We start from the raw sequence: 144,179 nt of genomic DNA, 5'->3' as shown, positions 1-144,179 counted from the left end.
CTTTTATTAGCTCTTTTAGATGACATTTTATCCAACAGGGGAGATGATTTTTATATACTTGTAATTTTGAACACTCTTATTGGTTCCTCAAAAACAAGATATTCTGGAGTTCAAATTATGCTATGAAATAATTTTTACAGTAATTGTGAAAATTCATTCTGAGAAGAAGATAGTGAATAAAAAGTGATTGATTTCAGCTCTCTGTACTCTACAAGTTTTGACTTACTAGGCAACTTAATTGAATTATTTTCACTCTTCTTTATGTCACCCTACTGGAAGTGAAATTTTTCCTTATAGATTGGTAGCAGATTTGCATAATGGATGAGTATATAATGCATTATATATAACATTTTGTTTTTAATAACTCCTCATATCACATACGATGTCATCAACTTGCAGATTTCTCTACCTTGAGTCAATTTTTGTAATGATATGGTATAAAAACTTGGAAAACAGTATTACAGTCTGTAAATGTTTGGATGAATGGAATTGTGATCAAAGGATTTGTGAATTTCCAAAGTAGTAAACTATCCAGTGTATGGTCTCATATTGCTTTGTGTTATTGTGAAATAAATTTACTGTTGTTTAGTACTTATTTGTTAGTATTTTATCCCTGAGCCAGGAACTCATATTGCTTTGAAAACAGGCTTTGTTTTTAGTTTCAAATACATGTTTTTATAAAGAACTTTTGCAAGTTTCTGTAATTCGAAAATGAATCAGTGTCAGCATTCCAGTTTTTGTTCTTCCCATTTACATTAGGTGCCTGCTATGTAGATTGCAGCTATAACACTATATTATACAGTATCATTATGTACTGTAGTAGTATTATGATATATTGTATACATTCATCAAGCAACTAGATCTAGAGTATAATTAATTTGCTGAATTCACTGCCATAACACATTGTAAGCAGCCTTAAAAATATTAAGTTATCCTTTCTTTTTATACCAAAGATATTTAATTTCCTATGTTTTCTTTAGCCCAAATGTTTGTTTTAGTGATGTTTTTCCTTTAAGACATATTTAGTATTCTTATTACACATGGCATTGAGTTAATTTCCTAATAAAGCTGTTTTACATATATGAATTGCATTTTTCTTGCCACTGTAAAGACTCTTATAGAAAGGAGTAGTGTGACAGGGTACTTGGTAATGGCTTCTTGCAGAATAGAATACATTACAAGGGTTGAAATTGAGGTTTTTCATAGGATTTGACATGTTCAAAATGAATGCGTGAAACTCTTTCGTCCTTGAAACGTACAGTATTTTATTTTATAAACAAACTGCATGGCACTACAGCCATGATGGGCCTTGGCCTACGATAGGACCACTGCTCAGCCGGAAGGTCCGCAGATTATGAAGTGATGCACAGTCAGTGCAACAAATTCTCTCGGCTGTTATTCTTGGTTTTTTAGACCTGAGTCGCTATCTCACCATCAATAGCTCCTCAGTTGTAATCACAGAAGTAGAATGGACCTCGAGCCAACCCTCAGGTCCAGGTAAAAATTCCTCACCTGGCTGGGAATCGAACCCAGGGCCTCCAGGTAAGAGGCAGGCATGCTACCCCTAGACTGTGGAGCTGGCATTTTGTTTTATACTGTATTGAATTTCTTTATTTTATTAATATGAATATGTTATGCTCAGTTCAGGGCCCACCATTCAAACAGTCAACACCATTTATGACCGATATCATTCAAGAACAAGTCGATAGATGTATTAACTCACCCACATGGTGTACCGTAGCCATCTGGTATCTAAGTAACTGTTTTAAATGAACTGAAAAAAGTTTCTGATGGTATGTTTTTATGTTGGGCTGGGACAAATAGCTCAGGTGATAGAGCACTGGCTTTTTGAACCCTGCTTTGCAGGTTCGAACCTGGCTCAGTCCAGTGGTATTTGAAGTTACTCAGAAACATCAGCCGTATGTTGGTAGATTTATGGGCACAGAAAAGAACTGCAGGACAAAATTCCAGCACCTCAGCATCTCCAAAACCATAAAAATTTAGTTAGTGGGATGTAAAAGCAATAACATCATTACTCTTTTATGTTTTTAGAAGTACAGTGCAGTAAGTAATTACATAATCATAATGCTGGACTTTCCTTATTATTTTGAAGAACCTAAGCATATGAAATTTGTCATAGTATAAAAATAAAATAAATATTCATAGCCTCTGAGCATATTGGATAGTTGTAGTTGATCTCTTGTCCAGAAAAAGGGAGAAGATTTGCTCCTGGATGAATAGCAAGGGTTAAATGTAGCTAGAATATAACTGACAAGGATTTGTTAACAAAAGAAATACCTAATAGAGATGAGTATACTGTGAATTTTTAGGTCCTAAAAACTGCCTTTTAGATACCTAAAAAAGCTCTCTCAGTACCTCATTTAGGTTTTTAAAGTATAGAACAGGAAAACACTATAGACATTAAAAAAAAAAAAAAAAATACAATGTTTACAATTTGAGGCATTTATTGGCAAAGGCCAATAAACCAATATTAGACCCTTACATAGAGATGCAGACTACAGAAAATACTGTACAAGCAGTGTTTACATAGAGAGTTAAACTTCCTCAAAGGTATTGTCACATAAAATGATATGTATACACCTAAAACTTCACGAAATTGGAGCAAATTGTTTCAAACGTTCACACTGTAGCTGGCTTCACAATAAATTACTAAAACACCTTTTCTAAATTTTGTAAAAAAATGATATTGCACTTGTGTGTTAAAGTCAGTTTATAAGCTGAGAACAAGGGTTTTACTTCAACAGAATGTGACAGGGCCAGGGACCATATTTCACTTTTCAGCATGTTGAACTGAAATGTTGAAGTAAACTACATCATATGGAAGTTGGGAACGCTGACCACTAAACCAGTGCTGCTGGAGGTACTTTCTGCAGCCGTTTCCAACACTTCGAAGAACACTACAATATTTTTTTTAAGCCGTGAGTATCTATGTTATTGCACAAGAAATACTTTTTTAGGCTAGATTAATTAGCCATGAAATGTAAGTAAACAACTAATTTCTTTAGAAATAGATACTCGAGGGGGGGGGGAGGAGGAATAGGTTTTACCTAAATGTTCTCGTTGGGCATAATACTCTCAAGATGAGTGTTTTAGATGCAGTAATCTGTTTCAATGGAGGTGGAACAGCTAGAATGAATGTCTTGAAGAACTTGGGAATAAAATGTGGACTTAACATGAAAAATAGTCTCTTCACTATTGACAAGGTGAGAGTACGGGATGCTGAAAAGTATGCTGAACAGATGACCAAAGAGGAGAGGATGAGAAATAGGAATATAAAGAGGAAGAGGGAAGAATCAGAACTGGAGAAAGATGATTATGCAGCTGGGATGTTCTAAAATACAAGTAACTCTCTGAAAAATATACTTTTAACTTTGCCAGCTGTTTCCTATTAATACTTATTTTTCATGTTTAGGTACCAATAACTAGGAAACCATTTAAGATAGAGAGCTAATTTTTTGTACATTAACTTGCCTAATGGAGTACTTGAACGTTAAACTGTTTTCATTTCCAAAAAATAGTAGGCCTGGATTGGGAAGAGAAAAATGTATACATATTTTTGATTTTAAAACGAAAGAGTTTGGATTTTTTTCTTGCATTTTGTCCCAATAATAACAACAAACAAAGTGGTTACTCATCTGCCATGATCCATTCCCAGTATGTGAACAAAATTTGAGAGTATTTGATTGAAAAACAACTGAGAAATGTGTACCTGAAGTAACTTATACAGCATTATTTTTGAAAATGTACCTGTCCAAATTTGTATTCATTTCACACATCCTATAAAAGCAAAGTAGTACTACATGGTCATAAACAGCTCAGAATATACTGCTTTTTATATGTTACAAGAATCATAGTTGTACCTTTAGCATAAACCTAGAAAATAGTATAGTGATGGCAAAAAAATAGACTTTTTCATCATGTAAGAGTACTTGGTGTCCTTAAACAAATTTAATGAATTAAATCATGGATGCTATGTCTTCTTGCATCAGTGTAATGTTAGCTGCCCGGTGGAGAATGCGACACTGGTCGTAGAAGACCAGCACTCTGTGTCTTCTCGAGTGATACGATGCTGATAGACATCGCTGTATTGTTGCCATCATACCAGTGTGCACCTGCTTTGTCACTTCAGAACACTTTATATGTATCCTTCTGATCTATGTTGCATTCATATTGAATCAAGTAGTGTATCGTGTATCATCTATAGCATTGCACCAGTCTGCATTCCACCTCAAAGAACAGTAGAACCCATGGTTACCTTTCACTTAACTATAGTTTATACCTGATTTGGAAGGAAAGTTAAGAATGGTAAATCTTTAAATAATGAAAATGTTGCAGCACAGCACAAGTGAATACAGTGGACGCCATGTATTGTAATCATGGATAATGTTATCAACCGTATTATATAATCACTTTTATGAAGTCACGTAGGACAAACACTGAAACATTGAAAATCTTCAATTTGTTGTGATCATGAATTCGGTTTATGTTATCACATTTGTTTTCAAGGATTTCGTTCTGAAGTATAAGAATAGAGTGCATACAAAGAAAACGTCCCCAATGTTTAAAAACCCGTTTTTACACTGCGTCTGTCTTGGAGGAAACGAGAAAATCTAATGTACAAACGAACCCATGGTAAACAGAAGGACGCTGATTCTGTCGCTGCTGAGAAGTGGATAGAAGAGTGGCCTAAAACTGCTTCTGAATTCCCTCCTGAGTGTGAGCATAATGCTGATGAGACTGCACTGTATTATCGTGCCTTGCCTGAACACACTTACTTGTTTAGAAATGAAAGTGCTAAAGGCTGTGGAACCTCCAAGGAACGAGTTATGTTGTTCGAGTATGTCTGTTAAAAAGAAAAGACTGTTAGTGATTGGGAAAAGTAAGAACCCACGTTGCTTTAAAGGCATCAGTAAGTTTCCAGTTGACTATCATTCCAACTTTTAAAGATAAAAATTTCATTGTTCCGTATTGAAATTATTGATGTTAATATCATTCCAACTCTAATGCATGGATGACTGCCCTATTGGCTACTGAAGTGAGATAATAGGCTGGACCGTAAAATAGTTTTGCTGGTTGACAACTGTACAGCACACATTGTGAATTGTGAGCTCAAGAACATCAATGTGGTTTTCTTACCGGCGAATACGACACAGTAATTCAACCATGCGATCAAGGAATCATTCACACCATGAAAGCGTATTATCGCCATGAAATGCGCGCAAGAATTTTAGAAAAGAGGGGACTCGCATAAAACTAGTGCCAATGCCCTTGCCAAAACAACCAGCCTTCTCGATGCCCTGCATCTTCTACCCATGTCATGGGATAATGTCTCAGCACATACAATAACGAACTGTTTCCGCCATGGGGGATTTTTAAGAGAGTTACCAGAAGTAAAGGAGAATGTTGAACTTTGTCCAACAGGCTTTAACGGAAGATGAATTTCAGGAAGGAATGGATGAACATAGATGAGGGCATCATTACTGATGCGAAACAGGCAGAAGATGACATGTGGGCCATTTACTTCCGCAGAATTAGATATGAGAGGTGAAGAACACTGAGCAGAAGATAGTGACGATGTTGCTGAAACTTCACGAACACCAACGAATACTGAAATGCGACAGGCGCTAGATATCTTGCGACCAGGTGTTCATCCCAAGTAAGTGGACTTCCAAAAACGTTATGAATATGAAAGGTTAATTAATGGACTTTTGAGAGACAACCAGAAGCAACCAACAATTAGAGACTATTGTACACAGCTGAAAACAGGTACTGTAACTGTATTGCAGTGCTGTGTACTGGAATTTGTTTCATTTTAGTGCATGTAGATTATGAATAAATACAATAGGCTACCTATCAATTTTTATTTTTTGGCTACTGTTATCAATCGGTTAATGTTATCAAATTATCTCCGTCGCAGAGTGATCATAGTAAGCGGCGTCCGCTATAGTAGTTAATTGTCCTACTAAAGAAGAGCCTAAGAATAAAGTAATAGAGGTGAGAACAGATACCTACTGTAAATCTAAAAGAAACTGACAATTTAAGGATGACAACATCAGTACTGATTTGGATGGAGAACATTGGAAAGGAGAAGATGCTTCAGGAAAAATTGAGAGAGAAGTATGAGAAAAATTCAAGAGCATTGCATGAATATAACAAGGTAAATGAAGTGGAAATTATAATTTAAAAAAAAAGAAGAAGTAGAAGGTATACATACAAAAATGGGAATGGTAAGAATAAACTACATTATTATATAGGTTGTATCTAAAGTCTATTATGCACTTTGAGGGCTTGTACATACAGTCGAGTAGATAACATGTTGAACGGGAATCCATATCCGGAAACGTACTGTTTACCTGCTACAACCAAACAATCTTATGTTTAAATGTCCTGTGTCTTCTGCGACAACGAGCAGAGCAGAGTCCATACACTGTTGTTGCAGTGCTTCTGTGAGCACTTAGAACGACAGCTCGATGTGGCGACCACCCACTTCAAACAAACACAGTACCTGCAAAGCATGTTCTGTACACTTGGTAATCAAACATCCGCTGCTCTCCTAACTCAAAACAAGCGGGTCTTGGTCTGGCTCCACAAGGACCTCGTAAATTGACTCTTCTGTAAAGTTCCTGCAAGTGGACACAGAAGCACTGCAACAACAACATATATCAGTAAATAATATATAAATTCTTTCAAGGTCCACCTATTCAATACAATGACGTTTTATTGTGATTTAATCACATGTCAAATAGTCAAATGGTACTAGTTTCGGCATCTATGTGCCATCATCAGCCTTGAGTACAAATTAAAACAAGATATATATTCCTAAAACATCTAGATGTTTAGATGTTTAGATGAGTACAAATTAAAACAAGATATATATTCCTAAAACATCTAGATGTTTAGATGTTTAGATGTTTTAGGAATATATATCTTGTTTTAATTTGTACTCAAAGCTGATGATGGCACATAGATGCCGAAACTAGTACCATTTGACTATTTGACATGTGATTAAATCACAATAAAACGTCATTGTATTGAATAGGTGGACCTTGAAAGAATTTATATATTATTTACTGTAATCCCACTTCAATACGGAACCAATGAAATTCATAACTATAAGTAACAACATATATACTCCACGTCACTCATTCACTCAGCCGATGCGGGACATTTAAATGTGTTGTGGTATTTTGCTTGTAGCAAGGAAACTACATTTCCAGACATGGGTTCCTATTCAAAATGTTATCTACTTGGTGCTGCCTACAAGCCGTCAAAGTATGTTATAGGAATTTAGGTACACCCTGTAGAACTTAAATAAAAATGTTATTGTCAGGCTGAGTAGCTTGGATGGTGGAGCGCTGACCTTCTGAGCTCAAGTAAGCAGGTTTGTTCCTAGCTCAGTCCAGTGGCATTTGAAGGTGTTGGTAGATTTAGTGGCAAGTTAACAAGTTCCTCGCGATTTGGGTCACTACATCTCCTGAAACACGTTACACTTATCCGTCGGTACGAACTTCCCATAATTGCAGAGTAAGTAACTACAGCCTAGTTACAAATTTCTGATAACTAATGGCAACATAGTGTTTAAACTGAAGTAAAGGATTAAGGTATACTGCTAGTTTTGATCGGCCCACCGGTGACCCGAAGGAATTTTTCTGCATCTTCCATTCATATCGCTTCGGGTCACCCTGTGTTCGAATTGTTGTCTAACCTATATTTTTTCACAGGTATCACTTGGCGCAGTTACTGTAAATGAAGCCTACAATATTGCTGCCTTCAGATGGCAGATTGTTGTGTAATATGAGGAATATCACCCTTTTTATATCTCGTGTAACCTATTCCATTCTACATTGCTCTATGGTAAGCGAATATACGTTTTTGATTTTTATATATTAGTAGTTATTGACACGTTTATTATCTTTTGTAGATAATATTTACAAGCAAGTTCATGTCCTCTTTTTAGGCATGGAGCCTTCACATTCTGACACACTGGTGGCATGGGAAAGAAAGAGGTTCACGATGACACTGGATCCCAGACGAATTGCTCATTTGGAACAAAGTGATGACAGTGACGGTGATTTCTCTCCAGTATCTGATGATGACCGTACGTACAGCCTCCAAAATAGTGACTCGTCTCCTAACACAGACAGTGACTCTGAAGCATGTGGGTCAGCTATTTACGGGGACAAAACTCTAAGTGATACTTCTCCAAATCATATTCTTGGTGATGAAGATGTGCCAAGGTGGGGTCCACTAGGGGGGCATGACATTGGTATACCCATTTTTTTGTGATGACACACAAGTGAACATTGTGACTAATTTTGACAGCTCTTATGACATTTATAACAGCAAATTATGCAGACTATAGTAACCGAAACAAACAGACTTGCTGCACAAAAGTTAGCAAAGTGTCCACTGAAGAAAGAGGGATGGTTGTCCAAATGGATAGATATCATGGAGGAAGAAATAGCCAAGTTTTGGGGGATATTACTTGTCACAGGACAAAATTATATCCCTGAACTGCCACTTTATTGGTCAAAGAACCTTTCATATGGGAATAAGGTAATAAAAACCACTATGGCTCATGATCGCTTCCTAGCTTTGCTCTCCTGTTGGCATTTGTATGATAATGAAGCCCCTAGATAGGGAAATACAAGACTTTACAAAGTTAAATCTCTAGTAGACCATCTTCAGGAAAATTTTCAGAATGCCTTAACCCCTGGGAGAAATGTTGCAATAGAGGAGTCTATGGTGCTGTGGAGGGGAAGATTGCTTTTCAGGCAATATACTCCGAACAAGTCTTATAAGTATGGATTTTAAACTCTACAAAGTGTGCGCGGAAGATGGGTGTACATTTGCGGTAAGAGTTTTTCAAGGGAAAGATGATAAGATGCATGGAACAGATCACACTGAAGCAGTCATCATGAAAATGTGTGAACCACTGTTGGGAAAAAGTCGCATCTTGTTCGCTGACAATTTTTATACAAGTGTTCCAATGGCACAGAATCTATTGGACCAGAAAACACTTTTCTGTGGAAGTAGTCATCGCAATAAGAGTGGTCTCCCCAAAATTGTGGTTAATAAGTGTCTTAAAAGGGGGAAAATTTGTGGAACAGAGATTGAAGAGGGGGGTCAAAATAATTAACTGGATGGACAAGAAGAGAGTCCTGATTCTATATATCCACTGTACTTAGGGTTGCCATAAGGTTGAGGATGAAATTCAGGACACCAACATCGACAAGTTTCAAACATAGGCACCGACTCCATGGGAGCACTTACCCCCATGCATGTAGTGGTACGGGGACGCAAACATGTTTTTGCTCCCGTAAAAATATTTGATATATTCATCCTTGCCCCCGTGCTCAAGACCAAAAGTTGGCGTCTATGGTTCCAACATGAGTGTATTTGGGTAATTCTATGTGAACTGTCCCACCCATTACCAAGAGACACACTTGTTATACGATGTTAATGTTAAAAATCAAGTAGAGAAAGAATAAGATATCATACTTTAAGTAAAATACCTACTTTACAGACCACACCGAAATGATATAATATTCAATGTTATTTGCATAGATTTTTAAGTTATAGATGAGACATTCCCTTTCAAAAGCAATTGAGCAAAATTTTAAATAATTTGCCCTGATTTTTTAAATTCAGTACATTTAGGGATTTTTAAAAATTCAGTCAGGATGTCAGGACACATGATCAAATTCACGACAATCCCACTTTTTCAGGACGTATGGCAACCCTAACTGTACCTGATCATGGCAACATTTTGTAAGATACTGGAAAAAAGAACAGGAAAGAAGATCCAATTTTGAAGCTGAAATCTGTGTTGCACTACAACAAGATCAAAAAGGGTGTTGATCTTGGTGACCAAATGTTGTAATATTACACTGCATTGAGAAAGGGTGTCAAATGATGGGAAAAGTTGCTATTGAACTTCTCCTGAGGACTGCAGTTGTAAATGCCTGGATCCTACACTGCAAGCGCAGTTCTAGAAAGAAAGAATCTTTCCATCATTTCAAGGAATCTCTAGCCTTCTCTCTGTGTCGGTACAGTACTGCTAGATCTTGTACACCACCAACAAGGATCAGGGCACATACACTGTGCAAAATGGAACGACCAGCCAAAAAAATGCAGTGACACTGCACAGTGTACTACAAGAAGAAATTTGTACAGTATGGGAAGAAAACAGCCAACAACTAAACGAAGAAGATGGTAACATTCTGTGCAGTGACCAGGGGCACCAAAAATTTGTATAGAGTGCTTCAATGAAACTCACATATAGGAAATATAGGAACATGTGAAGCAATCCTGACTTTACGTCTGATCTTAGTGGATCAAATTAAGGACAAGCCCACGTACGTGGCATTCGTAGATCTAGAAAAGGAATTTGATAATGTTGATTGGACCAAACTATTTAAGATTCTGAAGGTGTTTGGGATCAGATACCGAGAACGAAAAATTATCTACAATCTGTATAAAAATCAGTCTGCATTGATAAGAATCAATGGCTTTGACAAAGAACCAGCAATCCAGAAAGGAGTGAGGCAAGGCTGCAGTTCATCTCCCTCCTCCTCTTCACTGTTTACATAGAACAGGAAGTAAAGGAAATCAAAGAGGAATTTGGAAAGGGAAGCACAATCCAAGGAGAGTAAATCAAAACCTTGAGATTTGCCAATTATATTATTATCTTATCTGAGACTGCAGAAGATCTTGAGAAGTTGTTGAATGGCATGGACAAAGTCCTGGGTAAGGAGTACAAGATGAAAATAAATAAGTCCCAAACAAAAGTAATGGAATGCAGTTGAACAAAGGCAGGTTATGCAGATTAATATTGTTACTTGGGTAGCAAAATAACTAACAGTGGCAGAAGTAAGGAGGGTATAAAATGCATACTAGCACAAGCAAGGAAGAAAAGAAATTTGCATTGTATGGAAGTAAAATATCGACGATAACTAGCTCAGAAAGAAAGAGAATAGAAGCTTTTGAAATGTGATGTTACAGAAGAATGTTGAAAGTCAGATAGATAGATTGAATCACAAATAGAGAGATACTGAATCGAATTGGTGAGAGGAGATCGATTTGGCTAAATTTGATGAGAAGAAGAGATAGAATGACAGGACACATCTTAAGACACCCAGGAGTTATTCAGGTGGTTTTTGAAGAAAGTCTAGGTGGTAAGAACGGCAGGGGTAGACCAATGTATGAATATGACAAACAGATTAGAGCAGCTGTAGGATGCAATCGTTACATAGAAATGAAAAGTTTAGCACAGGATAGGGTGGCATAGAGAGCTTCATCAAATCAGTCTATGGACTGATGACTCAAACAACAATGAATTTTCTGAAAAATATAGGCAAGTGATGTTAAATTTTTGTTCTGTTTGTTCTACTGTAAATAAGTGGGTTTTTTGTTTAGTAAATATTGTTCTTAATTCATGTCCTTTTTTATCTTTGTGATATTATTTTGTAACTAAGCATAATAATATAATATATGCCTATCATATTCCTATAGGGGTACACGGAAGATGCCTCCACGAAGATTGTAAAGACAATCGGGCGTACCCTGGGCAATGTTGAGGAATCCTCAGCGGCTGATTCTTCCATCACCGAAACAATAACTTATATCAATCAATACTGATCTGCATTTAGGGCAGTCGCCCAGGTGGCAGATTCCCTATCTGTTGCTTTCCTAGCCTTTTCCGAAATGATTTCAAAGAAATTGGAAATTTATTGAACATCTCCCTTGGTAAGTTATTCCGATCCCTAACTCCCCTTCCTATAAATGAATATTTGCCCCAGTTTGTCCTCTTGAATTCCAACTTTATCTTCATATTGTGATCTTTCCTTCTTTTATAGACGCCATTCAAACCTATTCGTCCACTAATGTCATTCCACGCCATCTCTCCGCTGACAGCTCGGAACATACCACTTAGTCGAGCAGCTCTTCTTCTTTCTCTCAATTCTTCCCAACCCAAACATTGCAACATTTTTGTAACGCTACTCTTTTGTCGGAAATCACCCAGAACAAATCAGGTTGCTTTTCTTTGGATTTTTTCCAGTTCTTGAATCAGGTAATCCTGGTGAGGGTCTCATACACTGGAACCATACTCTAGTTGGGGTCTTACCAGAGACTTATATGCACTCTCCTTTACATCCTTACTACAACACCTAAACACCCTCATAACCATGTGTAGAGATCGGTACCCTTTATTTACAATCCCATTTATGTGATTACCCCAGTGAAGATCTTTCCTTATATTAACACCTAGATACTTACAATGATCCCCAAAAGGAACTTTCACCCCATCAACGCAGTAATTAAAACTGAGAGGACTTTTCCTATTTGTGAAACTCACAACCTGACTTTTAGCCCCGTTTATCAACATACCATTGCCTGCTGTCCATCTCACAATATTTTCGAGGTCACGTTGCAGTTGCTCACAATCTTGTAACTTATTTATCACTCTATAGAGAATAACATCATCCGCAAAAAGCCTTACCTCCGATTCCACTCCTTTATGAACTACAAACGGCATTTTTCAATGCCAGCTTTAGTAATAATCTCAATTAATATAGAGGGAATTTCACCAGAGAAGAAAGCCTTATTATCTGACATTTGCACAAAACATAATTGTGATATCCTACTGGTTCAGGAGACACATAGAGGGTCAAATGATCGCCGACCAAAGGTGAACGGAATGAAACTTGTCCTGGAAAGACCTAATGAACAATATGGGAGTGCAGTTTTCATTAAACAGGGCACCAACATTTTATCTGCAGACTTGACCTCTGTAGATGACATTGAAATCCTCACCATTGAAATTAAATCCTACACTATCACATCTATCGATAAGCCACCACATAAAGAATATAAATTTACAGAAACTTGCAATTTCCATTCTCAACCAACAAAGCTAGTCATCGGTGATTTCAGTTGTCATAGTACGTCTTGGGGATACAAAGAGACTGACACAAATGGCCAAAATTTAGAAAAATGGGCCGAATGCATGGGTCTTAAACTAATACATGACCCAAAGTTACCCCATTCCTTTAACAGTGGTCGATGGAGGTGAGGTTACAACCCAGACAACATTTTTGTCACAGAACACATTGCTCACCAAACCAAGAAACAAATTGCAGATCCATTTTCAAGAACACAGCATCGAGCTCTTATATGTACCGTACAGGCAGTTGTTAAACCAGAGAAAGTTATGTTTAAAAGACAGTTCAACTTCAAAAAAGCTCAGTGGAATACTTTCTCTCAAAATCTGGATGATGAAGTAGCAAAAATCAAGCCTGATCCAGTAAATTACCTAGATTTTGTGGAATGAGTAAAAACCATTACCTGTAAACATATCCCTAGGGGTTGAAGAACAATGTACATACCTGGACTTGATAAGAACTCAAAATCCCTCCTTAATAAATATGAACAGCTATTTGAAATTGACCCCTTCGCAGAGGCTACAATACAAACAGGAGAGCACCTCCTCGAAGCTATATCAACATCAAGAAAAGAAAAATGGTGTAACCTTCTCGGAAGTTTGGATATGAAACGCTCAAGTCGACAAGCCTGGAAATTACTTAAGAATCTTAACGGTGATCTTACAGTCTCACCCTGTGAGTTGAGTAAAGTTACTCCTGATCAAATAGCCCATCAACTATTGCTGAATGGGAAAACCACGAGAAGATCCAGAGAAATAAAAATCCAACGGTATGAAGAGGAGAATGACCACCTTGGCACACCCTTTACGGAAGAAGAACTGAGAACTGCCATCAAATGTATGAAAAATAACAAAGCTGCCGGCTTGGATGACATAAGATCAGAGCAAATAAAACATTTTGGCCCCATAACTATCAACTGGGTTTTGCAACTGATGAATGCGTGTGTAACTAGAATGCTGATTCCAAAGATCTGGTGCAAAGCAAACGTTGTGGCCTTGCTGAAACCAGGAAAAGAGCCAAATGACCCCAAAAACTTCAGACCCGTATCTCTTCTCTGTCATCTTTTCAAAATTCTGGAAAGGATGATATTGAATCGTATTTCTGATTCTATCGACAAAAAGATTATAAAGGAACAATCAGGCTTCAGACCAGGGAAGTCATGTTCTGGTCAGATACTTAATCTAACCCAGCATATCGAGGATGGATATGTGAGGAAACAAATAACAGGAGTTGCTTTTATTGATCTCACGGCTGCTTATGATACAGTGAATCATAAGAGAATGACAAGGAAGCTGTATTCAACCACCAGAGACTATCGACTGACACAGTTTATTCAATGCCTGCTCCAGAACAGACGTTTTTTTTTTTGTCACTCTGAAGGACAAGAAAAAACGATGGAAATGTCAAAAGAATGGCCTTCCCCAAGGAAGTGTGTTGGCTCCAATATTATATAACATCTATACCAAAGATCAGCCACTTAACACTGGAACAAGGGCTTTCATCTATGCAGATGACACAGCTCTTGCTGCTCAAGGAGTGACATTTGAAGAAGTTGAATTAAAACTGACATCTGCTCTTGAACTAGCTGTCTACTATGATGAGAACCACGTGAAACCCAATCCAGAGAAAACTCAGGTATGTGCATTCCATCTGCGCAACAAGGAAACAAGAAAGGAGTTGAATGTGACCTGGAAAGGACACAAATTAAACCACTGTGATCAACCCAAATATCTAGGGGTAAAGTTGAACAATGCCCTAACTTATAAACAGCACTGTATAGATACCAAACAGAAGGTATGCAGCAGGAATAATCTCATTCGCAAACTCACACACACAACATGGGGAGCACAGCCTAATGTCCTCCGTACATCTGCCCTTGCCCTGTGTTTCTCTGCTGCAGAGTATGCTGCTCCATTCCGGAGGAATTCCGCTCATACAAATCAAGTGGATGTTGCCCTCCGTGAGACAGGTCGCATTGTTACAGGCTGCTTACGACCAACTCCTGTTAATAAGATCTTTCCACTTATGGGAGTAGCACCTCCAGATGTTAGGAGACAAGATGCAGCAGAGATTGAGAAGAAGAAGCAAGAAACAGATCCAAGACATCCAATGTTTGGACTTCATGCTCACCCATCAAGATTGAAATCGAGGAAGAGCTTCCTACAAACAACAACGTCAATCCCATCATCAGCCGAATCTCGGCGAAAGGAGCCTTGGAGAAGGAAGTCGCCTGTAGGATTATGGAATGTGAAAGAGAAGCCAGCTGCAGGACATCATCTTCAGTACGGATATTGGAAGACACTTAACAGATTAAGATCTGGAGTGACACGTTGTAAAACCAACCTGAAAAGGTGGGGATATGGTGATCAAGATTTATGTGAGTGTGGTGAAAAGCAAGATCATGGACACCTTCTCACCTGTAGAAATCTGCCTAAACCATGTAGTATGAAGGATTTGGTGGAAGCCAATGAATGTGCAATCTCGACAGTTGAATACTGGAGAGACAAAATGTAAATAGAGTATTTGTAAATATATTGTGATTTCGGACACGGATAAATAAATAAAATATTCCTATAAAAATAGATCAATGAACGAGAAACTAACATTTACTTCCAGGGTGATTTGTGGGTCAAGCACTTGTTGAATTGGAAAACTGTTGCAGAGATAAATACATCAGAATGTCTCCTAAATAATAACGCACACAACAAGTGCACGAGCATTGTTTTGGATTTCATAGTAGGGACTAACCAAAGTCAAATTCGTCAGTTCACCGGTGAGCCAATAATAACTAAAGGCAGCATCGGGTCACCGGTGGGCCGGTACGACGTAAAATGAAGTCATCAGAATTCACTGTCACGGGGAACATGTTAAAGAACTCCTACGGAAAATTCCTGTTGCACATCATTCCCAAAACCATAAAAGAACGTATTAGTGAGACATAAAACAATATAATAATTATTATTATCATTATGAAGAGTGTATTAATATTTCACTGGACTTTGTAAAAAGACTGAAACAGTAGGAATGAATGCAGTGTATCTAGGAAACAGTGGCACTTCGTGCATGAGCGGCTTTTGGGCACTGCCCTACCGCCTTTCAAAAACATTTAACATTATTTCACTTTTTAACTGATTACATAAAGAGATGGAAAAATGTAGCGAAGTCGAACTTATGTGGCGTGATATTCAGTTATACAATGTATCTTCATTATTTTGGCTGCAAACATTTTGCTTTTCTACTTTCAAGGAAATGGCAAAGGCTTTCAGACTGTGGCTGGTGTGCCGTGCTCGGACTGTGGCAGCAGGGCCCTGAGTTGATCCCCAGACTTTGCAAGTGTGCGGGATGCAGGAGGAAGCTGAAAAATAAGGGCTTGTCAGGGGAAGGAAGAGTGTAGGTGGGTGTGTGGTCTGTCCGGCAGAGCCCTCAGTAGGTTCATAGAGTTTAGCAAGTATGCGGGGTGCGGGAGAAGCCTAAAAGGACGACAAAGGCTTCTCAGGGGAAGGAAGAGTACAGGCGGGTGTAAGCGCTGAACGGCAGAGCCCTCAGCACATCGCGAATCACTTGACAATGTACCTAGGCATTTTCCCCCACGCCTTATACTAATTGTTGTTAGAGATTAATTCCAAAACATTTTACGAAACCATGAATTCCATTATTTAAACAATTCAGTTCTATAAAGAAGCTAAAATAAAGATTCAAAATGTAACCATAACGTGACGTCACTATTTGTAGGGTGGTTAAACTGTTAAATACGTTGTTATAGTTTGAAATCTGAGCAAGGAGAGAGAAATTTGGGAGTGCACGGCTTATTTGTTTTCATGAATGTTGTTATTATCACTTGTGATTGAGATCAGTGAAACAGTATAGCATCATAGTAGTTGGGATTGCATTAGCTGTTAGCCTATTAATATGTGTGCATATATGCCATTGTAGTATAATATATGCCATGTTGTAGTGCAAGCAGATGTCTATTCAGCCAGTGGCATCAGATTATTATTATTATTATTATTATTATTATTATTATTATTATTATTATTATTATTATTATTATTATTATTATTATTATTATTATTATTATTATTATTATTATTATTATTATTATTATTATTATTATTATTATTATTATTATTATTATTATTATTATTATTATTATTATTATTATTATTATTATTATTATTATTATTATTATTATTATTATTATTATTATTATTATTATTATTATTATTATTATTATTATTATTATTATTATTATTATTATTATTATTATTATTATTATTATTATTATTATTATTATTATTATTATTATTATTATTATTATTATTATTATTATTATTATTATTATTATTATTATTATTATTATTATTATTATTATTATTATTCACCTAAAAGTATAATGGTGCTGGTCAGTGAAAACTGGACCAATTGGGGAGAGGAAAGAGATGGCGCCACAGCCCTGCCAGAGTAAAATGTCACGAACTGCCACTAGTAGGAAAAGTATACTTAAATCAGTTTTTGAAGGAATGGGAGGTATTGATGGCTTAGTGCACAAACATTGTATGTCCAAAATTCATGATTCTGAGAAAACTCAAATTGAAAGTATATGAAGTTGCAGTTACTTACGACAAATAATATGGCTGTAGCCAGTGTTACTGGTCTGTAGATTATTTCTTTGTAATTGTATTTCAACAACTGTACACCATTTTTGTGCATCAGTATAGGAATTACTCACTATATTTTAATGGAAAGTTGGGACATACTACATTTGGCACTAACAATGTGAAAGAGAACTTCAAGACACAAACATTGTATTTCTCAAAGGAACTGATTTCAACATCCTTGTTGCATTATGTATTATTAAATGATTTTCTTTCCTTTATAACATCACAAGGTACCGTATGAATAATAAGTAATTAAATAAAGTTGAATAATCACTTTTCAGTTATAAATATGTCTCAAATCTTTCAGAACAGTGATATTCTTCCTCACCATCTATCACAGTTCTCTTCTTCCTCATCACTACTCACCCAGTGTACAAAATCTCTTACCTTCTTAGCAGTAGGGATGTCTTCAATGAAGTGCCTGTATTCAGAAGGGATGACTCCATTGTTGATTAAATAGAGTAAATCCTTCTTCTTTGCTTCCAGCACTCTTAGTCTCTTTGAATATTTTGGGAAGAGATTGATGGTGTCCCACGTAATCAGTTTCTCGTTTCTCCTTTTTTTGCGTGACATCAATTTTCTCAAATACGGGATGGTTAAGATCGTACTTGAATTGAATAGTGAATGGAAGACACTTTTCAAACCTCAGCCACTTGATAAGCCAATTTACCCTTTCACTATCATTGTCTGTTTTCGTATTAAGCATTATCAACAGATGCAAGTTTCTGCAGATCTTTGAAGTCAGAATACGTCAAATGTTGCACATTGTAAGGTTAAAGGTTCATATGGGCCATTTGAATAAGAACACCCCATTCTCTGGTCGTGTATATACTTCTGTGCTTCCTTGCATGTTCTTTTGATGCATGCATTGAATCTGCTTCTAGGTAGGAGTGCCCACTTCCCATGAATTTCATGTCAAACACCTGTAAATGTTGACACGTGTTGACAGCGTAAAGTAAAACTGCAGAAGTGAACTGATTTCAGTTTTGCCCACCACATGTGTCAGAAAAACTGGAAACATGTGTGACACTTTCAGACAAATTAGAAAGGTAGTCCAGAAGACAAGTCGCTATTTCTGATGAACATTTACCACCATTTGTCTAATCCCATACGTAGCAGCGTCAATCACCTCCTTGTGATTTGCAGCAATCATATATAGTAGAATTAAACTCTGATAGTTTTCTTCTGTAATAAATTTGAGCATAACCTGCAAATGGTACGGACAATATCACCTGTAGATCAAATGTTATTGCCCTGTGTGGAATGCCTTTGTCTTTGATCGCTCTGTATTTGTCTTCTTTTTTCATTTTCATGGATGCTAATTTACGTTCCTTATGACCTTTCCATTCATTTTCTAGTGGAGCTTTATCAGCAGCACTGTAGTACTGGTTACATCTTGAACACAGATCCTTCTTAGGTACCGGTACGTGAAAGGATAGCTCTGGATTATAGCTCTTGAATATAGCCCTGCACACACACTCTCTGAGACAGGTTTGATATTTTTATTTGAAAAAATATATCACGGTACAATCTATACATCTTTGCCACATTCAGTTCTGGAGATAAGTACAGTTTTTTCAAATCTTTTCAGCAATAATGTGATTCCATTCGTGGAAAACTATGTATGTGCATCTTGACATGATCCGTGTCTTCATCACCAGTTTTATTTATTGCACATTTTCCTGATCTTCCGTCAGTTCCCATGTAAGAGTCACCTTTGCAATAATCATAATAATAATTACAAAACAACAGTATTGGTAAAGAATAATAGTAATAGTGTCATAATGATAAGTATAAAAATAATAGTGATATTAAAAAGAGAGCATGTAAGTAACAGATATATATATATATATATATATATATATACACTAAGTCAGAAAGAGATATACAAATAGGAAAAAACCAAGTTACTGTACAAGACAAGGAGCTTAGTGATTGTGATTATAATAGTAATAGGAATAGAATAAACATAATAAGAATAAAAATAAGAATATAGATAAAATCAAACAGAGGAATAATAAATACAAAAGAAGGGAAAAAGAAAGTGATTATAGAGTAGGAAGAATAGGAGTAAAAATAAGGATAATAATGATATATGAGGGACGATGATAATAATAATAATAATAATACTATAACTATATCATTGAAGAGCTGCAGTTAATCTTTGAAGATATTTGGAAACAGAGAGGATTCCAGAAGAATGGAAAGTGGCTTTAATACACCAATGCATAAAAAAGGGACAAACAAAAGGTTGTATAGAGGCATCTCTCTTCTGAAAATTTCATACAAGGTATTCTCACAAATACTACTGAGTAGAGTAGAAACATTCACTTTGGGAGTGGCAACCCCATCGTACTAATAGCCTCTATATGCTTCATGCATTACATCCCTGACCCGGTCAAAGACCGGAAAAGAGGTTGTAGGTTTTCATTCATTCATTCATTCATTCATTCATTCATTCAGAGTAGAAACATCATTTGACAAGCAACTGGGTGAGTATCAAGCTGGATTTCGAAAAGGTAGCCCTTGTTCGGAACAAATTTAACTTAAAATCCATAATTTGCCATAGGATATTGAATTCAAAAGACATAGTTGTGACTTTTGTAGATTTTAAAAAGGCCTTTGACTCGGTTGATAGAGAAACCATAGATAAAACAATTTGTGAATTTCAATTTCAAAGGTGAAGTTTATGGGCGAGATATCAAAACCTATTAGGATAAATACAGGGGTATGGCAAGCTGATAGTTTGTCACCCCTTCTATTCAACTGTGTTCTACAGAAAATTGTAAGAATTTGGAATGTAGTGCTTAAAGAACATAACATTTTGCCAGCAATTTTGGGGAGAAAAAACAAAGGCATTGAAATAAATTGCCTAGCATTTGCAGATGATTTTGCTATATTGTCAGAAAACCTAACAAGTGCAACAACACAAATCAATCTCTAGGAAGAAATAGCCAACAAGATAGGTTTGAGAATCTCTGCAGAAAAACAAAATTGATTACAAACATCAAGAATGCTCCAAAATTTTTGGCAACAGATATTGGTCCAGTGGAAAGAGTAATGAAATTCAAATATCTGGGAGAAATAATTCAAGAAAATGGTTTAGACAAATCTGCAGTAGAAGAACATGTACACAAGATGGAAAGAGCATATGGTATCACAAATAATTTTTATAACAAAAAGTGTCATTCTTAAAATAAGGCACTACACAACAGTGGTGAAACCGGAATGCCTATATATGCAAGTGAATGCCTGGTACTAAACTATAGATCAGATAAACTTGAGGTACTACAAAGGAGAATCATGAGAAAAATCTTAGGCCCTGTGAAAACAACAAAAGTATGGAAATTAATATCTAATGATGAAATATACAGGAACATAGAAAACATAACAGAAACCATAAGAAAAAGGAGATTGCAATTTTTCAGACAGGATTTTCAAGTACCTTTGGAACAAAAAGGCAACAACTAGCTGGATTGAAGAACTAAAGAAAGATTTAGAAAGAAATAATGTGAGAGAAGAAGAAACTATGGATAGAGAGATTTTTAGAAAGAGTGTAGTAAGTATGGACGGATTCCAAGGAAGATTGAACAAGAAGCCTGGTGCGAAGTGGTCCGAGGACAGAAAGAAACAGCTTAGTGAAAGGATGAAAGAATATTGGAAGGAACGGAAGAGAAAGTCCGCCTCTGTGGTGAAGTGTTTAGTGTGATTAGCTGCCACCCCCAGAGGCCCGGGTTCGATTCCTGGCTCTGCCATGAAATTTGAAAAGTGGTACGAGGGCTGGAACGGGGTCCACTCAGCCTCAGGAGGTCAACTGAGTAGAGATGGGTTCGATTTCCACCTCAGCTATCCTAGAAGTGGTTTTCCGTGGTTTCCCACTTCTCCTCCAGGCAAATGCCGGGATGGTACCTAACTTAAGGCCACGGCCGCTTCCTTCCCTCTTCCTTGTCTATCCCTTCCAATCTTCCCATCCCCCTGCAAGGCCCCTGTTCAGCATAGCAGGTGAGGCCGCCTGGGCGAGGTACTGGTCATTTTCCCCGGTTTTACCCCCAACCCAGAGTCTGAAGCTCTAGGACACTGCCCTTGAGGCAGTAGAAGTGGGATCCCTTGCTGAGTCCGAGGGAAAAACCGACCCTGGAGGGTAAACAGATTACAAACAAACGGAAGAGAAAACAACAAATTACGAAGAACTGAATTGAAATTGGCACGTGGTCCTCAGCAGGCCTTATTGGAAAGAAGAAGAATAAGAAGAAGAAACTAAAACAATAAAAATCATGCAAGTGTGGTGCACAGGAGCAAATACAAGTTGATTGAAAATAAATTTCATATACATGTAACGTGACACGTGGCGGGCAGTGGTGGGTAATGAAATGAAATGGCGTATGGCTTTGAGTGCCGGGAGTGTCCGAGGACAAGTTCGGCTCGCCAGATGCAGGTCTTTTGATGTGACTCCCATAGGCGACCTGCGTGTCGTGATACCGATGAAATGATGATGAAGACGACACAGCCCCTGTGCCAGCGAAATTAACCAATTAAGTTGCGAACCCGGGAGCCCTGTGTCCAAAGGCCAGCACACTAACCATTTTGCCATGGAGCCAGATAGTGGTGGGTAATGATTGAAGCTAAGTGATTGAGGGGGGGAGAGGAAATAAATGAGAAGTGGCAAGGGTACGGGCATTGTTCAAGATAGTTGTGGCTAAAGGAGAAAGGGTTAATGATTTGGTGATAAGGAGATTGTGGTTGGCAGTACCTTTTGTTAGGTATTTTAGATGGAGGGAGTGGATATGCTCAAGAATAGTTGGAAAGGAGTAACATTTGCGGAAGGAGTATCAAGTGGAAGGCGATGGGCAATAGCGCTGCCGACAATGGAGTTCGAACCCACTTTCTCGTGAATGCAAGCTCACAGCTCTGCGCCCCTAACCGAAACGGCCATTTCGCTCGGTCCCAAAAATAAATACCACAATTATTCGTATCGAGTAGACCTAATATGTATCTCCATCGTGTGAAATTTTCGCATTTAACATCAGATTTTATTAAGATAGTATGTATCTATTTGGTTTGATTTGGATAGATCGCACCACGCGTGATGCTTATTTCCCCTTAGCTTTAAGTTTCAACATACGCAGGCAGATAGCGCTGGAAACGAGTGCGTTGGACGAGGCTATGCGAAGTCGACTGTTCGGCTCTTCGGTGTAGTACGTTGTTGGTCATATGCACGGCCTATGCCCCTTCGGCAGCTGCGAAACATTTGACAGTTCGCTGCCAGACATTGGTCAGACAGGACGTGGTAGCAGACTGCGCTCGCGTTTCAGAATTACTCGAGTGGCAGTTGTTGATTATTACGTATTTTTGACAGTCGATCTGAATGGTGTTATGAAGTTCAGTGTTTTTGCCTAATTGACGGAACAGGTCATTGTTGGGCGAAGTGCGTGTCGCGAAGGAGTGACAAGAACTGTTGGTGTTAAGAAATTTGGACATGGATTTGCTATGTGTTGAGAGGTTATCGGATTGTAGATTGGCCGAAAGAGACCCCGTTATTTTTGAGGACATGAGAGTTTTACAGAATATATTGAACTTGGAGACCTTATTCATTCCATCTTGCAACTACTTCGGTACAGTTCAAAAAGACATTCAGCCCTTCATGAGAAAAGTTGTCACAACCTGGATGCTGGAGGTTTGTGTTTTCATTCGTATTTTATCTTCTGTTATAATAATTATTTTGTTATTCCTTACGCACAATTGTATACAACATTTCCTTCAATTGAAATAAGTTTCTTTGCTTTCAGTTAGAGGTTAACGGGAATGAGAGTTACTGTGTGTAAATCAGAAGAAATATATGACGGCAATGGAGTGAGTTTCCTGTAGTATTGTACAGATGTGATTACAAATTGACACAAATAATGGGTGGGCGTTGTCTCTCCAAACTGAGTTAATATAAGAAGCGACTGCTCCGTATATTTCCTCGAATTACTGTACGGTATTCGTTTTTTGAAACATTCAGTCAAGCTTCCCAATCGTCAGGAAATTATTTTTAAATGTCAGTATCATATACCGATAAATAGTTCAATTATGACATAAATGTAGTTTTCTGTCAGGTGAGAAATGATTGATTTTACATTTTAGTGCTCAATTTGGTATTTGTGAACAATCGACTGGTGACTTGAGATAACGAGAATAACAGATGATTCCTGTCACTTTCTGTATTTAGAAGGTAGGCCATTGCGATCAGCAGTCCCACGGCCTTTTGTTTGTGAGAAGTTTCCTGGTAACTTGTATTGTTGTAATGCTTATGTTCGTGTGTTGTTAAACAGCAAATTGAAAAGAAATGGCCTTCACCACCACCTCTGAAAAAGACCCTGTTCCATTAGTTAAATAATTTAAAACTGTTCACGGTGGGATTCGACCCCACCAGTCTTCTACATTAATTAAGATTAAATATAGTTGACACTGGCGTTTAAAACTAGTTTTAATTAACTTGTATATCGAGAAGGGAAATCAAATCACACTTAAGCTTTCAAACTGATTACCACCACAGGAAATGCAGCTGTTTACTATACCGGTAAATTAATATGTTTAAGTAGTGTGCTTCACGGTGGATAACGTGGGCTTACGTATATAAAGGTAGATTTGTTTTCATGGCTGAAGACGTGAGGAATATTTTGAGGCATCCCATCTCCCTTTTCTGTCAAATTGCAAAATACTTCCAATTTTCTAAACATAGTTCAAAGTAATGTCATCGATTGTTGATTAATGCCAATCCTATTAATCTGTGTTAAGAAAGGAACCTTTCTTGCTTATTGTAGAGATGCTTTGGAATTCTACTATGCCCACAATAGCCTCCTAACATCGATAATAGCTTTTCTCTTTTAGTTTTATTTTGGTTTTTCAATAAATGGGACAACGTGCACATTTCCTCGGACGATATTTTAATTTTTAAGAGTAATCCCGGAATCATTTGCAATAAGTCTGCATGGCATGAGATTAGGTTGTCCCTTGCTAGCTATGATTTCAAACGGATTTTAGAGGTGGGAGGAGTACCAAACTATAATTCTTTAATAGAGTGAACGATTGATAAGACATTTTCAAAACGAATTTAACAGGTAATGGTCTGTCCAATAGCCTTATTTGAGGATGGAAGAGAAGAAACTGTTCTGAATCCTGTCACCTTGAGTCACCAGGGGCTCTCATCTTGGGAGCGTGGGTTAGCGACCACGAGGCCATTAGTTGAGTTCCAGCATAGATTCCACTTACTTGTGCCAGGCTCCTCACTAATATATCCTATCCGACCTCTCTTGGTCAATCCTTGTTCTACCCCGACGGTATTAACTGTCGAGGTCTAGGGAGTGTCTCATTTTAACGCCCTTTGTGGCCCTTGTTTTTCTTTGGCCGATACCTTCATTTTTCGAAATGCCGGGCCTCTTCCATTTTTTTCCTCTGATCGGTGTTAATGTTAAGAGGATGGTTGTCCAGTTGTAAAACAATCATCACCATCACCTGTCTTCTTGATCATGTAGAGTCTATCCAGAAAATAACCTTTGTCGTAGGGCCTAATTTAGTATTTGCTTCCTGAGTACTTTATAATACGATGTTGCGGAGCAGCTTTCAAGCTGAAGTCCCATGTATACCCGTAATATTGAAAGAACCAGTCTGACAGATTGAGCTGGAGGGAGGAGCATTGTACGGTGTTGCCGCATTCTTGCAATCCTTTCTCTTTTCCCTCGCTTCCGGCTCAGTTGTTCTTTCGTTCAGACCGATCTGTTGTGTTGTATACTCAGAAGTAATAGGTTTGACAACTCCAAGCAACACGAGTTGGTCAGCAGGCTTATCTCCATGGTAACCGCTGTGGACCCGCCCCCGTTTTCAAGGCGCAACCATACCCCCTACTGCGTTATTCCCATCCAGGCAGGTAGTAAACGGACCTCCCCTAAGAAATATCAGAATGCTTTTAAGTATTACGACCTTAGATGGGCTATAAGGAGGTGTAATTTATCCTGGCCTACTCTACTGATTACTCGGCAATCGGCTGATGACAAATCACTTCTTGGCTGGAACAGAGAGATGATTTGGTTTGGGCATTGCAGAAGTGAATCTCTTCAGGTATTTCAGTCCAATTTCTCGCTGGTTTGCAAGACCAGTAAGAGTAGACTACATGATACTATTTTGAGTTTATCTTGTAAATCTAATTTTTCCCTAGCATCAACAATTGACGCGAAGTCCATTAGTGATCCAACAGTGATATGAGGGAAAGAGGTGTAATAATACAGATATTCGAATATCGCCTAAGGAATGGGTCGGTTCATATATCGTCGTTGAGTGGCTCGAATGTGAACCCCGGTGATTTGTCAGACTGTCTGATAAACCCTGTTGCAGTTTCGATCTTGCGTGTCTGTATTTGGCAATACGGGGTTTCTAGACGGAAGCATCCTATGTCTGTTTAAACGTTTTATAAAGTTGTCAGTTGCTCGTCCTTGTATCTTTACTCAGGTGTTTTTTTATATAGTAGATTTTCAGCTGAGTTTGCTTGTTTATAGCCGAGGCTTATTTTATTTTAAGACAGCTAAGTTTACTATTTTCAGTCACCCCTTACAGACGGATTAAATCTGGGAAACGTCTTATATTTATTTTAATAAGAAATCCACCTATGAATTGACTGCCAACACGCATAAACACACTTTTCACAGCATAGTATATGTAATTGCTATGTGAGGGGAAAGGTTTGAGAGCTTTAACTCTTCCCAGAATGAAATAAACTGACAGATCACGGGTCTACGTTAGTCTTACAACGAACGATCATGTTGGTTATGGATGTAGGGTCTAAGCTAAATCTCAAAACATGGCGCAACAGCCCCGAAGGGCCATGGCGTACCAAGCAACCGCTGCTGAGCCCGAAGGCCTGCAAGTTATGAGGTGTCGTGTGGTCAGCACGACGAACCCCCTAAGCCGTTATTCTTGGCTCTCTAGACCAAGCTAAATCTCGATAATAGCCTAATGTTATTTCACATGCCAGTAAATCTACAGAGATGAGGCTGACGTATTTGAACACCTTCAAATGCCATCGGACTAAGCCAGGTTCGAACCTGCCAAGAAGCTAAATCTCAATAATAATAATAATAATAATAGTTTTACGACCCACCAACTAACGGCTTTCGTAGACGCCAATCTCATATTAGAAGACTGTAAAGTAAAACCCAGATTGCCGGGGTGAGTGGCTCAGTCCGGTGGTATATGAACGTGCTCAAGTACGCCAGCCTCGTGTCGGTAGATTTACTGGGACGTACAATAACTCCTTCGGGACTAAATTCCGGCACATCGGTGTCCTCCGAAAACCGTAAACGTAGTTAGTGGAACGTAAAACCAAAAACATTGTTATTAAAACCCAGATTCATATCTGGTGATAAGTTCCCTGTATATTTCAGTGTTGGTCTGCGGATCTCAAGATCGCGGTTCCAGATCCAACAGAGGTAGTCGGATTTCTGATGGGCAGAGAAAACGTCCATTCGACACTCCATGTCGTACGATGTCGGCATGTAAAAGATCTCTGGTGACACATTTGGTGTTGAACCTCAGCCATAGATCGCCCAACAGTGATCCACTTTACCGCGCCATCACGTAGAACGAAACGGAGTTGGCCGTGCGGTAAGTCGTGCAGCTGTGAGCTTGCATTCAGAAGATGGTGGGTTCGAATCCCACAGTCGGTTTACCATTTTCAATTCCAGGAAAATGCTGCGGCTGTACCTTAAATTAAGGCCCGGCCGATAGCTTCCCAATCCTAGTCCTTTTCCATCCTTCCCTCGCCGAAAACTTCGATGTTAAAGTTCGACCTTAAACCATTACATGCGCACACACACAGAATAGGTTCGCGAAGCCCTGGGATTCTTTCACTTTTCTTGTTCTGCTGAGTCCTGTTTCTTTACGGGATGGTCTCCTTCGAGCTGTCGGGGATCATTCTCCAGTAATTATTGCTATGAAAATCTGATCTTACTATTGTTTTGTCGGGTAATCTTCAGATTTTTCAGTTGTCAAAAGATGCAGTGTTTTAATTGATTAATCAGCAATAGCCCCTGGTCGATAATAATTGAATGGATTTAATCTATTATATCTGTGTTATTAGCTTAGCGCCCCATTAACTACTTTTGCGGTTTTCGGAGTAGCCGAGAAGGCGGAATTGTGTCCCGCTGGAGTTCTTATCGTGCCAGTTAATCTAACGACACGGGACTGACGTATTTGAGCACCTTCAAATACCACAAGACTGAGTCAGGATCGAACGTGCCATTTTGGGCTCAGAAAGTCAGCGCCTTAACCGTCTGATCCACTCGGGCCGGCAATCTAGTCTACAGTAGTCATATGCTGTGTTGAGTGACAACCTCAACTGACACCGAAGTGTACCGAATGGACACCTTCGGAGGCGATGACGGAAGATAGTGAAGTGTACAGATCCGCATGAATGCGTTAAGATGAGAAACGTGGGAAGAGGGTATGCATCGCGTGTAAGAGTGGTTTTCATAGCGTTTGGCATGCTGCTGAAAATTTTAGATTTAAAGGTATCGGAATCATAATTAATGTGTCCATTCCCCAATTTTTTCTCCACTAACACCACACCTGAAAAACTGCTAAAAATTTCAACAAGCATTTCTGTGTAGTGTGCTGTCATCTTCAATCAACAATTCAAAAGAAAGAATTCTTACTCACAGAACTTGGTCAAAACTATGACTCTTCGATATCATCTTCATCTGCCTCCAGTTCTGTGGTTGAGAGATGTCTTCTGGTAAGCTGCCTGAGGTAGTTTTCTGGTAGAGTGTAAATTATGACAGCGTTTTTGGTTTCCCGTATTCCGACATGCGAGTAAATATTCGAGAAAAAACACCATTTCAGTATGTTTCTGAACATTTTTTCAGCGTTTAGCATGCTGAAGGCATTAGACCGTGGTAGAACAGCATCGTGGCAACTTCCTAGAGATCAAAAGCAAGCAAGCTTGTACTTTTTTTTTTTTTTTTTTTGTAACTGTTGATATCGTGATCATAGCCACGGAACCTCCAGTTTTACGTCGAATCTGAACACGGGGAAGTTCATTTTAAAAATACCACATGCATTATTGGCCGGGTTTCGAACCGCTACTGTCCTGGTAAGAAGGTAGTGATTGATAATGCCATTCCTCAGTCTTAGAGATCTTGGAATGGGTTTTGAAGAGTAACACTTGATGATCCCATTTTTCCCACTCATTGGTCATAAAGTTAGGCCACTGAAAGGCAATGTTTGTAATTGCCGTTTCTGTTATTCCTCATTATCTCTCGTTAAGATATTGTTCTGGTGCAATCAAATACCGTGCACTTTCTGCAAAAGACGGGACATTTTGCGACAATCGGCGCTGAAGTTCTCTCTGCTACACACTGCAGAAATGTTTCGCACCTACATCAAAATGCTGTTTTCGTCATTAGGATCCATCTTATCTCTTTCCGACGAAATACGCTGTGGATTACAAGCAGCATCCTCTAAAAATCCGTAAAACCCATATTGTTTCCCTCTAACAACAGTAACATTTCACCCACGTAAATTTAAAGGAATTTCCGTTAAGTTGGCAAAATTGATCATTACTTTCCTATTGCATTCAATTGTATTCAGTGAATTAGTGTGCATGTTCCTTTCATTCTTCCACTGAACGTAACAATGGCGATGTATTTTCAGGTGTGTGAGGAACAGCGCTGTGAGAATCAGGTGTTTCCTTTGGCTGTAAATTTTGTGGATCGCTTCTTATGCTGCTGTCCCATATCAAGACGGCAACTTCAACTGGTTGGCTCTGTGTGTTTACTTCTGGCCTCAAAAATTCGACAGTGTCATGCACTTTCTGTCGATCTACTGTGTGTGTACACAGATCATAGTGTACGGCCTGAGGACATGAGGGTAAGTTCATTGTTTATAACTGCTATTCATTATGCACGAAATAAGCGTTGACATCTTCCTGGAATGTTAAATCAGTCATATGACATATTTTTACTTTGTGATTATGCTTTAGAATGAACATGTTGATTTTACGAGTTGGCTGCTTCATTATTTGATGCATTTCTTGTCCTTTTTTTTTTAAACAGCATGATTTCGGAGGACAAGCGACACGGGCAGCGTTATAAACAGCCTTATAGCTTATGTCTGTACTCTGTCATGGTCATAGTTACCATAAACCATTAAGTATAACTTCAGAGTAGCCTTCGTGGCTCAGGTGTCAGCGCGGCCGCCTCTCACCGCTGGGTTCCGTGGTTCAAACCCCGATCTCACTATGTGAGATTTGTGCTGGACAAAGTGCGAGGCGGGACAGATTTTTCTCCGGGTACACCGGTTTTCTGTCATCTTTCATTCCAACACCACTCTCAAATGTCATTTCATTTAGTCTGTCAGTCATTAATCGTTGCTTCATTCATTCTATTCCAGACCCAGTCGAATGACTGGAAACAGATTTTCAGTCTGTCGAAAACACAAATTGTAACAATGCAACATACCTGTAAGAAAAACCATACACTTATAAACAAAGAATGATATGTCTCGTTCTATATGAACTTCTTCAGATTCTATCAAATCACTTTTTAAACTACGCGTATGTTACATACGTGCAGTATTGTTTACATTGCGTAAACTTGTCAGTGATTATATAATGGAGATATAATAATAATAATAATAATAATAATAATAATAATAATAATAATAATAATAATAATTTGACTCCATCTGGCTGGCTGCTCGTCAATTTCGCCGTTCTTTTTTACTCTAGGCAGATGCCAGACTGAAACTCTCTCAGGCGTCTATGGCTGAGATTTAACGAATTTTGTCGAGTAAACACCAAATGTATCACCAGAGATCTTTTACATGCTGACATCGTACGACGTGGAGTGTCGAATGGACTTTTTTTCCGCCTTTAAAAAATCCGATTACCTCTCCCGGGTTTGAACCCGCTATCTTGAGATCCGGAGGCTGACACTCTACCGCTGCTCCACAGAGGCAGATGTTATGCATAAATGAGGCAAATTATAATTATACAATGTGTCCCGCTCCCAGCGGGGCCTGCAGTCGACATGCACATGCACATTGAGTGGTGTATTCATAATGTCATGCTGACTCACTGCATAAGCACGAGGCGGTCAGTTCCTCGAGTTTGTGTGTCAAGTTTGTTGCAAGAGCACGTGTAGCTGAATTACAATCGAGTTAATTACAGTAGATTAATTTCATTATTCGTATCGTATCGCAATCTGCTTACTCTCCAGGGTCTGTTTTTTCCCTCGGACTCAGCAAGGGATCCCACCTCTACCGCCTCAAGGGCAGTGTCCTAGAGCTTCAGACTCGGCGTTGGAGGATACAACTGTGGAGGATGACCAGTACCTCGCCCAGGCCGCTTCACCTGTTATACTGAACAGGGGCCTTGTGGGGGGATGGAAAGATTGGAAGGGGCAGTCAAGGAAGTGGGAAGGAAGCGGCCGTGACCTTAAGTTAGGTACCATCGTGGCATTTGCCTGGAGGAGAAGTGGGAAACTACGGAAAACCACTTCCAGGATGGCTGAGGTGGGAATCGAACCCTCCTCTACTCAGTTGACCTCCCGAGGCTGAGTGGACCCCGTTCCAGACCTCGTACCCCTTTTCAAATTTTGTGGCAGAGCCGGGAATTGAATCCGGGCCTCCGGGGGGTGGCAGCTAACCACTACACCATAGAGGCGGGCAATTTCATTATTACACCGTTGAAATGTCGGTGAAATTCACGCATGAACAAACTTTTTATGTCTGACACATAGGCTGTGTAACAGTCATGAAGAGAGGTGTGTAGGATGCTTTAGGAGAGATTTATCGAGGTTCAAGTTGAAGGGTTCTATGGGAAGAAAAAATCGACGACATAGACGCGGTTTTGATGATAGGATAATATCGAAAGGGCTATGTCCCTCCCGCTATGCTTACTATGTGCGACTTTTATTTGTGCGGAACCCTAAAAAGTAAAGTTTACAGAAATAATCCTCAATTCATAGATGAACTTGAAAACAATATAACAATAGTAATTAGGACAATTACGCAACAGGAACTTACGCGTGTGTCAATTTTATTAGAAGATGCCAGGAACGTTTGAGTGCTGAAGGACACCAGTTTCAACACCGCCTGTAAAAAAGGCTAATACTCATAATACAGGCTATTGGGTGCATAAATAAGCAATAAATGCAATATTATCGGTACTAGAACACGCGGGAGGTTATGAACATACCGCTCGGAACACGCATGTTGTCTCCCGGCCCCACTGAGAGTGGGACACACTGCAGTAGTCCTCAATGTCACCTTAGTAACTTTGAGAAAGTTTTCTGTGCGTCAGTTAAGCTGCTGATCGTTCGTTACCTCCAGCGACTGTGTTATAATTTCTGACAGACTGAAATAAACTGAGTCGACATTGGAGTATATGGTTTCATTTTTAACAAATAAAATACATTCATCATAATCATTTTCCAACTCCAGTTTCCCGGGTGTGGTGTACAAGCGCTCGCCATCTCCTCCTGTCTTCATACATCTTCTGTTCCAGTACATCCTCCCATTTGTGTCCTCTCTCCTCCACATCTGATCTTAGTCTCTATCCAGCGTTTTCTTGGTCTTCCCTGTGGTCTTCTTCCTATCAGATGAAGGTTAAAAAATTTTCTGGCAGGTCTTTCCCTGTTCATTCTCATTATGTGCCCATACCACTGAAGTCTGCGTTTCTTTGACACTGGTAATAGGGACCTCTATACCAGCCACTTTCCTATTCACTTCATTTCTGATCTTGTCCTTTCTGGTAGTTTGGTTCATGGTTCTAATCCACCTTTTGCTTGGATTCTACTGAGGTCTTTGTTTAGGAGGGTACACGTCTCTAAACCGTATGTGAGGATTGGTACGAAGTAAGTGTGGTACATGATTGTTTTCGCTTTTTGTGGTATTTTGCAGTCCCAGAGAAGATTTCTGACTTGACTGTAGAAGTTTGATACTTTCTGTGTCCTGTTGAGTATTTCCTGCCTAACAGTGTTATCTTTCAAGATTGTGCTTCCGAGGTACTTGAAGTGGGAAGCTGATTCGATTTTTGGTCCTTCCAGAAATATATTTGAGCTTGTTCCTTCCCAGTTGGTCATTTCCACTGTCTTTGTTTTGCTCATCTTCAGTCCAAAATTTTTGAATGTATCGTTCCATTCATTAAGTTTCTTCTGAACTTCAGCTTCTGTCTCTCCCCATAAAAGCACATCATCAGCAAATACCAGGGCGTTTGGTTCACTGTCCATTTTCTTGATAGATTTTATGACCTTGTCCATTATTATTATGAACAGGAGTGGTGACAGGGCACTTCCTTGTTGGATATCTCTCTTTGTTTCAAACCATTTTGATCGTCCGTTGCCTATCTGGACACAGCTGTAGCACTTCTGGTGGTATAGCATATTGACTTTGTCAGTTAAGTACTTTGGCACCTTTAGATCTTCATTATACACCGTAATGCCTTTCAGCGTTCAGTATGAAAGCCCCTGTGAACTAAGCACCTCCTTAATTCTCTTTTTGCAGATAATTCTGTGACCTCGTTTAGTTCTACAACTGTTATCATTGAATCATTACAAACTGAATCTAAAAATCTCCCTCTGTTTCTCTTACCCTCCATTGCCAATTTAATTATTCTCTGTATAACTTATCCTTCACCATTCGTCTCACATGACTCCACCACCGAAGTCTGTTTAGGTGTACAGCTTCATCCATAGAGTTCATTCATAACGGCTTATATCTCCTTATCAAAGTATCATCCCGCTATTTTTCCCACCTATTTGTATCAACAATTATTCTCGCTCCTTCCATGTCTGTTACTTCTTATTTATGAATAAGATATCCTGAGTCCACAAAATTTTCACTCTTATACATCAAAGTTGCAATAAGTAAAATAAAGGTAATTTCGTCAGAGAGCTGACAGAGTAGGCCTACAGAGCGCCCCCACAATCCTGTGTTTGAAACTAGCTCTGTGGCCTCGTTTCGTTCCTCACCAGTTATCACTGTTATCATTAAATTATAGAAAACAATGTCTAATCATAGTTAACTTGGTCTCCCGCTACTTCTCTAATCTTCAGTGGTAGTCAGTTCTCATATCGGAATGAACTGGTGTCGAACCCGCCAACTTTGTAACACTGGCATCATTGAGTCACTACATACTGACCTTTTATAGGGTGTCCTAGATTACCAGCATCGTTAATTACCAAAGCTGTAGTATTCAAGCTGACATTTTGTATACGTATGACATGCACTTTCAACACAGATTCAATTATAGGCCATGCTTGGTGGAAGCATAGCAGACAAGCTGAAACTTGGACAGCACGTAATTGGAAGTATTCTGTCGGCCGACAGCAGTGTTACGTATAAAATTAGCTGCAGATTTAAATTGGCTTCCACCTTCTAGAGTTCTTCTTCGCAATTATTATAGGGCAAAGCTTTTTCCAAAAGAGCAAAAAAATTAATTTTGTCAGACCTACTTGCTACCCATTCTGAAGTACGGACTGCAATCTGCAACACAGATCAGTAAAGACAAGACAAGCAACAAAAATGTGCAAATAGGTCTAGCACACAGAAGAACAAACAAATTCAACCAAACCCCATGGCGCAACAGCTCCGAAGGGCCTTGGCCTACCAAGCGACCGCTGCTCAGCCCGAAGACCTGGAGATTACGAGATGTCGTGTGGTCAGCACGACGAATCCTCTCGGCCATTATTCTTGGCTTTCTAGACCTGGGCCGCTATTTCACTGTCAGATAGCTCCTCAATTGTAATCACATAGGCTGAGTGGACCTCAAACCAGCCCTCAGAAATACAGAAGACCAGTAGGGACAAAATCAGAAACGAATCCGTCTGGCTCCAACTAGGTTACAACAGAGTGGTCTTGAGTGGTTTGGCTACACTATAAGAATGAGACCAATAAGAACTCTTACACGCCAATTTTGAAAGAAAGAGTACTGGAAAGATACCACTAGGCAAACATGGAGAGCAGATAGAAACAGGAGCAGCCAACATTGGGAGAAGATGTAAGAAAAGTGGTGGCGAGGTAGAAGTTTATCGAGGAGGCTTGTTCATTTCTACACCCGGCCTACTGGAGGGGAGAATCGATGATAATTTCAGTCCAGATCATTTTAAAATTACGTACTGTATGTTGAACAACCAATAGGAGACGCACATGAAAACCAAATCCTCATTTCATTCCATTTACCACTGATTCGCATTTATGACTGTCTCCCAGGTGGCAGATTTCGTATCTGTTGTTTACCTAGTTACCTTAAATAATTTTAAGGAAGTTTGAAATTTATTGAACATCGCTAATTTTTCTTTTACATGTTGCTTTACGTCGCACCGACACAGTTAGGTCTTATGGCGACGATGGGATTGGAAAGTGCTGCCGACAGTGAGATTCAAACCCACTATCTCCCGAATGCAAGCTCACAGCTACACGCCCCTGACCGCACGGCCCAACTCGCTCGGTGGTAAAATATCCCAACATCTATCCTTTTTCCTAAGAAGGAACACTTTTCCAGTTGCTCTTATGGGTCTTGGTCATCCAAGCGACTGCTGCTCAGCCCGAAAGCCTACAGATTGTGAGGTGAGGCGTGGCCAGCGCGACGAATCCTCTCTGCCGTTATTCTTGTTATTCTCACCGTCAGATAACTGCTCAGTTGTTCTCACGTAGGCCACTACCCCTAAAGTGCGGGGCCGACCGATAACAGACACGCGTTTATTAACCTGATATGAGTTTCCTTTTAAAATAATTGTTTCAGAATGAGAAAAGTAGGCGAACAGAAATTTCTAATACCGATAGCTTATTTACCACATCATTGCCCCTATGCAGCCTGAGAAGCTGACCTACGTTGGTTCCCACGAAACGCGCATGGTAGATCCCAAGATGCCACACAGCTACGGTAGTATTTGCATACAGACAAGTGATTGTGAAGGGAGGTTATGGACGCTCCACCCAAATGATTTCTTCAGGGGTGCGTAACTGGAAGGAAAATAACTTGAGGATTAATGATTTTATCTTATTTTCATTGTGAGTATATTTTTTCGTACTAGCTCTCTCTGTTGATCAGCGGTAGTGTTGGCCTATGAATCCTAAGATCGCGGGTTTAAACCCAGCAGATGTCCGAATTTTGAAGGGCGAAAAAATAAATTCGATGTAGACGTGTAAAAGATCTCTGGTGATAAATTTTGTTTACCTGACAAAATGAATCAAAACTCGGTCATCCATAGATCGCCCAATCGATTTCTCTGTCGTGTGGTAAAGTAAAACGGAACGTCGAATTGACACGCAGTCAGCCTAAATGGCTTGAAATAAAAATGCATGCACACTTCAGCTGAGACCACACTATTATTATTATTATTATTATTATTATTATTATTATTATTATTATTATTATTATTTAATCCCTATACCCTCCAGCGTTGGTTTTCCCCCGGTCCCAGCAAGGGATCCCGCCTCAAGGGCAGTGTCCTGGAGAATAAGGTATTTGGTCGGAATACAACTGGGAAAGAGGACCAGCACCTCGCCCAGGCGGCCTCACCTGCTATGTTAAACAGGGGCCTTGTGGGGGATGGGAAGATTGGAAGAAGCAGTCAAGGAAGAGGGAAGGAAGCGACCGTAGCCTTAAGTTAGATACCATCCCGGCATTGCCTGATGAAGAACTGGGAAACCACGGAAAATCACTTCGAGGCTGGCTGAGGTGGGAATTGAACTCCCTTTATTCGGTTGACCTTCCGAGGCTGAGTAGACCCCGTTCCAGTCCTCATACCACATTTCAAATTTCGTGGTAGAGCCGGAAATCGAACCTGGGCCTCCGCGAGTGGCAGCTAATCACACTAACCACGACACCACAGATGCCGACATTATTATTATTATTATTATTATTATTATTATTATTATTATTATTATTATTATTATTATTATTATTATTATTATTAGAGCCTCCGTGGCTCAGGCAGCAGTGCGCCGGCCTCTCACCGCTGGGTTCCGTGGTTCCGGGTACTCCGGTTCCCTGTCGTCTTTCATTCCAGCAACACTTTCCATTACCATTTCATTTCATCTGTCATTCATTAATCATTGCCCCAGAGGAGTGCTACAGGCTTCGGCAGCCGGCACAGTTCCTATCCTCGCCGCTAGATGGGGCTTCATTCATCCCATTTCTGACACGGTCGAATGACTGGAAACAGGCTATGGATTATTATTATTATTATTATTATTATTATTATTATTAATATTAATATATTATATAATATTATTATATTATATTATATTATATTATATTATATTATTATTAATTAATAATAATAATATCATTGTATCCCTAACCCTTGTCCCGTTTCTCTACGGGATCTGGTATGAAGTGAGATGAATCTTCATATCATGATTTTACGACCGGATGCCCTTCCTGACGTCAACTCCTTCAGAGAAGTTAACGATATGAAATTAATGACGTGATAGATGATAGAGAGAGGGTAAAATCCGGTGCCGGCACACAGCCTTCTCCTGTCGAATAGCAGAAAGGGGTCTGCTCAAGGCTTTACGTCGCCATCCGACGGACGAATCACCGTCAACAGCAAAATATGTCCTCACTCCATATGAACACTGCGGAGAAGTTTGGAACTGAATCCAGGCTTTTGGCAAGCAATCTAGTGATCATAAATTGTATACCACCACCTTCCCTACTTTGTCGGCCAACATTTTGACGTTTTTTTTTTTTTTTTTTTTTTACGAACTCGACTCGAACCGGCTAACCATCGTGTCAGACCATATAGACTTCTCGCAAATAATATTAACTATTATATTATGCATAATCTAGTTGTGTCCCTGTGATGCGGGACATTTGGACCACCCTGTACTTGCCATTTTTTTTTTTAGAAAACTTATAAGTATGTATTGCAATAAAACCACAAATTTATTTTCTATCCCGTCACACTTCCGAGTTCCTTTAATTGTATTTCTGAGCTTACCCTGCCCCCCCCCCCCCCCTACCCCTTCCTTTTTACACGTACCTGAGTTCCACCACAAATCACAAATAACCCTCAGATGCTGTTAGAAATTGGTAAACTGAGCATGGTGTCTTTTCTTGCTGATACAGGTGTTCAATGACTTTATACGTAATTCTAAGAGATCGAAGCAGTTCTCTTATGTGATAATTTAAAATTGAAATATGTGCCGGAAGTAAAGCAGTAATTGTATAACTTATAGTGGCCTGAGAGTTGCGGTGGTTGTGTATACCCCTGTCTTGGCGTACCAGCATCCGGGTGAGTAGGGAAGGAGAACGGAGGGTGATTACTTCGACTCGTTCTTCCACTCGGTCCCTGCTCTCAGATACATTTATGTTGCTATCCTGAATACCAGCAATCGCCAGAATAATCGAAATTTCCGCGTGAACACTCTACACCGACAAATCTACAAAGGCTAAATTCTGAACCATTCTGTTACCAGATTTGAGACAGACTGCAGGTTGTGCGAGCTTATCCGTCCACTTCTAACTCCACCCATTCTTCCCCCGAACACACGGATTTCCAACAGCCATATTTTTACACGAAGGAACTAAATTGCATTGCTTTAGTTCCTGTCATTAAAGCCATCCTTTTCATCAGCTCCATATAGGCCTACCTCTGTGTCCGATGATTACCAGAATTAGGAACTAATTGAGTAAAAATAATCAAATTACTTGTAAAGATTACATTCTAATAATTTTTACTTGTAACGGTTCCACTTTACAAAATGTAATTTTTACTTGTAACGGTTCTTTTTTACAAAATGTAATTTTTACATGTAACGGTTCCCTTTTACAAAATGCAATTTTTACTTGTAACGGTTCCTTTTTACAAAATGTAATTTTTACTTGTAACGGTTTCTTTTTACAAAATGTAATTTTTACTTGTAACGGTTCCTTTTTACAAAATGTAATTTTTACTTGTAATTTACTTCCTGAAATAAAATTGTAATCGTTACGTTGTAATAATTGACATACATCGCACGGAAGCAGAAATTATTATTATTATTATTATTATTATTATTATTATTATTATTATTATTGTTATTGTTCCTAACTGTCCGACACGTTGGCTGAATGGTCAGCGTACTGGCCTTCAGTTCAGAGGGTCCCGGGTGCGCTTCCCGACCGGGTCGGGGATTTTAATCGCTTCTGATTAATTCTTCTGACTCGGGGACTGGATGTTTGTGTTCGTCCCAACACTCTCCTCTTCATATTCACACAACACACTACACTACCAACCACCACAGAAACACGCAATAGTGATTACATCCCTACATATAGGGTTGGCGTCAGAAAGGACATCCGGCCAAATCCACATGTGTAACGCAGTTCTCACCCGCGATCCCACAGGTGTGGAAAAAGCGGTAGTAAAAAAAATAAGATTATGCCTACTTCTTGCCTCTTTTCTCTACGAGGTCGGGTATGAAGTGAGATGAAACTTCGTAGCGAGTTTTTACGACCAGATGCCCTTCCTGACGTCAACCTCATTAGAGGAGTAGTGAGATTAAATGAATGACTTAATATGATAGGAAGAGGGTGAAATCTGGTACCGGCACATAGCCTACTCCTGTCGAATAGCACCAAGGGGTCTGCTCAAGGCTTTAATTCTCCATCCGACGGGCGAATCGGTGGTGGTGGTGGTGGTGAACTGCTTTAAGCGGAAGTACAACTGGGCAACCGTCCTCACGGACGACTCACCATCAGCAGCGTCATATGCCCTTACTCCATATGTGAACTGCGGAGAGGTTTGGAATTTAATCCAGGCTTTTGGGCACACTATCTGGTGATTATAAATTGTATACCACCACCTCTCCTACCCTGCCGGCCAACATTCTGATGGTAGAAATGTTTTCGACCAACGGGACTCGATCCGACTAACCACGGTGTCAGACCATATAGACTTCACACCTTAACGATCATGGCTACCAGGCGGGATGATGATGATCTTCATAATTTCGTGTGACTATTCCTAGCCTGGTGCAGTCCTTGTAAGGCAGACCGTCCGACGAGGGCGGCATCTGCCTTACATGGGGAACTGTGTGTTATTTTGATGGAGAATAATGGTGTGTAGGAGTTGCAGAGTTGTTGGGGACCTACAATATTTCCAGAGCCAAGGGAAGAAACCATTCAAGATTCAAATCCCCCACCCAGCCAGGAATCGAACCTGGGTCCCACTGAACCGGAGATCTCTACGCTGACCCTTCAGCAAAGGAGCCGGCCAGCCTATTCAACGTAAAGCACCATTACGCTCCAACAGCATGGCTAAAACAAACATGTTCAGCAGTTATCGAAGTATGTGTGGAAGACGACATTGCACTCTTGTTGGCAACTTGTTCAACATATTTGATTTGTGGGATGCCTACCTTACATACAAGCTGCGCTTGCAAAACTTCGATGTCTGCATGCGTACAGCGTTCAATACTCTGAGGCATTGCTTTCGATATTGCATTTTCGTTGTACATTCAAGTGTTTGGCGTAATATTCGGTCACCAGGAAGCTATTCGGAGTACTGGAGAGAAGAATTCCGGCGATTTAAGGTCAATCCAAATTTTCAGTATTTGCGTTTATTAACACAGTGTTAGAGTGGCACATTCAAGGAAAAGAAATGAGACAGGCCTAAACAAATAACATTGATTGTTAGTCTTAGGGAGTATTGTTGTTTTGAGTGGAAATAAAACTGTTGTTTCTTATTATGGAAGAAAGAAAGAGACCGTGCTCAAGATAAAGTGAAGAGCAAAGCCATCTCCATACAGGCCATGAAAGCCGTGGAAGTGTGTCTTAAATGTTTCGACTTCCCGACGGGCAATCGAACCCACGTCCATCTGAGTGAACCGAGCGTCTTTGCCGCCTCGGTTAGGCAGCCTCTGATAAAGTGAGGAACCTGGCACAAATAAACGGAATCAGTTACTGATCGGTTACTGATTCTCTGGTCGCCACTTCGGTCTTACAAGATAAGATCAGCTGCTGGAAACACTCGAGTCTTCACAATATGTAGCTCGAATACACTTTACCTTTCCTTATGTGTATGCGAGGTTCTCATTCGACGAAGAAAAACAAATTGGAGTCTATTTTTCTAATATGGTTTGGCTTCATGAGAATTAAATCAATGAGAACGCCCAGGGTTTACTTTGAAAGAAAAATTACTGGAAAATTACTGCGAGGTAGACCTAGAGTATGCCTTTGCTGGCAGGACCTAGTGTTTACAGTGCACTATGTCTTCTGGTATAGGCTAGAGCAATTGTTACTTTCCTACATCTGTATCTGTCTTATCCTTGGCTTTGACAATATGAAAGTGACTGAGGTATGATCGATGCTAGTAATGCCAATCCTTATGCAGCCAGTCCCTGCTATGAATGGTGTGAAAATGTTGCTCATAGGGTCAGTTGGTGTATGCATTTCAGTGGGCTTGGCAGACTGATATGTAATAGCAACTCTGGCTCGATGAGGAAATCAACGGGAAACTACCTCACTCCTCATTTCCCTAGTACGCCTCTTCAGTGATGCCTAGGCCATCTATGACAGCTGATGGCAGAGCTGTTGAGGATCCCACCAGCGGAATCGCTGACAGACTGAACATACATACGAGCGTAGAGTGGCTGGATGGAGCAAGAAAAAGATATCGTCAGATGGAGGCCAAAATCGGAGAAGATATTGAAAGAGATGTGCTGGCAAGGAAGTTTATGGAGGAAGAATCGATGATGATTAAATTACTGTAATATGAGAGAAATTGTCACAGAGAACCAGCGTAATAATCTCTCATGTACTCCTATTCTCGTAAAATATCAATATTGTAATGTTTTATTGGGTTAAACATTAGATTGCAGTCTTCCTTTAGTGTAGGAAGCTAACACCATTGACTCGGTTGGTTGGTTGGTTGGTTGGTTGGTTGGTTGGTTGGTTGGTTGGTTGGTTGGTTGGTTGGTTGGTTGGTTGGTTAGTTATATAGTTAGTCTCCTTCGAAGATGCAAATTTGATCCTTGCTGGAGCCATCGATTTACCTCCGCCGGGTTTGAACCCGCTATCTTGGGATCCAGAAGTCGACACTATTTCAGTTAGTCAAAGGAGCTACTACCATAATGCAACATCGCAGTAAATATCATATGCCACTCGTAAAAATACTTGGTTCCTGTAGCCGTGAATATAAATATTTAAGACTATGCAAAGAACTTAAAGGCGTTTGATTGCCTTTCTTTCTGTCCATATTTATTTCATTCTTGTGCTGTGGACTTAGTTTCTCACCCTTGTTCCAAGTTGTTCCGGTAGTTTCCTTTGTTTGTCTGTCTGTATGATCAAATTTTAATTTGTGATTTTTGGATCTAAAGTTATCTTATGTGATTCCTGCTAATTTAAAGTTTTTTTTAAATTTCTCTGGTGTCCGACTCGTTGGCTGAATGGTCAGCGTACTGGCCTTAGGTTCAGAGGGTCCCGGGTTCGATTCCCGGCCGGGTCGGGGATTTAACCTTCATTGGTTAATTCTAATGGCCCGGGGCTGGGTGTTTGTGCTGTCTCCGCAACATCCCTGCAACTCACACACCGCACAACATTATCCTCCACCACAATAACACGCAGTTACCTACACACGGCAGATGCCGCCCACCCGCATCGGAGGGTCTGCCTTACAAGGGCTGCACTCGGCTAGAAATAGCCACACGAAATTGTTATTTCTCTGGTCCATTTCATAGTGTATTTTTGGCTTTACTTCTCCCTGTTTCCATAGAATCGACTATTTGTTTTGTGAATCCGTTAGGGTTTACTCTCTTAATGCATCTGTAAAATTGTTTTCTGCGTTTTCTAACGCATGACACTTCGGACCATAACAGAAACACACAATAGCGAATACTTCGCTGCACACTAACTTGGCATCAGGAAGGGCACCCTGGCGTAAAACTGAGCTACAGTAAATGTACGTAGTACACCCTCTCCAATAAATTGGGGAAAAGACCGGGGAGATTATTATTATTATTATTATTATTATTATTATTATTATTATTATTATTGTGGTGGTGGTGGTGGTGGTAATGTCGACAAGTCCTATAGCCTATATCTGCTGCAGAATATTTCATTAATGGGAGACAGGCGAAAACTTGCTGTCTCTCGTGAGAGTCGAGTCGAGTCGCCTCCCCTGAGTGCGCTTTTTAAGTGATGGTTGTGCTATTATCTCAGTTTCTTAACAATGTTGAGAATGAACGTATGAATGAAAAGTATATAGTAATCTTAGTAATCTAAGAGGGCTGGGTGAAGAAGCGACCGGTAGCAGGATTTCAGGTGGGTGCACATGGGAAGGAAATGGATAACCGCAGGCATGCGGGGTGGAGGATCTTAAGACGTGGCGGAAGGAAGTGAGTGTTCTATGACGGACAAAGAAAGTAGTAGCGCACGGAACAGGTGGAGGTCAGAGGTCACGTTTGATGACAAACCCGTCCGGTGTAGCTCGTGGTCAGAACTGCTTCTTGAGTCAGAACTCGCTGCCGTTATGGGCCAGTAAGAACACGACGGTTGCCCTGGTACCGTATTTACTCGGATATAATAAGCACCCCAATTTTTAAAATCCTAAAATCCAGAGAAAAATACTGGCATATAAAATACGCACCTATGCATTCAGAACAGAATCAGTCTGCAGTCTGCTGCTTCGAAAACTCTTCCAGCATCCCTACTGGCGTGTTTCTCGGTATGAAGTATTGCTTGGTGTTTTTGAGAAGTAACATAGGATCTTCTCCACATTTTTACGCCCATTTAGTCACTGTTAGAACACAGAAAGAAACAAAACTCCGAACTTGCGAACTTCTTATTAGCACTGATCGACAATGACTTAGTTCCAACTCTGTTTATCAGTTTTTTTAATCACTGACACACTCTTTTGGCTTATTTGAAGACCCCACGATTGTTAGAAGTTGCATAGGTAAACGTAAACGTTAAGAATAAAAGAAAAGTAGTAATAATAATAATAATAATAATAATAATTTCTAATTTGGAAGGGAAATTACGAATGAAAAGTGGGTAAAAGATGAAAAATCACTAACCCGCAATTGCAGTTTCCGCAGGCGCCTTCCCATGCTATCTCGCGTCATATAGTGCGTAATTTGAATTTGTGCGAGTCTGCGTGCGAGTATAATACGAATCGCAGTTTTCAAGAAGTCATTTTCTTAAGTAAAAAGATGTGTATTATAATCGCATAAATACGGTACATGGTGGTGATCGTTGTTTTAAGGGACGAAACTACGGGATTATCATTCTCTATCTTCAGTCATAGGTGAAAGAAGGAATGTTACGACCCCTTGACGTCTGAGGATATCGACTAAAGAAATTTATGAAAATTAGGCTCCCTAGGGCTCTCAAATGTTATACCATTGCCGGTGAGAAGAGAACAAAGAGTAGATTAGTGAAGTTGTATGCGAAACGTGAAAGGGATTGTCGTAGACAAGTATCTGGAACCTAGCAGCCATTCTCATAGGTCCCGAGGGACCAGTGAGGAATTTTAGCCCTTCGACCTCGTTTTGGGCCTTGAGTGCTTTTTCTTCATATTTTTCTCGATGACTTCACTTTGCTGGTTGTAGCTGGTTTGCAGTTTCTAAGTCTTCACTGGTCAGGATATGACCTGGCCCCTTGCGGGGCGGTGGGAGAGGTAGACGTTGATACTTCGTAAACGGAGCCCAACGTAGTCAGAAGAGGAGGGTCACCCATCCAGGTGATGACCACTCCCGATGTTGCTTCAAAATCATGACGCTTGTTTGCATTTACAGCGCTTAGGACGAGGTAGGTTGGGATGGAGAAGGGTATTTTCTTGGCGTTGCAGTTGACGTGGGACATGTCAGTCTTACCTCTTTATCCACATGTGTGGTGGTGGTGATTGTTTTAAGACGAAGTAGGCCAAACCTGGCCAACCGGCTTCTGTTAAACTAATCAGAGAGAAAAACGGAAGAGTTTCAATCCTTCGAAAAATGAAGGTATCGAGAAGAGCCGCGAAAGGAGTGAAAATGAGATTCTCTAGATCTCGTAAACCTATTCCCGTCGGGGTCGGATGGGAACAAGGGAGGTCGGAAAGGTGAGTTTAAAGCGAAGAGACTGGCATAAGTGGAAACAATACCAGGATCAATCAGGGCCCCGTGGATGTTATTCTACCGCCTCAACCACAAGGAGATCTTTTTCCACAAATTGAGAGCTCCTAAAAGAAGTTTGTTTCTATGCCAGGTTGTTCTTTTCTTGGAGGAAAACGTAGAGTATCATAGAAATAACGTGTTGGATGTTGAGAACATGCTCAAATGCTACGACTACTATTCTGAATAGAGCACACTTCTCTTCATTAACATGCAATTTTTTTAACTACTAGAATTTTTGCAAGAAGGTCGATACAGTGATTAATGAAGATGTGATATATCAGATGGACCTAAAAGCATCATCAACGTGGAGATTGTTTGTGTATGAAGCCCTTTAAACATTTAGTGTAATTACTGAAGCAATAGCTGTGAAGTAGCGAAAGTTTGAGGGTTTACAAGGTCGCTAAAAGACGATATATTTGAGTAGGGTGGATGAAAGAAAGGCCATTTGCTCGGCGAAGCGCAACGTCCGCTTTCGTTGCATCTGTCCTACATACTTAAGCCAGTTCGTATGTTAGTCTGCGCAGTCCGGGGACCGTGGGAATACTTAGTATGTTGAACTCAGAATGTTACCATATAATGAAGGTTAGCTTTGTAAGTAAACTTCCATGACTTCGCCATAATTGTTACATGTTGCCACGTCATTTCCGGTGACTCGGTGACTTCTTTTCATTCAATATCCGTTCCTTCTATTACTTTCTCTATCGAGGGCTCAACCTGCTACTTCCGACAAACCTGACGCTATATATTACTATTATATTATTGTATTTATCATTATTTCTTCGTACCTTAATCATTCGGTGATTGATGAGTTGTAGAGAGTAGAAGTTTCACCGTCCTTAGTGGCGCAGTTAGACGTTGTCCCTCTCTTGTCAAGTTGATTCGAGCCCGTGCGACGCTGGTGACGTGTAAGGGTGGAATTTCCATGTACCGTTGGCTTCTAGTACTTAAGAATTCCTGCAAAACAAAAGTTCCGGCAACATGGCGTCTGTCGAGGACGTCAATAAATGGAACGAGCTGAGCTGAGCTGAGCCGAAGTTGTCGGGTTCGATGCTGTCATTCTGAAGTATCACTAGATTTACTGGCATGTAAAAGAATTCCCGCCAGACAAAATTCCAGCACATTGGCGTCTCTGAGATCCGTAAAATGTGTTAGTGGGACGTAAAGCTAATAATAATAATAATAATAATAATAATAATAATAATAATAATAATAATAATAATAATAATAATAATAATAATAGAATGTTTTGATCCGTTCCTAAGTCTGAAGCACTCGATGATGTTTTGCATGTTCAGGATATTGCTGCTGTAGACATCTTTTAACGAGGTTTCGGGATAGGAAAATACATATAGGCTAGCATAGTTTTTTTTTTGTATCTGGTTCTATACTAAAATATCTTGAATGCCACTTTGTTCACACTCCCGAACGATGTCTTTAGTGTTTTTATAACTGCAGCTTAGACATTAAATGTCTAAACGCTCTTATTTCAAAACAGCCATATTTCTAAGGTGTTTCGGTGTCGGACTACAAGAGCGATATCAACATGTGAATTGAGCTTGGCAGTTATGCTATACTCATTTTTTGTAGCAGAAATGTTTTCCTCTCTTTTGAAGATATTAGTTTTTTCGTTTTCATATTTAGAGACCAATAACCTAATGAGTTACTGTTATGGGGAGATGACCGTAATCCTTAAAAAGGAAATGTTCATCTCCGTTGAACGTAATTGGAAGGAGGAATTCCAACTCTTCGATAGCTTAAGAAAGGGAACATTTATGGAGGAAAGTAAAACGCCTCGGATGTTAAGAGTTGAACACAACAGGTCAGAGAAGTAAAGATAAAGTGAGGAATCTACTAAACTACGAAGAAACTGGCTCGATGGTTGTTAAATCTACCAAGGAGGGGTCTCCACATGGCAATCACTTAACCCGCATTAGTCAGGTTTCAGGCGACGAAAAGTAAACATTTCCTAATGATGAAAATCAATTGAAGAAATCTCTCTCTCTCTCTCTCTCTCTCCTACTTGTCATATTTGTGACTGCTACTTGATCATGGGGTGCGACCTGCCGAACTCTGCATTCATTAGACAGACTAATGATTACATTAAAACATATATAGCTGTGAGAAGTTATTTGCAGAATGCATACTTCCTTTCCTTGAGTACACCACCCACCTTACATCAGTTTTTATGCGCAAGGCAGAGACTTTGTTCGTATGTGGGAGAATTCTGTTTATCTTTCAGAAGAGTACTTGACATGCGTGGAGACTGCATTTCATTCCGGACCAGGACGTACTATTTTATTAAACAGATGTTGAGATGAGAACAGCTTCGACAAGATCAGACTTGCTAATTCCACGTTGAGCTGATTGATGAGGTTTCAGCAATAGTGTGACCAAACAAGTCGTTGCTAGGCAGAATCCCGCCTGTCTGCATTCATGTTAAGAGTTGAACACAACAGGTCATCTTACACACACGGTGGACACTTTACTTGTAGATGGCACTACGTTATTCGCCAGTACTGAGGAAACGCTGGCCATCGTACTAGATTGTATTAAGGCAGAAAAATGTGCTCTTTATTTGAGATTATCCTGCAAAAGTCACAGCTAATAGGGATCGATCGTGGAAATCAGCTTCATTTCACTGGCAGGTTGGTGGAACTTCGACAGGTGAATGAGTGTGTTTACATGGCTCACCCCTGAGTGATAGTGGAAGCTCTGAATAATATATTATTAAACAGACGCATAGCAGTGGATAAGCTAAATGTTGTATCGCGCGATGATAGAGGTACATCATGGACTACAAAAATCCGTTTAGTCCACTCTCTTTTGTTCTCTGTAGTTTCTTTCTGGTGCAAAACTGACTGTTAAGATTAGGGAAAGGCCATTGAGATGTGGTTCTGGAGAAGGATGCAAACAGTATCTTGGACACAGAGAATAACAAATGTGTCAATCAGGAATGAAGTGGAAATTCACAAACTATGGTTATGTTATTAGACTACATAAGGCCAGCTGATAACATGGAAAAACTTATAGTTCAAAGTGTAGATAACGGAAAAAGATCCAGAGAAAGAACACCCAGGAAGTGGATGGATCAAGCTAAGTAGATCTAGAGATGCCTCCAAGAAGAATGATTAGGGCAGCGAAGTATTGTGAACGACGGCGACAGATGTCACGAATTGTTGCCTGCCATAATGGGGTCATGATGCTCAGTCATAGGCCAAACGAATATATTCTCATCGTTGTATTGTTCCAATTTTAGCTCATCGGCATTTTAGATATTTTGTGAAATTCTTAGTTCGGGCTTATTGTTGCTTAGGCAGGAGGCTTTGGAGATGAGTCTACGACACGTGTTCGCCAGTAAGTTGGGGTCGGGAATGTTGAGGTAGAGCACTCGCATGGTGTAAGCTGCCTGTCGTAAGGAGAGGTGACTGGGGCAAGAGACTCTACTTGTGTTACAGTAAGGCAACCTCCGAATCAAAACACCCGTGATCTTGCCTGTCTATGTTCCCTTCTGCAATTAACTTGTACCGACCCTCTCGAGTTATCTCTTTTTTTAATTATCTAAGTAAAAGAAAACTTCCTTTTAACTTCCTGTATTCTCCTGCAAAGTAGAATATCTTAAGGCCTCGTCAACAACGAAACACCTTTCTTAGCATAACCTAACATTTAAATGGTAGAGATCTAGCACCTTATTCTGTCGAGAGTTTAGCGACAGTCTCGTTTAAGTGTTGAATAACAATCAATAACGCTAAATTAATTAAATTTTCCTAGGATGTAATTGAATGTAGTAACTGTAGTAAATAATTATACACCTGATGCCCTCCTGACGGCCATCATCGTTGTTAGCCGGCTCGAATCCCGCCGATGGAGATAATTGTCACCATCATTTCGCCGGCAAGGAATCTCCTTGGTGGTGGTATACACTTTCTTATTACCATGTTGCGTGCCAAAAGCCTGGATTAAATTCCAAACCTCTCCGTTGTGTTCGTATGGAGTGAGAGCACAAAAAATGTTGGTGATTCGTCCGTCGGATGGAGACGTTACGCCTTGAGCAGAATCCTTGGTGTTATTTGACAGGAGTAGACTACGTGCAGACCCCAGAGTTTCACTATCTCCTTACTTTATCATTTCGCATCCATACGCGCAGGTCGCTCATGTGTGTCAAATAGATGCCCCAGTGAGGACGAACATGTCCTCGGACACTCCCAGCACTTAAAGCCACTCGATAAACAAATACAATCTGTAGAAGGATAATTATATCACCCTTTGCTCACCCCCTCCCCCCTTTTTAGGCTTGTCATTTCCCATGTTTTCCCTTTGTCTGTGGTTTGCCCGAAGAGTGTTGTACCTTATAGCCTATGTGCTAAGGACGAGTGGAGAAAGAACCAAGTGGTGAGGGTTCGCTTCGCTGCTTGCGTTTCCGCGCACCCGGCTGTCTACGACTGTCTTCCTTTCCCAGCCTAGGGACCGTAACTGCGACAGACGGTGGACGATGTACGTGACTGCCTCTTCTTCTTTACACCTTTCTTTATATCCGTACATTTCCCTTGTATAGTATTCTAAATAACCAATATTTTAATGATTTATTGCGGCCTTCAGTGTTGGTATACGTCATGGGATTTTTGAGTATTGTTTAAGCCGTAATTATCCGTCCTGCCTGCTTCTTGATTCGGATGCCCATTCCTTGTTATTGTTCAGTCGGTCCTGTACTTCGTTTCACAGACAGGAAGGGGAGTATAAGCTATTTCCCCCTTGCTCCTTTGTTTACATCAGTTATTTCCGTTCTGTATATTGTGATCTTAAAATATACTTCATCTACCTTCGAAGTTGTGCAAGTTTATTCTCACTCCATCGACTGGCGATCGCAGGTTCGAATCACATCTCTTCCACGAAGTAAAATACGAGAAGTGCTTAGTCTCAAGTCCTCGGTCACCAACTCCAAATCTAGACTTACATAATTAGTTACAGTAACACCAAACTATTCAAATTAGCTGAAGAAAGGGGTTTCCCCGAAAACCGTAAAAGAGTAGTTAGTGGGACGTAAAGCAAATAACATAATAAGGGGTGCTTTCTCTAGGGTGATCGCCATCTTCTGGGGGGACCAGATATATCGATAGGAGAAGACTGTTAATGTCCAACAGTCCTGCACAGATGGTATTAATGGTTGAAGATTTTCCAGATCCCTTAACTTAGATCTGTTATAACGACTGAGAGGTTACCTAGCCGAGGCGGTAAAGGCGGATTCAGTTCACTTGAAGGGTGTGTGTGTGATTCCCCATCAGGAAGTCGAAATATTTAGAAACAAGATTTTCGCTTCAGGAGAGGCATATGACCCAGAGGTTCACTCAGCCTACACCGAAAAGGAGTACCAGGTTTATTCCTCGGGGATTATGTGGCCGGGCATAAAGCTGTATCTCTATCTCACTCAGAGCCGGGGTTACCTTACACTCCTCAAAGTGCCTTTTAACGATAATGAGGAAATTTGAGCGTTTTGTCCAGAAAATACAAATAAATGCTTCATTTAGATTTTGAAAGCCCTCTTCTGTTTTCGGGTTCACCACCGTGGCTTCTAGTCCGACTTGTAAGATTTATGTTCTCGACTCTTGCATGACATGTTTGTAGGACGAGAATAGGTTGAATTGAGCTTCAACTAACAAACCTGAGATAAGTTGACTGAAATTCAATATTCGGTCACCGTAGAAGTGGTTCGTGGCTTTTTACTCCACCTCGAAACGAAAGCTGGAATGGTACCTAACACGTACACCACGACTGATTCCCCCCCCCCCCCCCCCTCATAGCCTGGTCCTTTATTAGTTATAAATTCATACATAAACACACCACATCAGCGTTAGTGTCGGCCGGAAGTTCAGAACAAAATGCAAGACGATGATAACTTCGATACGTGAAGGCCCTTACTTTACTCCTAAAATTGGTTGATGGGAGATGAGATGAATATTTGTGCTCTGAGGCGATCTGTTCTGAAATAATGGCATTCAGTTCTAAATGAAGAGTCGATAACCGTCGAGAAGGCGACTCTTGAAAAAACTACTATAGGCCTGTATTGAGGAAAGATTGCCATTAGCTATCTTGTATCGATGTTTATAGACTTATGAAGGCACTAGATGTAAAATATGCCATTTCCTCGGGTATTCTGTTAAAATCCTTAATGCATTTTGAAGTGAATGAGTATGTGAAATTATATAATTATGGTAAGTTCTCAGTCTTAAAAGCACTTTAACTGACAAGAGGCTGATGATGATGATTATAATAATGATATTGGGTTTACGTCCTAATAACTACTTTTACGGTTTTCGGAGGTGCCGAGGTGCCGTAATTTTGTCCCGTGGGAGTTCTTTTACGTGCCAGTAAATCTGCCGACACGAGGCTTACGTATTTTAGCACCTTCAAATACCACTGGACTGAGTCGAGATCGAACCCGCCAACTTGAGGTCAGAAGGCATACTTTCTACCGTCTGAGCTACTGACGTCAGCCCGGCCTAAAAGGAAAGGGTCTATTTTTAATCCTTTGTGTAACACAGGTCTCATGAGCCCTTGACCTACTTCCCTCCGTGGGCCAGGACTAGTTGTTACGCAATTAACTCGATGGATCCTACCACTGTTTTTACCGGTTTCCTAGACCTGACATCCTAAGGGAGCCTACGGCTTCGGGCAGATGGGTTCCTTTAGGAGGCGATAGACCCCCACTGGAGGAAATGCCACTGAAATCTATCAGTTGGCGCCTATACTCCAGGTTTGGGGCGGCTACCAATGACGTAGGCTTATGTTGGGAGCGGCCTAATACAACCCTGGTAGTAGGTATGAGTGTCCAGCGCCAGATCCGGGTGAAAGGCTGGCTGGTATATCAATCGTAACCCATGAATCAAATGTCACAAATGATTTAACTTGGACACGCTTATTTAATCGGCCCCATTTTTGGACCGGAAGCTCTTGCTCCTAAGATGCAGCAAACAGAACCCCGTGGCATTCAGAGATCCATAAAGTGGACCCCACACGTGCTGGCAATGAAGAAGAAGCGTACCTAATCCTCGATTGTGCGTGAAGTTGCAACACAACTTTATCGCCACTGTTTTATAATGACAATTGTACACTATTATTACAACAGTAATAAGCAAATAATATTATCTGTAGTGCGTGAAACAGAAGCATGTAGCCATTATTCACACCACTCGCTTCCGTCTTGCAGATGGCGTGGCGAGAGAACTGACCTTCGAGCTCTGGGAACAGGTTCATGGCAAAACGAAGGCAAAACCGCCAATGGTTTTTTAACAGCGCTACTAAACATTGAGAGTACCTATTGCGCATCCTAACTCACAATTATTAGCCTGCACTTGTATTCTCACTGCAGTGCTTCCATGGCCGTACGGAAGGATACGGATCAATGAAGCTGTGCGTCGCTTTAGTAGATGCTGACGTTCAATTAGTGTTTCGGCCTTGCATTGCCTGGAGTCGCGGGTGGCAGAAGGAAGGACGTCCTACGGTCTGGAGCTGCCCACCGAAGACGCGAGTGAATCATTTCCTGCCCTAGTACAACCCTAGTGTGGACTTTGTTCCGATCTGTACCGCCCGCTCTCCGGAACACGTCAAGTGTCACATCCTGTCTCCTCTCCCACGCGCATATTCAGTGGCCCACTGCTACTTTTGGTTGGCACAATTGTACGCCCATGTCTAGATTGGATGATACGCTCTGTGGTGTTATGAAAAAAATGACTTACCCTCGGCCGGAGTCACCTGGTCATGATCACGACGTGGACTACCGCTAGACTTAGATTACTCCTTTTCGATAGTTGGTTTACTGAACGTCAAGCTGTAAGTGTTTTGAGCCACTGGAGTACTGTAGCTTGCTGTGCTGTCGATGCTGTTTCAAAATTCACTGCCCTGGCCTCTGCCACTACCAGTGGAAATGGTGGCTTCGGGTTTAACAAATTAAAGTCCTTCTTTCTGGCTAATTGGGTAAAATGTTTGCGTTTCGTCCGATTGCCCAGGTTCAGTTCTCGGAATCAACTTCCTAGTACTCTTAATTCCCCTCGCTTCGGAACTGGGTGTTTGACATCTTCACTGAGTCACCGCCAAGCCTATCCAGAGGCTATGCACCACATTATTATTATTATTATTATTATTATTATTATTATTATTATTATTATTATTATTATTATTATTATTATTATTAAATGAGCATGTGGAATTTTACAGCGTTACACGCTGTCCTTCACGTGGCTCACAGGTTTATTAACATTCTCGGTAGATCAGTGGTGGTGTCCGACCCATGATCACGGGTTCGATTCCAAACAACAAAAGAGAATACTAAACCTGAAAGATTACATTTCATTTTAGCAAATCGACGTATGAAAGAATTGTTACTCCTATAACAGCAGACGTTGCAGTGTCTTCCTACAAGGATGTAGAAGTAGACGGGAGTGAAATACTAGCACCCTGTTATCTATATAATTAAGTCATAAGTATGAGGTGAGGAAGTGTATGTGATAAAGAACACGATTGCTCTCTCTCCCTGGTTAGCAATGGCGATCTGACGGACCGAAGCTTTGCATACCTATCCTCTCGGTCCCATCACCTATCTGATATACATACAGAAGCATGCCGCTCGAGGTGAGTCGAGGGGGAGAGGAACGTACCGGCAGGGCTGCAATGTCAGTCTGTTGCCTTGCACTCAGAATTACGAGGGACGTTTTTTTTTTTTTTTTTCTCATTGCTTTCAAGTTTTGTAAATGGAACAATGTGTCAGGTGCGTACATTATAATGTGCTTTAAGATTTTCATTGTCTCATTATATGATGTTTGGGCTTCAGATAGCCTTGGTAGCCCTCAGTATACGCCACTGACTTATGTTAATGTAGCTCCATTTAGTCAACGTAGCAGTTTGTACCTGTAACAATATTTTTAAGTGGTATTAATATACAGTTGTCCGCCTCTGTGGTGTAGTGGTCAGTGTGATTAGCTGCCAACCTCGGGGGCCCGGATTCTATTCCCGGCTGTGCCACGACATTCCAAAAGGGGTACCAGGACTAGAATGGAGTCCTCAACCTCGGGAGGTCAGCTGGGTAGAGGGGGTTCGATTCCCACCTCAGCCATCCTCGAAGTGGTTTTCCGTGGTTTCCCACTTGTTCTCCAGGCATGGTACCTATCCATTCCAACATTCCCACTCCCTACAAGGCCCCTGTTCAACATAGTAGGTAAGGTCGCCTGGGCGAGGTACTGATTCTCCGACCAAATGTCTCACGCTCTAGGACACTGCCCTTGAGGCGATAGAGGTGGGATCCCCCGCTGAGTCCAAGGGGGAAACCAACCCTGGAGAGCAAACAGATTACGAAAGAAATAATAATAATAATAATAATAATAGTAATAATAATAATAATAATAATAATAATAATAATGTGGCCGCAGCTATCGTGAGCAGGCATTTCATTGTGATGCCACTTAAGCTGTCCGTGTTAATTTCGACGTTCCATTTTACTCTGCTAGGTGGCGGAGTAAACTGGCTCTCTGTTGGGTGATCTATGGCTGATTAAAGTGTCGGATTAAACACCAAATTTATCACCAGAGATATTTTACGTGCCGACTTCGTACGACATAGTGTCGAACTGACTTTTTTAATACCATTCAAAAATCCGAGTAAATCTGTCGGATTTGAACTAGTAATCGCGGGATTCGGAGATCCACTCTACCACTGCTCCACAGAGAGAGGTTTGGTTACAGTAGATCGACCGGAATAAAATATTGGCACTGAATTGGGTGGTCTGTAGAACGACATAAAACCTGTCACTGGTGCGACGAGCCACACACTGTCTCGCACCTGCAAATAGCACCGCATACACACGTCTGTCATATCCTAGTTGCAGTTCTCTTAATATGCACCCTTCTCTTCTCTGAATAAAACTATTAACTCTGTTGTCAATTAAAGAGGGCATAAACGGCTGGGAGACTGCTTGAATGCGCGTGGGCAGGACTTGCTAATGTGGTTGTTTTCACGGGAGGACACTGTAATTACGTCGGCTCATTGTTTTCATTAATGGTGTTGACCTAACAGTGGGTCACATTCTGTTCTATTTTAAGCTCTTTCCTCGTCAATGAGTCTGTACTCGTGATGTCACTCTTTCATCTCACACGCACATCTACCATGCGGTCTGCTGACTGGCCCAGAAGAGATTGTCTGAACGCTTCCAGACAGTTTTTTTTTTTTTCCTGCACAGATCGCACAAGGAAATATTTTAATATAATTTGACTCTTTTAAAGACTCATACCGAGCACTACTTTTAAAGAAAATAGTTTTCATAGATAATATAAGGAAAGTCCTAGAAAGTAGGCCTATCTAGAAATAATCTAGAACTAGAGCTGTATTAATTTTGCCTATTTAGAGAATAACTACATTATCCGCGCTATCCCCTCCCCGTCGTAAGAGGCGACTAAAAGATGACCAGGGAATTTCAACTTACGAGCATGGGTTGGAGTCCACAGGTCCTTTAGCTGAGTTTGGCATTGCTTACACTTGAGTCAGGCTCTTCGCCTTCTTCATATCCGACCTCGTTTGGTCAGCTCTTGTTCTTTTACAACTCAGACGGTATTAGGTTTGCGAAACCTAGGGAATTTCTCATTTTCATGCTCTTTGTGCCCCTTCCCTTCTTTCAGCGATACCTTATCTGCCTCTCTGGATCAGAGGTAGAGAGTTGGCCTCCGGACCCCAAGAGAGCAGGTTCAAACCCGGCAGAGGAGTCAGATTTTTGAAGGGCTGAAAAAAAAAGTGCATTCAACACTCTGTCGTACGATATCGGCATGTAAATGATCTCTGGTGACACATTTGGTGTTTATCCGACAAAATTAATCTCAGACATAGACGTTTCGGTTTGCCGTGCCATCTAGTAGGCCTAGAGTAAAACGAAACGTCGGAATTGATGAGAAGACAGCCGGATGACGTCAAATTAAAATGTCTGCACACGGTAGTAGAGACCATTAAAAATAACTGATACCTTCATTCTTCTAAATGTCGGACGCCTTTTATTTTCCTTCTGATTAGTAGTGTTAATAAAGGATGATTGCCCATTGTACCACCACCTAAGTTGGAACCTCGGCCTACCGGAAATACTCGAACTCATACTAGCCGATGGCGAAAATAATAACGATCACGCTATTTTCTGTGTGCGAGTGGACTCTTCAGTACCGGTACGCCTACATCTAAATTTTAAGTGTTCTGTTACTCACGGAACTTGCCTTTACTTCTGATGTGACCGAGCTCGATAGCTGCAGTCGCTTAAGTGCGGCCAGTATCCAGTATTCGGGAGATCGTGGGTTCGAATCCCACTGTCGGCAGCCCTGAAGATGGTTTTCCGTGGTTTCCCATTTTCACTCCAGGCAAATGCTGGGGCTGTACCTTAATTAAGGCCACGGCCGCTTCCTTCCAACTCCTATCCCCTTCCTGTCCCATCGTCGCCATAAGACCTATCCGTGTTGGTGCGACGTAAAGCAAATAACAACAACAACAAAACAAAAAACTTCTGATGTTATAGTGTTCTAATTCATTGTTTTGTGGGTTTGCAAGCAAAACACATTAAGTCAATAAGTCTTACTTCTGAGAAAAAGATTTGAAATGATTTAATCTTTCATTGGCAATATTTGTTCTTAGAATGAGAATATTTAAAATTAGGCTGTAGATTGTTTACTTTTTATTTATTTACAAGTTGCTTTACGTCGCGCCGACACAGATAGGTCTTATGGCGACGATGGGACAGGAAAGAGCTAGGAGTGGGAAGGGAGCGGCCGTGGCTTTAAGGTACAGCCTGGTGTGAAAATGGGAAACCACGGAAAACAATCTTCTTCAGGGCTGTCTACCGTGGAGTTCGAACCCACTGTCTCCCGATTGCTGGATACTGGCCACACTTAGAGAGACTGCAGCTACGGAGCTCGGTGTAGGTTTGCATAGAGTAAGTTATCTAGAATAGCGCTGTAGGACCGGGTGAACATGGTATATTTAAAAACATCAAGAGCTGACGCGATGTGTTTTGAATGTAAACCCACGACTTTGTTTATTTTTATTCATATGTAATTTGATAGGAGAAGGTGGTTGTCCAGTTGTACTTCTTGAAATATTCGCTACCACTAGAGCTTCAAGTGACAAAGTAATGGAGGCGTGGGACTGCATTCCGTTCATCGTCCACATAGCTGAGGTTTGATAAATGGTATCGGCACAGGAATCTTCTAGTCATAACCAAGGGACATTCTGATAATGCACTACTTCGAAAAAATACCCATACCTTTGGTGATTTCTGAAGAATGGATTGGCTCGTATATTGTAGGAAAACTGATTAAGAGTTTTGAAATCCTTGCTTCTCCGCAGAATTGGTAAGCACTATTTTCTGCTGTTTGACCTCATCATACTAACAGGGTATGCAATCTACTCCCTCTCATTTGGCTCCCGGTTGAACCATTGCCCAGTCAGGAATTTTAGGAATGTACACAGGATTGAATAATAGCATAACAACGTCGAGGACGTTGATTCACTCGGAGATAACATGGAGGACAAAAATCAGTGGAATGCGCAGTAAGGTGTCCAAGAAAGGCTATGAGCAAATCTTTCAAAGGAAATTCTCCCTATACTGTTGTCTTATTCAAGCCACTTGATACATCCTGGTCATTGGCTCCGTGCACTTCGACTGAACAGTGCCGTAATCTGTAATACTGTGCTGTTTGCACTGGCGTCAATGGGATCAGAATGACTCGTTTTCGCGACAGCTTGGTGGAGACCTATTGGGGCTGCTGAATCGCGAACAGGCATCCTTTGGTCTTCCGCAAGTTCACAAGACTACTGGCGATTTCCTGCTACACCAGTCATATTGACCAGACATGGTGCTATCCTATTGCAACCCGCACAGAACTCCTTGAAAGGAGAGTTTGATTTGATTTCAACTTTGCTATAAAGCATGTGGATGACTTCACGTTCGAGCCTACCCACTTCTACGCAGGAGGAATTTTAAAATTGCCATAAAGGTGTAAAAAATGTCGTGAAAGGAGATAGAGGATACTTGGTTAATTTTTTTCCTTACATAAAATCAGTTTCATCTTCATCCAAGAAAACTTTCAAATCTTAAAACACCTCGTTGAAAACTTTTCAACTTGAATCCCGTCGCCATTCCTCAGTGCTTGGGAAAGTTAGTTTTTTCTAGTGGCTTAATGTCGCACTAACACATCTCAAGTTTTCGGCGACGCAAGGATGGGAAGGTAGCGGCCGTGGTAAAGTACAGCCCCAGCCAGCATTTGCCTGGTGTGAAAATTGGAAACCACGGAAAACCATCTTCAGTGATGCCGTCGGTGGGATTCAAACCCACCATATCCTGAGTACAAGCTCACAGCTACGCGACCCTAACCGCACGGTCAACTCGATCGGTAAGTTAGTACTCAGTAAGAGGCAAGATATTAATTTTGATTAATATTGTTATCTAAACAATATCGATAAATTGACTATTTCGGATATAACACAGTTGTGATTGAACAGTTTAGTAACGTTCTGTTAACATTTTCTTTCCTACTACGTATCCTCAGTGCCGGACCTGGCCTCACTCCGATAATATTTGAAAGTGCTCAAATACGTCAACCTCGCGTAGGTAGATTTACTGGCGCATAAAAGAGGTCCTGCAGAACAAAAGTTCGGTACCTCGGCTTCTCCGAAAACCGTAACAGAGTTAAGGGACGTAAAACCGATATTATTATTATTATTATTATTATTATTATTATTATCACGTGAAGTAACTTCTTTGGGACAACATTGCGGCACCTTGGCATCTCCAAAAACCATTAAAGTAGTTAGTGTGTGGTAAAACCAATATCATAATTAAGAAACCCTGCAAATCTGTGGCGTGGGGCATTTTATGAGGCAGGGCCTGAGCGGGAACGCCGTGTGGGTGGGGGTAGTAGAACATATCCACAGTATCCCCTACCTGTCGTAAGAGGGGAGTAAAAGGGATCCCAGATGCTTTCATCTTTAGAGCGTGATTTGGCGACTGCAGATCCCCAGTTGTACTATATTTCATCTTAAGACAATGATCACCTCCACCACTATGGCTCGTTCTTCATTCGTAGAACATCTTCCTGTCCAGAGTAGAATGCTTTTCGCACCACTCAAAGGTAAACTTCCCATCGTTCTCCTGTAGACAATGTAATATTGCAGATACGAGCTAGACACTATAAGGCGCTATCAGTGATATCAGCAAGAAGGTGCTTTCCCGACCTGGAAGTGGAATACGTTCCTCGTTTATAGTATAAATGGGGGGAAATGAAGCAGACAACAAGAGGTATAGAAAAGACGAAAGGAAGTCGTCATCCACCCACTCTTAACTTGGGGAGTTACGAGGAACAAGTCGAATAAGCGTGACTCTTGCACTCTGGTCTCACCTATATACATACTCAATATTAAGCACGTTCTGCAGACCGTTAATAAATGTGCTGTCCGCCCACGAGGTTATTGTCTCCTGGCCGTCCTACACGGCCTGCCCATGGCCACTACACTTAAGCCATGATGTCACCAACTAACTAGCCACATATTTGATAAAACAAAAATCCTCCTTGTCTTGAATGCTAGACTGTGTTGTGTTCCCATTCTCACATGCGCGCAGCTTTTCATGTTCCGAAAACCTTGGATAACATTTTATTGTCAGTTAAGTGGGAACATGCGAACATTTCTGGCTTTTATTGGACGATGTTCTTTTATGGCATAGATGGTATCTCATGCTCTTTACCCACGCTGGGTTTAAAAAATTAAGTTCTTAACCCTAAATTCTATTTAAATCCATATCGAAAAGGACAAAGATGTGTACAGGAAACCAAAGGACTTGCATGACCCCTGTCCACAAGAATTGTCCACATCTCTCTTATCATTAAAAATGCCACTAAAGATATCAGTTATTCAGCTCGTCATACAGTATAGCTACAATTACCTTTCGCCATCAACTTTGACCGGGTGAGCTGGTCGTGCGGTTAGGGGCACGCAGCTGTGAGCTCGCATCCGGGAGATAGTGGGTTCGAACCCCACTGTCGGCAGCCCTGAAGATGGCTTTCCGTGGTTTCCCATTTTCACACCAGGCAAATACTGGGGCTGTACCTTAATTAAGGCTACAGCCGCTTCCTTCCAACTCCTAGGCTTTTCCTGGTCCATCGTCGCCAAAAGACGTATCTGTGTCAGTGCGGCGTAAAGCCACTAGCAAAAGAAAAAATAGCCATCAACTTTGTCACTACCTCGGTTAGTTTTTAAATTTATGCTAAAGTGTCTATTTTTTCTATCGCCATAACTGGTTCTTAAGTTTTCTTTCTGATACCTTCTCAGTCTTTCGTTCTTGCTCTCTTCCATGAGCGTTCGTACGTTTCCTCAGCTAACATTCGCGCTGGACATGTAACGTGATCGACCGAGGTGGTTGTGCGATTCGGGTGTTAACTTGCATTCAGGAGTTGATGGGTTCGAACCGCACTATCGGCAACCCTGAAGATGCTTTTTCCCAATTTTCACTGCGGCTGTACCTTAAGGTCACGGTCGCTTCCTTCACAATCCTAGCTCTGCCCTATCCCATTGTCGCCGTAGAATCTGCCTGCGTAGTATGACATAATAGAAGAAACAATAGAAGCCAATAGAAGAAACAAGGCGATCGTCACGGCATACCTTAGTATTAGTGCTCCTCGTTCCTGCAAATTGTATGTTGCTCCGATTACGAGGAGATAAGCATCCATCGCGGAAGGAAGTACTGCTGTTTGTTTCTCGATGTGGAAGTCACGGTGAAGTGCGCGCGACTGCCATCTTGAGGGATGAGTTTGTAGTGAACAACAGGTTGCCAACGTCTGTTCCCTGCCTTGCCTTCCCTCATTGTAATTGCTGCAACTTGCGGAAGGAAAGGAAGGAAGCCTACAGGAAGAGGGGTAGGAGTACAACAATTAGTTCCACCTAAGTAGCATTGACCACGCATTCATTTCTGTTGTGGGCCGTGAGACGTCCCAAGTTTCGTTTTGTCACAGCAGTTTACAGACTAAGTTACACATTTCGGTTAGTAAAATTCTCTAATACTACAGCTCCCTCTGTGGATCAGTGGTAGAATATCGGTCTCTGGTGCCCCAGATCGAAAGTTCAAACCCAACAGAGGTAGTCAGAATTTTGAAGAGGGAAAAGGAGTCCATTCAACACTCCATGTTTTAAGATGACGGCACGTAAAAGATCTCTGGTGACACATTCGATATTTCCCCAACAAAATGAATCAAAACAGCCATAGATCGACCTCGAGATCTGATTTACTTGGTAGAACGTCGAAATTGATGCGCAGACAGCTTAGATGGCGTCAATAATAATAATAATAATAATAATAATAATAATAATAATAATAATCTCATTTTGTGTCAAAATCCGGTCTCTTCCTTTTCCACATTCTTCTCCTACTCTCCTTTATCTTTCCCTTGTGAGTGGGGGTGGTAGAATAACACCCACGGTATCCTCTGCCTGTCGTAAGAGGCGACTAAAAGGGGCCCTAAGGGATCTTAACTGGGGAGTGTGGGTTGGCGACCACGATGCCGTCAGCGGAGTCCACTTAATTGTGTCAGGCTCCTCACTTTCATCTATCCTGTCTGGACTCACTTGGTCAACTCTAGTTCTTTTCTGACCCCGACGGTATTAGAGCACTGGAGGCCTAGGGAGTCTTTCATTTTCACGCCCTTCGTGGCCGATACCTTCATTTTTCGAAGTGTCTGATCCCTTCCATATTTTCTCTCTGATTATTAATGTTATATAGAGTATGGTTGCATCCTCTTACATCTCCTTAATCTTATTGCAAGCTCCGGCATCGATATTATTGGAAGAGCACGCACAATTATGTTCATTTATTAGACGCTGGTAGTAATGTAGTCGTGTACCTTGAGGAAAGCTGTATATACTTACAGTCGTGCATGGTGTACATAAATGCGACTTATGATCACGACGCCAAGGGCCGATGACCTAGGTTTTAAACAAGCATCATCATCATCACGATTACCAACAGTAGCATTGATCGTATCTCTAACTTGCAATTAACTTTCATGATATTTCTTTGATAGGAGAATTTTAAAACGTGTGTAATGACATCTCTAATTTTTGTTCCAGAACTGGGAGTTGCTGGTACTGTCCAAACTGAAGTGGACGGTGACGGCGGTGACGGGCTTCGATATTGTAGACCATGTATTACACAGAGTACCTTTTTCTACCTCACATCCGCTCACCCGCCAGCACGCCCTCACACTGGTCGACCTCTGCTATATCGGTGAGTACTGTGTAATTCTTGGCTTTGAAAATATGGCACTGTTAACTCCTTTCAGTTCGCTGCCGGAGTATTCACCCATGTGAATACATTAAGAATTATGCTAGATTACTGAGTTTTTTATTAACTTGAAAGACGCGACAGAACTTTTTTAGAATAATGCAAAGAATTCATGGTTATCAGTCTTCTCAATGCTACATGCGTTGATTGTATAAACTGAAGCAAATTATTTGTCTTATTTTATACGCAGTTTCAAGCGTATACACAGGACAGTCACTTGGATGAATATAGGTAAATATGCGAATCCGTAACAGTCTGAGTTGGTTTAAGCCTCTGCCTGGATAAGAAAATATTAGCTCACAATAAAACCATTTTCATGTAACACAAGCTTTTCAGGTTTCCTGAGCGATTGAGTTGTGCAGTTAGGAGAAACATTTAAATTCTCTTCAGCTAATTATCAGTTTTAATATTAGCCAAAGACTTTTTATTATTATTATTATTATTATTATTATTATTATTATTATTATTATTATTATTATTATTCTTGTTTTCGAATGGGTCTACTATGGACCACGTTAAGCATCATTCATTTACGGTTCTTCCTCTTTCGATCGGCCCAGTACTTCTTCATCCTTTCGGAGTGGGCTTCTTTACGTTCTCGTGACCAGTTGTTGCCGGTCCGTTTTTTGCTACTTTGATCTTGGAATCCCTTAATTTTGTTGATGATTTTTCTGTATTCCTGTCTGTTGTATACTACCTGCTGTGGTATATTATTTTCCTCGATATCCTCCTTGACCCCTTTAAGCCAGCTAGTTTGTGTCTTCCTGTTCTCCATGTATTCCAGAATTCGCTTGGCTGTTCTCTCTGGTGGCATTCTTTTAATGTGTCCGTAGAAGCAGAGTCTTCTCTTCTTGAAGGATGTTGTAATTTTTTCGGTCCTTTTGTATAATTCCTCATTTGGTCGCAGTCTAAATTCTTGACCCACTTTCCTGGGCCCTAGTATCTTCCTCAAGATCTTCCTTTCTGTCTTTTCAATGTTTTCTAGTAAGCCCTTCCTGTTCAGTGGAATACATTCGATCGCATATAGACTTTCTGGTTTGATGACAGTGTTGTAATGTCTGATTTTTGCAGTGAATGAAACTGATTTTTTATTGTAGACATTTCGACATAACTGGTATGCTGCTTCCATCTTTCTTGCCCTTTCCTGTAATGCTATTCCTGGTAGTCCTGTTGGGGTTATCCATTCCCCCAGATATTTAAACTTGTGTACTCTTTTAATTGTTCCATACTTGGTGACAATATTTTGTGTCGGATCCTTTTTGTCCTGAATCATTAGTTCCGTCTTTTCGAAGGATATTATTATTATTATTATTATTATTATTATTATTATTATTATTATTATTATTATTATTATTATTGCAGAAATAAGAAAGACATAATATTCATTCAGACTAGCAGAAGCGAAGAAAGGCTTTCTGAAGATCAATTTGCTCACCTCAAACATAGATATGCATTTTAGAGATGCTTTTGAAGACTTTTGTATGGAAGTGAAACATGGACAGTAATTGTCGAAGAAAGAAAAAAAGAGAATAGTTTTTGAAATGTGGTGTTACAGAAAAATACTGAAGGTGAGATGGGTGGATGGAATCAGAAATGAAGAGATACTGAATTGAATTGATGAGAGGAGAACGACTTGGCGAAATTTGACCGGAAGAAGAGATAGAATGATAGGGCACATCTGTATACATCCAGGATTTGTTCAGTTAGTTCTTGAGGTAAGTTTAGAGGGTAAGAACAGTGGGGGTAGAACAAAGCACGACCACGACAGATTAGTGTAGATGTAGAATGCAGTATGTCCTAATGTAGAAATAAAGAGGTTGGCATAGAATGCAGTGGCATGGAAAGCTGCATATGAGTCAACGGACTGATGACACAAACATTAATAATAATAATAATAATAATAATAATAATAATAATAATAATAATAATAATAATAATATGTCATATGGCCTCCGGAAAGGCCTGGTGTAGGTCTTGAATGGACGCCGTGTAGGCGACCTGTGCGTCAGTTAAAATGGGACACTACCTAAGGTAAGTCTCAACGTGAAGACGGCACAAACACCCAGCCAGCCTCCGAACCAGAGGAATTAACCGGTACAGGTTAAAATCCCCAATCCGGCCGGGATTCGAGCCCGAGACCCCTGGACCCGAAGGCCAGTTGCAGCCGGACATACGTTATAATTAATATTATGACTGTCGAAACGTCTTTCCTCAAGAATGTGAAGAAACTAGTGGGGGGCCAAGACCGTCATCAGTCTGAACGGCATTAGGATGACACTGAAGCTAATAATTAACGCTTGTTCCGACAGTTGATTGTTACCCTTCTTGAGCGAAGATCGACCTACATAGCACAGAGTTGATGTTCCTCCCTGCATGAAGTAGATGGATAGGCAGCACACGGTCCACTCTTGGCCTGTCTATCAGGGACTCGCCCATTCTTCCAATCTTTGCTCATTCTTCCCTCTTCCCAGTAACTCATTATAATTGGTGAGACCTGAAGAATGGCCCCACTGCGGAGTCTAAAAAAAGATTTCCACGTAGTCGTCATCAACTACGGTTTTACGTAATATTTGACTGTCTTTTGTTTCTATCCTTTATTAGTAAAATCTATTTCTTTTTCAATTTTGAAAGAGTCTTTCCTAAGGATAGAAGATTACAATGATTTGAAATTCTTCTTCACTTACCGCAGCCCAGTAATCAGAAATTGCCTAAGTAGTGTTTTTTATGAAAGGTTATAACATCGAAATTCAACATGAACGCTCCGAAAAAAAAGTTAAATGTTGATAAATATCGCATGTGAATGGTGTAGACTGAAAATTCGAGTGTACTTGATATATTTGCCACTATTTATTGTCGTGGTCATTCAACTCGAAACCGGACGTCCATTTTCCCTTTTTTCCCAAGCACACGTGCACTAATACGGGTATCACAGGTGTGTTAGTACATTGCGTATTCGTAAATGTTTTTAAGCATTCATGTGTAAGTTGTTAGAAGTTATACAGAGGCAAGTAATAGAGCTTAATGGTGTTAAAAGCCCCTCTTCTTTCCAATAGAATAGGGCGTGATGACTACTGAAGAATGTGTCAAAGTAGTAATTCCACATATTGAACAAAATAAAGAGAGAGAATATGAGTTGGGAGCTGACTTTATAGGTTGGAGGTTCGAAGTCCGACGCTGACAGTATGCAGTCATTCTATATAGTTCATACAATCGTTTTGAAAAGTACTGGAATTGTAGCTTATTTTTCCAAAGGAATCTCTCCTAAGCCAATTTCAGTTATCCACAGTAAACTGGTATCAGTCATTATTTTAAACAGCCTTCGCAAAACTGAGCTTGCGATATTTAGGTCTTCATCTGAATATTCTGTCTGGAGAATCTTGGAACTGCTGGTAATTAAAATTTGGGGATTCGCAGGATAGAGACATGGTCCTTTTTGTGACTCACAAGACAGTGGCATAGAGTTCCCATTCGTCCCGTTTTTCCCTGAGCAGTCTCCTCTATTTTTTTTTTCAAATACTCCGCATGTCAATGTCCTTCCTGGTAACATTTATTTCTATATATTCTTGTATGTTTTGAAGTAGCGTTTTTTCTTGTTATATGTGATTGTGATTTCTGAAATTATAATTTTGATTATGCCCCATATTTTTCAAAATGTCTCAGATTTTTGAGTGAAAGATGTGGAAATGTCCTGCTCAAATGAAATGCATTATGGGACCCCTACTATAAGATCGACTCTATTTCAAGCTAATCGTGTTTTAGGTATGGAGCTACTGTGTCCAGGCACGCATAGCCTTGGAGTTCGATCAACCTCAAATCCTAGAATAAGAAGTGGCCATGCAACATGTGTTCCAAGTTTTAGCTTCTTTCCGTACCCTATTAACCATAATCGCCTTTGAATAAGAAACTTCACCCCTACTGCGATATCGAAAAGATTCAAGATATCCTGTACCTTACCCGTTTTAATGTGGACAGCTGCGCAACTGTAGATGGAGGGGTGTGTTGTGTCCAACCTGCATGAATTAGTTGTAATTACTTGTTAGTAGTAAAGACTTTCATTTTCTTTGTGTTTCTTTGGTGGTGTGTATATATGCCGGTATGGATTGAGTTCAGTAGCTCGGTTGTTGACCAGGATAGGTTGGCGACCGCGTCGGGAGCATGTGGTGACTTCAAGGATATAGGACAAAGAGGATATGTCAATGTCTTGGCTAATAACTTATGCGGGGTTCAGGTGGTGCTGGTAGTTGGACCTTGAAGGGAACATGTCAATGATCTGAACTTCCTCCTTACTTATATTTCTGGAGACTATTTTCTCTTTGTGTATGGCATGTTCCCTGCCGTAACTGAACCTGTTTGGTTTTCATCCATCGATTAGAGGTATTTAACATCGTCAATAAGTAAACAGATGATAAAGAATCTCCTGGTTTGATAGCTAATGAGGATTGAAGGTTGACTTCAGTTACCAACTTACTTCTAAATGATATCCCCGATTCGAGAATAGTCTGCGGCAAAAGTCGGAGTTAACGGTAACATTTCTTGCTACTCCTGTGAGCCGACACCTGAACTTTCTCATAAGCCGTTGGGTTAATGGGCATTACTGATAGCAGCATCTTTTCCTTGTTACGGTATGTTGAAAACGGAAGAAAGAAATCTAATGTGGGTAGTAGGACAGAGAAAAGAGGCCTTGGAACTTCTGCTGACTTTAAATGTATTTATTCCGTATGTAGGCAACTCAGCATTGATGGCCAGATTGTCACTTGCACTAGAACACATCACGATGGCTTGCATGGACTGGCGAGTTACCGAATACTTGAGACTGCATAACATTATACAAGGCTGTAGAGTGTAAGAACCAACCCTCCAACTCGCTATTTTCATCCAGAGTCAACTGAGGAATGCAGTTTTGTAACTATAATTTATCAGGTGGGAGGCTCCGCGATCCTTCTGCTTTGTCTCTGTTCGATTTTTTCCACTTTCGAACGGCGGATTGAGTGAAGAGAGTATTCTTGGAACTCGGCATCCGGTTGATGAATACGCGAGTTTCTCAATATAACTGCTTTAAGATATCGCGGGGGCTCTCTTCAGGTGTGTGGGCCGCAGATCTAGTCTCCTTCCCTTTATCTTGCTTGTTTTCTTCACTTGAACACGCATTAGAGAGTTGGTTCCTATTCTCATTTTAATTGAAATGTCTTCAGTTAAGTTTCTTCATGTCATGTCTATCGTCATCCGTGCCATTTGGGGGGTGCCCAGGTCTTCTAGTGGGAGGCTGCGTCAAGTCCTCATATGGCAGCCATACCAGCGGGGATGGTTTTCCATCTCGTCTTCTGTTGGTCTCGCCTTAAACCGACCGAACAGGTTAACTCACTTGTCAGTGCGTTGCGGGTTGCGGTGGCATGGCCAGTTAGGATTGCTATCTCTACACCGTTCGGCCATCCTCGAAATGGTTTTCCGTGCTTTCCCATATCCACTCCAGGAAAATGCCGGGATGGTACCTTTCTCAAGACCACTGCTGTTTCCTTTCCATTTCTAGCCCGTACAGTCGACACCTACAGGCAACACTCTTTCACAGCGGAGCATGTAAGCTCACCCCCGAGAAAAGCCGCTAGAGAACTTGTGAGCTGAACATATATTCGGACACTCTCGGCACTTAAAACCATACGAAAAAATCCCTCATACTTCCTCCTGTGATCAAGCTAACTTCTCCAAACTAGCCAAACATTTTAATCTCCGTGATGTGGAGCTTCTGGTTGGGTGTCAGTGAATAGCCTGCATTCTGACCTACACATATCGTACGACTGTCACACATTTTCCCCTGTAACTTTACTGGAATCATCTTGTTACATAAAACTTAATTTTAGCCAGCCAACGTGAACACTATCCATTACATCCACTGAATTCGTGTGACAGCGCCGAACTCATCTCAGTAGTTGCTATCCAGTTGTGTATGCTTTTAGAACAGTGTTTTCACCTGAAGCCTCTCGTTTCAACAAATGTTATCCAGTTTTAAACTTCGAATACTAATGGCTGACAATCCCATATACCTGTGCAATGCTGGAAAGGACTTTTAAAAGGCTGCCTAAGGGTCACCATAACCAGCAGAAAACTAGTTTTAAAAACCACACAGCTTACGAAGAATGCGTATTGAACTGCACTCCCTAATGGTAGAGGTGAGAGCCAGGTGATGCAGCGGTCTTCGAAAGGGTTTGCAATCTAGTGATCGTGATTGTAATCACAATTGTGTCAAATATCGTGTCTTCACAAGGAAGTTAGTTTATCGATGCAACTAATATACGTGGAACGGTCTCTTGTCCATTGACACTTGAACCTGAGTTCTGGATTTCGTCCACTGTGGCTCCAGGCTCATCAGTTGGGTTCCCATACCTCTCTCCCAAGATGGGAATACCTCAGAGAGACAGCTTTATTCAATTGGAGGTACATATCACTCGTAGTAGGATGTCACTGCATGTGCTTCAAAAGAGGCTTTGAGAGGTGTAGCGTTCCACCATCTCGCTCACCTCCACAACCTTCATCTCATCCCTCCACACCTCGAAGTAGTCCCCGGCCGGCCCCACCTCCCCAACCACCTCCTCCATCATTTCATCCTTATCTCTTCCCGCCCCCACCTCCTTACTTTCCCCCACCTCCCTCTTTTGATATCCTTCGCCTTCTTCTAACTTCGCTTGTTAGCTTCTCCTCCTTTTATAACACCCTTGCCCTTCATTTATTTTCCTCTCACCTTGTATAACCCCTCTCCTCTTTGTTCACAGCTCATTTTGACATAATCACAACTGTATTCTCACTTCAATAAAGAATAAATACTTAGGAATAGACGCAATTCCCCTCCCATCTCCTAACTTTCCACATCCTTTACCCACCTCCTTCTTCCATCACATCTCCCCAACCCGCCCGCATCTCTTGGCCAGAGAGAGGGCGACACCCTCTAGGTGGCCCGCCCCACCCCTTCAGGGTGGGGAATGAAAGCATTGAAGCAAGCAAGCAAGTGTAGCGTTCCAACTGATGAGACCAATGCCATACTGGGATGAAACGCTGATAATTTCAGATTTGAAAAACCTAAAAAGCTTGAATGCTTTTTATATAATATTCGCAATCTGTGAAATTAAATTAGGGTTCCCTTCCCAGACGTTAATTTTTATAAAATGTGTTTTGTTGTACAACTGCTCCCATACTAGACAAAATCGTGCTTCTAAGTAGCACTTCGTGTTAGTTCCAAAGAGTCTCTTGTCCACATCTCGAAACATACAAATGTCAAAAAGAAGATATTGAACATTTTTTAGGAACAAACAGAATACCCCTCACATGGAGTATTATAATTTTCTTTCAAATTGTCTCTCATGCCCTCCAGACCACAGATAAAATAGAGAAATAACACCCTAAATGTTTTCTTTATTTGCTTGATAGACAGCATATGGTTTGGAAATAAACACGCCATAATAATGTCCTTGACAGAGAAATAATTTGATTTTCATCGTTCGCTAGGAAGTCCAACCACGCACTACGTATGTGGTTAGAAAAGAGAGCGTAGACATTTCCTGCTGTATTGGATTTAACCTGCAACCTAAATTGTTCTAGTGTTGCTGCTGCCATTGTGTTTGTTGGAATTGCAGTTCAGAGCATAGACCCCCAATGTGCTCTTGTGTATTGTTATAATGTATGGTACTTGGCAGCTCAAGGGGATGCTCATAATAGAGGTAACATCAAATCAAAGCGAAGGTGACCTTCTCTCCGGATAATTCTTAATCTTCTTCTTACTACCTGAAACAAGGGGAAGTTTACTGGGTGATGGTGTGGTTACTCGATACGATTTTGACAGGTTACGTGCTTGCTGATTACAGCAAGGTGATGGTGTACGCTGATAATTAGGCTGTGTGTATACACTAGAGCAGGGCGACAGCTGCTATTACCGTGTATGTGAGGTGAGGGGAGGAGACCCGTGCAGCTGCCCTCAACAAGGGCTGGGCCCCACCAATGGGGTGACGGCATCTCCTCACACATGCCTCCACTCGCAAACTTTAGGCTAATGCAAGTACTCTCTTGTGCTGCGATGTCCGATACTGAAGGACATACAGGAGGGCTATCTTAATGGAACGAATTCTGCGTCGTGCACATGGCTTTAATTCTTATAATCTACAAAAGCTGATTCTGCGTTATTGATATGCCAATAATAATACCAATTAAGCTGCCTGTGCGTCAATTTAGACATTCCATTTTACTCTTCCAGGTGGCAGAAACATGCGTCTCTGTTGGGCAGTCTATATCAGTGTTAATTTTGTCGCGTAAACCCCAAATGCGTCATCAGAGGTCTATTACATGCCAACATTGTAGACAGAATGAACTTTCTTCAACTCTTCAAAACTCCAACCGCCTTTGCCGAGTTCGATCCACGGTCTTGGGGTTTGGAGGCCGACGCTCTACCCCTGATCCACGGAGGGTGTTATTATTATTATTATTATTATTATTATTATTATTATTATTATTATTATTATTATTATTATTATTAGTTCGTAAGACTATAGTCTGAGGTAGACCACTATCAACAATTGGTGTATTGTTAGTCTTTTCTTGTCCTCCCAGAATTTCCTAATTTTTTAACTGTAGTTCCTCCTCCTTTCCTCTGACCCGATTCTCTTGGCTCTTCTATATTTTTCCTGGAAACCTTTAAATTCCTTAACCTTCACTCGAAACACCGCTCTTTTCCATATCTTCTTTGGTATGATCTCAATTTCCTCCAAGTCTTTTTTTGTATCTTCAATTCATTTTGTAGTCGCCTGAAGTTTGTGAATGTAATTGAAGATGCTCTTTGTCAACCTACATCCACTCAACCAGAAGAGCTGCCCATAATACTTCAATCTTCTTTTGAGTATTGTATCTGTAATCTTTACCTTTTTGTGTAGGGATTCATTCTTCTTCTTCCTCTATATACCAATCTGTTCTTTTCCTCCGATCCGTGGATATTCCTTTTTTCCTTCTAGTTCCTCAATTTTCCTAATTGCGAATCACAAATTACTTATTTTACTAGTAATAGTGAATTCAGTTCGTTAAATGGAGGAAAAAAATAGGTGTGACTTCAGTTGAATTCGCGCCGGACTGGGTGGCTCAGACGGTTAAATCGCTGGATTTTAGCTCAAGCTGTGTTGGATTCGATTCCAGTTCAATTCGGTGGTATTTAAAGGTGCTCCTGGATCTCCATGTTCCAACATACTGTATCTTCGAATAAATGGTGATTTTCATATTTCATACTGAAAGTGCCAGTTATTTTTGTAATTGTCGGAGTTACCTTGGCTCATTTTGGGCTTAGGCCCTGTTACAAGATGAAAACTTCACCTGTCGCCGGGATTAAGTCGTCTGAGTAGGAAGCCGTCAGCTAAGCTACTGCAATGACCACTCCCCTTTGGTATTCTCACGAAGGATTTGGAAATTCCTACCCACAAGAAACATGGGCAATGAACAGCGCCGAAAACTACTGCCCGTACCCCTTTAGATTCGCCTACTCGAAAACGAACAGGTTCATATCGGTTAAAGGAACGGGAGAGACCTAAAAGGTAAGAACATGAAAGGTTCCTTTTGGTCCAGCAAATATTATTATTATTATTATTATTATTATTATTATTTCCGGCTCCATGGATAAATGGTTAGCGTGCTGGCCTTTGGTCACAGGTGTCCCGGGTTCGATTCCCGGCAGGGTCGAGAATTTTAACCATCATTGGTTAATTTCCCTAGTACGGGGGGCTGGGTGTATGTGTTGTCTTCATTATCATTTCATCCTCATCACGACGCACAGGTCGCCTAAGGGCGTCAAATCAAAAGACCTGCACCTGGCTAGCCGAACCCGTCCTGGAATCTCCCGGCACTAAAAGCCATACGCCATTTCATTTTTATTATTATTATTATTATTATTATTATTATTATTATTATTATTATTATTGTCCAGACCTTTTCCCAATTACTTGTATCGGCAAGTACACGTGGATTATGCCCAGTTTTACAGCCTTTTCCGGCGGCAATTCTATGCAGAGTGAATATTCACTACTAATGTGAAAAATACTGTATTATGCTGCGAATAATAATTAAAATTTGTGTGAAGACGGACAAAAACGCTCAGTCACCGTGTCGCATGAACCAGACGCGGCTAAAATTCCCAACCTGGCCTGGAGTCGAACCCGGGGCACTCGGAAAAGAAAGCCGCTGTGCTGACCATTCAGCCAAAGACTGGACAAACATTTTATCCTCATAACTGATAGAGAAGAAACGAGTTAACCAAAGGAGGTTGGGCAGAAGACACGAAAGTATACAGTAATGGAAGCAAACTCGGTGCTGATCCAAGTTTGCAACATACGTCTTACGAGCTATGTGCCCCTGGGGAGTGAAGTTAATTCAGCAGAAACACTTCAAATTCAACATATGTTCCCTTCAGAGCACTGAACCCTGACCGCATCTATTTAAAAATGACAGATATGCTCGGTATTAGACATGTGGTATTGTAACACAATCGTTTTTAAGTAATATCGAACGCAAGTCACCATAAACAGTGCTAGTACTGTGGTTTCATTTTCAACTCGACTCATGTCGGGGGAACACAATACGCAGTAGAACACATCCATCTGGCAGCGGCATGCAAGAAGGGCGGGCACATCTGCCGTCACACGAACCTCAAACAAAGGTGCCGTTTAGCGTCGCCATCGGGCCCTCACGACGTGCACGTCAATAACCCTTTACTAAGACATCTTCAGGAATCTGAAGTTTACCTTACCATATTCTGTGCTGTGGTGGACTCATGTGTTCAAGGTTGTAGGATCCCATTCCTGCACAGTCTGCTGGAGGTTTCGAATCCCACCGTCGACAGCCCTGAAGATAGTTTTCCGTAGTTTCCCATTTTCACACCTGGCAAATGCTTGATTGTACATTGAGGCCAGGGCTAGTTAATACCATCCCAGTTCTAGTCCTTCCCATTATTACGTCGCCGAATACCTTTTAAACCACTAACATAAATATAGGGTAAAGTAAGGTAATTTGGTGATAATTTTAGATTATAGCAACATAAAGGGAAAAATGCATGATTTATTTCTTTTAAATTTCATGTATCATATAGAACAGAACATTCGCTATAGGTTTTGATCATGAATGCTTTCCTGCAATTACTGTATCTTGAACTCCTATAAGATTTTGTGTAATTCAAATGAGTCAGGTTATTTTGTGATACATATAGGTAATTTGGTGGCAACTTGGCAGGTTCGATCCTGGTATTTGAAGGCGCTCAAATACGTCGGCCTCGTGTCGATAGATTCACTGGCACGTGAAAGAACTCCTGGGGGACAAAACTGCGGCATCTCGGCGTCTCAGAAAACCGTCAAAAGTAGTTATTGGGACGTAAAGTATTTATTTATTTATTTATTTATTTATTTATTTATTTATTTATTTATTTATTTATTTATTTATTTATTTATTTATTTATTTATTTATTTATTTATTTATTTATTTATTTATTTATTTCCATCTGTGGAATCCATCCCGAAGTTTTGCCCACGTGTTTCCTTACACCCTGCATATTTTATCTTCACACCTTATTTCTCCAATTAAGAACTACTTACTGCACACTAGTTTGTTCCAATGTAGGCCTATATTTCTTTAGCTGTCGACGTCATTATACACTAGTCTCCGAAAACCATAAAAATGTACTTAGTGGATAGTAAAACAAATAACATTAGGTATTTATTATCATTACCTTACACTTCATCCATGATTATTCAGTGCAACTGTCACTATCAGATGATGCTTGAGATTGTTGCACATGTTGAGGTAATGTTATTGATGTTTGTGTCTTATTCATGTAATTTTCTTGCTGAATGGGCTCACGCTTGACCAGATCAGGTATTACATACGACTTCCGGCTATGTTATGAAGACAGATGAATATGCAAAAGGATACAGAGTGACCTTAGAACTTGATTCACCTGCAAGGAAAGGATATTTCTTCTGGATAGTGCTCATTGAACCCCGCCGCTAAGGGAGTTTCTGTAAAATATAGTGTGAAGTTAAAAAGTTAAGCGGAGATCATATCTGATTCATTCTATTCCATTGCTGTTTATCACTTTTGAGATTTGTTAGATGCTTAGTTGCAGTGAGACAGGTTATCCCCATCTTAATGTAATGTCAAGTTATGTTCTCCTTTATGGCTGTTGTATGTTCACACCTGCCTTCTTCTTTTTGACGTGAATTAAATTAGAAGAAAGATATATATACATAACTTAATTCCCCTGCAATAATCCGAAGTTATGAAGATTTACTCTCATGATGTTTATAAACGTACTTGTCAGAAAGAAAATATTTTTCTTTCAAAACATATTCTGCTGCACTGCACCTTTCCTTTAACTCATAATTTAAGTAATTATCCTATATAATGTAGTGTTATATTTTTCCATTACAATTAAAAATAATAATAATAATAATAATAATAATAATAATAATGGTCATTAAACCTGAATTTTTCTATGGGTCGAAAGAACTGACTTTAAAGAAAAACATCCAGGAAAATATAATGCGAAGTTGTAAGGAAAATTCTAGTTCACGGGTGAACAATATAGACTCTGAAACTAAGTGTAAATCAAACAATACAGGGACATTCTCGGTGACATAATAAACCGAAGATTAAATTGTACGACCACATTAAAACCATGACAGACTTACAAAACAAATAGTCGAATTCTACGAAGACAGGAGTAATACAAAAACAGACACTAGGAAATGGATCGACGAAATCAAAACATGACCTGAAACTGGCAGGAATCATACAAGAAGATACCCAAAACAGGGAGATCTCTAGATCCAAAATTCAGAAATGGCAATATGACCCTGAGGACAAACCTTAGATAATATCCGGAGTATCTTTAACCAGAGAGAGAGAGAGAGAGAGAGAGAGAGAGAGAGAGAGAGAGAGAGAGAGAGAGAGAGAGAGAGAGAGAGAGAGAGAGAGAGACACCCATACGTAAAGAATGAAAGAAATGCGGGCACAAAGGACGACTAACAAAAGCCTCTGGGTAAGTATTTTGCGTACTCCTAAGTGGCATTATTTGCAATTAATACTACTACTACTACTACTACCACCAGTAAATCTACTTACTATACACATATTTCTCACATTTAAGCTCTTTCAAATGCCGCACTAATGTGTCTGGGTTCGAGCCCAGCATAGGAGACAAGAGTAATAATAATGTTATTGGCTTTACGTCCCACTAACTACTTTTACGGTTTTCGGAGACACCGAGGTGCCGGAATTTAATCCCGCGGGAGTTCTTTAACGTACCAGTAAATCTACCGACACGAGGCCGACGTATTTGAGCACCTTCAAATACCGCCGGACTGAGCCAGGATCGAACGTGCCAAATTGGGGTCAGAAGGCCAGCGCTTCACCCGTCTGAGCCACTCAGCCCGGCGGAGGCAAGAGTCTAACCACTACACTATACAAGACTTTCTTAGCATTTTTATCATGTAATATTTAAGTATTGCGTTCATTTCTAATTGGTAGCGACTTTGATTCGATAACTTGACCGAGAAGATTACGTGGGGTAAATTGGACATCAACCCTCTTTGTTTTTCCTCGAAATGTCTTGCGGAGGGTTCTCATCAGAGGTTAATGAACATGAATATTGCGATCTTAATAATTCTGCCGTGCATTAAAATCGTTTATCATACTTTACATAAAATACTGGCAATATTTATGTTAACATTAAAGTACAATTTGCTATTACCAATGTACTTTCGATATGTTTTATGGAACCAAAAACAAGAGCTATCTTTGAGTTTAAAAACGCGCTTTAGAATGCTTTATACTTTAAATCAATTCAGGACGCTCATTCCGCTGATTGTTGATTCAGTGGACCGGAACCATGAGATGCGTCGCGTCGCACGTGGCGGTCCTGTGCAGCCGGCTGCAACGTCACTGTCCTCGCGCGAGGGGGATCTCCTGGGGGATCTGACTTAATTGCACTGTATAGCCTAGCGTAGGAATTCCCGTCATAGCTTCGGACACGCCGATAGTTGAACAGTATAGTCACAAGTTTCTGTGATCGACAGTTATCAGAATAAGTGCAATATCTGGCAGGCAATAATGTGAAGCACCCTTCATGGCATTGTTATCCAACCTTGTATAGGGTCGATGCAAAAGTTCGTGCGGTATTCTTTTGGGTCGGCAACAATGCGGCGTGAAGGGAGTGCTTATAGTTATTCCGTTGTTTTAACTGACTTTGGAGTTTGTGTGTTGTGAAACACAGGTTTTCTTGATTGTGAACGTATTATTTGTATATATTTCAGACAAACGGATATGCAATGTCAAACTGAGAAAAGTGAGCATTTCAAACACATTTTACTCTTTGAGTTTAACGGAGGATTCAGTGCCGCAGGAGCTACGAGAACAAGTTGGTAAGTGTACGGGAATGAAGCAATTGTTGAAAGAACAGCACAAAAATGGTTTTCCCGCTTTCGAGCAGGACGGTTTGACTTGGCTGATGATCCACGTTCTAGAAGACCTTCAGATTATGACGAAAATCGCTTGAATGAGTTGCTGCATGAGAATCCTCGTCAAACAATGCGGGAAATGGCGCAAGTTTTTGAATGTGATCAGTCAACTATTGTACGCCATTTGCATTCGATGGGTAAGGTACACCCGAGCACAGAAATGGTGTCCCGATATAAACAAAGCATTATACCCCCCCCCCACCTCCTCGCTTAACGCATTGCTACAGGGAGACAGCCCGCTACAAGGCTGTTGTGATTGAAATGGGCACTGTGGAGGATGTACAGCAATACACACACTATGCCTTCAGCACTACCCATTCATTCCCTTCCCCTTCTTTTCGGTACTGAAGTGGCCTTCAACACTACCCCTTCACTCACTCTCCTCCTTTCCAGTACTGGAGTGGGGCAGTGTTGATTGTTTACTCGGGACACCATTTCTGTGCTTGCATGTACAAAAATTGAAGACAAAACCAACAACCAGTCTTATTGCTCCATGTTAACACTTGTTCGCATACAGCGCATTTGACCAAAGGTGCGATTGCTGAACTTGGCTGGGAACCTCATCCTCCGTATACCCTGAATTTGCCCCCTCAGATTTCCATCTTTTACGCTTTCTTTTTAACCACATTCAGGGGCAAGTGTTTCCTGACGAAGCTTCTCTTGGCGAATGGCTAACAGATTTCTTCCAGACAAAACCCAAACAGTTCTACAGGCGAGGCATTCAACTGCTACCTGAACGTTGGCAGAAGGTCATAGAGCATGGAGGTGAATACATCACCGAGTGATTGTAATTGTGAGACGGCAGTGGCATTTTTCAGTAAGATAATGCGCCATGTCACAAGGCCAGGAGTGTGATGGAGTGGCTCGAGAAACATAGTAGCGAGTTGAAATTGATGTGCTGGTCCCTCAACTCGCCAGATTTTAACCCGATCGAACCCATCGGGGATGTGATTGAACGTGGCGTCAGAGGTCATCGCCCGCCTTCCCGAAATTTACGGGAATTAGGTGACGTGTGTGCAGATGTGGTGCCAACTCCCTCCAGCGACCTAGCAAGGCCTCATTGCTTCCATGCCAAGTCGCGTCGCCGCTGTTAACCGTGCCAAATGTGGACATACCGGCTATTGGGTAGGTGGTCATAATGTTCTGGCTGATCAGTGTATGCACAACGTAGAGTTCTAGAAAATGAGTTCTAAGTGGAAATAAAGCGTTTCCGGACCCGTGTCCATATAACATCTTTTCTTCTACATGTGAGGAATACCTACAAGTAGGGAGTATGTATGGAAGGATTGTCGACTATTACTGCATCGGCAGGAAAACAATCTAATCCCGCTTACAAGGAAATCGTATACAATCTCGCCATAAAATCAACATTGCTGTCGCTAGTTTAATAGGGGGGTCTCAGCTAAATCCAAAATATTAAGGAAACATTGGAAGCATGACGCCATTTTAGAATGATTGGTAAATAATATTTATACAATGGACTTGTTTAGTGCTTCAAAACAATATTATATTTTTATTTTTTCAGTTCATTCTCTTAATTGTAATCTACAGCTAAATTTGCAGTAGCCTGTAAGAAGTACTACTACTTCGAAAGTAGTAATATTTATTGTAGAAATACTCTCGTTAAATAATCCTGTCTTAACAGTAAATCGGATAGATACTGAAGTTTCTTGATGCTACCACCAGAGAGATCCACCGCACAATTTACAACCTTTACCATGAGAGCATAAGATGTTTAGAGAATGCAATAAGCCGATCAGAACTTCTCCTCACGCTGGGGTAAAGCTGCAATAACTGGACTTAGCCGAGCCTCCCCTATATTAGTCTGAAAATTAATCATTTTAACATTTTTTCGTACTTCTAAATGCATATACCTTTTTAGTTTCCGTCTACCGACTTGCAGAAGCTAGAAGTTTGTTGTGTAATTTAACACATGAGGCCCGTTGTTGTGGGTGTGCTTAACGGACCGTCAAGTACAAACAAATTCAATATGTGGGGTAACACCAACTGCCGGAAGCAACTGTGACGCCTAGGGTGACGTAATGATCGAGGTAATGGTCCCTTATTAATCTCTGAAGGCACGCATTGGTCCTGAACAATGCAGTCAGATATGTACAGTCTGTCTAAAATACTTTAATGCTTATTTTCCCAAATAAGCAATTCCATTCAGCGTGTGTTTACTGCATGGATTGTCCGTTAAGTCTTCAGCTGGGAGGCTAGTTGGACCCTCAACTAGGACCGCCGAAGATTGAGGTCATAGGGATACTGCAGAAACCGATGATGGCGCTGTAGTGAGGCGTACAAGACATGAGGAGTGAGGTAGTTTGTGGTTGCTTTCCTCATTGGGCCATAAAATTCTATTGAAACACGACTGACCCTATGAGTAGCACCTTTCAAAACGTCCACATACATTCCAGGCTTACCTCCAGATCACTAAGTTAAGTGATACACACATTTTTAAGTAAATGCGGTATGCTTTTAACTTCACGTTTAGGAGTATTCTGTAATCGTAATGCCGAAAATCTCGCAACGCCAGCAATGAGGAGCGCTTGATTCTCGGATCATCCTGTTCGCAGATACTGGGGTTACGTACAATTATCAACAGTTTCTTATATATGTAAGATAACAGTGAGAAATTTTAACACAACCTTGATACATCTTGCAGGCACGTGGTATTAACATCTGATAACACTAGCTTCAGCTGTTTCTTAATAACTGTGGCTAAATTTCAGATTTGCTTGTAAAAGAAATATGCTCTATTTTGTTCTTGACCACTAAACATGGATTTAATTGTCTAAAACAGCATATTTCTTCTTGATTAATATGAAATAAATGTAGCTTAATTTTGAAATTTATTTGGTGAAAATATACCGGGCAATTCTCCAGATTATCAGCTTCAAACTCGGGTTCACATGGGTCCACTGCCGCACCAACAGCAGTTTCATTCCATTTGTCAATTCTCAGCATCACCCACACCTCGACAGCTTCCATACTACTGTAATAGACATAAATGAGACGTAGACCGGTGGAATTTACATTTTTCTCCGGCCTGTGTGAAGAGGCAAATGCAAAAATACTGCATCCATAAAGAAATAGCCACAGGTGGAACTGTGTGGATTGAAAATTATGGTAAACTTCCTGTGTTTCTGGTGTGCGTAAAAAAACAGCATCACTTTAGTTCTGTCAAACTTGTTCTGGGAAATAATAATAATAATAATAATAATAATAATAATAATAATAATAATAATAATAATAATAATAATAATGGTATTTGCTTTACGTCCCACTAACTACTTTTACGGTTTTCGGAGACGGCTGGGTGCCGGAATTTTGTCCCTCAGGAGTTCTTTTATGTGCCAATAAATCTACTGACACGAGGCTGACGTATATGAGCACCTTCAAATACCACCGGACTGAGCCACTCAGCCCGACGTTCTGGGAAGTGACTCGCGAAAATCAGAGTTGTCAGTTTTTACCTATTCATATCAAACTCCATGCATGCTACCAACACAAAGGCAGTTTATCCAAGACCTAAACGACTTCCCAAAACATTCACTCACCGACAGGATAATTATACGAGGTGAATCTGACTTTGAACAGTTGATATCGATATCGACGAATTTAATATCTCTGGGTCTTAAACAAAGAATATTCAGCCACCATGAGGAGAAAACTTTCTGACTCCATTTTTAGACGAGCATGAGAGAATCATGGTGGGAAAGCAAGAAATACAAAATGTCAACCGGTTCAAGTACCTAGAAAAGTTTCTGGAGAAGGATGCCTACTGCACCAAGGAAATCGGATCACGAATCGCTATGACCAAAGCTGCGTTCTGCAAGAGCAGGCCACTTTTAACCAGTAAACTCAGTTTGAAGTTACGGAAGAAACTGGTCGGATGCTACGTCTGGAGCATCGCTCTGCGTGAATTAAAAACATGAACACAGAACAGATAGGTAATACCTGGATAATTTTGAAATGAGGTGTTGGAGCAAGTCGAAAATAACATGATGGGCATGGTGACAAGTGAAGTCCTAAGATGATTTGGCGATACGAGAACAATCCTTCGCGTAGTTCTTCAGAGGAAAGCTGTTTCGGACATATCGTGAAAAGAAACTGTCCGTTGCATTATGTCTTTGAAGAAAAATTACAGGGAATACGGGGACCTGGGACAACAAAAAAAACATTTGTTGGACGATTTAAAAGAAAAGTAAGAGGATTGGGTACTGAAGGACGAAACTGAAGATCCGGAGAAGTGGAGAGCCAAATTCACAGACCAATTCAAAGGACGTGCCACTAGGCAGAACACACAATAATAATCCGGGTTGAGTGGCTCAGGCGCTGGCCTTCCGACCCCACCTTGGCAGGTTCGATCCTGGCTCAGTCAGGTGGTATTTGAAGGTGCTGAAATACGTCAACTTCGTGTCGGTAGATTTACTGACACGTGGAATAACTCCTGCGGGACTAAATTCCGGCACCTCGGCGCCTCCAAAAACTGTCGGAAAGTAGTTGGTGGGACGTAAAAACCAATAACATTATTATATAATAATAAATACCCGGAAGTAGAGAGGTTTCAGTAGAAAGATAGTCTAGTTCTTTTATTGTCAACAGATCATATCCGATCTCTGATGCCACTCTCTGTAGTGCTCAAGCTCTCCTTGCATGCTTTATTGGACTGTGAGGTTATTTGTTATCCAATCCCGTCTTTAATCTACTTGCCCAAACAGCATTGGTATCTGTGTACGGTGAAGTCATCCTGAACAGATAGCCGTCAGGAAGTTACCATTGTGAAATGGCTCAATTCTGTAGCGGAGCGAGGGTGTGTGCGCGCGCGCGCCGGATCCAGCTGTCTGGTGTACCGCCAGCTGCCGGGGGCAGGCCCCCCTCCCCGCCGTAATATCAGACCTCAGACCTTGGCCGACATCGCGAAACCGTTCTTTTTTATTGGTCACTCCTAGATAGCCTGCACTTCCCGTTATGTTTCATTGGTACTATTATGAGTTTTTAGAGGACACCCGAAAAAAGAGGAGAGGGTACTTAGTATCCGACCTTCGCAGTTTTTCGCAGTGTAGCTTTTGGTGAAAGCGAAACTTAACCTTCCGTCTATGAAAAACTGTATGGGAGGAGAAATCTAAAGTAACATGTCCTGACTGACTGACTGACTGACTGACTGACTGACTGACTGACTGACTGACTGACTGACTGACTGACTGACTGACTGACTGACTGACTGACTGACTGACTGACTGACTGACTGACTGACTGACTGACTGACTGACTGACTGACTGACTGACTGACTGACTGACTGACTGACTGACTGACTGACTGACTGACTGACTGACTGACTGACTGACTGACTGACTGACTGACTGACTGACTGACTGACTGACTGACTGACTGACTGACTGACTGACTGACTGACTGATTAATCATCACTGAGCCAAAACTACTGGACATAAACAACATTTTGGGGATACATTTATATTAGAGTGCAAGTGCTCACTAAGGATGTATGTTTGGATATTCCGTCGCTAAGGGGGTGAGAAGGGAGGGGTGGGTGAACATTTAAAAATGAGTATATCTATATCTCAAATACTAAACAGTTAAGACGTGAAAATTAGTACTTGGAATAATTCATTGACTTGAAATCTTCTTTAAAATTAAAGGAACGCGTATTTTTTTTGTTTTCGAAAAATCTCCTTAAGGGGTTGAAAAAAGGTGGAGGGGTTGAATACATTTCATGAGTATACTTATATCTCAAACATTGAAGATGTTACAGACGCGAAAATTGGTGGTTGGAATCTCCTTTAAAAATACACATTTTTTGTTTTCGGAAAATCCACTTAGAAATGAAAATTTGTATTTGTAATCTTCTTTAAAAATAAAGAAACGCGTATTTTTTGTTTTTTGAAAATCCAATCAAGAGGGGGTGAACAGGAGTGACAAAAGGGATGAATTTTTTAAATGAGTATATTTACAGTATATCTCAAAAACGTAACCCGTTGCAGACGTGAAAATTGGTATTTGGCATCTCCTGTAAAAGTAAAAAGAAAACGCGCATAATTTGTTCCCGGAAAATCCACTTGAGGGGAAGTGAAAACGGGGGTGAATTTTTAAAATGCGCATTTTTACAGTATATCCCCAAAGGATAACATGTAAAAGACGTGAAAGTTGGTATTTTTAACTTAAAAAAAATAAAAACCCGTAGTTTGTTTTCGGAAAAAACATTTAAGGGGGTGGTAAAACGGACTGAAAAGGGGGTTGAATTATTTTCATTAGAATACTGATATCTCAAAAACTCGATGTTGCAGGCGTGAAAATTGGCACTTGGAATTTCCTCTAATAATAAAGAAACTTTATATTTTTTTTCGGAAAATCTACTTAAGCGGGGGTTGTAAAAAGGACTGAAAATGAGGTAGAATTCTTTTTGAGGATACTTAAATCTCAAAAACTGAAGATATTACAGACGTGGAAATAAGTATTTGGAATCTCCTTTAAAAACAAAGGAAATATTTTTTTGTTTTCGATTTGAGAGAGGACTGTTCCTCACGTGTACAGTTCTGTCGCATGTTAGAGTTAGCCCTGCCAGTAGCATGGTCATTTTGGCCCTAAAAGGCAATACCTCAAGCGTGGTTTACAAAGAGGTTCTGGGTTAAATTAACTCATTTTTCGGCGAGTTTTTATACTTCAGGGATTTTCAGATAATGATTTTGTGCAGTACGGAGGAAAGATTCTTCTTATCCAATTGCGAAATTCATGCGAGCGAAGCGGCGGGTAACGGCTAGTAGACAATAAAGCAAGTGGGGTACTTAGATTATACTGTACCAATAATACGTAGTTATCTTGCGGAGGAATACAATGTAGAAACATATAGGGCCTACCTAGTACAGGACGTTTCTTCTAGAAATTTTATTTTTAATTAACTTGAAGGAATCTGGGTGAATTAAGTTCCTCGTATTGATGAGAATAGAACTGTTACACAATACCTGGACGCCGGTCTGCTACCACAGGGCGCCTAGTTGAGTCTGACATTGCTTCAACTTACATCCTTCCTATCCGACCTGCCTTGGTTAAATTTTGTTCTCGGTATTGGGATTGCGAGGCCTAGGGATTCTTTCATTTTCACGCCCTTAGCGTGGCCCTACTACTACTACTACTACTACTACTACTACTACTACTACTACTACTACTAGTAGTACTAAAGAAAGGAAATTTGTAATTGTACATTGTAATTCATTTATTGGAATCAGGGATTCTTTTCGTATTTCGTGCAATTTAATTATAATAAACGACCTCAGTGACTCACAGTTAGTTAATCGTTGACCTTTCGTTCTCAAGGGATCTCTGGTTAGATTCCGGCACCGGTCGAGGATTTTAACCTTCAGTGGTTATTTCATCTGGCTTGGGGACTGGGATTTGTACAGACTTCAGCGTAAGATTTCGTCCTAGGTAAGGCCCCATCCTCACAGATGCGCAGGTTTCCCGTGGATGTCAATTCGAAATACCTGCACCAGACCTCTTTGGAGGCCACACATTATTATTATTATTATTATTATTATTATTATTATTATTATTATTCACAAGATAGTGAGGTCGATCCTGACTGAGGCCAGAGACATTTAAGTGTTTAAATGGGACAACTTGCCTTTTGGCGGAGAGATCTAGTGTTTACAGTGCACTGCGTCCCCTGGAGAAGGCTTCAAGTTACTTTCATTGACGTGTCTGAGGTATGAACAATGCTAGTAATTCCATTCCTTATGCAACCAGTCCTTGCTATGAATGTATAAAAGTTGACCAACTGTATGGTGTTTTATCTCATAATCGTGAATACAAGAGGTTCCGTACAGACGAACACTTGCATTATTATTATTATTATTATTATTATTATTATTATTATTATTATTATTATTATTATTATTATTATTATTATTACAATTTGTCGCACTGACAGATAGGTCCTATGGCGACGATGGGATAGGAAAGGACTGGGAGTGAGAAGGAAGTGACCGTGGCGTTAATTAAGGTGCAACCCCAACATTTACCTGGAAAAACATCCTCAGGACTGCAGACAGTGGAATTCGAACCCACTGAATGCACAAAGTGATAACTGCGTGACTCAAACCACATAGCTCATGCAATTTATAGTTTCCTGATTAGTTGATCTACCTTTCCTTATCATTTCTCTGAAGTTTCAAATTTACGAACATGCTGTGTTTGAAGAAGTCATCTCTCTACATAAAACATCTGTCCATTCAGGAACACTACTGATATACTACTTCCTCTTACCTGCCCCTCATTAGTATAACAGAAATGAAAGAATAAACTTGGCCTGCTTAAGCAAAGAACAGAATGAGGGAAATTCCAGGGCAAAACCATTGTTTTGGAAGAATTCTCATAGCTGTTGAGAGGAAATGATGAGGGGTCTTGAAATTTAAACTACAAAAAAATCCTTGTGACCCCGATAGCCATGCTTGTAAGTTCGATAGGATGCATGCGCTGAAAATCGGTAAATCAGGAAAACTTACGGGACGAAATTGCCTTGCCTCATCTACAATTGTATCTCTAATATATGTTTGTTTACAATAAAATATTGTGGCGCAATTGCAGAGTGGCATAGTCATTGACTTCTCGTCGTGGTCGATTCACTGTCTATGCATGTTGCATTAGACATAAAACTAGACGTGCCATGATCGCTACATTAACTACGTGCTTAATTTTTTAATAATCATTTTTATACTGTTTTTTGTGGGGGGTGGGGGGGGTTAATGTCGCACCAACTCAGGTGGGTTTTGGGGACTGTGTTATAGGAAGGAAGTGGTCATGGTTTTAACTGAGGTACAGCCGCAACATTTATCTAGTGTGGAAATAGGTAACCACGGAAAACCATTTTAAGGGTTGACGATGGTGGAATTGGAACTCTGTTTTCTGAATGTAAGGTAACAGCTCAGCCAATTCGGTTGATTTCCAGTAAAATATAGATAAAAATAAAGTTGAAACAAACAGACCACCGTCGTGGTATTGGCATTAACAAAATAGCTTCCTCGGCACGTGACCTAGCCACGATTACTGGCTCTGCTATTAATTCAAGGCTGGTTTCGAGGTGTATGAAGCACAGAGATGGGCCATATTAGCAGTTGTTTTGTTTTCGCTTTTTGGAATCTAAAGTTAGTATTCATTAACCGGTGCGTCGCTAGCACGTTTCCATTAACTACTAGCTCTTCGAAGTACGACAAGATATTCCAGAGTTTCTGCAGGTAATACTTTGAAGGTGTTTTTGCTATGAACTTCTTGGCAGGTGTCTTGATATTTTTGCATGTGTCTACCCTGAGCCACAGTGAGTAAAGTACAAGGCTATTCAATCAACACCGGGTGAGTCTGTTGACTCCCACTGCCAGGTGCGAGGTAACCCCGACTTTATAGAATACGGGTTCGTAAAAAAAAAATACCTTGACAAAGAGCGAGTCCATTGCGTCATTGTGCTAACAAGCTTTCGCTTTCAGTCTTCTCTGACTCGTTTCTATCGAGGCTGGGATGACCTGGGGTCTTGTGAAGCTGTGATCCAGATCACAGCCTTTCTCACGCTATACTAGTTGAGTAGATAACATCGGGGACAAAACATGGGGCTTTGTTAAATGAGAAATATTAACCTAATTTCCGGGGCTTTTTGATGTTTAAGTGGTATTTTAGTACCTAAAACATAAAGTGAATACTGATGGGTCTCTCTCATAAAAGCACGAGGGTTTTCTTTGAATCACTTGCATTATCACTTGTTTCAAACGTACGACAGCCGGCCCCGTGGTGTAGGGGTAGCGTACCTGCCTCTTATCCGGAGGCCCCGGGTTCGATTCCCGGCCAGGTCAGGGATTTTTACCTGGACCTGAGGGCTGGTTCGAGGTCCACTCAGCCTACGTGATTAGAATTGAGGAGCTATCTGACGGTGAGATGGCGGCCCCGGTCTAGAAAGCCAAGAATAACGGCCGAGAGGATTCGTCGTGCTGACCACACGACACTTCGTAATCTGCAGGCCTGCGGGCTGAGCAGCGGTCGCTTGGTCGGCCAAGGCCCTTCAAGGGCTGTAGTGCCATGGGGTTTAGTTTAGTTTAGTTCAAACGTACGACATTGTAGAGCGCATGTATCACAATTGGCACATTTCATAATAAAGGCTTAGTAATATTTTACCATTGAATTTCATAATATATACAGTCTCCAGCCTCCATATAACAATATTTTCGGTCTCAGTCACATCGTATTGTTATTTTGAAGGTATAGGAAGTCGCGTGCAGAATAGGCTACTGTTGACCAGTACATCCACACAGTATAAAATGATTGAGAAGACTGGCTAATTTTAAAGGTTCCATATATTCATCCTCAGGTCATTAGCCATATCTGCCATCGTCCGCAAGGACCACCTTATTAAGGTCAAGGTACATATCGTTACAACAGGGCGTTTCTGAAATGACTTAATCGCTGTAATGAATAACAATTAACATTATTAAGATAGGAAATTTGCCGACACCGTACAAAAATATCGCTTAATGCAGATTTGTTGTTGTTACATTGATGCTCGATTGTAGTATGATACCTGTGTGTCTACTGTCGGTCCTCCTGCAGTAAAGTTGTAATATACGCATCACTCCCAGTCGCTTAACTTGTGTTTATGGCAGAGGCGCTTAGTCTAAAATTAAAACATTTCCTAAATTGTTCCGTCGAGGCTGGGTTAATCGCGACTCATCCAACCAGCACATCTTAAATTGGCTAAGATCAACAGTATTAACCACTAGGCCAGGATTACTGATTGTAAAGAAAATCACAAATGAGTATTAAGAACTTGATTTTATTTTGCTTTCTACTAATACTCGGAATGGTGAGGGTATTGAACAATTCTGGAACCGTTATCAAATTTAACTTATCCAGACTAATTTACAAATATAAAAATATACACATATAAATAATTATTTTTTATCTAAATACTGTATATGTATTATTATTTGTGGTATATTAACTATGATGATATGAACATAAACTGAAGAGTTCATACCTCTTAAAGAATGAGCGGAAGACCACAAAAAGTGAGCAGAAGATTTTCTAGGCTTCAAAAATCTATTCCCCCTCTGGACAGAAGAGATGAAGAGTTGACCAGTGGTGATTAGAAAGTGATGATCAAAGGTATCTTGCTTCAATAATAATAATAAGTTTACATCCTACCAACTACTTTATGGTTTTCGGAGACGCCGAGGTGCCAGAACGTTGTCCCGAAGGAATTGTCTTAAGTGACGGTATATCTACCGATACGAGGCTGGCGTATGTGAATTTGGTTCTAGTGAAAATAATGCCAATGCTTTGTGCGTGACACACGCCTGACAAAATTTGTCCCTAATGGGACTGTGGTATATTGATGTATTTATACATATGGTCGTTCTTATAGAGTAATATTCCGTTTTGTTTGTGAAATTATAGCCGACATCATTTTAAACTAGAACGCCCTGTATGCTCGTTTCTGTAGACTTGGGTACTTTATATATATTTATCTAACGACGTATTTATTTATTTTTGTATTAATACGTTTTGTATCTTGAAACTATTCTATTCCACACTGCACAGAAAGCCGCATTGTTATAACCAACAAAATTGTTCTGTGAAAATTGCAACTCCGTATCTCGAACTGGAAGTTATATCTAGAAATTTTAAACTTTGATGTATCATTACTATTTTGTTAGTATTTTATGAAGTGATGATTTCACTGCTGGAATGTTTGTGTATGATTTGTTGTTGAAGGAAACAGCCTGCCGACGTGTTGCGAGTGATAAAATTTTCATATTTGTGTCATTAGTTTTTTCAGTCATAATCAAATTTCTTTACGACAAATATACAGAGCCCCTTATTTTCGTATTTCGACTTCAGTCGTACGCTGAGGGAGGCGGGGACGCGATGTAGAACGCCCGACGTATATGCTGCACTGTGAGCACAAAGGCACGGCGGGCTGCATGACTATCAGGGTGCCGCTGCGACAGTGGCACGAACGGGTCTGGACAGCAGCAGATGTTCATAGACATTTAAGGCTTCTTGTTCAGAGTGGCTTTTGATTTCTAAATTTTATTACAGTACATTCATACTAATACAATCATTGTAAACTAGTGGGTTTTTTTTTTCGATATTCGCTACAGGGTATCTATTAAAGTTCGTGTGGACTCAGCTGTTGGTTTTTTTATTAATTAACCTACATCAATGGAACTGTAGGTAGATAGTATGAAGGAATAAGTAAATAGAGAAGATACTAAAATAGTATTAATTTAATTATCACTGACTTTCTGGAAACTGTATAAAGGAAACGCGAATTATTACCTCAGATTACTCGAAAAACTACTGTAGAGTTCTTCGCTTTAAAGCTAACTAATTTGAATGGTACGCTGTGAAATGCAGTATGGATCGTGTTTTATAACCGAAATATACTCGGTTTGTGGTAGTGGGGGTGATTGTTTTAAGGAGATATAAAACTAGAAAACCATCCTCTCTTACCACTTTCAGAAGAAACAATGGAGAAGTTCCGACCCTGCGAGAGGAATGAATGTATAAATCAAAAGAAAAGTAAGGGCTGCAAAGGGCGTAGAAATGAGACACTCCAGGTATCGCAACCCTCATTTGGACCTTCGGAGTAGAGTTGAACAAGGTAGATCAGATGGAAACAAGGGAGGAGCTGTGCACAAGTAAGTGTAAGCAATTCCAAACTCTGGTGTGGGCCCCATGGTCGCCAACGCGCGCTCACAAGTTGACAGAGCCTTTCGCCTTTTGTGACAGGCATGGGGTAACGTGGTCGTATTCTACCGTCACTACCCACTCAGTCTAATACGGGAGTAGCTTTTGTACCATAAGCATGTAGATTCATTGCAACTGTTAACACTGGATCTGCATTCATCCATAGTCAGGGATACGGTTTTAGGAACTAGCAACTGATGAAATAAATGTACAGACATAGAGACAATCAGAAATTCTCGGACACAGTGTACTTACTGTATAACTTATCTGTTCTTACTGGTCTTTTAAAACACTAAAGAAAAATCGTCAAATCCTAATTGGTAAAGAAATCTCCGTAGCCTTGGAATTTTAAAGTTGAGAGAATTTATTCTGAACAAAAGGCAGTGTTTTTGTAAGACACATATAAACGCTGTTGTGCATTCTCGGATCGTTCTTATTGTGAACTCGCTGCTCTACCCGTCATTGATGGCTTTTTGAGACTTCCACGTCAGCGACTCGCGCCGTTCATGGATTTGGCAATAAAAACTAAGTTTCTTAATATCTCCGTTAACATTGCTTAAACGGTAAAAGTATTTAAACCAAACCCGATGACACAGTAGCCCCGAAGATCCATAACCTACCAAACGACTGCTGTTCAGCCTGAAGGCCTGCAGATTACGAAGTGACGCTTCGTCAGCACGACGAATCGGGCGCACTCGAACTGAGCGACGCACACGAATTCTCTCGGCCGTTATTCTTGGCTTTCTGTCAGATAGCTCCTGAATTGTAATCATGTAGGCTGAGTGGACATTGAACCAGCCCTCAGACACAGGTAAAAGTCCCTGACCTGGCTGTGAGTCGAACCCGAGGCATCTGGGCAAGAGGCAGGCGTGCTACCCCTACACAGCGGAGCCGGCCTGTAAAAGTATATAGGATATGTAATATTGAAAATTGAATTTTCTCTAACAAGTAGTATATACTATAGAAGTGAGATTTTCTTTAAAACAACGAGCAAGCAGAAGTGAGATTTGTGGAGATAACTGGACGTTTATGGAGAAAGTAATCACGGTTATCTTAGTTTCTATGATAAAAATGACAGTAGCATAAAAGTTCGGAATAATCACCGCCACCAATCACCGCAATTTATTTTGTACAACTTTTAATATCCACAGGTAGAAGATAAATTTGACAATTTTTTCGATTTCGGTCTCTTTAACAGGTTAAGGCACTGTATATTAATCACATAAACGTAGCCTAGTGCACAGCCCGCCTTTTCGTGAACTTGAAATACTGTCACGTGAAATTCTGTTTAATAATGTTCCCGTGATGTAACACACAGACGAAAATTGAACAGAACCTACTTTTGTATACAGTACCTCGGTCTACAAAACCAAGAATAACGGCCGAGAGGATTCGTCGCACTGATCATGCGTCACCTCATAATCTGCAGGCCTGGGACTGAGCAGCGGTCACAGCTCGTTAGGGCTTTAGTACCATGGGGTTTGGTTTCGTACAGTACATAGTCAGAGATAAAAACTAAGTACGAATAAAAAAGTTTAAATAGACAACATTTTAATTTTATTTATATAGATAAGTTTTCGGGAAATAGTGCAGATGTTGAAGATTTCCGGGATCGTCCTCTTCTGTGTCAATTTCATTTTTTTATTTAGAACGTTTTGCGCTTAGGCGCACGGCTGTGAATTATATGTAATTGTAAGAAATATTCAACAGCTCTGTGATAAAACCCTTATATTTTGTGAATTTCTCCCTTTGGTTTTGATTTCTGCAATAACAAAGGCGTATTTATGAAAAATGTTCAATAATTTCCATAAATTATGTAGAATGCGTGACTGATGAGTGAAGAACCCGTTTTAAATCTCCTTCTGTAACACGTGGAAGGCGAGCTCTTTAAATGTCTTGAGACGGCACGCGCTCAAGAAGGCAGGTGGTGGCTCCAAGGTTGCGGGACCCTCAGACACCCCCTCCCACTTTCTCTTCTCTCTCTCGCAGCCTGCGTGGGCGCTTGTGCTTGTCGATCAAGATCGCAGGAAGTAATGCTTGAACGCTAGCAAGCATTATCACCTGGCATTGCACTGCCACCCTACAGTACAGAAGGTCTCCAGAGAAAGACAATAGTTTTGAAGTCTATAAACCATTGTCTGGACTGTCAACCGTAGGCTCATTAGAATTGAAGCTCGAAGTCAGATGGAAGTTTTTTCTTTCTGCGATTGCGTGAACTGGACTTGTAAACTACAGCTGACTTCCGCCGTTATATTGCGGTCCTAAATGGGGTAGTTAAGTCCAGAAAATTTCAGCATAATGATAGTTCGTATTCCGGAAGGTCTTTGAGGAAGTAGGTGTTAGGACTTGAACTTACGACCTACTCACGTGAATATTTGCAAAGATTTTAAATAATTTTGAATAGGCCTTTTTCAGTATGTAATGCATATTTTAAACTGAGAATATCCGTGCAATTCGCAGAAAACCACGAAACACTTTTTTCACACGTATACCCAATATTTTATGCCATCGACTTTTCTCCATTAAAATGTAGCTCACTTGTACTTTTCCATTGTCCGACTCGTTGGCTGAATGGTCAGCGTACTGGCCTTCGGTTCAGAGGGTCCAGGGTTCGATTCCCGGCCGGGTCGGGGATTTTAACCTTCATTGGTTAATTCCAATGGCCCGGGGGCTGGGTGTTTGTGCTGTCCCCAACATCCCTGCAACTCACACACCACACATAACACTATCCTCCACCACAATAACACGCAGTTACCACATATGGCAGATGCCGCCCACCCTCATCGGAGGGTCTGCCGTACAAGGGCTGCACTCGGCTAGAAATAGCCACACGAAATTATTATACTGCGTCCATTGTTATATCTTGATGGATGTAATATTTTTGTGCACCTGTCTCTAGACGTAGACCAGAGCAAAATGTGGCTTCCATTGAAAACTTGGGTCTCATTTATACCTGTAACAGTATGGAAGCCGCTGAGGTAATCATGGTGCTGAGTAATGGCATTTGGAACACTACTAGTAGGTCCGGATTTTAATGGATGTGCTGCTCATAGTACCACTCTTGCTGCAATAACACTTTCTGGTCCAGTGAGAAAAGCAATTGCAAAATGCCCCACTCCTTATTATGCCTAGTATGCCTCTGGTGTTGCCGTACGGTTTCCGTACAACCGCATAACTTGTAGTGGTTCTGACTGAGCATCCAACCAGCTCCAGACTTTTGACCCAACGGACAGACCTTTTTCATATCTTTCTCCGGTCCTCAAACGTTAAATTAATTTATGTAAACGTTATCTTTTGTTTTTAGATATATAACATGCAGCAGGGATTCTTAACTAATCTTAACCAAGATATTAAGTGAAATTAGATAAACTTGCACGACTCGTGTTCCTGTAAAATTATTTTGTATTTCTGGTTTAAAAAAAGTATTATAATTTCTAGGTGCACTTTTTGCAGAAAGTATCGGGCAGAGACTTTATAAACTTTACACATATGATGTATGTAGCATACTTCAATTCACATAGTAGGTATTTTTTATTACTTGCTCATTTGAAAATGGTCATAAGTGATATTTTAGTAATGTTGTAACATTTAATATTTTATTTGACAGTTTATCAAAATAAAGTTCACCTACAGTGTAGAAACAAACCCTGTGAATAATCAAAACAAATATTATATTTATAGACTCGACAGTTTCTCAGAAAAGTGTATCTAGAAATCATGATGCATTATTAATATAAGAATTATTTTTCAGGGACATAGATGCATGTATGCCATATTTTTGTTTTTGGTTTAAAAGATAGTGTTTGTATGTGCAAAGTTCCCATGCTTTATGTTGAAGATAATGGGTGAATGGGAGCTTCAAGTGAATATGCATTTCAGTTGAAATCATAACTTTTCCATATGTCCTTTAACATGCTCACTTTTGGTCCAGAGGTGCTCACAGATTTCTTCTCACAGGAGAACGATCGATTGTACTAGAACTATGACGGCGGGAGGGAACAACCTCTCTCTCGCCAGGTTTAGTTAAACGTATTCCAGAAAACTTAATATTTGTAGTCCAAATTATCTTTAGCTTGGTTTTTGCATGCTTGCCCTTTTAAAGTATTTTAATGTTGGAGCACCTGCACTCATGTTAGCTTAATTTATGTATATTAGGTATTGTTTATTTCGAAATTCACTGTATTCGTCGTTGCACTTAGGAAAACCGTTATGTGAATATTTCAGCTTAGAACTCTGGCCATTAAGATTTTGTCATCTACGATTCAACGCGAGTTTTATCAAAGATTTCTCGTTCGTAATAGTAAGTGCTGCAGAGCAGTATTTCTTCGACGACATAGTTATTGTGTTCTGCGGAAACCTGCGTATCTGTTATTATTATTCGCAGGTTCTCGGTATTTCTTCAGGTAGCCTTTGTCTTTAAAACACATGGTAACTGGGCTACCTAACTACGTTCGTATGCTAGGAATATTCATGAACTGACCACCATATGGTGTACTTCTCACCCGTGCACTTCTTCAGTCTTTCTTTGTGTCGGACTGAACCTATTATAATTATCATTTGCTCGTAAAGTTAATGACGAGACCTGAAAATATAATATCAAGAGATATGCTGTACATTAAAACGGCCAATGTCAATTCTTTGTAAGTGAAGCGACTCTTGTTAAGTCGGGCTGAGTGACTCGTATGGTAGAAGCCCAAGTTGGCAGGACCTATCCCACCCTTGTTATCTGAAGGTGCTGAAATACGCCAGGCTCGTGTTGGTAGATTTACAGGCACGTAAAATAACTCCTACGGGACAAAATTCTGGCACCTCGACGTCTGCGAAAAGCATACAACGATGTTAGTAGGACGTAAAACCATTATTTTTCAGTGGTTGGGATTATAAATTAGGTGTCTCGGGAAGTAATTGAAGAAACATTAAAACACTATGAAATAGCGTAACTACGTCGTGGTGCAGTCTTGAGCCCAATAGCTGGTTGGATTCCCAACAGATCCACCATCAGCTGTCACAGATAGCCTAATATAATAATGGCGTATGGCCTCCGGAGAGGCCTGGTGCGGGTCTTTTTCTTGTGGACGGCCTATTAGGTGACCTGCATGTCTGTGAAGATGAGGGCCCTACCTAGGATGATTTCTTGATTTATAATGCTCTCGAGCCATTGGAATTAACCAATTAAGGTTAAAATCCACGACCCGGCCGGTAATCTAACCCGGACCCCTGTGAACCGACCATTCAGCCAAAGAGTCGGACACAGATAGCCTAGGCGTATACTGTATAATGTAGGAAGAGAAATGGGCTGGGTTGTACGATCCCAGCATTTTCGTGTATAAATGTCTTTTGTGTCTCAGGCTGTGGCATTGGATACCGTTGCGTTGGTTAGGGAGAACTGCGGCAGGAAACTGAAAGGGTGGGGGTAATTAATGCCGTCTTACTCGTAATACTCTAATTGCTATATGCTGGCCGCACGCCATATGGCCAGCACGTGCTTTAAACTCTACACCTGTTTCAACCGTTCCTATACGGGATGTAAGTATTACAGAATACATTTTACGCTACCTTAAAAGTGCTCTGCACGAATATATAATACACATAGTACTAAACTGTCATTCGAAGAGGTTCACGACAGTTGGGGGAGGACAATGGAAACGTTAGTTACTGTAACCAGAAGACTGACCAACGGCATAGGTCAGCATTGCTGTGCTTAAGTCATATTGAGAAAGAATGTTCCCTTTCAGAATTAAGAAAGGAGTAAAAAATAAAAATAAAAAAAAAGCAAAGTCATCTCCGTACAGGCCATGAAGGCCCTTGGAGGGGTCAAAAAGTAAAGGCTTCCACTATCCGTAACCTCGGCACTTGGTGGGGTAGAGTGGTGTAGCTCTACGCCTGGCCGCCTTTGCCCCCAGGAATTAATCTGGTACTCATTTTTGGTGTTGGCTGAGTGAACTTCAGGGCCATGTGCACCTCCGAAAGCGGGAATCTCGTTTCTTAAATTTTACAACTTCCTGGCGGGGATTCGAATCCACGTCCTTCCGGGCGAACCGAGCACACCTTTACCGCCTCGGCCAGGCAGCCCCAAGAAAGGAGTAAACGGGTAATAAAACTGACAAGAAATGAACAATGTGGTTTGCACTCTCTTAACTCATTATTCAGTGATTCCCGAACTTCTGTTTCATACTATGTCGAATTTCATTAATGTGGAAATTGGAACTTAATGATAATGTAGTTACTTAGCGCATTCAACATTTCTTCTTCTTTCTCTCCTTTTAATAATCTTTCTCTGTTTATTGGAGTCGACAGTTGATATGGATTTACCCTTCCCCTTCCTGTCGGCAACTCTGTGTAAAGGGATGAGTGTGTCTGTGATGATCAGCAGTGTAGTGTAGTGTATGTAGATGAAGTGTATTTAGACGAACGCAAATACTCGGGTCTCGGAGCCGAGGGAATCCGGCCAGAAATCGAACCCGGGCGCTCTCTAAACCGAAGATCAGTACACTGATCATTCAGTCAAGGAGCTGGACTGAATGGTGGATTATATAACAGCTTATCTGATGTTTGAAAAATGAAACGCTAAAATCTCGTAAATTAGAACCCATTCGAGAAAATGTCTCAAATTGGTATTGGTTTTGTACGTAGGCCTGTGTGGTAATCTCGCGAAAGCTCGACAAAATCGGTGTCCTCCACACTGTATAGTAGACTCCTCTTGTTAGTTGTTTCCATAGTTTTCTTCTATCAACTGTGAACTGTTATCTCTTTCGTTCCCATCTAAATTTTACTCTCAAATAATTGCAACTAGCGCATCTACGTCAAAAATAAATATACGTGTACTAGGGTTTATGCCATTTGGCCCTCATTTAACGAGGAAATAGTCCTTGAAATTGAACAACCTGCATACCTGTTGGCAATTTGCGTGAGAGTGCATGTTTAAGGGTTGCCTAAATGAAACTGAGACTTTGGTACGAGCGCCATTGTTGGAAGAAATAGTACCTCGTATGCGTTGATGAATGGCTACGTATGTCAGAAAGAAATCTGGAATCGTCGGAAAGTTCTAATGTATTGTTTGTTCTTTCTTTATTTCTTTCTGTCTTAGGCCGTTTACCGTCCAGCATCGGATTTCCCTCGCACTCAGCTAGGGATCCCACCTCTACCGCCTTAAGGGCAGTGCCTTGGAGCAAGAGGCATTGGGCCGGGGATACACCTGGGGAGAAGGATCATTACGTCGCCCAGGCGGCCTCACCTGCTATGTTGAAGGTGCCTTGTTGAGGGGTGGGAAGATTGAAAGGGATAGACACGGAAAAGGAAGGAAATGGCCGTTGTCATAAGTTAGGTACCATCCCGGCATTTGTCTGGAAGAAAAGTGAGAAACCACGAAAAACCAGTTAGAGTATGGCTGAGGTGGGAATCGAACTCCCCTCTACTTAGGAGACCTCCCGAGGCTGAGTGGACCCGTTCCAGTCCTCGTACCACTTTTCAAATTTCGTGGCAGAGCCGGAAATCGAACCCGGTCCTCCGCGGGAGGACAGCTTATCACACTAATCTGTTGTTTGTGCGTGCGGAAACAGTGATTAGATATGGTTTTGCCATGAATTCGGACAGAATTGGCCAGCATCGGCTTTTCAGTTTTTGGTGACAGATGTCTTTAGCGGAGCAGACATTTACAGTCGTATGAAGGATGTGAATGAGAATGAGTGTTTGACGCTGTACGGTGTTCTGATAGTGTTAGAATTTCATGATGAGTAAGGACGTGTCAATACCAGGTCTGGCACAGTGAGAAACTGAAGAAAAAGAACAATCGAGGATTCCGGTTCGCAAGCAATGGTGAATCAGACTCTCCGTTGAAGGATGATTTCACCGCCAATCACGGACTTTGTTCGCTCGGAGTATGTCATAAAGTGGACCGCTGGGACATTTGGCGTGAACAAACAACGATACTGTATTTAGGGAGATACATCACTCTTTACTTCTTGTATGTTCACGTATTCCGAGCAATAAATCATTACTGAAACCAACAAAACTGTTTCATTTGGGCAATCCTTGTAGTAGCCTTGTCTTTGGTGGAGTGATCAACGTCTCCAACTTCCACACGGATGTCTCTGGTTCGAGGTAACATTCCGCCATCCAGGGCCACAAAAAGTACATACCAATTGAAAGGATGTAAAGACACTGATAGTTAAATGACGAGACTAATTTTTGTGACAAAATTTGTGGTAAAATAGTCTACGTTCTCTAAAAAGTGTGTCACAATGTATTCATTTGTAGAGCAAACACTGGTATCTTACAATGTTAAGCTGCAGTAATTTGTTCTTCGACAAATGACGGTGCTTTGTGAAATTGCCAAGAAAATGTGTGTAGTTAACATTGTAAATAAAACTTTCTTCATAGAGTTACACGAATGCTTTTGATGTTGTAGTTTGTTATTCTTGTGTTGTAAAATATCTTATCGTAACTGCAGCAGTGGCTATAAGAATAACAGAAAAAGTGACTATGTCAAGCCGTGTGTTAAAATGATTTTATGATGCGGCTTGTACTTAATTTGCGCATTTCACAGAGCAAATGGTCGTACGGTTTGGGTCACGTAGCTGTGAGTTTTCATTCGGTAGATAGTGGGTTCGAAGCCCACTGTCTCGGCAGCCCTGAAGATGGTTTTCCGTGGTTTCCCATTTTCACACTAGGCAAATGCCGGAGCTGTACCTTAAGACCATGGCCGCTTCCTTCCTACTCCTTGCCTATCCCATCGTCGCCATAAGACCTATGTGTCGGTGCGACGTAAAACAACTTGGAAAAAAAAAATCTGCGCATGTCTTCCTCCGTAGTGCAACGGTTAGCACTGTTGTCATCCTCGGAGGCGTGGGTTTGATTCCGGTTACTGCCGCATGGATAAAAGGAAAAGGGAGAAGGTAGAAACAAAAATGGCCGCCATGTGGAAGTCACGGACGCTGTCCACTAGACCAGATACTGACTCGCAAGTTGCAAGCAGGTTTGCAGGCTATTAGAGTTGAAGGGCTTTTCTCGTTAAATAGCCAATAGCACAAATCCTTTAACACATACCTATTTATATTCGAATTAGATCAACTTTCGGAGTTTGAACGAAATCGACGACCTCATAGCTCCCCTTGTAAGTACATCGGACTCACCACAATGTTTCAAGAATGAAGTAACTAGAATGGAAGGTGGCAATTTCTGAGACATGCACCACGAAGTTCCGGTTATCAAGTACGATTGACAGAAAAGTAAGAAATTGAAAGTTGATGTTGTGACTTCCCATTTCCTGTATATTCCATTTGATCGTGAAGAGCAGAAGTTAGTCACCCGCATGTCTGCCAGACACCCTTCGTCTGGTCGACGGAAGTGAAGGAGAGATGGGGGTGGGTGCACGCGCCTGGCACGCGACTTAAAGGTGAACCCAGCTCCTAGACGTGAAGGAAGGCACTAAGGAGCTATTGTAAGTACTCCCCCACCTCCCAAACTCCCTTAGCGAAGCTATACAAAGAACTTGCGTATATAAGCCAGGTGTGCTTTAGAAAAATGTTAAGACCAGACGAGCGGAACCAGTCGCAAGATCTGGCATCTTTTATCCATCAAAAGGGGAGGGGTGTAGAATTTAAAGCAAGACGATATTGCTCTGAGAAGGGGAGAAGGTATGAAAAGGATGAATAAACCTCGCACAACGGAGAATCTTAAAGGTCCCGCAAGCACGGTCAATGACCACTTTTTCTTTGCATTTTCTGCCCAGCACAGTCACTTCGATTTCTTTTGCTTTAACCTCAGTTGCTCGACAGTGTGGAGAATAGAGAAGCAGCTGACGTAAGTCGTACCAGTTCTTTGTGTGGAGAACAGTATCCCCTTTTATGCCTCCTATCTGTCAGTGCGAGAATTCACTATCAGTTGTATGCGCTACCTTAGGAAACATGACTTCATACATAACAAGCGTCTTATTCATTGGCAATCGATTTTCTTGTTCCCAAAAGCATGTGTTCCACATGTCAGCCCCATTCATTTGTATGCAGATGGATCTGATTAGTGCGGAGTCTCGTAGTGTGCATAATTATTATGAGCCTGTGTTTCGGATACTATACTCTCTGAAAATCAACAGATCACTGCTTTATTGCTCTGTTTCTCCAATTGTATAAGCAATACGTTTTTTCATGACCTCTTTCGTTTAATATTAATGTTATTAGTTTTACGTCCCACTAACTACTTTTACGGTTTTCGGAGACGCTGAGGTGCCGGAATCCAGTTCCGCAGGAGTTCTTTTACGTGCCAGTAAATCTACCGACACGAGGCTGACCTTCAAATACCACCGGACTGAGCCAGGATCGAACCTGCTAAATTGGTGTTGGGTCAGCGCCTCAACCGTCTGACCCACTCAGTCCAGCTCTTTTGTGTAAAATTGACAGATATTCTACTTAATTTGTGGTGATTTGTTAGGTATTTGTTATAATTATATGGATGATCTTGAACCAAGTGACATTTTTAGAAAACTAAGTGAACTCGACTGAACGAAAAACACGCTCCTTTTATGCCAAAGAACTAGGGGGTATTTGTACGCTACGTTAAAGGTATGCGCTGTTGTGGCATAAGTTTGTTAGTACAGTACCATGCTTCACATTCCCAAAGTCATTTATTTCCTATACTGGCCTTTTCCCAATCATTTGGGGTAGGCACTAATGTGTATTAAGCCGAGTTTTATGGCCGGATGCCCGTCCTGACGCCAGCCCTATGTGAAGGGATGGTATTTCATGTTTAAAGATTGATGTTAGTGTAAATGTAAATGAAAACTTGTATTAAGACGAAGACAAATATTCATCCCCCAATATAGAGAAATGAACTGGACGCAATTAAAATACGCAGCCCGGCCAGAAATCAACCTGGGGCTGTCTGAACCTTGACCACTCAGCCAGGGAACCGAACGATGGATATGATTAATCCTCTCTGATAATTCTATTTTGAATATCTTGGACGTCATGGAAGAGTCTGTTGTATGGCGGAGTGTCTTGGTTAAGTCCTTTAGCGTTAATTATTGCTCATAGTCCGACTCGTTGGCTGAACGGTCAGCGTACTGGCCTTCGGTTCAGAGGGTCCCGGGTTCGATTCCCGGCCTGGTCGGGGATTTTAACCTTAATTGGTTAATTCCAATGGCACGGGGGCTGTGTGTATGTGTTGTCTTCATCATCATTTCATCTTCATTACGACGCGCAGGTCGCCTACGGGAGTCAAATAGAAAGACCTGCATCTGGCGAGCCGAACCCTTCCTGGGATATCCCGGCACTAAAAGCCATACGACATTTCATATTGCTCATAAGTACGCTTGGCCACAGTTTATGCGTTATAGAAGGGAATGCTCGGAGTATTCACATCTGGCCGGTTCTACATGCTGCTTTGGTCAAAGCATCCATGTGCTTATTCCTCTATATGAGGAGTATCCAAATAATGTTTACGTAGGGCTCACTCTAGATTTGATTTGCGGAAGCGCCGAAGGCGAATTCGAGGGCAGAAAACACATTCAGGTTACCCCGATTCATACCTCGGGATCTCTGAACAATATAATTTCTATTCCTGTTATTCAGCGTTTCAGCGCTCTCACTCTGCTGTTAGCAATAGTACTGTTATCGGTTCGAGTGGTAACTACGAAGGTTCCTTCGGCATCTTGAAGCGAACCTCTGCAATTCAAATTAGAGTGAATATACATACTGTATAATATAGTCCTCCTTGAATATAGATCACGGTAAGCACAGAGGGGAAAACATATATCTTATTCTTTTCTCGGTGCTAGTCCATAGATACAATTTTTACGATGCCATCTTGTCTCACGGCTACAGAACTCGTTCTGCCAGACCGCTACGGTAGCTTATCCCACGCCCTATGCGGCCCCCTTACACCTTTAGACGAGTCTGCACAGGAAAGAAGCAAGATGACACCTGGTGGTGCAGGAATCACTCTGTATGCTAAATTATTGGAGAAAGATCAATTTTCATGAAAGTCAAATTTGTCTTCGGTATTGCGAGAAGCAACAACAATGTATGTATTCAGGAGTGAATATGTGAAATGTTGAGTACAAGCGCTCAGGTAAGGCCAGTAATAATAATAATAATAATAATAATAATAATAATAATAATAATAATATATTATTATATTATTATTATATTATTATATTATATTATTATATTATATATTAATATATTATTATTATTATTATTATTATTATTATTATTATTATTATTATTATTATATGACCGAGCTCGATAGCTGCAGTCGCTTAAGTGTGGCCAGTATCCAGTATTCGGGAGATAGTAGGTTCGAACCCCACTGTCGGCAGCCCTGAAAATGGTTTTCCGTGGTTTCCCATTTTCACACCAGGCAAATGCTGGGGCTGTACCTTACTTAAGGCCACGGCCGCTTCCTTCCCACTCCTAGCCCTTCCCTGTCCCATCGTCGCCATAAGACCTATCTGTGTCGGTGCGACGTAAAGCAACTTAAAAAAAAAAAAAGATATGTCTGGTCTAGAAAGCCAAGAATGAGGATTCGTCGTGCTGATCACACGACTCCTCACAATCTGCGGGCCTTCGGGCAGAGCAGTGGTCGCTTGGAAGGCCAAGGCCCTTCAGGGCTGTAGTGCCATGGGGTTAGTTTTGGTGTAGTTAATGGTGATATGTGGGGGGCATTATTAACGCAGTGGCTTTCCACTTGTACGGCCGAAGTTCGAATCTTGATCGATCTCGGGTTGTCAAACTGGCAGGTTCGATCCTGACTTAGCCTGGTGGTATCTGAAGGTGGTCATATATGCCAGCCTCGCGTCGATTTATTTACTGACACGTGAGTGGACTGCGGAATAACATTTCCGACACTGGAACGTCACCGAAAACCGTAAAAGTAGTTAGTAGGACATTAAACAATAATGTGTAGTAATTAATTATTATTATTAGTATTATTATACCAACATCTTTCAATCGCACTACTCCGAATTTGCTGTACCCCCAACTCCTGAGATATCGCAACTTGTGAATCGTGTGTAGTGATCACGAGGGCCCAACTGAGTTTGGCATCCTACTAGTACTGAGCTCTAACCACACACATATATACATTGTCCGATCTGTCACTTGAGCCAGGCACCTCACTATCACCTTTCCTCTCTGACCTCCCTTCGGAAACTAGCATTCTCTTCAGACTCCGACGATGATAGGATTGTGAGGCCTAGGGTCTCTTTCATTTTCACGTCCTTTGTAACCGTTGTAACCCTTCTTTCTTTTGCGGGTTCCTTCATTCTTCGAAGAATCGAACCTCATTCATGTTCTTCTCTGATTAGTGTCAAGAAAGGACGGTTGCCCTGTCCTACGTCAAACGGAAATCACCAAAAAAAATCCCCTTGTTCACCATTTCGCTGTTAAGTGATTATCTTAAAAGTGGCATTTTGAGAAACCAATAAGAACAAAATAGCATCGTTCTTGCTCGATACTGAGATATATCGTTCAAATTCCAAGAACGACGTCTTCGTGTTTCTTTAATAAATTTCCTAAATTACACCCACCCCCTTCGGTATTAGTCTGGAGTACCGTACCTTGATTGGTCTTTTATTTTCCCACTTTTCATGTTTTTTATTTTTTTATTTAAGCCTTCGTGGCTCAGGCGGCAGTGCGTCGGCCACTCACCACTGAGTTGCGTCGTTCAAATCCCGGTAATTCCATGTGAAATTTGTGCTGGACAAAGCGGAGGCGGACGGGTTTTTCTCCGGGTACTCCGGTTTACCTTGTCACCTTTTATTCCAACAACAGTCTCCAATATCATTTCATTCGTCGGTCATTAATCATTGCCCCAGAGTGGTGCGACAGGCTTCGGCAGCCGGCGCAGTTTTTGTCCTCGCCGGTAGATGGGGCTTCATTAATTCTATTCCTGACGCTGTCAAGTGACTGGAAACAGGATGTGGATTTGTTTCGTGGTTTTTATTATTATTACCTTGGGAACACTCTAGTGTTCATGTTACGAAGATTTTATTATTTCCTCGTTTTATTCGTAACACAACATTCAACACCAGTTTTCTTTGCTGAATCAGTCAGAGGTCCCAGATTTTTACATAGAACTGAAGATACGAAGTAGCTCTTACCGTTGTGACTCATATCTCGCTTGACTCACATCCGGACATTACACTATTATTTTGTCTGTACTCGTAACCTTGTAACCGGTGGAAATCAAGAGGCAATGCCCATAAGATACCATCATCTAATGAGTTGATGATTCACTCTGAGGTGTAGGATCGAAGACTTAGGCCTATGTGAGATCACGTCTGAGTTAGTTGCAGTGGGAACGAACTCATAGTAATTGGCCTTTTAATTTTGTGTGTGAATCAGCTGTTGAACGTTACTTTTCCCCATCCCTATTCAGGTTAAGAGTAGTCATGACTGAAATTTGGATTTCTCAATTTTTTCAAGTCATCTTCTAGAAAATGTAATTATTTTCACCCTACTACCATTTTTGAAGTTCCAAGTACCATTTTTAACAGAAGGTAGGAAGTCTACGCTTTCACTTACTGATTTATCTTTTCTATATTTTTCAATATTTTCCTTGCATCCAATTTTCTATTGTATTCCTATAAAACCTTAAGGATATCTTCCGGTATGTGTAAGAAATGTGTCGGCCTGGCGAGCTACTGGTAGCGTGTCTCTCTCACCCGGAGGCGACGGGTTCGCCACGCTGACAACGCGTCACTTCGTAGTCTGCAGGCCTTCGGGCTGTGCCGCGGCCGCGCTATAGCACCATGGGGTTTATTTAGTTTTGTTATATTGGTTATTAACTTGTAATTGTATGTGTTAGGATCAGCTGTTCAAAGTTCAACCCTCCAAAACAAAAACAAAATTGACGCAAAGAATATTTTTCGTATTGTATAGTAAAATGAAAAAACTATAGGTCAAAACTAATTTACAAATATTCTTAAACATTTCATGGTTAGAAATTGGAGGTGATGGCTAGAAAACTGCGGAAGTTCAAAATTTCAATCACGATTCACCTTAAGACTGAAAATTCGATTCGAATTTCATTTGTCTGACTCCAAAAAACCGGATGAATTAGTTTGTTTACTTTTTTTTCTCATGTTTAATATTTATGTTCACATATTTTGAGACTTTCTCAGATAGATTATATTCACCTCTTCCGTCAGTTGGTAATCTCACATCAGCTGTGTTCCATATGAAGCACAGCAGGACCATAACCTGGTACAGTCATGAAGACCCTGGAGGAACTGCAGGTAAAGTTTTCCATCACTCGTAACTTCAGAGCTAAAGGGAATAAATTGGTTTACCGTATGACTGTGCTTTTGTTCGCAGAAATTAACGTAAATACTCGCTGCTATTCTGGGTGGAGGAAATTGTAAGGTCATGTACCTCTACAAACATGGTAGTATTGTTTCTAAATTTTTCGATTTTCTGACGGTTATCGAACCCACGCCCTTCGATGTGAACAAAGCAACATTTTATCGCATCGCCTACGCACACCTCACTTGCAATTTTATCGCGAGATGATAAATCCTGCAAATTTTAAACCCCAGACTTCCCGCCATGGATGTGCAGCATGCTGTGGTGATTATTGTTTTAAGACGAAGTACAACTGGGCAATCATTCCCAGTTCAGGAATAAAATGAAAGAAGTCCGTCACTTCGAAGAATGAAGATATCTGCAAAAGAAAGGGAAGGGCCACGAAGGGCGTAAAACTGGACTCCCGAGGCCTCGCAAAGCTGAAATCTTCAGTCTCTAGAGCTATAGTTCACTAGCATTTCTTCTGTAACCATGACAGTTACCTTCCGTGCACCGGGCGAGTTGGTCATGCGGTTAGGGGCGCGAAGCTGTGAGCTTGCATCCAGGAGATGGTGGCTTCGAACCCCACTGTCGGCTGACCTGAATATAGTTTTCCGTGGTTTCCAATTGTCACACCAGGCAAATATTGGGGCTGTACCTTAACTGAGAACCACGGCCGTTTTCTTCCCACTCCTAGCCCTTTCCTATCCATCGCCGCCATAGGACCTATGTGTCGGTGAGATATAAAGCAGTTTGTTAAAACATATATATACGACTATCAGTGCCTTGGTGGACCTTGCTACCTGATAATGTAGTTGGCGTGGCTGAAACTACCGGGCTGAGTGGCTCAGAAGGTTGAGGGCGCTGGCCTGCTGACCCCAACTTGGCAGGTTCTGGTGGTTTTTCAAGGTGCTCAAATACGCCAGCCTCGTGTCGGTACATTTACTGGCACGTAAAAGAACTCCTTTGTAACAAAATTCCGACACTTCGGCTTCTCCGGAAACATTCGAAGTAGGCCTAGTTAGCGGGACGGAATTATTATTATTATTATTATTATTATTATTATTATTATTATTATTATTATTATTATTATTATTATTATTATTATTATTATAGCTGATGTTATTTTGGGTATTCAGAATGGTATGTTCTGATACGAGAGATAATGATTCGGTTAGGAAAACAGTCGGTCAGATCAACTTGCCCACGTGTCATCTCATTATGTCTTTAGGCAGACAGCTGTTGATTCTAATCCCTAGGCAGAATGTATTTTGGTGGTTGTGTGAAGTCGGATAGTAGACTTTCAGAGGAACGGTTTTCCTTATCGTAAGTCTGAAGGAAGTGGGTTATCTGTCGATATCTTGTGGAGGGTCATGTTATACTGTATAAAGAATAGGTCTTGCTCGCGTGCGCGAGCTTCTCTGGCAGGTGCCTTTCCGAGTGCGTGACAGACTTCGGACAGTTCCTTTTCTTTCCGTTAACTTCAGCTTTGCAACGGACATGACATGGGCATGCTGAGTAGAATTAAACAGTAACACGCTAAGATATCAACATAAACTGATCTTTACTCAAAACAGAGTGACAATTCAGAAATCTGGTAACTGTTCTTAGAAGCTTTCTGGTTCCTTTGAAGTCGTGCAGTCGCGTAACACATTTCTCGGCGTCAGCGCAACCATAGTCCTTTGGATGTAACCTTATTCCATTCAGCACTACAATAGGTAATGATAACACTGACTTTCTAAACGGTAAGTTGCAATATTTGCTAGACCACGTCAGATATGGATGACACCCTTCGTTTTAGGTCCCGCTGTGTGTACGGAATCTACCTCCGAATGAGATAACGTAGTCACATGTAGTCGGCACATTCAGTTATTCATATTTGCGATTCAAAAGTAGAAATATATTTGAAATGTTGATACAATAACATGTTCTACTACCCACGAGTTTGGCATTTGGCACCTGAGGAAGCTTACACCAAAACCGTCAATGTATTTAAAAACTTACTTTCTTTTTGTAAGAAGAGCGATTGGTAGGTAACTCGCATACTGCCAACAATATAGATAGGTTATCGGTATTCATTTCTTCAAATACTCCATCCTCGTGGACTCAGCGGATAGATGGAATTAAGTGATTTTCATTTGAGTTGTTAAGTTTAAAATAACGTAGGATAAGTAATACTGAAATATTTTTTTTATTTTTTTATTTATTTACTCAAGAAAGGGCACCTGAGCCGAGGCTCTTATGGCTCAATACAAGATTAAATATTGGCAGAGTTTACAAAATATAATATAATATAATATAATATAATATAATATAATATAATATAATATAATATAATATAATAATTCAATGCATGCAGTTAGTGTAAACTACTCGTATACCGGTGCTACGAATTATCAATATCTACATTGGAAGCCAAATTATAGTTTTAATGATGGCAAAATGTATAGGATTAAATACTGATAGAAAATTGATTGTGAAGTTACTTCACCGTGATCTGTTGTATGGCAGTCTGCGGATAAAATAATATGCAGACAGGCCTGAATGTTAATATCGTGATTATAGCCATGAAAAGGGTAATATGTAGCGTAGAAGTGTACCCTCATTGCAGCACTATGCGAATCCTATCTTTCCGTCCAGAAAGACTCATTTCACCGAGACCATACAATGGAGTGCATACTCATTATTTATGTATAAATTAAGAAAAATATGTATCTAGGATTGTGTGTAAACTCCTTTCTTGTACAGTATATGGACTACACATGATTCTGAAGAATAAATGTAGACATTAGAACCTGCTAGCCTGTTGCTTTTTGTTGAGTACAGTATTTTTGCACCTGTCTCTTTTCAGAGGCAAAAGCAAAATGCAGCTTTCACTGAAGCATCTCTCATTTATGGCAGTGACAGTATTGCAGCTACTGAGGTATGGGTGGAGCTGAGTGAGGTGCTACTCATACGGCTGGCAGTGCTGCAATAGCACTTTCTCATCCGGTGAGAATGGCAGTAGCAAACTACTTCGTCTCTTCCTGCCTTGTATGCCTCATTATGGCACCGTCATCAGTTTTTACGGTTCTCCTATAACCGCATAACATTTGGTGGTGCTTTCTGAGGCTGACGACCTAACGTAGGGGAGGGGGGGGGTCTGTATAGGAAATCCTCTAGAGAACCTAATCCAACACTGCTTTATACCCGTTGAAATTCGACGGCGCAAGCTTCTTATGCTTTAGAAAGAGAACGGGTTCCAATCCTAGTTGGTTGGCGATAAGATACTCTTGTCACTATATTATTTGTAAACATGTTAGAGAACCGTACTCCGAGTAGCACTAGGGCACTTTGGTCATTTAAGATATTCAGCTGTTAGTGAGATATTAAACTTTTTAAATAAATTTAAAGTCGAACTAATCTAGGTCAAAGACCCTTCAGAACTATGTTTAACCTCGTACGGTTCTTATGCGTTTTCTTTAGAATTGTTTATTTATTTATTTATTTATTTATTTATTTATTTATTTGAGGACATGTGTTTGTGGGGGAGGGGGGAGTGCTCGTCTGATTGGCAGGCGGCCGCTTACCTCCTATGTTAATGTCCAGCTCCCCCTATTGTTATCGGCCTGATACTTGATAAAACGTCTTGGGAGCGTCATCTGGCGACCCTTCCTCTCTCTGCCACGTGGCGCAGACAGGAACTACTTCCTGTAATAATTACTAGTGTCTGGAGACTTAGACTTGCTCCTGATTCCTTGAGTTCATTTATAATGAGTAGTCCATTTCATTTTGCGATGGAAAACTTCATCCAAGGAACATTAATCATCAGTTCAAATTTGAAACAATTGGTAGAAAATGACACATAGAAGTAATATCATACAGGTAGCTCATTAACAAGTACTGTATAAGAAAATGCAAAATAGAGGTTGGCTGAATTGTCGTACAAGACCGAACAAAAAAGAAAAAAAGGCAAGCCTGACACCTTTTCGATGACTGAACGATTGTCCGAGATCATCGGTGGGGCTATCCGTCCCTGTAGCGTAACGGTTATCATTATTAGATGCCGTCCTCGGAGGTACCGGGATCGATTCCCGGTAGTCAGGAATTTAAGAATGGCAGGAGGGCTGGTAAAATGAAATGGCGTATGGCTTTTAGTGCCGGGAGTGTCCGAGGAAAAGTTCGGCTCGCTAGATGCAGGTCTTTCGATTTGACTCCCGTAGGCGACCTGCGTGTCGTGATGATGAAATGATGAAGACGACACATACACCTAGTCCCCGTGTCAGCGAAATTAACCAGTTATGATTAAAACTCCCGACTCTGCCGGGAATCGAACACGGGACCCCTGTGACCACAGGCCATCACGCTAACCATTTAGCCATGGAGCCGGACAGGCTAAGATGGTACGAGCAGCTCACCTCCGTTTGGGGTGTGCCTGAAAAGAGCTGCACCGCCTCGGGACAACGACACTAGTTCACTTACTTATTGGTGGGCTGTACGTAGCACAGTTCTGTTATCTTTTTTTGCTACTGGCTTTACGTCGCACCGACACAGATAGGTCTTACGGCGGCGATGGGATAGGAAAGGCCTAGGAGTTGAAAGGAAGCGGCCGTGGCCTGGTGTAAAAATGGGAAACCACGGAAAACCATCTTCAAGGCTGCCGACAGTAGTATTCGAACCCACTATCTCCCGGTTGCCAGCTTACAGCCGCGCAACACTAACCGCACGGCCAACTCGCCCGGTTTTTATCTTTCCAACAACAACAACAACAATAATAATAATAATAATAATAATAATAATAATAATAATAATAAGGGGCAATCAAATGAAAACTGGTCACCTGCTAAAAAGTACTGTATAGTAGAACATTTCAAACATCAAAATGAATCACCAGGACTGTTAAGACTTGTATGAGACTGTCAATCCCACTCCTGACAAGCTGGCAGGCTGTTGGCGGAACATCTGTACTCGGTCACATACGTCGTCATTCGATGCAAACCGATGTCCATGGATGCCCTTCTTCAGCTCCCCAAGGATGTGAAAATCGCATGGGGAGAGATCGGGACTGTTTTCGAGTCTCCGACTCGAAACTTTTTCCTCGCAGAGTTGGCAATGTGGGGGCGGGCGTTGTCAGGAAGGGTAGTGCCGTTGAATAGCATATCCGGACATTTTAATATATAGCGTGCCTCAGTTTCTGTAACGTGTCTTCATAACGCTGTACATTGATTGTAGCACCATACTCGAGCTAAAGAAAGACATTCGTGAACGAACAATGACGTGTGTTACGAGGTACAGATGTGGTTCCATCGACAGCCCGTCAACTGTTTTCAAGAACGGGGATTGACCGTTTCATCAAGAAGGATAAATAGTTTTTTTGGTGATTACTTTTGAGGTACGAAATGTTCTTCTATACTTTTTGACAGGTGACCAGTTTTCATTTGAGTCTCTTTGACGCCTAGGCTATCTATGACAGCTGTTGGCGGAACTGTGGAGGATCAAACCAGCCTTCGGGCTGTATACCCAACATACATATAGTTTAGATTATCGTTTCTTGTTTCTTTAAAGGACATAACTTGTGGTTACTTCTTATTTAATATTATGAAGAACTGGGTCACATAAACCAACTTTTGGCCCTTGGGTTGCCAAGACGACTCAGATATTTGAATGCCACGTGGTCAGCCTAGTGACAGCTTCATCGTTCGTGACCAGGTCCTTAAAACAGTACCTGATCTTTTGTTTTTTTTACCAAGGGAGAGAGCGCACCGCCGGCCCCGCGGTGTAGGGGTAGCGTGCCTGCCTCTTATCAGGAGACCCCGGGTTAGATTCCCGGCCAGGTCAGAGAGATCTTCCTGGATCTGAGGGCTGGTTCGAGGTCTACTCAGCCTACGTGATAGTTGAGGAGCCATCTGACGGTGAGATGGCGGCCTCGGTCTAGAAAGCAAAGCAAAACGGCCAAGAGGATTCGTCGTGCTGACCACAGGACACCTCGTAATCTGCAGGCCTTTAGGCTGAGTAGCGGTCGCTTGGTAGGCCATGGCCGTTCGGGCCTGTTGCGCCATGGGGTTTGGTTTGGTTTAGAGAGCACACCATCACCATTCCTAAATAATTCGGCATATCATCGCAAATCAACGCTGCGAACAGTCTTGCTAAAAGTCTAATATTAACTGACAATGTTAAAGTTTTTACAGTTCTGAAGTTAAGCGTTTTGAAATACAGTAAACAAACATTTCAGATATCAATCGATTCGCCAACACTGACTGCCCCGTTCTTGTTCTTTTTCGACTCCGACGGTATTAGGTTGCGAGGTCTAGGGAGTCTTTCATTTTCACGTCTTTCGTGGCTCTTGTCTTCCTTTGGTCAATACTTAATTTTTCGAAGTATCGAACCTCTTCAATATTTTATCTTTAATTGGTGTTAATAAAGGATGGTTGCCCTATTGTTCGTCTTAAAAACAACCACTACCACCACAACCATCACTACCTCCTCCGTTGGAGATTTTAACTTTCATTAGTTAATTCATCTGTGTCGGGACCTGGGTGTTTGTGCTGTCTTTGGCATTATAAGCCATCCTCACAGAGACGCAGGTCGCCTGTATGGCGTCAACTCGAAAGCTGTCCAGCAGGCCACTTCGGAGGTCACACGTCGTTAATGACATGCTTTGAGACAGACAAGATCTTCGGAGGTTACCTTGAGCTATTGACCAGCACCTGCCTCATCTGACGTCACAGCATCCACGCCTTCTCATCTGTAGGAAGCAGACAGCCCTTTAAACCTGGCGCTGACCAGGTGACTAGATGCTGAGTAGACCACCTGCTACTGCTCTCGGCACGCACCTGTAGCCAGTAATCAGCCTTGATTTCTTAGCGAGATGTATTCTCTACACTCGATGGAATAGTATCGTATAAAGCAGACCTTGAATCTTTGATATGTACGGCTCGGATTTCTATGACCTAAAATCCCTGGAAATAGACGTGCACTTGTGCCATAAAAAGTGCCATTATGTGATATAAAGACTCAAATGAAATGATATATAAATTTGCTACTTTTGGTAGTGGTTTAACGCCGTACTAACTCAGATAGGTCTTCAGTGACGATAGGATATTAAAGACTAATAAAAACCGTGTAATGTTAATTGTGTAAAAAGAGACCAGAATAAAAAGTGTCATAGAAGTCAGAGCCTGTTTATCGGGAATACCGTGGACAGCTAGATTTGGTAATAACACATACCTTGAACCATATAAAGCCAAAAATCTCCTTGGGAGTATGGTGAGACATGATGCGAACTACCTCCCTGGAAAAGGATGCCATGCTCAGGATGGAAGTGGAAAGCCAAGATCACCTTGGTTGGACGGTATCAAAGGAGATACTGGCAAGACGATCCCTGAACTGAAAGAACCTACCCGAAAATGGGCTGAATGGAGACGCATGGTCCATAGGATGACACAGAGCTTTACTCGACTGAACAGATTGGTAGAAAGAGAGAGAGAGATAGAAAGTAATTTCAGACAAGGTCTTCAGCTCGAATATTCCTTGAAATGCCTCAAAAAGAGCTCCTATGATGTCTTTAGTTACATTGCCAAACCTACGTTTTCGACGATTTAGGGGTCATCAAACTTAGAGCCGTCATAAACCGGAAGTCGAATTTTTGCACGAAAGCATTAGCTACTTCCTTCCATCTTACAGTCGTTTGAAAGTAAAAAATGGAACCAAGACCAACCGGAACGACAGCGAAGACTCGTAGGCATATAGGATAAATGGTGGCAAACCCACATTGTTACTTTCCCCCAACGGATTCAGCATGAATACTGAAAGTTAAGGATGTCGCTGTCTATCTTAACTGTCACAGCCTGTTATTATTATTGGACGACTTCGTTGTACACCCTATAACAGAGCCTGTACCACGTCACACCTTTTCTCTGGGTACTAGTGTGACCGTCCTTTCATGGATCAATTAAAATGCCCTGCCAGCGGATTTGCTACGTATGACAAGTATACGCAGCTTCAGTGTTTATCCATTGTTATTGATCGTAAGATTCCAGAGAACGAGTTTGTTTAATATGACATAGGCCTTTCACTTTTAAATATTTTTAAATTCCAGCAGTCTGTCAAGATTCGACCTCACAATCTTGAACGAGAAGCGAATGACTAATCAACAGCCTTGTCCAGCCGGCCATTTTGATGCAGATAAAAATATATCCCTAAGAACAAATTAATTTTACAAACAATGAAGGAAACGTGATTAGTTTTAGGCTATAGAATTGAGCATACTTTTTCCACGCACCGAGATGACTGCTGTTCAGCCAGATACCCTGGAATTACTGGAGTGTAGCATGGTCAGCGTTACAGCCTGTTTGCCGTCATTGGCCAGGTCCGCGCTTCTTGTATCAGCTCCTCCGTTGGTCTCACGAGGGTGACTGAACCCTGTTTGAGCCGTCAGTCCAGAATTAGATCTCTGGACTGGTCGAAAATCCAAACAGAGGTCTCTGGGCAAGAGGCGGGCACAGGGCTCGCGAATGTTCGACGGTGTAGTTATAAATGCATTATTACATCCCTGATATAGATCAATGGCTCCACCATACTAATGCAAATTGTATAGACTAGTCCCCTAACGGGAATAATGTTGCATTCGGAGAATGTCTCTTGCTGCTCGAGTACCTGCTTTTAAAAATCCACAACTTTGTTGCAAGCTTCAGGATATGTGTTGATGCTGAAGGAAGTACGGTCTCATCTTCCTGCTGACTGCTACGTATCTCGTGATATGTTTGCTGCCTTTGCAAATGTGGAGATATCGATATTCAGAGATATTGGAGCATGGCTCGGGTCTTCTTTCACTTAATACACAATGGACTGACTTTCAATGAATATCTTCTTTATTCTACGTCGAGCTCTATTTGACATAATTCTGTGATAATGTACATAACAACTTGTTAGTCGACAACTGTTTTTTTTTTCTAGGGGCTTTACGTCGCACCGACGCAGATAGGTCTTATTGCGACGTTGGGATAGGAAAGGCCTAGGAATTGGAAGGAAGCGGCCGTGGCCTTAATTAAGGTACAGCCCCAGCATTTGCCTGGTGTGAAAATGGGAAACCACGGTAAACCATCTTCAGGGCTGCCGATAGTGGGATTCGAACCTACTATCTCCCGGATGCAAGCTCACAGCCGCGCGCCTCTACGCGCACGACCAACTCGCCCGGTGACAACTGTTTTTACTCTGTTTAGAAGGAATTGAACTGTTGTGAAGAAAAATTGCTCGCCAAGTTTTCCACTGCACCTACCAAAGGTACCTACCGGTACTAACGGGTGAGCAACCCGACCACTATCTCCGACTACTCGTTATGCCGTGGCAGATTTTGACTTTATCCGCTGGAATCGTCGCGTTTCGTAATTTCTAAAATATGGAAACTTCGTTAATGATAAATTGTAGTCACATGAGCCGGGCTGAGTAGTTCACTGTGTAGAGCGCTGGCGTTCTAAGTCCATTGTTAACGAGTTCGAATGTGCTCAAATACACCGTGCTCGTGATGGTGGATTTACTGGCACACGAAATAACTCTTGCGGGACAAAATTCCGGCAAATCCGCGTTTCCAAAAACCTTAGTGGGACATAAAAACAATAACATTACTATCGTCACATGCAGCTATTACTTAGTACTGTGGTTATAATTATATCCAAAAATATTTCAAATGAAACATGAATATGACAAATCGCTACTTATATGTTTCTTAGTGATAGTGTAGACAAGAGTGGTTCAGGGTAGCTGGCCAGTTTGTAGGTTACGAATCTTGAAAGATGATAGACGATAGTAGGAAGATGGAAGTATAACTAAATAACCATCCCTTCTCAAGAGTAATCAGAAGAGAAAACGGAAGAGGTCCGATCTTTCGAAGAATGAAGATGTCAGCAAAATAAAGTGAAGAGTCACGAAGAACATGAAATAACCCCTAGACTTCACAAACTTAAGCGTCGTGATCGGAACAGAACAAGAGTTGAACTAGGAAGGTCAGATATGAAAGATAAACAGTACGCCACCACCTACAAACTCATCAGTTGATCCCCCATAGACTGGAGACTGTTATTAGTCTCGAGATGGATTCAGCTACTACATCACTGATGTCATCTTTGATACCTGAACGCATGTGGTCATCTAATAATAATAATAATAATAATAATAATAATAATAATAATAATAATAATAATAATAATAATCATTTAGTGTGGCTGTTTCTAGCCGAGTGCAGCCCTTGTAAGGCAGACCCTCCGATGAGAGTGGGCGGCATCTGCCATTTGTAGGTAACTGCGTGTTATTGTGGTGAGGATAGTGTTGTGTGTGGTGTGTGAGTTGCAGGAATGTTGGGGACAGCACAAACACACAGCCCCGGCCGGTAATCGAACCCGTGATCCTCTGAACCGAAGGCCAGTACGCTGACTATTCAGTCAACGAGTCGGTCTAAACTTCTGTCCTCATCCCAAGGTAGTGCTCCCCAGGGGCTCTGAACTTTGGAGCGTGGGTTGGCGACCACGGGGCCCTCAGCTGAGTCCTGGCATTGCTTCCACTTACTTGTGCCAGGCTCCTCACTTTCATCTATCCTATCCGACCTCCCTTGGTCAACTCTTGTTCTTTTCCGACCCCGACGCTATTAGGTTTGCGAGGGCTAGGGAGTCTTTCATTTTCACGCCCTTCATGGCCCTTGTCTTCCTTTGGCCGATACTTTCACTTTTCGAAGTGTCGGATCCCTTCCATTTTTTCTCTCTGATTAGTGTTATATAGGGGATGGTTGCCTAGTTGTACTTCCTCTTAAAACAATAATCACCACCATCACCAAGGTAGTACAGCTCTTTTGAGGCACACCGCCGACTCAGGTGAGCTGCATGTACCATTTCAACCACAAACCAGCACTCCTGCCATTCTTAAATTTCTGGCAGTACCGGGAATCGAACCCGGGCCCACGAGGACGGCAGCTAGTAGCACTAACCGTTACGCTACGGAAGCGGAAATAATAATAATAATAATAATAATAATAATAATTATTATTATTATTATTCATATGTTGGACCAGCGTTCTACCGTTTGAGCTACTCAACCCAGTCACCGATGCTTCATCAATGTTAATCTAAAAATAGTGTTAGTGATTAGCCTTCTTACTACTTGATTCACAAGATATGTTTGAATAGTCATGCATACCGTGGTTAGCCGGTTCGAGTCCCGTTGGTCGAAAAATAAATAATTCACCATCAGAATGTTGGCCGGCAGATTAGGGGAGGTGATGGCATACAATTTCTAATCACTAGATTGCGTGCCATTAGCTTGGATTAAATACCAAACCTCTCCACAATGCTCATGTGGAGTGAGAGCATATTACACTGTTGATGGTGATTCGTCCGTCGGATAAGGACGTTAAGCCGTGAGCAGACCCCCTTGGTGCTATTCGACAGGAGTAGGCTATGTGCCGGTACCGGGTTTCACAGTCTCCCTTCCTACCATCATGTATCACGTCATTCATTTCATCTCATTAACTCCTCTGATGTTGATGTCAGGAAGGGGATCCGGTCATAAAAACCCGCCTCGACAGATTCATCTCACCTCATACCGGACCCCGTAGAGAAACGGGACAAGGGTTGGACAAACAAACAAAAACTAGGATGTTTAAAGTATGCACGTGCACAGTTTTAAGTAACTCAAGAGAGAGTTCTGTGATCAAAGGATTAGAAGGTCATTACAGAACCACAGCTTGCATTTTTTTATTTTTTCCAAGGATGTGGGACCTAATTTGGTTTTCATCGTGGAGTGTGGTGTGGGCTATGTGACTTGTGGTTTAGAAGTTAATTGGCGCCTATGCGGGTCCAGCTGTGTGAAGTTCGCTCATCACACCTGCTGCACAGGTCGTAACTCCTCGTGGCTAATAGCTCCACATACAGCATCTTGAGCCGGAAACTATAGGACAAGGGTCATACGTACTTTGTCCTCACGTCATCTGACATTCGTAGATAGCGGGAGCAGATCTAGGACGTGGTTTATATTTACCTTACTTTTGATGTCATAAATGTGTCTCCGTCTTGGTGAGGATACTTCCTATAGTTTATCCGTATTAGCATTAGATACTAATTGACTCTCTTTAAGATGTCTTCTTTTTTGCAGTATGACATCTTGTTTAGGAAGTGGTTATCTCGAAAAGTAGCAGGTGAAGTTCGGCAGATTTATTTTATTGGTCATATATTTGCATTACATCTGTTGAGTGTCTCCATCTCGGAAGTCGTTTTCCAGACCACTCCTTGAATACTGATCACGACAACTGTCTCCTGCTCCAAAGCATTTGGTACAGTGTCACTTTTATTATCCTTTCATTTCCCGGAGATCCGTTTCAGTTTTATGTATTTGGGAAGCTGACCCTGGCGCATATATTATGGAAATGATGCACATTTTGTTACCTGCTACCACTGACAACCTTATACTTCCGCCATTTTGACGGAACGGTGATAAGTCTACTTAGAAAACTAAAACGTAGTAGAGTAGTCGACTGCTACTGCCTTGCGGGTAGATCACAATGTTTTTGAAGAAGGAAAAAAATCAAAAGTGAATCTGAAAATTTCTGGTCCCTTCTTGAAGAGTCCCCGTCTGGATAGGGGGCTGTAGAATCCACGGTATCCCTTGCCTGTCGCAAGGAGCGACTAAAATGAGGACCATTGACTCTCAGCTTGGGAGTGTGAGTTGGCGACCACGATTCCCCTAGCTGACTCTGGCATTACTTTCACTACTTGCCTGTCAGGTTCCTCGCTCTTACCTTTCCTGCTCGCCCTTCCTTCGTCAAGTGTTCTTTTCCGACCCCGACGGTAGGCTACGTTTTAGGTTTACGAGGCCTAGTCTTTCATTTTCACGCCCTGCATGGCCTTTCCAGTGTCGGACCTCTTCAATTTCTTCCTCTGCTTAGTGTTCAAGAAATGGTTGCCTAGCTGTATCTCCTCTGAACAAAATAACCACCACTCACCGCCATCGTAAACAGAAGTAACCTTTTATGAGATCCGTGGCTCTTCGCCTGAAAGCATTTTCTGATTCTACCTACTTTTGCGAAATAGTCTCCTCACAAATAAAAATATCAAGCCACAATATAGAACGTGTTTGACCGATGAACATTTAAAAGTTTTGCCATAATTTGTAGTAAACAAACTACAAACCGTCTTTATAAACCAACTTTCAGGAGATTTGGAGTGCCATGTTTCAGGAAAATGCTAGTGGTAAAGCCCTTATTATTAAAAATATGTAATTGAATCAAATATTTCCTTATCAAATTATCATATTGTATGATGAAATACTCGCAACAGTAAGTAAATACACTGACAGAGCAAATGCAACACCAAGGAGGAGTGGTTCGAAAGGGATGAAAGTTGGGGAAAAAACAGAGACGGCACGGACGAATAATTGATGTTTATTTCAAACCGATATGCAGGTTACACAATGCGCACGGCATCGACTCAGTAGGATGTAGGACCACCGCGAGCGGCGATGCACGGAGAAACACGTCGAGGTACAGAGTCAATAAGAGTGCGGATGGTGTCCTGAGGGATGGTTCTCCATTCTCTGTCAACCATTTGCCACAGTTGGTCGTCCGTACGAGGCTGGGGCAGAGTTTGCAAACGGCGTCCAATGAGATCCCACACGTGTTCGATTGGTGAGAGATCCGGAGAGTACGCTGGCCACGGAAGCATCTATACACCTCGTAGAGCCTGTTGGGAGATGCGAGCAGTGTGTGGGCGTGCATTATCCTGCTGAAACAGAGCATTGGGCAGCCCCTGAGGGTACGAGAGTGCCACCGGCCGCAGCACATGCTGCACGTAGCGGTGGCCATTTAACGTGCATTGAATACGCACTAGAGGTGACGTGGAATCATACGCAATAGCGCCCCAAACCATGATGCCGCGTTGTCTAGCGGTAAGGCGCTCCACAGTTACTGCCGGATTTGACCTTTCTCCACGCCGACGCCACACGCGTCTGCGGTGACTATCACTGACAGAACAGAAGCGTGACTCATCGGAGAACACGACGTTCCGCCATTCCCTCATCCAAGTCGCTCTAGCCCGGCACCATGCCAGGCGTGCACGTCTGTGCTGTGGAGTCAATGGTAGTCTTCTGAGCGGACGCCGGGAGTGCAGGCCTCCTTCAACCAATCGACGGGAAATTGTTCTGGTCGATATTAGAACAGAAAGGGTGTCTTGCACATGCTGAAGAATGGCGGTTGACGTGGCGTGCGGGGCTGCCACCGCTTGGCGGCGGATGCGCCGATCCTCGCGTGCTGACGTCACTCGGGCTGCGCCTGGACCCCTCGCACGTGCCACATGTCCCTGCGCCAACCATCTTCGCCACAGGCGCTGCACCGTGGACACATCCCTATGGGTATCGGCTGCGATTTGACGAAGCGACCAACCTGCCCTTCTCAGCCCGATCACCATACCCCTCGTAAAGTCGTCTGTCTGCTGGAAATGCCTCCGTTGACGGCGGCCTGGCATTCTTAGCTATACACGTGTCCTGTGGCACACAACACGTTCTACAATGACTGTCGGCTGAGAAATCACGGTACGAAGTGGGCCATTCGCCAACGCCGTGTCCCATTTATCGTTCGCTACGTGCGCAGCACAGCGGCGCATTTCACATCATGAGCATACCTCAGTGACGTCAGTCTACCCTGCAATTGGCATAAAGTTCTGACCACTCCTTCTTGGTGTTGCATTTGCTCTGTCAGTGTACATACATAAGATATTTCTGCTCGTTAAAATTCATTAATACATTACTTCAATTATTTATTTGCGAGTGCATAATATGCATACGTGCGTTCATAGCTTATCCATATACAGGTATTTAGGAAGAAATTTCTTTTTAATAATAAAATTTAATGCTACGGTATTTCTAAACGGACTATGATAGATCGCAAAAGATCTCCACTGCCTGAAGTAGATCACACAATAAAAAAAATTGGTTTGGCCAACTCTGCAGTAAAGTACGTTGACTCACAAAAAGGATACGGAACACACTGATGTTTTTTAGTTATTGTGCTGGAGGATACTTTTATGTATACCGTGGACTGCCTGAAAACAAATTAGTTATTCAGAAGATGAGACCAGATCTCTTGAGGCCTTTATTGTGAAGTTAAAGCTGAGATACTTTGGGACACATTATGTGACTGTCTGATTCGATCGAAAAAATGCTAGTTTGAAAAAGTAGAGGAAACACGGAGATGAGGACGGCTGGTATTGAGGTGGATAGACCATATCAAAGAAGCAATGAAGACCCCACTGTAGGGCCTGAAATGTCTAGTTGAAAACCGAGGCACTCCATCCATACACTGCCAGTAGTCGACATCGACTTGGTCACCTAGAGATAGTATAATAAGGGATCAGTAAAATTGGCTCTACTGAGTTCGATAGCTGCAGTCGCTTAAGTGCGGCCAGTATCCAGTAATCGGGAGATAGTGGGTTCGAACCCCACTGTCGGCAGCCCTGAAGATGGTTTTCCGTGGTTTCCCATTTTCACACCGGGCAAATGCTGGGACTGTACCTTAATTCGCCATAAGACATATCTGTGTCAGTGCGACGTAAAGCAAATAGAAAAAAAAAGGCTCTGTGTCGTAGCTCCTTTATTAAACTTTTTGGAAAAGTCTCTCTCTCTCTCGCGTAGAAAAAATGTCAGTGAAATGTTTGCCAGAACCGAGTCCTGTTGGTGAAGAAAATGTTCATCAGAATGTTGGCCAGCAGGGTAGGAGAAGTACTGGCATAGAATGTATGATCACCAGATTGCGTGCCAAAAGCCTGGGTTCGATTCCAAACCTCTCCGCCGTGTTCATATGGAGTGAGGGCATATGGCTCTGTTGATGGTGATTCGTCCGTCGAGTGGGGACTTTTAAGTATTCAACAGACCCCATGGTATTATTCGACAGGATTAAGCTACGTGACGACACGGGATTTCACCCTCTCCCTACCTAATTATCATATCATATCATACCATACCATACCCAGACGCGCAGGTCGCCCATGAGAGTCAACTAGAAAGACCTGCACCAGGCCTCTCCGGTTGCCACACGTATCACATCACGAGAGGTAACTCTCCCAGCCACGGATGTTTGACAGTATAAATGACTCATCCTAAGAGCTTATACCTCGTGAGCATGGAGTGGCAACCACAGGGCCCCATTTGAATGTGACATTACTTCCGTTTACTGGTCCTTTCTTATCTGATCTCCCTGTCAACGAGCTTGTCATCTTTATATCCCAAGAGTATTATATTTTCGAGACGTAAGGAGTCTATTTTCACGTCTTTCACGAATTTTCCTTTTCACGAGTAGATACCTTTTGTTCTCCGGTGGGTTAAACCTCTTTCTTATTCTCCTAAGATCATTGTTACGAAGGCCTGATATTCCTGTAACCAGCACCACCACCACCAGAAGGATCCGTGTAAATAGTTCAGGCTGTCAATACTTTAGTGAACACTGGTATGCTTGGTTAGTAAACATTTTATAAGGAAAACCTTAAATTAGTTTATCGATGATAGCCTAATTTTCTCATTGTTAACTAACTCAGCATATGTGGACAACTAGAATCAATCACCGGATTGAGTGCTAGCAGACATAGAACCTGTTGCTATACCTGAGGGGAAACCACTTCGGATGGCAGAGAGGACTGAGCTATTAACAAACTTCCGTTTCACCTCATGTTTATTTATAACCCGTAGTGAATATAATGTTAACGGTGCATCATTTTAAGGCTAGAACTTCAGTGTCATTATGTGAAACTTCCAATGGGAGGAGTGTAAAATTTGTAAAGGCGCCCCGCGACTTGCAATATAGGATCATTTCAGAAAATACAATAGAGGCGAAGGTCGGTGAATGCTCCTGCTTCTTCTTCTTCTTGGTATTTTTCTCAGTTTACTGGGGTCGACACTTCGTGTGGATTTAGCCCAGTTTTAGGGCAGATGCCCTTCATTACGCCAACTCTAGGTCTATATGGAGTGTTGTATTCACTGCTGCGTTGTTTCCGTGGTAGTTGGTAGTGTAGTGTGCTGTGCTGTATGTAGATGATGATAATGGTGATCGCGCCGGGCTGAGTGGTTCAGACGGTTAAGGCGCTGGCTTTCTGAATCTAAACTGGCAGGTTCGGTCCTTACTCAGTCCGGTGGTATTTGAAAGTGCTCATATTTTTCAGCCTCGTGTCCGTAGATTTTCCGGCTCGTAAAAGAACTCCGCGGGGCAAAATTTCGGCTCCTCGGTTTCTTCAAAAATCGTCAAAGTAGTTAGTGGGACGTAAAAACGAATATAATAATAATAATAATAATAATAATAATAATAATAATAATAATCTGTCCCCTGCTACCTTGTGCAGGCTTTTTCATCCGACGCCATCTGGGCTACCTACTCGTCAATTTCGATGTTCCATTTTACTCTCCCAGGTAAGTAACACGAATCTCTCTTAAGCGAGTTTTTAAATAATTTTGTTCGGTTAACACCAAATGTTGCTCATAGGGTCAGTCGTGCTGCAATAGCACTTTCTGACCCAGTGAGGAAAGCTATGGCAAACTACCTCACTCCTCGTCTTGCCTAGTACGCCTCATTTTGGTGCTGCCATTGGTTTTTGCGGTTTCCTTATAATAAATTGGTGGTGCTAATTGAGGATCCAACCAGCCTCTGGGCTGATGACCTAACAGACAGACAGACAACACCAAATGTGTCACCAGAGATCTTTTACATGTCAACATCGTGCGACATTGTGCAAAGACGCCCTTCAGGAATTCGGCTTCCTCTGCCGGGATGAGGGCCGACACACTACCACTGATCCACACAGAAGAGCAGGATATTAAGAGGAGCACAAAGATCCAGCCCCCGAGCCAGAGGAACTAAACATACGCAGCTAAAATCGTCGACCCGGCCAGGGTTGATCTCGGGACACTCTGGCCGAATGCTTAGCGTAGTGGCCATCGATTCAAAGAGCTGGACAAGGTCTTGGAATACCAGTGAAGTTAAATGTTGTCTAGCTGAAAACACACTTAACAAAAAAGTAGTACTAATATATCGTAGAAAAACCTTACTGTATATCTTATGCAGAAGACATCCGTCCAGCACTGAAGTGAAAGATAGTCTGTTCAAGGTGCGAAGTTTGTCACCTGTATGGTAATGATGGCCCGGTGTCCTGGAGGATGCGTGAAGAACATCTGCAGTCCACTCTGGAATTAAAACTTATGTGATTGCTCGGCAATCAAAGAGAAGTGCACCCGCTACAGGTGGCTGCTCTGGAAATATGACTAAGAGTGTGTGAAGATTATCCTTTTAACATACAGTACCTTGTTATGCAGTTAACATAGTTAACTCGGATCTAGTTTGTATCTTAATTAGTCAGGAAGCGGTCAGACAAGAGGAGTCCAGAATGTCTCATACTTTCAATTCTTTTTTATTATTTTTAATTGTTACTACTAACGGCGTTAGGCCTCGAAAGACCATGCGGCCAGCATTTACAGTGTGACCATACATTTATGATACATATATTTTGTGGTTGAAAAAAGGAATATCTGATAAATTAATACTACAGTCTGATAAATATTGGCAAAATAAAGCGCATAATTGTGGACTTTGGTTTTATAACAGGATGGCAACTGAAGTTGGCAGTGGGTTATTTAACTTCACCAAAGAAGAGTACAAATGGTTCTGTTGTGGGGAGTACTTTTTACATGACACTATGATGTGGTTCAAGTCGGCTATTTCTCCAGGATCTTCTGGGCAGTGAGGGTTGTCGAAGACCTTGGTCCTGTGCAGACGACTCTGATAGCATCCATGCCCCAGACGCATTCTTATTAAAGATGAACAGAGTCTGTGAGTTCCAATTTCTTGAACCATATTTGCGTTGGTATGGTGGGCTGAATTTTAGCATAGTGTTTTCCTCTTTTAAGCTGTGACATTTTCCAGTACTCAGACCATTCTCTGTTGACGTGTTGTTTGATAATGGGCAGGAAATCAGAATATGGTACGGTAACTGTTTGTAAAGGCGGAGTTCACAAGTTGTGGCTTCTTTCGCTAGCTGGTCTACTATCTCGTTCATCGTTATACCAGCGACTTTCAGTTCTGTACGAGTAGACAATATTCAAATGTACAGTAGTTGAAAAATAAATTTAAAAAAACGCATGGTACTGTTTGTTGCTCGCATTAAATATTTTATCCGACTTAATTTTAATTATTATCAAAAGATAATTCACCTCATATGTATATTCAGTTGCTTCCGAGAAAAGTGTACTCGCGAGGAACTTATAAAATAGCATGTGCTCATTCCCTTTTTTGAGCGTCTGTACATTTTACACAATTTAGTCCTATGAACAACAGGCAATGGTGGTGCTGGTGATTACTGTTTTAAGAGGAAATACATGTGGGCAGCCATCCCTTGTTAACAATAATCATAGAGAAAATGGAAGAGATTTCACACTTCGAAGAAGGAAGGTATCGGAAAAGAAAGGGATGGGGCCCCGAAGGGCCTCACAAACCTGATAGCCATGGAGGTCGGGAGAGTACAATATTTGACAAAGGGTGGAATTTTTCCATTTTTGAAACAGATCGGATCAAACATGTGAATCTGTTGACCGAAAACTATAAAATATACGTCGCAGCAGCGCGCAGTTCTTACGGCGACGATGTAATAGGACAGGACTAGGACTGGGGAGGAAGAGACTGATGGCCTTAATAAAGGTACGGCCTTTGCCTGGTGTGAAAATAAGGAAACCACTGAAAACCATCTTCAGTGCTGTGGACAGTGACGTTCGAATCCACCATCTCCCGAATGCAAGCTCACAGCTACGTGACCCAAACCGCGCAGCCAACAAAATTAGCTCTGTCGTCCCTGTAACATTCTTAAAAGTTCGCTCTTGAAACTATTCTCTGAGGGCGTTTGGAAACAACCCTGGCATTTTCCCATTTTGAAGAGTAGCCTACAAATCGCACCAAACATTTGAAACTACTGACCGACAACTACAAACTGTACAACTGACACAAGGCGAAGGAAAATGTATCCAAGCCTAATTTTAGCTAGGGGAAGGTTGTAAATACATGATAAATTTCACTGCGTAATAGTACCAACTTTTTCACCTCTTATTTCGGCACCTACAGTTGATAGCATTCTATATTGACCTACTACGCATTATGTTCAAATTTCCGTAACAATTTGGATTATTCCCTTGGAACATTTCTTTTTTAACATAGAGGCCTAGTCTTTTCCATTGCCAGTCTTGGTTGTGCAGTCTTATATTCATCGGCTTTCGGTTCCAGACATAGTAGATTTACTCTCGGCTAACGTCAGTAGCATTTAAGGTGTTTAAATGCGACAGCCGTTGTGTCCTTCGCTAACAGCGCCTTAAAATAACTCCTATGGAACAGAATTGTCACCCTGGAATCTGCCAACGCTTTAAACAGAACACATGGTGGTATTATTATTATTATCATCAATCTGCCCTGTCTAATCTTCCATGGTCAGTTTGTTCGCTGATGCGTCAGTGGGACCAGTGAAACGAAACTGTTGATACCCGACTTATACGGAAAGCTCCCATGTGGTTCTAGGTAGACCTTGACTTGTGCTACTAGTATAAACAGTTTCAAGATTTATATGTCCGTCCGGTGTCAAGTAATGTAATATTGTCTGACCCTCAGGTAACTGTGTCAAGGACAAGTCAACGCATGGGATGTGAAGCACGACCATAACTTCCTCCAGCACCGACTTTGCGATTTTGTATTTTGAGGCCACTTCCGTTTGATGATATTTAAACTCTAAGGCGTCTAGTGAGGTCCAGGATCCTATATTTGAACAGAAAACCATTTTCGTGGAATTTTGAATATATCTGTGCCAGTGAAATGATTGCTGATCCAAAGGTACAGATGAATTCGTCCGGATTAACTTTTTCCAGCTTGTCACTTTTGGAAAAGGTGATAATAATCGCATGGCCTCAGGTACAGTGTGCAGACATTTTGATATGATGCCATTTAGATTACTTGCGTGTCAGTTTCGATGTTCCAAAGTTCACTCTGTGGATCAGTGGTAGAGCGTCTGCTTCGGAATTCCAAGATCGTAGGTTCAAACCTGGCAGATATAGTCGGATATTTGAAGGTCGAAGAAATGTTCATTCGGCACTCCATGTCGTACGATGTTGGCATGTAAAATATCGCAGGCGTCACATTTTCTGTTTACCTGACGAAATTAAAACTCTGCTATACATAGCCCAGCAGAGTCAGTTTCTCTGCCATGTGGTGGTGGTGATTATTGTAGTTTTCTTCTTTTTTGCTACTTGCTTTACGTCGCACCGACACACATAGGTTTTATGGCGACGATGGGACAGGGACGGGCTAGGAGTGGGAAGGAAGCGGCCGTGGCCTTAATTAAGGTACAGCCCCAGCATTTGCCTGGTTTGAAAATGGGAAACCACGGATAACCATTTTCAGGGCTGCCGACAGTGGGGTTCGAACCTACTATCTCCCGAATACTGGATACTGGTCGCGCTTAAGCGACTGCAGCTATCGAGCTCGGTATTGTAGTTTAAGAGGAACTATAGCAACCATCCTCTCTTCACGCCAATCAGAGGAAAAAGTGGAAGAAGTCAGATCCTTCAAAAAATGAAGATATCGGCAAAAGGGAGAGGAGGGCCATGAAAGGCGTGAAAATGGCACCCTAGACCTCAAAAATCTAATATTGTCGGAGTTGGAAGAGAACAAGAGGTGGCCAAGGAAAGGTGAATAGGAATTTAACTAGGGACCACGTCATTTCATCTTTTTTCGTCGTCTTGTCTATAACGTTTGCCCAGTACTCCCGCATGCATGCTTGGAGTTCTTTTCTCTCCTCGGTCCACGTCTTTGGTTTTTCTTGGATACGCCGCTGTTTCTCCTTACGAGATTTCGGTTTCTCAATATATTTGTGTGATTGACACTTCTGGCAGGTCCCTTTCCACCTCCCTTAGTTTTCTTATCTAGAAAATACGTGAAGATTAGTTTTATTAATCTCCCTGTACACATTCGGGCCAGATAAGAAAAAGGCAGTTCTCCTTTCTCGAATTGCTTCGGTGATATTTTCCGCATGTATATAGAATTCGTAGGTTTTTTTTCTCTTGAACTCTATTTTTTTCGATACGGCCAAGGAATTTCCTCAATCTTTCGTTCTATTATTTCCAGTTTCGCTGTCAGACCTTCCTTATTCATTACCAAGTATTCATCCGCATATAAAGCCTCCGGTAGGATGACAGTGCAGTAGTGTCTGAGCTTTATTATTATTATTATTATTATTATTATTATTATTATTATTATTATTATTATTATTATTATTATTATTATTATTATTGTTGTTGTTGTTGTTGTTGTTGTTGTTGTTGTTGTTGTAGAAAGTCGTCCCTCCAGCTCAGTCCTAAAACACTTGAGAAGACTGCTCAGGTGCGATAGTCGTATGAAGTGGATAAGCGTGTGAACCAAGAATATCGCATGTGACTTAATACTCGTGTGATTACCATGCAAGGGATCGTAGGCGAATATTTTGAGAAGCCAGTGAAGGGTGATGTATGGACTGCACCATCCCTCATAAAGAAGCGAGCAAGTTGTTCTTGTGGGAAACCCTACTGCCGGAAGCCGGACTAAGGCGCACTATACTGTATAATAGGTGGGGCTGGCTGCTGGATGGGTGATCAGAATACCGATAATAGAGGGGTTCCTAGGGAACGGCAGTGTTATTCATGTGCGGCCACGTAGTGTTACAAAGACAGAACAAAGAGTTCCACATATTGTGGTTTCCAATCGTCAAGTTAGTTACAACTCACTAAGTCATTACTCAAGCAGAGCCTTAAGATTCGGAAACATGCGGTGATGCTTCGTCCAAAAAAGAATCCTGGTCTAAGTATGACATTAATTGGAATTCGTATGTTCTTTGACATTTAGTAATTTCCGCCCTTAGATTACTCTGTCTTATGTCAGTATTCTAGAATGTACACATCTTGTATACCTTAATATCAGATATGCCAAAGAAATTTAAGTCACAATTAATATGAAGCGATACAATAGCACTAATGTGAGAGAAAACACGTTTTTAGTTTGTTTTAAGTTAGTTGAATCACTTTTTGAAAATAAAATAAACGAATTGTAAATAAAGGGCCTGCGTAGCTGGTGCGATAAAGGCGTGCTCGATTTACCCGGAAGGACGTGGATTGTTTCCCGTCAGGAAATCCAACAATCCACTTTTGAAGAGTTGCGTGGCCCTGAATTTCAATCAGCATACACCAAAAGTGAATACCAGTTAATTCCTGGGGGAAAAGGTGGCTGGGCGCAGGGCTAACCACTCTACACCACTTTCGAGTTATTAATGGCATTTATGACCTTTTTCAGAGGTAGCTTTTTATTTTGCATAAATTGATGTAAACAAATTAATCTATACGTTGTAGTAATGATAATAATAATAATAATAATAATAATAATAATAATAATAATAATAATAATAATAATAATGGAGCATTTAATTTATAAAGAAAGTAATTTTGTTCTGTTCTTCAAGGTAACTATTTTTTTTTTTTGCTAGGGGCTTTACGTCGCGCCGACACAGATAGGTCTTATGGCGACGATGGGATAGGAAAGGCCTAGGAGTTGGAAGGAAGCGGCCGTGGCCTTAATTAAGGTACAGCCCCAGCATTTGCCTGGTGTGAAAATGGGAAACCACGGAAAACCATTTTCAGGGCTGCCGATAGTGGGATTCGAACCTACTATCTCCCGGATGCAAGTTCACAGCCGCGCGCCTCTACGCGCACGGCCAACTCGCCCGGTAGGTAACTATTTAACGTCGTCGTATACACCCAGTATTTCTTTTTTTTTTTTTTTGCTAGGGGCTTTACGTCGCACCGACACAGATAGGTCTTATGGCGACGATGGGATAGGAAAGGCCTAGGAGTTGGAAGGAAGCGGCCGTGGCCTTAATTAAGGTACAGCCCCAGCATTTGCCTGGTGTGAAAATGGGAAACCACGGAAAACCATATTCAGGGCTGCCGATAGTGGGATTCGAACCTACTATCTCCCGGATGCAAGCTCACAGCCGCGCGCCTCTACGCGCACGGCCAACTCGCCCGGTCCCAGTATTTCGACGGCGCTAGTGTAGGGAAGGGCTAGGACTATGAAGGTGGAGGCTGTGACCATAATTACGATACAGCCGCAGCATTAGTCAAATTACTTACTATAACTGATACTGCAATAGCATAGACCAACTCGCATATTTGATATAGTTAATCAGTGTCATGCTCTGCATATCTATTTTACTAACACGAACAGTAAATGAATATGTATGAAATATTCAGGTTTTAACACTTCTGTATAGTTTATAATGGAGGTTAAAATATCATGTAGTATGGAACCTTGACGTAAGTTATGTGCGTGCATTTGCACAAAAGAGGAAACTGCCGGATTCCTGTTCATTCGCCCATACTGACAGGTTACTTCATTGCGGCCAGTCTTGTCTAACCCAAAGAGTTCCCGTTAATGAGTAGTTTTGTACGTGGGGAGCAACCAAGCAATTCATTCCTCACTTGTGTTCTCGAGGCAAATTATGCCATTGCTTTTAAAAATAGAACGAAGAATGTGAAGTATATTTGTTATGAATCTCCAGCTGGAGACTTAATTTCTTTCCTTATCGATACGCTTAGTACTTTGGAAAACAAATGAAAGTTTTTGAAGAATTCTAAGACAAAGCTGAGCCCCTTCAGAGAACCTGGCTATTGCGAAGTAATGAAGGAAGGAAGTGTTGTATGGCCCGTACTTGTGTGTAATGCTATTTTAATAATTGTTGAGTCGAGCAAGGGAACATTGTGTAGACACATAATACAAGGGAAGGGTTACTCACAAAAGCAGCGTGTTAAGAAGCCATTCACATAAGAGAAGGGGCTGAACCGAATTCTTTGTGCCAAAAGGAGACCAGAGGGAGGCCGGACCTCGGCGAAAACAAAGAGCGCACCATTCAGGCATCTCCAAATGAAGCTTTCCGAGAAGTTGGACGTATGTAAGTGACGTTTGATAATGGCTTGCCTCCTTTCCGTGATTGACAGTAATTGACCAATATTACATTAACAGAGTTTTTCGTGCAGTACCGCATGTCGAATATAACTGAATTATTGAAGCTATTCAGTGGGTTCTTCTAGTTTATTTGAATGCTTAGCTGGGTGAAGTTGAGTATTACACAAGACAGAGGCATATAGACTTAAGAATTTGTAAACTACGAGCCTTTAAACTTCGGACACAGTATTTTTTCATGCTGAATGTTGCTTCAAGCCGATACCTTTCAGAGGTTCGCCACTTGTGGAGTGGTGACCACGAGGCCCCAACTTACATGAGGCCACTTTCCTGTCAGACCTCCCTTGCCAACTTTTCTCTTCCCGACCTGCTGGGCTGAGTGTCTCAGAAGGTAGAGCGCTAGTCTTTTGAGCCCAAGTTGTCGCGTTCGATGCCGGCACAGTCCGGTGGTATTTGAAGATTCTTAAGTACGCTAGCCTTGCGTCGGTAGATTTACCGGGACGCAAAGAATTTTTATCGTACACCTTGGCGTTTCTGAAAATAGTAGTGAAAGTAATTAGTGGGACATGAATTATTATTATTATTATTATTATTATTATTATTATTATTATTATTATTATTATTATTATTATTATTATTATTTCTTACGAAGTCTGGCTAAATGGTTGATTAGCGTGCTGGCCTTTGGTCAATGGGGTCCCGGATTCGATTCCTGACCGGGTCGGTGATTTTAACCTTCATTGGTTAATTTCAATGGCTTGGGGGCTGGGTATGTGCCGTCTTCATAATTAAAAATAATCATAGGTCGGGCCCCATCCTCATAGGCGCACAGGTCGCCTGTACGGCGTCAACTCAAAAGACCTGCCACCAGGCCTCCTTTGGAGGCCACGCGCCAATAATTAATCTCTTCCGATTCCGACGTTATTAGATTTGCGAGAGCTAAGGGAGTATTTTGTTTTCATGTCTTCCCTTCCCTTTGCTGATATCGTCATTATTCGACATATCGAACGTCATCCTTTTACATTTCTGATCAGTGTTAAGCGTATAACATATGCGTATAACAACAATCGCCACAATTCTCTCTCTCCCCTATCAAGAAGTATAGTAAGAAATGTTCTTAAGGTCACCTCCACTTGTGCAAACTGGACTATCTCTCAGCGCTCAGTGGTTTAATGATTAGATCCATTTGTTTTTGTTATATTTTCTTTGGGATTTATCGTATTTTTGTGCGCCTCTTTCGACCTTTTAAAATATATTATATTTTCGAGAACTCGTTCGAGATGTTATAATGTGTGAGCTTACAATCGGGAAATAGTGGGTTCGAATCTCAGTCGGCAGCTCTGAAGATGGTTTCCGTGGTTTACCATCTTCATACCAGGCAAATGCTGAGGGTGTACCTTAATTAAGGCTACGGTGGCTACCTTTCCAATCCTAGCTCTTTCCTACCCCTTCGTCGCCGAAAACCTTAGATGCGTTAGTGCGACGTTAAACTAGTAGAAAAGACTACTTCTGCTGGGTTTGAACCCGCGGTCTTAGGATCCCTACCACTGATCTACAGCGGGAATTAAGGCAGAAGAACATGAGCCACTGAAGGATATTAGTTTGCTCTCTGAGAGAACACGCGAGACTTGGTTGGTTGAACTCTGATGTTGGATTTTGTAGTTCTCGTCTGTGTTCGAAGGGCAGACACGTCGATTGACTTCAGCTGCCCTTTCTCTGTTACATTTCCCACACTTCTGTAACAAACAAGTCTCCTGTGTAGTGGCATCAACTTCGGATGAACATGTGAGGTAACTTGTTTTCTGTTAAAAGCTCTTTCTCGCGATGCATTCTCATGGAAATCCACTACGATACCTGCCAAATTTGGGGTGAGGTAGCCACCAGAGATATGGCAGGTGAGGCTTTGCATGTTACCCACCATATGGCGGCTAGGTCGTCGTCCTTATCTCACCATCGCTTGGGAACATCATTGTTTAAATTATCGTAACATATTTTCAAGTACGCTAATGAATAGTCCTTCCTTGCTTATCAGTTATAATTAGGATTTTATATGATTAAAAATTTATCAGCACATTTTATGATTAATGCGTCTTATTAGCAATGTGATGCGGGCAGAGCAGTTCTCAACTCTAGTAGTATTATTTTTAAAGAGATACGTAGTTCATTTTATTTTGATATTTTATCTTGTGATGTTCTTGAAGTTCTTGGATCAGTGGTAGAGTGTCGGCCTCCGGATCCCAAGATAGTGGGTTCAAACCTGGCAGAGGTAGTCGGATTTTTGAAGGGCGGAAAAAAAGTCCATTCGTCACTCCATGTCGTACGATGTCGGCATGTAAAAGATCTCTGGTGACACATTTGGTGTTTACCCGACAAAATTCATTAAATCTCAGCCATAGACGCCCAAGAGAGTTTCGGTTTACTCGGTCTGCCATCTAGTGGGCCTAGAGAAAAACGGAACGTCGAAATTGACGAGCAGACAGCCAGATGGCGTCAAATTGAAATGCCTGCCCACGGTAGCTGAGGCCATACGATTATTATTATTATTATTATTATTATTATTATTATTATTATTATTATTATTATTTAATGTTCGTGATGAACATCTTGCAGGAAAAATATTTTCGAATAGGTCTACATTTATTTATTTATTTATTTATTTATTTAACTTCTTTCAGATTTAGATAGCTTACGTTTAAGAATTACTTCACTTTCGATGCTTGCCATGTAATCTAATGGCATCCCCAGGATGGCAACAGGTGACACCCGTAGTTGTTTTATTCACAATATCGAAATACATAAAATTATAATTTTCCCTGGATCCATCAATTTTTGCCACACACTTCGTTTTTACTTAAGATTAGGTTATAAAAGTCGAAAATATTAATTTAACTTTTTATCTGTGTTTGCTACAGCATGGAAAAATGGTTTAACATAATTCTTCGAAACTCAGTATTTAAGCTCAACGATTGGCAGCTTGTGCACTAGGCGGTACGGATAGCGTAGCTATATTAACAAGACCTAAACTGAATGTATCAAATTACTCCCTTAATATTAGCTACATCGGAAAACTGTATGTCATGCAGACCTCAATTGTGCAAAATACAATGTCCGTGTTTTTAGTTTCATCCGTTTTTACCTTACGGAGATAATCGCGATTATTATATTTTCACTAACATCCAGTTATATGTAATAAATAATATAACGAGGACTCTAGATTTCATATAGAGAGCATCTGGAGCTCGAGTTTGTATTTTATGTTGACTTAACGAATAAGTTAACTACAATTTTAAAAAAAGTAATGTAAATGTGCATAAGTTAAATACAGTATAGACCAAGCATACCATATATAGAAAAGAAAACTTTCAACACAGGAATATACGGTAATAATTTGTGCACTTAGAGTGAGTGGCTGCGTGGTTTGGGTCACGTAGCTATCAACTTGCATTCGGGAGATAGTGGGTTCGAACCCCAATGGCACAGCCCTGAAGATGATTTCCGTGGTTTCCCAGTTTCACACCGGGTAAATGCCTATTTTTGTCGAATAGTACCAGGAACGCTTAGCATCCCCATCCGACGGACGAATCACCATCAACAGCATCATATGCCCTTGCTCCATACCAACACTGCGGAGAGGGCTGTAATTGAATTCAGGCTTTTGGCACGCAATCTAGTTATTATAAATTGTGTACTACCACTTCTCCTACCCTACCGGCCAGTGACATTTTTGTTTTCGACCAACGGGACTCGAACCTGGTAAGGACGGTGTCAGACTTGACACCTTAACAATCATGGCCACGAGGCAGGCTGTGCGATAACATGATGTGATAGCATGAAAACTATTATACCTTGGCGATAGACAGCTGTTGATTGGTAATATTTCTGATATTCTTACACCGAATTAGTTCTTTAGAGCAATGAGCTAAATAAATAATCTTGCATAAATAGTTATTCTAACAATATAAGCGAGGATACGCAAATTGCGTATGAACTTATTAACTTAGTGTACAACCTTAAATCGTGTTAATTGACCGACTGTATGACAATTAATTGCAATAAAGGGATATATATCCTAACAAAATTTGAACAATATTTCATGTCCCAAGCATATTTACCGTGTGGTCTAGGATAACGGAGATATTAAGGTAAGATTTTTATTGGACCGAGGCATACGGAGTTTTTCATTTTCAAGCTCTTCGTGGCTTATTGTCTTTCTTTGGCCGATACCTTCCTTTTTCGAAGTGTCGGATCCCTTCCATCCCATTCGTGTTCATAGAGGATGGTTGCTCAGTTGTACTTCCTCTTAAAACAGTAACAACCACCACCACCTGCTTAGTCTACCAATTGCGAGAAGCGACGGGTAGCGCAGCTAGTTTTAATTATACTGATATTCTGGGACGATTCGGCAGATTAGAACTGCTGTGATCAAATTTCGGCGTACAGTATGTCGTATTGTTCTTAAAACGAAAAACCTGCGTATTTCTACGAATGATCGTAAGTTTTCAACTGTGTGATATATAAAAATCCCTAAGCTCCGTGAAACGAAAGTCTTTGTGTTGCGAGATGCCAAATGATTTTAAATGCGGCGTGCTAGTCCACGTGGTAGGCTGTAGTAAACAACGCGGCTGCCATGTTTAAAGGTCTGCAGTACGGTCGCGTCCTCTTGCCCCCTCCTCTGACCCTGAGGGAATGCAGGTGGTGTATAGTAGTAGTAGGCCAGGTAATCTTACGGTACCCGACACAATTCACCTGGAGACACAGGCCGACAGCTCGCTTACTGATCATGAGAAACGCAACTGTGCTCTCTCTCCTGATGAGTGTGCGAAGTATAATGTATCGGAATATAGTATAATGTCCATTACTGTTCATGCAGCCACTTAAGACCCGTCGTAGAAATTATGTATTTTACGGAAAACCCCGAATTAATATACACATACACATGTAAAGTTTTAGGTGTGACAGAAGTAAGAAATGTTCAGTAACTAAAGGTAGTTACAGTCGCTTAAGTGCGGCCAGTATCCAGTAATCGGGAGATAGTGGGTTCCAACACCACTGTCGGTAGCAGTGAATATGGTTTTCCGTGGTTTCCTATTTTCACACCAGCAAATGCTGGGGCTGTACCTTAAGGCCACGGCCACTTCCTTCCCATTCCTAGGCCTTTCCTATCCCATGGTCGCCATAAGACATATCTGTGTCGGTGCGACGTAAAGCAAATAGCAAATGAGAAAAAATGTAGTTACAATGACCATGAACACGAAGAAAACAAAGTTATCTTTACCTAAACCGCTTCTCTTACGAGATAAAGTCAGGATTCATTGTAGGGGGTGCAGATAAGAGTTTTACACGATATACGTGATATAAATCCCAACTTTGAACAGCCATCAGTGATTTAAAGATCTTGTTGTAAGATCTGATCTGTTGTTTCACCTGTCAACTACAAGACAATATACGATACAAGGACCTCTTAATGGAAACTGATATGATAGAAAACAGGTGTTTCTCATTGGCATATGGAGCAACTTATTGCACCTTTTTTCATAGCCTATGCTAATATGCTGTTCGATTAAGCGACCTTGTATTAGCACCATGCGGGTCAAATTATACCGGCATACTGTCTTAATACCTGGAATTCGTAAGCGTTTTAGAAGCGTGTATTGTCGCATGGTGCTTGAAAACGATTTGTTGCGTAGACAAGTAATATTAAGAAGTTTGCATATCCTTTAACTGCCGGGCTGAGTGGCTCAAATGGTTGAGGCGCTGGGTTTCTGACCCAAACATGGCAGGTTCGATCCTGGCTCAGGCCGGTGGCATTTGAAGGTGCTCAGAAACGTTAGCCTCGTGTCGGCACATAAAAAAGCTCTTGCGGGACAAAATTCCGGTACCTCGGCGTCTCCAAAAACCGCAGAAAAGTAGTTAGTGGGGCGTAAAAACCAATATTATTATTTATTATCGTAATAATCATAATCATCAACCGATCAACCTTTGACTTCTATGTCCTCCCTCTTAGAGGATTACAGAGTTTAGAACGCAGATAACGTTCATTGATCTGAAGGTGAGCCCGGCATTGTCAACACTTGCTTGTGCCAGTTAGTTACTCTCTTTTATTACTTAATTCTTCATATCTGACATTTCACGATCAGTTATTGTTCTCTTCCAAAACATTGTGATCCTTCCAACCTTTTAAGAATATATTTTTCTTCTCCCTTTCCCAATTACATGGGGTTGGCACTAAAAAAAAAAAGCCGAGTTTTACGGCTGGATGCCCTTCCTGGCGTCAACCCTATGCATTCACTATTGCATGTCTTTGTGGTGGTTGGTAATGTGGGCGTACGTATATTAACACAAATACCCATTCCCCAAGTCAGAGAAGGTAATCAGAAGTGGATAAAATCCCCGATCCGGCCAGTAACCGAACCAGATACTCTCAGAACTGAAGGCCGCTAAGCTGACCAGTCAGATAAGGAGTCTGACATACAACGTATCATACTGTTACACATTGAATTTGCAGAGAAGACCGAATATCCTAATGAATATAAAGTAGATTTTTCTTCTTTACCGCGTTTCCTACACCCTGGTAGTCAGGGGTGCGCTCTGTGTCGCACACGTGGACTTGGTCAAGTTTTGCTGTCGGATGCCCGTTCTGCTCGCAACACTAATTGGAGGAATGTACGGTATTCACTGTTGCGCGTTTGTGTTCGTTGGTAGTGACATGTGTTCATGTAAACGAAGAGATGTACAATTATATTAAGACTGTGACATATCCAGTCACCGAGCCAGAGGATTAACCAGACGCGGCTATAAAGGCTCGGTCGGAAATCGGACCCAGAATCCTCTGAGCCGTTGTTGCGCTGAACATAGAGCCATGGAGCAGCACATGACACTATGATGTTACGTTTAATACATCAAATTCGAAATGTACATCCGGAGACGATTAGCTGTAGATGAAGAATGTCACTAAAACATGTCCGAGATAGCAGGAAGATTGTGACAGACATCTCCAGCCGACTCTTTATTGCAAGACTGTCGAATGTCGCTCGGAATGAACTTAATGTTTCACTTCTCCTGAGCAGTGCTATTTCTTCTTTTTTTCCTCTCCTGTTCCTCTTTCAGAAAGCAGCTGCTCCAGTTAAAGATTTAAAGGGCAAGGTATAGCAGGACCCGTTCTCGCTCATCCATTCAAGGAAGAAGTAGCGGTAAAAGAAATTTAGCATTCGAATTGCGTTAGAGGCGAGCAAGGCCAAGATTTATATTTCTTCTTTTGTTGCTGAAACTCTTTCTCAACATGTTCAATCTTGCTGCTCGAGTTACGCACAGAACAGATACGACAAGGAACTAAAATCGCACAGGCAAGCTTTGAACTGACGAAACTCTCGTCTTGTGGGCTTCAGAATGAACATAGCTTGACCTTGATATTGGTAATGAGAATCGAAATGCCTTCCTTCATGAAGTAGCATGCCTTTTAAAATTTTATTTATTTATTTATTTATTTATTTATTTATTTATTTATTTATTTATTTATTTATTGTTAGTGCTTAAATCGCACTGACTCAAATAGGTTTTCGGCAACGGCGACGATAGGATACGAAAAGGCTGAGTGGAGAGGAATGGTCTGTGACTTTAATTAAGGTACAGCCTGAGCATTTGCTCGGTGTGAAAATGGGGAAACCACGGAAAACCATATTCGGAGCTGCCGATGGTGGGGTTCAAACTTACATCTACCGAATGCAAACTTTACAGCTATGTGGTTCGTACCACTCAGCCAACTCGTTCGGTTGTTTTTCTTCTTTCTTCCTCTTATCCTTCTACATCTACTTATTATTATTCTGCCTCATGGTCTAGACGAGAAGGCGATGTCTGATCCTTCAAAGGGTGATTTTTCTGGTAAGACAAGGATTTTGAAAGGTGGAAAACCTGATATTGTCAAGTTGGGAAAAAGAATAAAAGTTGACCATGAGAGGCCGGATAGGAGAGGTTGCCAAGTCTAATGCAGGCAATGCCACAGTCGTTTACAACCCCTTAATTCCCACGCACGACTCACAACGTGAGAGACCGTCAGTGGGTAGAAATATACAGTAGCTTGATGGTGAAAAGTGTATAGAACCGTGGGTGTTAAAATTAAGTGCCGGACAGTTCAATGAGTTGTGACGTTTGTGAAGGGAATGTAAAAGAATATATTATTTCGTGCGATATCCTGCAATAGCTCACAGTATTCCCAAGATTGTGTGCATTAACTGTTCAAATGTCACATGTATTTGGATCGGCGTACGAGTGTAAGCAATTTGTTTAACTAATGAAACTTGCTAAACCCTATTGAAGTAGTTCATTCTCAGATCACAACCTAGCATTCAGTCTTAGATAAAATATTTCCATGCCTTTACGTCCTAATGTCGATAAGTTTGTTAAAGAAGAGATAAACAGAAAGTTCAGAAAAGTACAGTATCACAGTAATCATCAAAGCTGTAAATGAAAGTGCATAATAATAATAATTTAGATTTTTCTTATTCATATTTTTCAAAATTAAATAAAATTATACAATTGCGTGGACAAAAGTACTTTTATTTTCTATCTAAATATTTTATTAGACAATTATTTTCTCCTAATATATCCTAGCAAAACAGAAATTATCTGTGAGCGCAATTCAAATAGTTAAGAAATAGAATATCCAGACAGTAAATTGTATCATTACTTCCAAGGCATCTTCTATTTCACTCTTTAAATGTGTCTCTTCCCCACTGTCAGCTACTGTCTACATTCCACGAACTTTCCAAACATGTCTACTGTGAGGATATAGTGGAGTGAGATGACGTCACAGTACTGCTTACTGTCCACGTCTGAGCTATCCGTTCCCACATTATTGTCTACATATTTATTTTAAATTTCGTGTGGCTATTCCTAGCCGAGTGCAGCCCTTGTAAGACAGACCCTCCGACGAGGGTGGGCGGCATCTGTCATCTGTAGGTGACTGCGTGTTATGTGTGGTGTGTTAGTTGCAGGGATGTTAGGACAGCACAAACACCCACCCCCCGAGCCATTTGAATTAATCTATGAAGGTTGAAATCCCCGACCCGGCCGGGAATCGAACCCGGGACCCTCTGGACCAAAGACCAGCACGCTGACCATTTAGTCATGCAGCTGGACGTCTACACATTAATTTTTCCAAACTTGAGCATCCATTTCTTGGTCGAAAATCATGTTACATCTGTTGGAACGTCTCTGTTTATTTATGTATATTATTTTTATTTATTGAATTGTTCCTCTGCTTATGCTGTATTAACGTTGATCATGAGAACTGAGCGACAACATTCGACTGAAAGCTGTTTTTTCTCCTGTTCTAGAGCCAGAGTTCATCCAGAGTCGACCCTCGTTACTTGCAGCCGCCAGCATCTGCGCTGCAGTGCGTGGTCTCAACCCGGCATGTGGAAGCACGGTCCTGACGTCTGTGTGCGCCCTGACTCGCACGGAGCCGAAGGCAGTAGAACGTATTATGCGTCACATCGAGGTGGTGCTCGCCACAGAAATGGCGTCCCAACAGCAGCAACAGGCATCTCTGGGCCCACTTCCTGGCAAGTTACCATCTAGCACGACGCCTACCACAAAGGTTTCCAACGTCACTGACGCTGACGAGTCTCGGCAGCCAGAGACGCCGACAGACGTGCAGGATGTGCATTTCTGAAATAAGACCATTTGAAATCCACCAAAAGGAATGAATTTTCAGTGCAACAGTGAGAACGAGTGCCTTTAAGATGTGTGATTTCATTGGTCTGTGTTTAGTGTGCGAGCATAGCAGAATCTGAGGCGGTAAATTGCCTCCCCATGTTCAAACATGAAGTAAATTGTCTCCTCTTTACCTGAGAGCGCGAACGTGTTTCTCTTTCATAAATACTTCACTGTAACCAAATTTTCCTTCCCATTTGCGGATTTATGACAGTATTATAGGCTTACGCGCATAATTTGCACGACTTGCTGGTTTGGTTAAAAAAAATTATTGGTCAACTTCAGTTAGAAAAACTTCGTCATAAAAATAAAATGTTTAAAATATTAAATACTGACTTCAGTAAACAGAAAGAAATGGTAAAACAAAATCAAGTCGAGCAATCTGTTCTTGCCGAAGTGCAAATATTTGATTTTGTAAAAATTATTTATTGCTGTCTTCACTTAAGATACTGTAGATTCGATATCTATTTCGACAGAACACACATTGGATGATCTCCGGTAATGAGGAGGGAATTTACGTACTTATAAAGAGGTATAAGTAGTCCTCTTGGAGGCAATTTATATCACCCCAGTAGAATATGCCTAAAAGATCTCAAAGACTTGTATGACAAGATCCATTGGACTAGGCCTGCTTGGCCACTTCTTTTGATGACACGATGGAGGAAAGAAAAAGTCGAAGGAAACTCGACTTCTTATTTTTTAACACTTGTTCAGAATATGTTAGAATGTAGAGATTATTGTTTCATTTCAGAACATTTTATTATGAACTGCTCTGATCTCAGAGATTTATGGCTAATTTTATAAAACTTTAAAAATCTATTAATTTATAAAATCTGTTTAGTAAGGTTATTTTACCAACTGTATAGTATCTTGAAAAAGTAGGATGTATAATTATGTTAATTTATTTTAACTTGAAACATTGAATTTTCAACTTCTGCACTTGCTTTAATAATTACGGTTTTGAGTACGTTTTTTAAAGATACATTTTCGTTTTCTTACCCTTCTGCACTGGTCATCTCTGAATATAGTGAGGTTATCTACGGTTTGCCCTTGTTCCTGCAGCTACCATATAGCTCAAGCAATGTTTATAAACGAAAAAAAAAATACAGCCAGTAAGTAGTGATGATGATTATACTTGTCAGTTTATGGGACAGTGAAAGGTTGCTTCCAAAACTGAAAATTGTTACGAAGAATCAACTAGTATACAGAAATACAGTATCTATTACCGCTCTTAATGGAAATTTAATACCGTAACGAGCTGGAACATTATCAACATGGCAGTTGCTTTGATCTATGGAGTGTTCCGTTTAATGGCCAGGGATGGTGACTTAAAAATCATGTCAAATAAGGTGCTGGTTAGAAAAGATGGTATATGTAAAATGGGTCCCATCTCCTGTTAGCGTCACCCAGAAGATACCACATGGAGATTGGCTGAATAGCTCTCCATTTTTTTTAAATTTTCTTCTAAACTCTTTGGAATATTGATACATCTTACTGCCCGTCAGAAGTCCTTATTAATCAACTAGTAAAAACTTAAAACACAATGTTTTGATAAAACCTAATCTTGTAATTTCTCCTGCCTTGAACTCAAACGGGTTTTTTTATAGGCTATACTATTTTGTCTCAGAAATTGCTCTTTTTCCAGAGGCTGTCGAATTTACTGCTGACTAGGACTAAGGTTGCATAACTTCTGTGATTTCACTGTATTCAGTATTTCAACGCATTTATGTCACAAAAATGTACAAAGTAAAATGTTATTTTGGTAACCACAATTTTTAAAGAATGGACTGTACAGATAAGTTTTTAGTGTACAGCCAAACAATTTTCTCAACAGAAAAAAAAAAAAAATTATCATGGAAACGTGAAATATGGGTTTAGCATACATTGCTAGAAAATCACACGAAAAAGTAACCTATTTTTTTAATTATTTAAATATTACCTCAAATATTGTCTAGACTGACAGTGCTGAAATAACAGAAATATCCATAGTGTTTTCAAATAATGGCAGTATGATTTATCACTGTTTTTATCTCTGTTGATTTAGCCTACAGTTTTCTGTTTTTTTTTTAATGTTTTAAATACTTGTACTTTTAAAACAACTCTCCAGAATGTATCACTTTTAGTAGGCTTGCACAACACTATTTTCATTGTATTCATTTAAGAAGTTATATGGAATCATGAGCTATATTTTAGCTTAATTTTGAATTTAAGGAAACTTTACAGAACGATTCCTCAATCTGTTTCTGCTACATTGTTCGATTAAGAACTGTGTTCTGAGTAATAAAGAAACGGAGGAATTTGTCAGCAATATTCTAGTATCAGATCACTGTGGAATATTTGTGATAGTTTCACGTTAGCTGGATGCAGATATTCTGTATTTTGTAATTGTAAAATGTTGAATTACGTTGCCTCTAGAAGAAAGATGGTTTAAATTCTTCTCTTTACTATTATTCTGTCTTCTTTGACAGTGCTAAAACACGTTGGTAATAAATATTTTCATATTTATAAATTATTTTCCCATAATCTGCTCTTTTCTCAAACACGCAGGTTATCCAGAAAGTAAGCTTCCTTAATAAATACTTCAGCTATAGTACGTAGTTCCTCTATTCATCTGCTAGCCACTGACTCCACTTCGAGACAATCAGATCGCATTCTGTCTCCAGTGTGTTCAAGGCAATAAAGAAACTCATCGACAATGAAATTCGTTTTATGAGTGCAGGAAATTTGAAACAATCATCAACTTTATGGGTTGGGTGGAGAAAGTGCAGGGACGTGATAGCAGAGTGGCGTTGTCGCTGGCTTCTCGTCAAGACGAAGACTTGAACTCTTACTATGACAAGAATACTGTTGATATCGTCATTTGCTTTACACGTACTGTACTCATCAAATGCGCATACATTTCGAGTGTTCTATTACTCAGGGAACTTAAATTCGCTTTTGATGAAAGTGAAATGAGAATCCGCAGCCTGTTTCCAGTTTCAAATCGGTCAGGAATGGATTGAAGCCCCCATCTAGCGGCGAGGATAGGAACTGTGCCGGCTGCCGAATTCTGTCGCACTCTTCTGGGGCAATGCCTGACAGGTAATGGAGTGTGTTGCTGGAATGAAAGATGATAGGAGAAATCGGAGTACCTGGCATTTGAACCACGGAACCCAGCGGTGAGAGGTCTGAGCGATGGTGGCACTTATTTTTCATATGTTAGTATCAATTTAGGCTCTTTTTTCCCGCCTGGAGGGCATGATCCTCAATACGTCAAGTCTATATGGTCTGACATCGCGGTTAACCTGTTCGAGTTCCGTTGATCGAAAAAAAAAAAAAAAATCATCAGAATGTTGGCTGGCAGGATATGAGAGGTGGTGGTATAAAATTACTAATCACTAGATTGCTTGCCAAAACTCTATTATTATTATTATTATTATTATTATTATTATTATTATTATTATTATTATTATTAATTATTATTATTATTATTATTATTATTATTATTATTATTCAAAATTCATCCTTGAATAAAAGTTTAGATTTTTATTTTTGTTTGCATTTAGTTTTAGAGAGGATGGTTGCCAAGTTGTACTTCCTCTTAAAACAACCACCACCAACACAAGGTCGTGGTTCGAATCTCGGCCACTGCACGTGAGATTTTTAAAATGAAGTCACGTCCTCGTGATTCGGATTCCATGCAAAACTGGAGATTTCGTAGCTATGCTCACGGTATCAAACAAACATAGCCCAGTGCCTTGTCCAAACCTGGACGTTGGCGACCTAACCATTGTCCTCAACTAAGCCAAGGGCCACTGATGAGAGATCTTGAGCAGGAGTTTACTTTTGGCAGGATGGTTCCGTCCGTGCCGCTCCTCCTGTACACAACAGCACGTAGGCTACCCATCCAAATGGTGACCATGCCCAATGTTGCTTAACTTCAGAGATCTCACGAGATTTGGTGTTTCATTATGGCTGTTAGGACGATGCCGACAGTTACATAAAACTAGAAGTTTGTTTGCTTGCTTTTAGAAAGTACCTTGAGCGATTGGATGTTTAAGAGATGGGGTCTTGAAAGGATCGAACCATTTGATTGGGAACGAATTTGTCATTCTTTGTACAGCCTAGAATTACCACAAAGAAATGTCCTTGTGTTCTTGTGCGTGCAATAATTTCTTGTTTTCATCGCAAGAATTCAACAAATGGTGATAAATACTTGTAAATGTAGTTTTAGTTATTTTACGTTTTAAAAACAATTACCTTGCCACCTTTGTACCTAAAAAGTCTAAAGAACAAAATATTTTGAACATATTGTTGTACATTTTAATATAACTTGAAATTACTTTCTGGATAACCTCTAAACCACAATGTTACTACCTCTTTAGAAAGCATATCAACAGGTTATATAGACTAGTTTTAACGTTTCTTTTTTATAGAAAGTTCTGTTTCTATTTGCCAGATATTTGAATGGAGTAGGAGGAAGAATACATTTGTCAACCATATTGTTACAGTACTCTTACTTTTGTTCGATTTTATAAAAACTATAATTGTAATAGTAAATACGTTGTATTTTTTCCTCACAAAAGAAGTTTCTATACACTGAAACAATAAACCATTATTATTGTTAATACATATTTCTTGAGAGAGACAATTCATAAAACAAATTTTTCCACGAATAAAGTCAGATCTTAACCCAAACAATTTATTTAAGAAGTATCATCATAATCAAGAATTTCCCTTTTCCAGTTCCTGGCGAGTCGGGGTGTTAATGGTACCTTTCCAGCATTGCTGCTGTGTTCCAATCCAGATTTTCGTGACAGTCCAACCATCTTAGTCTGGGTC

The 144,179-nt window shown here is 41.0% G+C and overlaps 1 protein-coding gene across 1 annotated transcript; it reads left to right on the top strand.

The window, feature by feature from the left end:
* The first annotated feature begins 22,919 nt into the window (after positions 1–22,919).
* Positions 22,920–142,722, top strand: LOC136866467 (G1/S-specific cyclin-D2). Its single transcript, XM_067143456.2, has 4 exons — positions 22,920–23,297; positions 29,306–29,521; positions 61,868–62,024; positions 138,980–142,722. The coding sequence occupies exons 1-4, from the start codon at positions 23,100–23,102 to the stop codon at positions 139,315–139,317; spliced, it is 909 nt and encodes a 302-aa protein (XP_066999557.1). The 5' UTR covers positions 22,920–23,099; the 3' UTR covers positions 139,318–142,722.
* The last annotated feature ends 1,457 nt before the right edge of the window (positions 142,723–144,179 follow it).

The sequence above is a fragment of the Anabrus simplex genome, chromosome 3 (genome assembly GCF_040414725.1).
Source record: "Anabrus simplex isolate iqAnaSimp1 chromosome 3, ASM4041472v1, whole genome shotgun sequence".
Taxonomy (NCBI): Eukaryota; Metazoa; Arthropoda; class Insecta; order Orthoptera; family Tettigoniidae; genus Anabrus; species Anabrus simplex.
Note: the sequence above shows the minus strand (reverse complement) of the source record. Positions and strands in the feature narration are given on the sequence as shown.

Coding starts and splice junctions, on each gene's coding strand:
- LOC136866467 (XM_067143456.2), top strand. CDS start 23,100: ATGGATTTGCTATGTGTTGAGAGGTTATCGGATTGTAGATTGGCCGAA. Junction 23,298..29,305: donor TCACAACCTGGATGCTGGAG/GTTTGTGTTTTC, acceptor ATGTATTTTCAG/GTGTGTGAGGAACAGCGCTG. Junction 29,522..61,867: donor TACGGCCTGAGGACATGAGG/GTAAGTTCATTG, acceptor TTTTTGTTCCAG/AACTGGGAGTTGCTGGTACT.